At 51.8% G+C, this 135,031-nt stretch overlaps 4 protein-coding genes across 11 annotated transcripts; 1 reads left to right on the forward strand and 3 right to left on the reverse strand.

Moving 5' to 3' along the window:
* Positions 1-34,760: 34,760 nt before the first annotated feature.
* TMEM269 (transmembrane protein 269) lies at positions 34,761-63,978 on the forward strand. Of its 2 annotated transcripts, none has more exons than XM_090023931.1 (7): positions 34,761-35,205; positions 37,750-37,812; positions 51,439-51,586; positions 53,604-53,701; positions 57,347-57,490; positions 57,610-57,810; positions 58,573-63,978. In XM_090023931.1, the coding sequence occupies exons 1-7, from the start codon at positions 34,833-34,835 to the stop codon at positions 58,680-58,682; spliced, it is 1,137 nt and encodes a 378-aa protein (XP_089880057.1). In that variant the 5' UTR covers positions 34,761-34,832; the 3' UTR covers positions 58,683-63,978. The 2 variants fall into 2 exon arrangements, with proteins under 2 accessions (XP_089880057.1, XP_089880058.1); XM_090023932.1 differs by having other exon boundaries at positions 37,753-37,812.
* A 1,595-nt stretch (positions 63,979-65,573) lies between these two features.
* On the reverse strand, positions 65,574-66,289 carry SVBP (small vasohibin binding protein). Its single transcript, XM_090023933.1, has 2 exons — positions 66,154-66,289; positions 65,574-65,868 (listed from the first exon to the last, which is right to left on the reverse strand). The coding sequence occupies exons 1-2, from the start codon at positions 66,268-66,270 to the stop codon at positions 65,782-65,784; spliced, it is 204 nt and encodes a 67-aa protein (XP_089880059.1). The 5' UTR covers positions 66,271-66,289; the 3' UTR covers positions 65,574-65,781.
* A 34-nt stretch (positions 66,290-66,323) lies between these two features.
* LOC149854395 (tyrosine-protein kinase STYK1-like) lies at positions 66,324-92,471 on the reverse strand. 5 transcript variants are annotated; one of them, XM_090023923.1, is made up of 14 exons: positions 88,289-92,471; positions 85,544-85,620; positions 85,204-85,342; positions 82,182-82,373; positions 81,301-81,391; positions 80,935-81,102; positions 76,941-77,081; positions 75,567-75,779; positions 74,772-74,953; positions 72,978-73,061; positions 72,284-72,501; positions 70,774-70,814; positions 68,769-68,865; positions 66,324-66,840 (listed from the first exon to the last, which is right to left on the reverse strand). In XM_090023923.1, exons 4-14 carry the CDS (start codon positions 82,194-82,196, stop codon positions 66,324-66,326), a joined length of 1,767 nt encoding a protein of 588 aa, XP_089880049.1. In that variant the 5' UTR covers positions 82,197-82,373; positions 85,204-85,342; positions 85,544-85,620; positions 88,289-92,471. The 5 variants fall into 5 exon arrangements, with proteins under 5 accessions (XP_089880049.1, XP_089880050.1, XP_089880048.1 ...); XM_090023924.1 differs by having other exon boundaries at positions 76,941-77,009; positions 85,544-92,471; XM_090023922.1 differs by having other exon boundaries at positions 85,544-92,471.
* Positions 92,472-92,612: 141 nt separating this feature from the next.
* TRIM62 (tripartite motif containing 62) lies at positions 92,613-114,150 on the reverse strand. Of its 3 annotated transcripts, none has more exons than XM_090023929.1 (5): positions 113,814-114,150; positions 105,310-105,405; positions 98,377-98,633; positions 97,860-98,041; positions 92,613-94,966 (listed from the first exon to the last, which is right to left on the reverse strand). In XM_090023929.1, exons 1-5 carry the CDS (start codon positions 114,111-114,113, stop codon positions 94,416-94,418), a joined length of 1,386 nt encoding a protein of 461 aa, XP_089880055.1. In that variant the 5' UTR covers positions 114,114-114,150; the 3' UTR covers positions 92,613-94,415. The 3 variants fall into 3 exon arrangements, with proteins under 3 accessions (XP_089880055.1, XP_089880054.1, XP_089880053.1); XM_090023928.1 differs by having other exon boundaries at positions 97,860-97,975; positions 113,700-114,150; XM_090023927.1 differs by having other exon boundaries at positions 113,700-114,150.
* Between the last annotated feature and the right edge of the window lie 20,881 nt (positions 114,151-135,031).

A 135,031-nucleotide genomic window follows, 5' to 3' on the forward strand; every position in this document is an offset into this window, starting at 1 on the left:
TAGATATATGCAGGTGGAGATATGCAGAACTGGAGATCTATAGAGAGGCAGATATTTAAAGCTGGAGATATTGAGAGCGGGAGATATTCAGAGCGGTAGATATAGAGAGGTGTAGATATATGCAGGCCGAGATATGCAGAACTGGAGATCTGTAGCAAGGCAGATATTTAATGCTGGAGATATTTAGAGCTGCAGATATTCAGAGCACTTGATATAGACAGCTGTAGATATATGCAGGTGGAGATATGGAGCACTGGAGATGGATACAAAGGCAGATATTTAACGCTGGAGATATTTAGAGCTGATGATATTCAGAGCAGTAGATATAGAGAGGCGTAGATATATGCAGGTGGAGATAAGCACAACTGGAGATCTATAGAAAGGCAGATATTTAACGCTGGAGATATTTAGAAGTGCAGATACTCAGAACGGTAGATATAGAGAGCTTTAGCTGTATGAAGGTGGAGATATGCAACACTGGACATCTATAGAAAGGGAGATATATAAAGCTGGAGATGTTCAGAGCTGGAGATGTTCAGACCGGTAGATACAGAGAGCTGTAGATATATGAAGGTGGAGATATGCAGAACAGCACATCTATAGTGAGGCAGATATTTAATGTTGGAAATATTTAGAGCTGGAGATATTCAGAGTGGTAGATACAGAGAGCTGTAGATATATGCAGGTGGAGACATGCAGAACTGGACATCTAAAGAAAGGCACATTTTTAAAGCTGGAGATATTTGTAGCCTGAGATATTGAGAGCAGCAGATAAAGAGAGCTGTAGATACATGTAGGTGGAGATATGCAGAACTAGAGAGATATAGAAAGGCAGATATTCAAAGCTGGAGATATTTAGAGCAGGAGACATTCAGAGCGGTAAATATAGAGAGCTCTAAATATATGCAGGTGGAGATATGCAGCATTGGAGATCTATAGAAAGGTACATATTTAAAGCTGGAGATATTTAGAGCTGCAGATATTCAGAGCGGTAGATATACAGAGCTCTAGATATATGCAGGTGGAGATATGCAGAACTGGAGATCTAGAGAAAGGCAAAAATTTAAAGCTGGAGATAATTAGAGCAGGAGAGATTCAGAGTGGTAGATATAGAGAGCTGTAGATATATGCAGATGGAGATATACAGAACTGGAGATCTATAGAAAGGCAGATATTCAAAGCTGGGGATATTTAGAGCTGGAGATATTCAGAGCGGTAGATATAGAGAAGTCTAGATATATGCAGGTGGACATATGGAGAACTGGAGATCTATGGAAAGGCAGATATGTAATGCTGCAGGTTTTTCGAGCTGGCGATGTTCAGAGCGGCAGATATAGAGAGCTGTAGATATATGAAGGTGGAGATATGCAGAACTGGAGATCTATAGAAAGGCAGATATTTAACGCTGGAGATATGTAGAGCTGCAGATATTCAGAGCGGTAGATATAGAGAGCTTTAGATATATGAAGTTGGAGATATGCAAAACTGGACATCTATAGAAAGGGAGATATATAAAGCTGCAGATGTTTAAAGCTGGAGATGTTCAGAGCGGTAGATATAGAGAGCTGTAGCTATATGCAGGTGGAGATATGCAGCACTGGAGATGTATAGAAAGGCAGATATTTAAAGCTGGAGATATTTGTAGCTGGAGATATTGAGAGCAGTAGATATACAGAGCTCTAGATATATGCAGGTGGAGATATGCAGCACTGGAGATCAATAGAAAGGCAGATATTTAATGCTGGAGATATTTAGAGCTGCAGATATTCAGAGCGGTAGATATAGAGACCTGTAGATATATGCAGGTGGAGACATGCAGAACTGGAGATGTATAGAAAGGCAGATATTGAAAGCTGGATACATTTAAAGCTGGAGATATTTAGAGCTGGAGATATTTGTAGCCTGATATATTGAGAGCAGTACATATAGACAGCTGTAGATACATGTAGGTGGAGATATGCAGAACTAGAGAGATATAGAAAGGCAGATATTCAAAGCTGGAGATATTTAGAGCTGGAGACATTCAGAGAGGTAAATATAGAGAGCTCTAGATACATGCAGGTGGAGATATGCAGAACTGGAGATCGATAGAAAGGCAGCTATATAAAGCTGGAGATATTTGTAGCTGGCGATACTGAGAGCAGCAGATATAGAGAGCTGTAGATACATGCAGGTGGAGATATGCAGAACTGGAGATCGATAGAAAGGCTGATATTTAAAGCTGGAGATATTCAGAGGTGCAGATATTCAGAGCGGTATATATAAAGACGTCTAGATATATGAAGGGTGAGATATGGAGAACTGGAGAGCTATAGAAAGGCAGATATTTAATGCTGGAGATATGTAGAGCTGCAGATATTCAGAATGGTAGATATAGAGACGTCTAGATATATGAAGGTTGAGATATGCAGAACTGTAGAACTATAGAAAGGCAGATATTTAAAGCTGGAGGTTTTTAGAGCTGGAGATGTTCAGAGTGGTAGATATACAGAGCTGTAGATATATGCAGGTGGAGATATGCAGAACTGGAGATCTATAGAAAGACACATATTTAAAGGTTTAGATATTTGTAGCTGGAGATATTGAGAGGAGTAGATATAGAGAGCTGTAGATACATGCAGGTGGAGATATGCAGCACTGGAGATATATAGAAAAGTAGATATTCAAAGCTGGAGATATTTAGAGCTGGAGATATTCAGAGCAGTAGATATACGGAGCTGTAGATATATGCAGGCAGGGATATGCAGAATTGTACATCTATATAAAGTGAGATTTATAAAGCTGGGGATATTTAGAGCTGGCGATATTTCGGAGCGGTAGATATAGAGAGCTGTAGAGATATGCAGGTGGAGATATGCAGCACTGGAGATCGATAGAAAGGCAGATATTTAAAGCTGGAGTTATTTAGAGCTGCAGATATTCAGAGCGGTAGATATAGACAGCTGTAGAGATATGCAGGTGGAGATATGGAGAACTGGAGATCTATAGAAAGGCAGATGTTTAAAGCTCGAGATATTTAGAGCTGGAGATGGTCAGAGCGGTAGATATAGAGAGCTGTAGATATATTCAGGTGGAGATATGCACCACTGGAGATGGATAGAAAGGCAGATATTTAATACTAGAGATATTTAGAGCTGCAAATATTCAGAGCGGTAGATATAGAGAGATGTAGATCTATGGAGGTGGAGATAAGCAGAACTGGAGATCTGTAGCAAGGCAGATATTTAAAGCTGGAGATATTTAGAGCTGGAGATGTTTAGAGTGGTAGATATACAGAGCTGTCGATATATGCAGGTGGAGATATGCAGAACTGGAGATATATAGAAAGGCAGATGTTTAAAGCTCGAGATATTTAGTGCTGGAGATGGTCAGAGCGGTAGATATAGAGAGCTGTAGATATATGGAGGTGGAGATATGTAGCACTGGAGATGGATAGAAAGGCACATATTTAAAGCTGGAGATATTTGTAGCTGCAGATATTCAGAGCGGTAGATATAGAGAGCTGTAGATATATGCAGGTGGAGATATGCAGAACTGGAGATCGATAGAAATGCAGATATTTAACGCTGCAGATATTTAGAGCTGCAGATATTCAGAGCGGTAGATATAGAGAGCTGTAGATATATGAAGGAGGAGATATATGGAAAGAGAGATATATAAAGCTGGAGAGATTCAGAGCTGGAGATATACAGAGGGGTTGATAAAGAGAGCTGTAGATATATGAAGACGGAGAAATAGAGATCTGGAGATCTCTCGAGGTAGAGATGTTTAGAGCTGGAGGTATACAGAGCTGGAGGTATACAGTGCTGCATGTAGATGGGCCCGCACATACAAGGAGAATTAGATAGATGTACAGCTGGAGAGAGAGAGAGAGAGAGATGGAGATATATGGATATGGAGATATTTTAAGGTAGACAAGTTTCCAGCTAGAGAGATAGCAAGCTGGAGACATAGAGCGATGGAGACATAGAAAGCTGGCTATACATGGAGATGGAGATATAGAGAGTTACAGCTGCCATGACTGGATGTGTTATCGCTGGAGCGGGGCACGTGGCCATGTGCATCCAGGCGGAAGCTGAGTGTGCACCGAGCGTGTCAAAGCAGAAAGACGGACTCACGTGTCGCCCGTGGTGCCCTGGTCGCGGCACGGGGACGGGTGCAGGCCCCGCAGAGGCGCCTGAGTGCCCGGTGCGACTCTCGCAGCCACCAGAGGTCCCGGGGGCCCTTCTGCCCCAAGTCCCGCTTTTGTCCCGCTGCGGCTCCTCGCCGACACGCTGGCTCCGAGGGCCGGGGCACGGGGGGGGCGTGTGAGAAAGGGCAGCCCCGCGCCGGCCGGACGCTTTCACACGAGCGGACACCATGACGCCCAGGGGCTGGCCCAGCACGTTCCCATGAGGGGGCTGCAATCACCAGAGAAAAAGAGCACTTTTCCACACAAAAGCCATCACGTGCCCTCCAGAAAGGTTTCCCAATGCCCACACCATTTCCCTCACCCACCAGAACCAGATGTCCCGGCATTTACCCACTCCCCGCACAATTTTCCACAACACACGAGTGGCATTAAAAGGTGCCTAAATCACCCTCCAATTCCCACACCAACTTCCAGACACGAAAGTAGCTGCCTATTTCCACACACGGATACACACGGACGCTCACCGAATCTCCGGTTTTCTTCACACAGCGCCCATGTTTTCAAAACGGTCCTCTCTCCCCGCAGGCCGTGAGCAGTTTTCCAAAAGCAAACCAAAGCCCGGAGCGAAAGAGCGCGGCCGCCGCCCAAACGGAGCGGTCCCCCCGCCGCAATGTCCGGCGCCGCCACAGGAGGGCGGCACGGAGCAGGGCCTGGGCTTCCGCGGCCCCCGCTGCGGCAATGCGGCGCCGCCACCACAGGGGGGCAGCACCGAGTCGCACCTGCGCCCCCCGCCGCGGCGCCGCTCCTCGGGCTGCAGTGCTGGGCCGCACCACCGGAGGGCAGCACTGAGCCGCCTTCGCCTTCCCCCTCAGGCGGAGCGCAAACCGGGCTCAGCGCCGCCCTCCTGTGGCCGCGCCGGGCATTGCGGCGGGGAGACGTGGGGGGCCCCGCAGCCGGCGCCGCGCTGCCCTCCTGGGGCTGGGCCTGGGCCTGGGCCTGAGGCTGGGGATGAAGTTGGCGCGGGGCTTCGAGCCCGGAGACAGCGACGCGGAACAAAACCGGCGCCGTGCCGCGCTCCCCGCGCGGAGGAGGCGGGGTTTAAAGGCCGGCAGAAGCACATGCGGGAGACAGGGAGGTCCCCTGGCGGCGGGCGGGGAGGAAAGGGGCCCCGGGACAGACGAACAGCATGGCGCTTCACCACCCACCTCCGAGGAGAGCCCGACGCGCCCCGCGCACGGGGCCTGTCTCCCACACGGGAGCGGGACGGGGGCTCCGGGCCCAGCGGGCCAACAGCCAGCTGCGCGGGGCCGGTGCGGATCGCAGCCGGACCAATGGGCGAACAGAAGCCTGCCAATCCCCGCAGCCAATCAGAATGTGAACAAGGAGGCCGGGCTCCTCGTCCCGCCTGCCCCGCCACAAGCCAATCAGAGCGGAGAAGGGAGGAGGGCGCCCTCACTCCGCCCAAGCGGGCATTCCACCCAATCACCTGTCGCCTCCTGGCGGCCAATGGCAACACGGGCCTCCGATGCCGGCCGCGCCTCGCCCCCTCGCCCTGAATGTGCTCCCTGCCCCGCCCGCGGGGTCTGCCCGCGGGACCCCGAGCGGGCCCTTTGTTCTCCGTCTCTCTCGGCTGTCATGTCCCGCCGGGCCGGGCTGCAGGCCGCTTGCTTGCTCTCTGCCCTCATCTTTCGGCTGGAAACCCCGGCTGGAGCGTCGGGGAAGAGCACAGGGCAGGGCTTTCTTTTCTCTGCCTTCAAAAACCGGCTGCTCCGCGCAGGGAGACGAGGAGGGAGGGCGGCACGGAGCCGGCTGTGTCTCGGGTCCTTCTCTCCGGGCTCCAAGCCCCGCTCCAGCCCCGCGACGGCAGCGCGGAGCCCGCTTGGGTGCCCGCCCGGGTCCCCCCGCCGCATTGTGGGGCGGCTCTGAGCAGGGCTTTGTGGCCCGCCTGCCCGGGCTGCGTCAATAGCCCGAGGCGGCCACAGGGGGCCAGCACCGAGCGGCGCAGTGGCTTCCCGCCGCGGCGGCGCCGCTCCTCGGGCTGCAGCGCTCGGAGCGCACCACCGGAGGGCAGCACCGAGCCGCCTTCGTCTCCACACCAGGTGTGGATGCACGAGACACCTGTGACACACACTCGGGTGCGGTGGTGTGCAAGGGTGAGAGATGAACACCTCCATCACTGTCGCCACGGAGAGAGCGAGAGAGAGAGGTAGTAATAGCGTCGCTGTGTTCATTAGGGTGCGTGTTACACTAGCTCCAGGTCGGGACACACAGAGCCTTGCTGCATGCATCTCTGTACCGTTTCAGTTTTTGAAAGTAAGTGACACAATGAATAACTCCGTCACTTCAACCGCCTGCTCTCAAAATTATACTCTTTTACACCAAAGATCGCAAACGCTTCCCTAGAACGGAGCTGATGTCCGGCGGCGCTTCCTGAACAACGACGGGTTTTCTTTTTATTTTTCCCGTTAAAAATTGGTAACTTGCTGCTTTGCAAGGCGCTCTTTAGGGAGCTTTCAGCGTCAGCCCAGAAGCAAACGGTGCTCTTCGGGGCCCTCGTGCCCCGCCTCGGCACGGCGAGGAGGCAGGGAGCCTCCCCAGCAAATGGGCTCCGGGACACGCGACCGGCTTCACGTACTGGGGTTGGTGCGGGAGACCCCGGCCGGCCCCGCGCCCTGGGGACGCAGTCTCCCGCACGACTCGTCCTGGTCGCCAGAGCAAGTGCCACAGCGCGCCGGGTCCACCCGCCGGGCAGCCCGGCATCGGGACGTGGGCTGCGGCTCGGCGGCAGACACAGGTATCGCAGTCGGACCAATCGGGGCACAGAAGCCTGCGCAGCGGACCCGGCTGCCAATTAAATGCAGACGGGCGGGGGGGTGCTTGTGGGCTCGCCCATCCTCCAATGGCCAATCAGAGTGAAGAATGGGTTTGCGGTCCTGACCACGCCCATGCGGCTACTCCACCGAATCGCCGCGTGCCTCGACGTGGCCAATGGAAACGCGAGGCTCCGATCCCGGCCTTCCGGGATCCACGTCCGTGACTCGTGTTTTCGCCCCGCGCGGCGCGACCTCGCCCGCGGGCCTTGCCCGAGCGAGCGAGGCCTTTTCTCCTGCCCTCTTCCCGCCCTTCTGGGCGGCGGCGCCGAGCCGCGTCTTGCGCTCGCGCGGCTGCAAGGCCGGCTGTCCCCGGCGCCCGCCTTCTCCCCGCACGGCGCGCACACTGACTCGGCCCGCCCTGCTCGGCCCCTGTCCCCGCACGGCGCGGCGGTGCACAACCGCGGACACTGTCGCTCCCGCCCCGCTCGGAGACGCTGCCCATTGCAGCTTGCGGAGCCGCCTGGACCCGCGTTCCTGCGGCGGGCGCCGCCGCCGCGCCCCGCCCCTCCCACCCGCGGGCTCCGACGCGACGGGGCCCTGCTGCACGCCGCCGCCCCCGGCTCCCGGCACGCGCGGAGCAGCGCCCGGCTCCGCCTGCACCACGGGCTGCCATGCGGCGCCGGTGGCCCCGAGCAGTGGCTTGGGGGTGAACGCCGTGGCGGAGTCGCAGCCCGCCTGCGAGAGACATTCCCCGCCCGCCCGGCTTCGTGCACGGATCGGCGCTCCGCTAGAGGAAAGCCTTCGCCCTGGCCGGAGACAGCCCTGCCCCGTCCCTTCACGCGGGGCTGTGGTGTCCGCCCGCTGCTGCCCGCACACGTGCTTCTCACACCCGTCTCTGCACACCTTCCCGTTCTCCCCTGGGAGTGCACGAGGAAGAGCGGTCACTCCCCTGCCCCGGGAGCGCTGCTGGAGTATTTTATGGCCCAGTCTCGCCTCCGGGCTTTGAAGGGTTTCTTGCACTTTAATGAACAATGGGTCCCGGCCGCCAATCAGAATGCGAGCGGGGGAGGGCGTTCTTCCGGACCCGCCTTCTCCCACCAAAGCCAATCACAGTGAAAAAGGGCGGAGCCGCCCTGACCCCGCCTATGAGCCAATCCACCCAATCGCCTCCTGCCTCAAGGCGGCCAATGAAAACGCGGGCCTGAGATCCCGGCCCGGAATGAAAGTCCCTGAGTCGTGTGTGCGCCCCGGCCGCGGCTCCTGCTCCAGTCAAGTCCCGAGCGAGCGAGGCCGTGTTTCCCCCTCTCTCTGCGGCCTTGTCTCCCGGCTGCAATGTGCTGCAGGACCACAGCCCGCGGCACCGATCTGCTTGCTGTCTCTCGGCCTCGGCGCCCGGCTGCAATCCCTGCAGTGCGGCACGGCACGGCACGGCAGCACCGCGCCCGTTTAATTTCCCCGGCTGAATTTCCCGGCTGACGTGCTCAGCAAGCAGCTCCGGAGCGCGGCACGAGGCCCCTTTTGTTACGTGCCGGGAGCCCCAGGCCACGAAACCCCGTTAGAAACGCGCCGGCACCCCGACCCTTTCCCTTCTCCTCCGCCCTTCTCTCCTGGCTGCAAGGCGGAGCGCGAGCCACAGGAGGGCAGCACTGAGGCGATTCCTTGAATACGCGGCACCGAGCAGCGGCTTCGTTTCCGCCCCGCGGCGCTGCAGTGCTCTACGGACGACCTGCACACACTGCTATGCGGTGATACGCAAAGGCGAGAGTTGAACACCTCTGTCAGTAGCGCCAAGGATAGCGAAAGAGAGATCACTGTGTTAATGATGGTGTGTATTGCACACACACGCAGGCGCGCACGCACGCATTCCATCTGCATGTCGGTATACAAGAGAATCAAGGGGACCTGGACCCTGCTTCCAGGCTGCAGGCCGGGAACGTCTGGCCATGGGCAGGGCGCTCGTCTCCAGGGACTCGGGTAGGGAATACCTAGCCCGCCCCCGAGAAGGAGGGCAGGAAGCCTGCTCGAGAGCTACCGAGCGGTCGAAAGACCGTGGCAGCCCCCGCAAAAGAGGGGGTCTCCCCGCCGCAATGCCCGGCGCCGCCACAGGAGGGCGGCACGGAGCAGGGCCTGGGCTTCCGCGGCCCCCGCTGCGGCAATGCGGCGCCGCCACCACAGGGGGGCAGCACCGAGCCGCGCCTGCGCCCCCCGCCGCGGCGCCGCTCCTCGGGCTGCAGTGCTGGGCCGCACCACCGGAGGGCAGCACTGAGCCGGCTTCGCCTTCCCCCTGAGGCGGAGCGCAAGCCGGGCTCAGCGCCGCCCTCCTGTGGCCGCGCCGGGCATTGCGGCGGGGAGACGCGGGGGGCCTCGCAGCCGGCGCCGCGCTGCCCTCCTGGGGCTGGGGCTGGGGCTGAGGCTGGGGCGGGGCTTGGAGCCCGGAGCCAGCGACGCGGAACCAAGTCGGCTCGTGCCGCCCTCCCCGCGCGGAGCAGGCGGGGTTTAAAGGCCGGCAGAAGCACATGCGGGAGACAGGGAGGCCCCCCGGGCGGCGGGCGGGGAGGAAAGGGGCCCCGGGATAGACAAAGAGCTTGGCACTTCACCACCCACCTCCGAGGAGAGCCCGACGGGTTTCCTGCGGGACGGCGGCTCCGGGCTCAGCGGGCCGACAACCAACTGCGCGGAGCCGCGGCGGATCGCAACCGGACCAATGGGCGAACAGAAGCTTGCGCTCCCACCCACCATTCCCCGCAGCCAATCAGAATGTGAACAAGGAGGCCGGGCTCCTGGTCCCGCCTGCCCCGCCACAAGCCAATCAGAGGGGAGAAGGTAGGAGGGGGTGCGCTGACTCCGCCCAAGCGGCCATTCCACCGCAATGCTCGGCGCGGCCACAGGAGGGCGGCTCTGAGCAGCGCTGCGTCAATACCCCGAGGCGGCCATGGGAGGGCAGCACCGAGCGGGCGGTCCGCTCCCCTCCGCGGCGCCGCTCCTCGGGCTGCAGTGCTGGGGCGGACCACCGGAGGGCAGCACGGAGGCGGGTTTCTCTTGTCACTCAGTGTGGCTGCCCAATGACACCTGTCAGACCTGCACGATCTCGTCCCTGGTCTGCGGTGAGACGCAGAGATGAGAGCTGAACACCTCTACCAGTCGCGCCACGGAGGGAGACACAGAGAAAAGAGGGAACCGTCTTAATAATGGTGTCTATTATACAAGCGCGGGCACGCACACGCACTATCTGAATCTCGGTATACACACACAGCCGTATCACACACACACTGGATACATCGCTGTATAATATAAGTTTTCCGAAGTCAGTACGCAATGAATATCACCGTCACCTCAGCTCTGTGTTCTCAATTTTATATTATTTTACACCAAAGATCCCAAACTCTCCCCTAGAATTGATGTCCAGCGGTGCTATCTGAACAGGAACTGGTTTGTTGTTTTTTTCCTCTCTCTTTAAAAAGGGAAAGCTGGTGCTTTGCAAGGTGCTGTCTACAGAGGTTTCAGCGTCAGTCGACAAGCAAACAGTGCTTTTTGGGGCCCACGTGCACCCCGGTAGATCACCTCCCATCACGTGAAGCAATAATCAAGTTTCCCACAGAAATACCGTGTTTCCTCCCAAAAGTTCGCAAATCACCACAAAAAATCACCACAGGTGTCCTCCCAAAACACTCCCCACTGTCCTGATGTAAAAATTACGGTTCGTTTCTTTGGAGGCTCGCGAATAATAATTCCTCAGGCATACATTATTAGCAACACAAAGGGTATATTTGCAAATAGGGTTAGAGTGGAGACGAAAGACCACTCTGCCCCCGAGGAAAACTCTTAGCTGGCTTTTATCCCCTTCTCCTGGGCACGTGTGCAGAAACAGGAACTCTTACAACTCATTTCCAGTTCATACAAACATATATGTAAATACGTCACTTCATACATCGCATGTCCATTATAATTAACTACTTAAGTATGCGGGGCGGATAGGTATATATGCATTAGCTAATTACGCATGCTTAGAAAGCTCTCCAGGTTACCAAAAGTTCAAACCGCTCTCTTTCTCAAGGACACAGGCAATTAAATCACAGCTTCTGTAATCTACATGAGAAAGAAGAGCGAGTTTGAAGGTATGTGTGATTTATTATAGGAAAAAGATAGTAAATTAGCCAAGAGGGGAGAGATGTCCTTGGTGGTGTTTCTTTTTATCAGGTACGAGATACAAACTGTGCAGTTCTAACAACACTCTATTCATTATACATTTTTAATAATATTTCTAACAGTCCCACACAGTTACCAAAGCATCGCACTGTTTTCCAGCTGAGGAGCGATGGCTTCTGGGGTTCCTTTATGGTTCGAGCTTGTGTTTCGTGAAGCACTTGTGTTTGCACTCTGCAAGCTCTGTCTCTCCAGCACGGGACTCCAGGGACGGAAATAAATTATCCCATTAAAATCTCTGCTGCTTTCTGGAGACTGAGGTTGGAGAAAAGCATTTCCCTCATAACACCAGTTAAACAGCATCGCTTTGTTATATGCCCTTTCTTCTTAACTAATAAGCTGAAATTGGCAGAGTACCCAGCAGACATCTGCCCTCCTCCAAGCCCTGCTCCCCATCCTCAGTCACAGCCTGCCCCGGAGGGGCTAACTGCTGTGGTGCCTCGGCTTGCTGTTAGATGGCAGCGAGAGAAATTCACCCGCGCACCAGGAGGTGGCACCCAGTGAATGATCATAAAATGCCTCCCCCGCCTTCACAGCCATGATTACCCAGACTCGCAGGGCCGCATCCAAGGGGGGATCACCTCCTCGGACCTGCTCGAGATGCATCTGTGGATGCAGGACAAGGTGCGGTTGGCCTTCCGGACTGCCTCCCCACACTGCCGGCCCGTGTTCATCTTGGAGTCAGTGACGACTCCAAGATCCTTTTCTGCCTCTGCCCTGACGAGAAGGGAGTTCCCCAGCCTGTGGGGATGGTGCTGGTCCTTCCTCACCAGGGGCAGCACCTTGCACTTGTCGGTGTTGAATCCCATCCTATTCTCATCCGTCCACCCCTGTAACCTGTCTAGGTCTAGTTGCAGCCTGTCCCTCTCCTCCAGCGTGCCCACTTCTCCACACATCTTAGTGTCATCTGTGAATTTGAACAAGGTGCTTTTCACCCCCTCGTCCAGGTCACTGATGAAGATGTTGAACAGTGCGGGCCCGAGGACCGAGCCCTGGGGGACCCCACTGCCCATGTCCCTCCAGGTCGAACATGACCCATCCACCACCGCTCTCTGGGTGCGGCCCTCCAGCCAGTTGGTGACCCATCTGACTGTGTAGGCATCAGTGCCACAGTCACCTAATTTCTTAATGAGAATGGGGTGAGAGACAGTGTTGAAGGCCTTCCTAACATCCAGCAAAACTATGTCCACTGCAACACCTGTGTCCAAGGATTTTGTGACCTAGTCGTAGAAGGCCACCAGGTTTAGGATACCAATGGTTCTAAAAATGGCCTGGCCTGGACTTTCTCTCATTTCATCAAATGACCATTTAACGTATCGGAGAGAGTCCTGAGTGTAGGAGCTGGATCCCAGGCCTTCCCCTTCCAGGTAAGTGCCTCAATCACTAGGCTAGAGCCATGCTTACTTGCTCTGTTTCTCTCGGATATGACGTTTCTTGATCTTTTTCCGGGCAACAGAACAGCATCGGCAGAATGGTTGGAAGTGTCCTTAAGTGAAACAGTCTATAGCAGCAGTGCTCAACCTTGTGGCCCCGTGGGCAAGGTGAGGGGAATGGGGTCAGTCCACAGGAGGCTGGTGTGGATTGAGAATATGGGGTTAGTCGTCAGGTGTGATCTGGCACACAGTCCAGCCCCATGTAGCAGATCTGGTCGCAGACTGGCCTTGTGCAATAGACCAACTGCAGTCTGGGATATGGGGCTATATCATCTGGTTCTCAGGACTCCCTATGGGTCCAGAAAATTGTTGATGGGAGAGCAGGGCCAGCATTGATTGCTGTGGCTCTGGGAACAACTAATGCTAGCACCATTACCCTGCCACCAAATTGCTGGACCCATGGGGAGTCCCCTGCGGCCTGGAGGTTGAGCACCACTGGTTTAGAGCCTGATGGCCTGGGTGTTCTGCTTGGAGGTGGGAGACGTAGATTTAACCACCGCCCTCAGGCTGAGGAACTTGAACCTCTGCCTCCCAGTTCTTGGGCAACTGTGCCAATCACCAGGTTATCACATGGAGGTGGGCCGTATCATATTGTAACGGAAAGCCTCCACTATCAACTACCTTTTGTGGGAAGCCTGACCCAGTGCTGGGTGTGAAGCTTATTTGCATGTCTAGGTGCTTGGTCCCTCAGGGGACACGGGCACAAAACACCCAGTCCCTGGATCCTGACTGCCTTAGGTGTGAGCTAGGTGCTGACCTGGGGTAGCTCTGGGCCTGTTCAAAGGCAGGATTGCAGGAGCCTGGGGAACTTTAAGGTTAAACAATGTGGCACCTAGTGAGTCCACGTGCCCCTGTGGCTAGGTGGCTTCTGGGTGGGGTGAGGTTTGGATGTTTGGACTTAAACACCTCAATTCCCTTTTAGTGGATCTGTGCCACAGTTTTTCCTCTGTAGAGAGAATGTGATTGTCTTTGTCTGTCCAGTCTGTTGAACTCCTGTGCTCTCACTATAGCCTTGTACAGCAACTAGCTCTATGGGGCCACTTGGTCCTACTGCCATACATGTTATGGCAATATAGTGTAAGAGGAAGTATCCTGATACCATGGTTATTGGGTACAGTGTAGAAACTCATGTGAGCAAAAATCTGAGCTCTTTGCTCATAACTCCTCTTTAACAGGGACAAACCAAATCAGTAATCTGAACTCCACCACATTATGACAGCTTAGCTGTTCAGAATCACTGTAACAAAGGGGACATGTTACAAGCCAATACCCTGGCCTAGTGATGCCTGTGAAGACCACATGCAAAGGGCTATTAATAAACCCTACTGGCTGATGAAGAACGTCTTGATCTGGGAATTTTTCTTCTGTGGTATGTTTGTTGATGCAGGTCACCATGTGGGCTGTTAAGCAAAGCCATCCTTATCGCAGGGTCTTTTTACAAGGGGTATGTTATCTCTAGTGGTTGGTGAGGGATCATACTTATCACTCATGTGATGTGAGCTGGCACAGGACATCCTGAACCAAATTCCCTCTGCAGAAACAAGGGATCTCTTTGCCTTCTGCTTTGTGGCTATCTAACTAGGACAGTGTTCTCTCGGAGTGTTTTGCTGTGCTCGGTCCGGATAATGTTCAGTTTGCACTTGGTGCCTCCATTGCAGTCCCTCTGAACTCAATACACCCTGTTCCAGAGAGCAGATTCCAGGCCCTTGGACTCGCTGACAAGAACTAGCTTCTCTGTCTCTCTGATTGATTGCACAGCCTGAATAAGAAAAGCAGCTGCTTTGATAAATGCACCTGCTGCCAGCCATATTTAGGTCTAGTGGGGCCCTACTGATTTCACTAACAGTTGGAAATGCATGGTGTCTCTGGAAATCTGACCGTTTATTTAGTTGCCTGCATATGGATTTATGTGACTTATTTTAAGTATCCAAGATTGCAAAGGATGGCTGAGAAATTAGACACTAGTCTCCACATGCTACAACATTAAAGAAGGATTAACACACTGTTATGAGTCACTTCAATGCCCAGCACAACAGGGGCCTGATGCTTGACTGAGTCCCTAGATCCTACTACTGTAGAAAGAACAGCACTGTTATTGACTCTTCCTTATTCCTTGCTGGTAATGGGAATCTCAGTCAGGGCTGGGGCCAGTCTGGCCATGCTGGGTTTTAGCCCTTCCTGGGGGTAACCAGTTGGGGAAGTGCAGCCAATCAGGTCTGCTGCAGGAGGCAGGCAGTGCCCCCTTCTGCAACCCGACATCATGGGCAGGTCATTGGCAGTAAGGGGAGAGCAGAAAGGATGCAGCTGTCCTGTAGTTCCCCCACCATGACCAGCACTAAGTCTGTGGAGAGTGAAAAAGGGGACCCTGCAGCAGCTGCCCCGATGGCCTGTGAAGAACCCCCGAAAGAACAAAGGGTGGACGGGAAGCAGCATGGATATGGAGGCTGAGGGAAGGGCAGAAATGATGTATGGCCTAGGGAATAGGATGGGTTTGGATGCAGAAATAACTGCTAGGCTGGGAGTGGACCTAGTGGGGCAGGACGTGGGGACAGTATAATGAGGCCAGGCAAGGACCTGGGTCTGGCCTGTCTCCATCAAAGGATCAGGGCAATTCATCCCTGCAGCAAGCCCAGATTACTGCCTTGGGCCCAACTGGTCCTAGTGGGACAATCGGGGTAGCCAGTCCCCTGAGGCCGCAGGGGACAGGCCCCATCTGCACCAGCCTTTGAAAGTTAGGCCCAGCCTGGTAGTAGGTCTGGAGTTCATTCGGCACCCTTTTCACACAGCCCGCTACCTCTACGTCCGTGTGCCCATACAACAGGAGGTTCCTGGCCTTCCAGAGGATGCTCCTGACACAGGGTACAAACAGGTCGAAACGGGCCGACGGGTTCCCTTGGTGTTTGGTGAGGTGCCTGTACAGCGCTGCTTCTCTGGTTAGCCGGTTGACGCCGGTCACCGCTTCACAGAGCTGCTTCAGCCTCTTCCATACCTCCTTGGCGCAGGTGCAGAGCCAGAGGACGTGGTCGATCATCTCGGTGGCTCCGTGGCCGTTGGGCCACAGGCAGCTGGGTCTCCCCAGCTGACTCCCTCTGTGCCTCAGGGCCCCCACTGGCAGGGCTCGGTGGACTATTAGCCAGTTCAGGTCCTTGTGGTCTTTGCACAGGTCCTTGTGGTCGATGCGCTCCCACACAGCCTGGCACATTTCGCCCAGGAGCAGATCCACGGGTGAGATGATGTCTCTCAGCCTCACCATCTTCTGGATCTTCTTGTGGTTGCTCACGGCTGCGGGGCCTGTGCTCTGCAGGCCGGACAAGCTGTGGCATTGGTTTCGGATCTCATAGAACCGCAGTGAGCCCACGATCCACGCTCTGCGGTTGGGCAGGGTGAACACTCCCCAGCATCCCAGGATGTGCCCTGCAACAGATCTCACCAGGCAGGCAGTTTTGGATTCTGTGCCTGTCTCCAGCTTGCAGATCTGGCTCACATACTTAGCCCACAGGAACAGGAGGATGCCTGGCATGCCACTGCCCCCAGCCCTCTTGTCCTTGTACAAAGTCTTCCTAGCAACCTTTTCCCATCTGGAGCCCCAGAAGAAAATGCACACGGCCCTCTCGGTCCTGCGGGCGACACGCTCGGAAGGAGAGAAGACCAGTGCAGTGTACAGAAGCGCCAGTAACAACACCGCTTTCACAAGCGCAACACCCCCTCACCCCCCATGGAAAGGTAGTGCATGTGCCGCGGCCCCAGTCTCTGCTTTACCTTTGCCTCTGTCATTTCCCACCCTGTCCTGCCACTCAGCTCAGGCTCGAAATCTATCCCAAAAATTCTGACCCCCTCGTGGGGGACAGAGACCCGCAGGGACTTCGGGTCCCTGAGCTTGCCCACAGCAATGCAGGTGCTCTTGCTCACATTGAGCTGGGCCCCTGCCACCACCTCATATATCTGCATGTGCCCCAGGGCTCTCGCTCATCCCACAGAATGGACATAGTGTAAGTATCCAAAAAGAAGGGCAGCGAAGAGAGACTACAGGTCTAAGGCACCGGGTCCATGCTTACACTGGCAGCACATAGGGAACTCAGAGTGGGGAAAAGTGGGTCATAAACGGATGAAATAGCTGCCTGCTCCTGGCCCCCTGAGCACCCTCCCTGCCTGAGGGTCAGAGCGGTGCCAGGCCAGGGCCTTCCATTCTGCAGCCTGGCAAAAGAAAGAAAAGCACACTCTCTGTACTGCATGTCTGAAAGGTGGATGAGTTTCTTCGCTCGTGTTGCACCCTAGGACTGGAAGAAGGGGAAAGGCAGCTTGATTAAGTGGCAGGACTTACAGGAGCAGGATAAAGAATGAAATATTTTGCATCGTGTTTCCTTGTGGAAAATTACTGCATGGAATCTTACAGACACCAGGGCTTTACAATTTTATTGCCACTTGCTACAGTGCCAAGGCAAGCTGTACCTTTTGACCTTTCCATGGGCAGCCTTCCCAAGTGACAGCTCCTGCCTGGGCAGGACAGAGTCCCATGATTCTCTCATGCTGTTAAACTAGGTCATCAAGTTACTGTGCCCTGGTTCTCCAACACCAGCACCTCCACAGCCCCAGCTGGATTTTGGCCTCTGCTTTAACATCCCCTTGAGAGCCTGTGACCAGTATTAAAGTTCAAGGAGAGAGAACAGCTTGTTCCAAACAGCCGTGAAGAGTTTGTTTACTAGAACAGGACCAGAAGAGAGGAAATGGGTTGGGGCTGGGGTTAGGGTTAGGGTTAGGGTTAGGGTTAGGGTTGTGATGGGGCTAATCCCATTCTTCTTCCCTTCCTTCCACCAGAAGTAACTGATTGAATGCTTTCCTACCTTTGAGCTAACAACAGAATAACTACCTGGCATATACAATATTCATAAAAGCAACACAGGTCTCTCATGTTCTTTGCATTGCTGGTACCTCAGTATCATTTACTGTTGTTGGGTTTAGTGCTTATGGCTCTGCAGATAAGGATAAGGAGAATGAAAGCTCCTGCTCTGGGAAGAAAACAGCTTACCTGTGAGGTCAGAAAGGAATCTTCCACCCTCCTCTGTACATTGCACAACCCTATGGTGCATCTGAAGTGCAGAGAGTGTCCGTTCACTATCAGCAGGCATATGAGCCATTGATTACAAATGAAGCAGGACCACACCAGGAGATTGCCCTCATCAGCAGATCCTATATGCGTGTCAAAGGCCTTCCCTTCTTTCAACAGCCATGTTCAGGCTAGAGTGTATGAGTAGTGCATTTGGAGCAGGCCTGCCAAGCCTGTGTGAGCAGCAGCGGCCTGTTGCTTCTCAGGCACATGAATTAAGTTTCTTTTCACCTTCTTCTGTAACTGGAGGCAATGGAAGGAAAGATCTGTCCAGCTGAGGACTCTTGAGGGAGGGAGCTGCAGCCCCAAGCAATATATATTGCTTTTAGAAATTTGGTTTATCATGCACCCACACCAAAATTCCCAATCCAAGCCCAGATGGACTACATGGGGACCATGCACTCTGGACTGGGACTTCATTTTGTCTGGATTGTAATGATGAAGGACAAGGATCAGCAACCTATGGCGCCTGGGCCAGATCAAACCTTTCATGAAATGATCTGGCCCAGGAAGGTCTGACCCAACCACAGCAGCTGTGCTGAGCCACTTGTCTCCTCTGCAGCTCAGCAGCCCTCCCTCCAGCTCTCTCATGCTGGTGCTCACCCTCATTGCAGAGGGGACATTTACAGAGGGGTAAGCACAGGTGAGGCAGCTTGAGTTGGAGGGATAGGAAAGAGGAGCTTCAGCCCATGGTAGCAGAAAGTTGCCAGCCCCTGATGGAAGATAAAGGATGTACTCTGTAGACTACCAAACATTCACTTGGAGGCTTTCCCACTTGAAAACCTGGGGGCAAAGTGGCTTGGACTTCTCAGTCAGGAAGGCTCTCCTGAAAACACTACCCTGATTCTAAATAATGGAGTAAGGACCTGGACCAGGTAGATGTGTAACAGCACTGCCATTGGCCTGCCCTACTCTCTAACACGCCAACACACAGAAGTTTGCTATCTTGCCACTGTCTTTTCCACTATGAACTATTTTTCTTTTTGGTCTAAGGGAACTTGATTCTTTCTCCTTGATTTAAAATTTGTTAGCTTTTGATGCTCAAGCTCTGAGATGGCTCTAACTTTTTGAGTGCAACAACTTCCTGCCTTGGAGTTGGGGATGTAGACACAGTAAAGTGTGGCTTTAAGGGAAAGATGATCTAGCACAGAGGTCGGCAACATTTTTAACAGACTGCCAAAAACACCCACAACCTTCTAGCCAGCTTTCAGGCCCAACAGGAATACCGGCTCACTCCAGTCAAAATCCGCAGCATTGGCTGCAGCCAACACCCAGTGCTTTTGAGGAAGGCTTAAAAAAACCCCAGGCCCCTGATTCATGTAGCAGCAAGGTGGTAAGGGGGGCAGAATTCCCTCCCAGCCTCTTGCAGCAACCAGAAAAGTCTATAGTAGAGCATAAGACACCTGTGTCATACCTTACCAGTGGCTGCCCAGCCTCTTCTTGAAAACCTAAGCAGACTATTTCACTGCCTAACTGTTCTAATGGTTAAGAAGTTGTTCCTGTTATGCAACCTAAACTTACTTTGCTGCAACGTCAGGTCATTGGTCTGTGTCCTCCTCTCTGCAGCAAGACAGAAAATGTGCTTTTCTTCTTCTTTATGGGAACTCATTATGCATTGGAAGACTGCTATCATGTCCCCTCTTAAGTGCCTTTTCTGGAAGCTGAACATGCCTAGCTCCTTTAGCCGCTTCTCATATGACTTGGCTCCAAACCCTTTATCATCTTCCTTACCTGCTCCTAGACCCTCTCTGACTCTAGCCCATCTCATAGCAGACATGTGGAAAGGGAAGCAGTGATCATGGGAAGGTCACCAAGGGTGGACTTCAATTGCACTTTGCCTAAGTGGCAGTTTTCTTGCCTCCTGCCTGACCGTTTTTGGCCCCCATCTTGCATGCACAAGCCCATTTATATATATTGACTACTTCTGTCCCCTAAGGCACACGGTTCAGACTGGAGCCCAGGACCTGACGCCTTCCTAGACAGTACTTATTTTGCCCCACACCCTCCAGTGTGGAAGCCCAAAAACTTCTGGCTTGCTTGCTGCCTCCTGGCCCCATATCTCTCTCTCTTGACTGCCTAGGAGTCCAGCTTCCAAAGGAGAGCCGGAAAATGATACAGGTAAGACGTGACCTGTGGTTTGGTGGCTAGGAAGTCAGAGAGACGAACGCCCCAGTATTGAGGTGAAATCTGAGAGGGACCTTCTCCCCCAGTTGCAGGGTTCCAGTCACCTTCTTTTTGGACCTCAGACACCACTACACATGCATGTTCAGTTTATGTGCATGTACTTACACATCCACACTGCTGGGGAAATAGGATCACTACTTGTTTGTGAGTGGCATTCTTGGCACTTATGCAGCTAAAAGCCTGTCAGTTAGACGCACAGAGGGAAACAGTTCTACCCTATATGCAGACAAGGTTCTTTGGGTAAGCTTATACTCTATATGGGAATTTTTCACTACACCAACATGCAGAACTACTCATCTATAATCCTACTGAGCATGTTTCCCTGCAATTGGAAGAGATAATGTCCCCATTGTTTCCTTTAGGTCAACATCCCTAAAGGAACTGCATCTCCCAGTGCCATCCTGCTCCCCTGGCTGAGAGGGAGAACACGTCATGGCGATCACATGGCTGTGTGCAGCACTGGGGAGCAATGGACCTTGTTTAAATACATGGAATAAAGGATGCACCAAATTAGATACATTTTACACCATTTTTAAGATTTCTCCCTGTTTCTTCTGCAACAAATGGGAAGTTTTCTTCATGGAGACTGCTGCACCCTCCAGGACTTCTTGTTAGCATGTAGAAGAACCATGTTCTGTGGATGTGCTTATCAACACCTATCTGATATGCCAGTTGCATCCACAACATGCCTACATCTTTTCATCATTTAGTAACTGTTTATAAAAGGGAATTTTATTAAGAAATATACCCCAAAGTCTTTGTCGTTTAATTAATCTGCTACAAGAAGCCTAGCAGGTAAAGCTAAAGCATAATGAGCACAGCCAGCCAGCCAGGCTTCCCTGCACATGCAATTAATTTCTATTAATGATTATATATATATTACTAGGATCCCAAATTATCAGGATAACTTAGATAGTGGTTAGAGCAGGGGACCTTGATGGGCGGTTAGAAGCTAGGCAGAGGTCACAACTCAGAGTACAGTAGTTGGAGATGCAAAAACTGGAACTAGAGAAAGATGAAGTTCAAATATGGTGGGCTGAGGCCAGGTACCTACAGTCCAGACATCAAGCCATTGCATTTACTCACACTGTTCGAAGCTAAGCTGCGGTGGAATGCCTACAAAGCCTGCCTGTTCTGTTGTGATTTAAGGACCAGTGGGCAGATAGAGCAGTGCAGTTCCAGTGAATGGAGGAGGAAAAAGGCAGAAAACCTGTCTCACTTGTGGGGAAGACCATGTACCTTCCCTGGAGGAGAAGAGGGTTGGTTCAGTGCAGCACAGTTCAGGCGATGAGTGTGGAAATGAGTGGTGGCTCCTCCACTGTGCAGGAGCCATCTGAATCAATACCACCCTGTTGCAGAGGAGTGGTCAGTTGGATGCCCTGTGTGGCTCAGGGTTGAGACATTGGATATTGAACTTCTCTGTTGCCTTGGGAGGGTGATTTCATCTGCCTGGATTAATTGGTCATGAGTTTATCTTTGCCTTTTGTCTCGCTGTTCGGTATGTAATACTAAATACGGATCACAGCTGGGTGCAGGAAAGCGGGTGCCTTTCTTTGCTAGACTTTGACACACCCTCAGGATTTGATAAACAAAGAACCATAACAGAAAATATAACAAACCTGCAACCCAAGTTACAGGCTTGAAGAACCAGCTTAGAGCCTCTTTAAATTCAAGTGCTGACGTTGCATAAAATCCCGGCACTGAGCAGATATTGTATGCTGTATAAAGCCATAGGGGTTTTATCAGTTACATGTTCACAAATCCTTGTGACTGGAAACGTTCATTCCAGTCAACAAGCTCCCTGGGAAGGTGTGGAGTTCCCTTCACAGAGGTTTTGGGAAGATTCTGGACCAGCGTCTGTCTGGGATCATATGTAAAAACAGAGAATCCACGAGGTCCTATCCAGCCTTCTGATTCTGTGACTGTAGTAGGCTTGTGAGAGATGGAAGAAGGCACAATTCAGTGTGCACAGGTCAGTTCAGCTCAGATGAATATCTCTGTCTCTAGGCTAGATGTACTGTCTTTTTCTAGTGGATAGTCCACATAGAAGGATAAAAGCCTACCATTGTTTCCACCAGGCAGAATCAATCCTTTAACTTGAACAAAAGAAAATTTGTGCCATGCTATGTGTAGTGCCTGCTGTAAGTTGCTGTATCTGTTATTACTGTAATTTTAAACTTGCTAAATTTAACATTTAATTTGAATTTAATGTTAATAAATTGTCCTACCATTCCCTCTTCTCAAGTTATAGCATCTGGAAGATGAAGTTTCCCTGCCTCCAGGGAGGTACGATCATATCAAGATTTAGGGTTAGTAAGAACCTGAACTGTCTTTAAATGCTAAATCACGTATAGGTAGTTTTCTCCCCTCCACATTCATTTTGTTGGAGCTGAGTAAATCCAGTTTGACTCAGTGTCTTCAGCCTGTGCCTTCCTGTGTTCACATTTGTGCTCTTAATGAGTGCATTGTATTGGGCCTGTTGCTTCCAGGGTTCTGAGAAAGCTGGGGCTGGTGCTCAGCTACCACTGGCCCTGCTAGCACCCCAGCTGCAGCGGCATGGGGCTAGAGGCCAGAGCAGCCATGCAATGACTGCTGCCTGTAGGCCTGCTTGGCACAAGCACTGGTCATAAATGGCTAGCCAGGAGCATGTCAGGAAAGAAGAAGCCAGTTTGCTGTGTAGTGTCCATCACACAGGCCTTTGGGCACATCTTCACACTTAGTCATACACCTGTGGCTCATGGTAGGCTACATCACTGATGCACGTTGGCACAGCAGTGGGGCCGCACAGGAGGAAGGTCAGCGCCAGCTTTCTGCCTGCTCCCAACATTCCTCCGCGTCAGCCCCCGGCATAGCTGCCCTCGTGCGGAGAACGCCGAGCTGCACTAGCCCAGTGTTATTCCCCCAACCCCCTCCCCTCAAGACTGGCCAGTCTGCTCTGGTGCAGATTGCAGCCAACAGCATAGCTCCATGCTACCTGCCCAGGTGTCTGTGCCAGCAGAGCCCAGCCTGGCCCTGTTGTCTCTGGTGGAAACCCCCTGTCAATGGCTGCCCTGGTGTCACCCGTACACCACTCCTCACCTTGCAGCTGCTTTCCTGGGGCACTGCAAGGCCTCATCTGCCTCCTCTGACCCCCCTGTGGCCACAGACCTCTCCACACGCTGCATGCGCCCTCTCTGCCGGACAGCATGTCAGTACAGGCATTTCACTTCCACGTGGCCAGGTCCAGGCTTTAAAAGCATGTGGAGTTTGCAGCTTCTGCTGTTGCTACCACTGGTGCAAGTGCCTGTGGAAGGAGTGATGGCTCCCAGTGCTGTCCTGCCTTGCCACAGGGACATTCACATCCGTAGCTGTGCTTCAGGCAGTAGAAACAGTGCAGGCTGCCTACAGCAAGTGAAGGGTGCACTCAGGTATTTCTCCAACCAATCACAACTCTCTGTGAAACGGTGATGAGCCTGCCTGAAGGGAGCCTACATGCACTGTGGCTACCACTGGAGCAGTGCACAGGCCTGGGTCATGGAGCTGCCTTACAACCTCCTTGGTTTCTCACCCACCCTCAAGCAAATGCAGGTGTACATAGATGGGCTGCCTCTTGCTCCACAGGTAGGAAAGTTCACCCTTGGACAAGTGGAAAGAAGTGCCCTCTGCCACAAACCTCTCAGCTTTGGTGTGTTTAAAAAGCAAAGCTCAAAGTGATAAGTTCTGGATGTTTTGTTACAATCCACATGACTGGCCGGTTTATTTCCCCTCATAAAATCTGAAGCAATATGTTCCGGGCTAAACTGGGCTTCACATGCATTGTTACCATGTTTACCTGGGACTTGAAGTCACGCCTTAATCATTCCCAGCAGGCCAGATGTTTCAGAGAGCAAGCCTTGCCATATTTGTGACTCGGGGCTTCTCTACTGGGCAGTGAGGGAGCCTTGGCTTCTGCACAGAATCAGGACCATGGACTGCAGTGGGAGCCGAACTGGGCACCTCAAAAGTGCCTGGCAAGAGCATGTGGAGAATCAGATTCAAGTGGGGCTGGCAGGGACCAAGGAGGCCATTCAGTCTAACCCCCTGCTTAAGGCAGGATCGTCTCTGTCTGGTCACAACTGGCCAGCCAGGAGCATGTAGACCAGTCTAGACAGGTGTTTGTCTAACAACCTATTCTTTAAAAAAGTCTGGGAACAAGAAAATTCCAGACATCTCAGCATGGAGGATGTCTTCCCTTTACTTCAGTATTGAGAAATCTTGGTCAGTTAAAACAAAAAGGACGTTTTGCAGATTGGGGCCATCTCCTTACCTAGAACTGAGGTGATTTTTGAATAAAATCCTTATTTGCTAACATCAAACCTTAATCAGAAAAGGTTTATTTACCCTTGGAGAAATTTAGACATAAAAATATAATTTTTATATAATTTTCAGAGGAAAATGTCAACCTTTGTCAAACAAGAAACATTTAAAAAGAGGTACATAAAAAGAATGTTGAATATTTTCCAGCTTATAGCAGGTGAAAACTTTTGGCCAAATTGGAAAAATTCTCAAAAACAAACAAACAAACAAACAAAAATATTCAAGTTCTGCCAAAAAATGTTAACGTTTAATTTAAGGGGTTTGAAGGTTTTGTTATGAAACAGTGATATTTTCTGAAGAAAGCAGACACTTTCCTGATTTTCCATTGAAAATTTATTCTAAAAATAATGCCAGCTGGCTTTGCAGCTACCCAGAAGGAAACCCCATGGCCAGGCAAAATGAAACATTGGTCATCACACTTGCACCAATGCCCTAATCTTCAGGGGTCGCCAACATTTTGGAGCAGGGGACCACAGCAGTCATTGTGTGGGTGAGGCCCCTGCCACTGAAACATTGCAGAAGCCCCCTGGTTCTACAGGCCAGATGAAATGGCTTCATTGGCTGGATCTGGCCTGTGGGCTGTAGGGTGTTGACCCCCGATCAGTGCCATCACTGGAGCCAGTGCAAAGTGAATGTTGTACTTTGGTAGTGTTTCCTCTGTCTAGATGTCAGCGATGACCTGACTGGGTGCCTAGTCAGGTCAGGAGAAAATGAGGTCAAGAGCCAGAACATGTATGTGTTTCAATGAGCAAGTGATCATTTAAAAAAAAATTTCTGAATGAAAACTGCAAATATGTGGAATTACTGGAGACAAAATCAGTGTTGACTGGTTGCTTAGAGCATGCCACTCCCTGTCTGATTACAGGACAAAGTCATGTTCTGAAGATTTGGGATGATTTTGCAAAACTTACTGAAAGGGAATTACAGTACTGGAGCCCAATCTTACAAAATGCTTAACTCCTGAGTGCAGATTTCAGAACCAAAGGTAACTTTTTGAAGCTGAGGGACACTCAGAGTAGGCAGTGTAAATGCTGGCCCGGCTGGGAGCTCTTAGCTTGCTCTAAAGATGGTGTGTCACCACCACTCCACCACACTCTGTGACACCCTGATGGCAGTTCACACGAGCTGAGGAGGCAGTTCTCTGTCTCTAGTGCATTAGGGCCCTGCCCTGGAGGGTGGAGGCATGCTGCCTGCTCTGTTCATTGCAGTCACTGTAGCTAGACGATATCCCGCTTCATTTTCCTTCTTAACACCTGTCTGTAAAGAGTGAAATGCACAGTTGCCATAGCTGAATGCCTTACAAGTTAATGTTAACATACTTTTTCTCACAGCTCCTTTGTGAGGCAAGGCACAACCCCATTGTCCTGTGGGACAGCTGAGACTCAGAAGACCGGATGACACTCCAGGCCCCAGTGGGAACTAATCGTAAGGCTAGAGGGAGCACAGGGTCATCCAGTCCAACTTCACATGTGCCGGCCTCCTGGCTCTCCTTTGAGCAGCTGGAGGCTCCAACATTCAGTAGTGGAGGGCTCACCTTTTCCTGCTAGGGCTGAGCACACTCTCTGCTCTGTGCAGCCAAGTCCTCCCAGCCAGTCTGCCACAGCGATAGCACATGCTGAGCATGAGGCACTGGGGCAGTGGCTGAGAGCTGATTCCAATTGTTTTATAGTGTATTACACATCCAGTCCTCTGCTGGTTCTGTTTGTAGAAGGCAGGAGAGTTTCTTGTCTAGTGTTTGACACAGAGCAGTGTGGAAGCTATTTCTTGGCTGGGACACAGGGCCTGGAAAAGGCTTTTCAGCTTGTGAGACAGGGCACTGTCGTGGAGAGAGAAGCCCTGGGCTCCATCCTCACGCTGTGCTTTGGAAGCTTCACTAAACTTGCTGACATTTCTCTTGCATTCGGTAGCAAGCCTCCCTTTATACACCTACCAGAGAGAACCCACTGCACTCCTGCTAGGCTCCCACTGTCCTGTCCAAGTGGGACAAGTTAGTGCTCTTCTAGCCAACAGAGCAGGCAGCAGTAATTCAGGGGTGGCGGGGACAGACTGACCCTGGCAAAAATTGAACAGTGAAGAGACACTGCATTTTCCCTATATAAAGCTTATGAACTCAGGTGGAAGGGTATTGTGATGGGCTCCTGCCAGGAGTTCCTTTACATGACATACTGTTCGGGCAATGCAAGCTGCAGCCTCCCAGACTGAATGAATAGAGTGGGCCAGCCAACTGTTGGCTGCCAGTCAGCTTGGGAAGGAGAAGCTGCACGGGGAAGGCGCAATCTTAAACTTGGCACTTTAGGTGTCAAAGTGTGGGAAGATAAACAGAGCTGTATTAATTTACCTCCTCCTTGTGTTCTGATGAGGCACAGGGCCACAGCAGTTAACGTGCCCTGCTACAGCTCCAGGGATATGAATGCAGGCCTCACTCCAGACCCAAGCCCCAGTCTGTAAATGGGCACCCAGTCATTCAGGCTGGGGAAGTAAAAAATAGTTGAACTTCATGATAGCCACTTCATTCTTTTGTGGGACATTGGCTACAAAACCTGGGTACCTAGCTCAAAGGGCGGTTAATCTTGTGTAGGCTTTTGATTATTCTGATACTTGAAATGTGTCTTTCTGATGTGGTGGGGATGTGGTTGCTTTGCTGTAGCTAATGCTGGTTGACTTGGCTGGGAATTTTTGCATGCAATGTTTTTTCATTGAAAAAATACAGATTTGTTGAAAGCAAATCTTGTTGCAGACAAAGGACAGTTTGAGAAATGCCTTGATTCAAACAGAAGTAGGGACATGGTTTTGAAATAATCAGATTGGGCTTTTGGTATTTTCTAAATTTAAAAAAGCCTTTTTCTAATTTAAAACAGCTTTATATTTTAAAGCTTCCTGTAGTAAAGCTTTTATTGTTTAATTAAAAGGGGTAGAAACGGAATCTAAATGTCTCAAAACTCTCTATGAAGAACATTTACATTGGCTCAAGCAGTTTTTTTCCCCCAAAATTTTTACCAGATGAAAATTGTTTGAGAATTTGACATTTTTCCCTACTATGGAACAGGAAACAAGATCTGAAATCTCAAAACTTAATACAGGACAGAGAGACCATCTACCTCCCAACTCTACTTGGTTCTTCTACGACAAAGAAATGTTCATGCTGACAGCATCTTAACAGCACCTGGAAAAGTTAGCAAGAAATGGTACAGTGAAGTTGCAGGGTTTTTTCTTCACGGATCCCCAGAGAGTTTTGCATGCAATTGAAACCACTGCAACCAAGTTTTCTTTGTACTGCACCTTTTCTTTCTCATGTTCTGCATATCTGCTGCAACAAAAAAAAGAGTAGGTGTTCTACGTATGCCCAGGCTGACACATCATGGGCACCTCCTCACTGTAGTCTCTCCTGGGCTCTGAACTTTCATTGTTCCCATTAACTGTAGTGTATAATAATAGGTATTGTTCTTAAAGGCAATGACTTGCATCTACATGCAGGAAAATGCAGGGATCCAAAACAAAGAGCTCAAAAAAAAAAAAAAAGAAAGAAAAGGAAAGAAGAAAATGGTAGGAATAGTGCAATGGTCGCTGAAGGGAATATAGAGAGCGTGTAGGTGGATGCAGGAGCTGTAACTTTTGGAATATATGTTCAGAGGTTTACAAGAGACTCAGCTGCACTGCAGAGGCAATTCCATATTGTGTGCAAGCTTGTCAGTGATGATGGCTTAGATTAGCTAGACTGGTGGCCACTGTCCTAGCAATATAACATGTTCACTTCTGACCAATGTTTTTTATATGGGCTCACCTACCCTGTGCCTTTTCCTGTCAAGTTTTGTGTTTGGTGGTGGGTTCTAGACATGTCAGGCCTCCAGGCTTGCCAAAAGCCATCAAGGTACAAAGCTGGAGTTGTGATAGTCTGCTTGAGCCTAGCAGCCCATGGATAGCATAAGGCATTCTAGGTTTTGTAATCACACCAACCCAGAAATGAGCGATGTGGCCAATTTCCTTTAGACTCCCCAGCTGAATGACCCATTTAAAGCAGAGTCACCTGGAGGTAGCCTTCAACTTGAGCCCAGAGGGAGCCTCAAACTCATGCCTCTGGAGTTGTTAAGACATATCTAAGCCACTTGTGTCATACTCCTCCCATTCTCTATGATCTGAGAGTCTCCAGGCATTAATAGGCATTCCTTTATCAAGTCTCGTGATGCCCTGTTAGACAGACCCACTGCACACATGGAGAAGGTGAGGCCACAGGAAGGTAAATATTAGTTCAAACTTACGAAGTCTATCCAGATGTAAAATCCACAAGTCCCAACCCCACTTCTATGCTCTAACTGCTAGGAAATACTCCTGCTCACAGGGCTACCGATTCTGGAAAGGGCAGTGCTGAGCCAGATTCAGATGATGTGACACTGGTGTTAATCTGCCATAACACCACTGAAATCAATGGAGTTTCTTCAATGAGATGAGCTCAAAATGTGGCGCACCACTTCTGATGTCCCCCATGAAGGCAGAGTGAAAACACTCTCATCGTTCTACTTAGCTCAGCTATTTCAGAGGACTGCGTTTTCTCCTGTGACATATAATGTAACTGTTATTCAGTTTCTTTCTCTCTCATTTGCAAAGGCCTGCGAGCCCCAAACACTGGAACTGTATGCATCATGACACTGCCTACTATGGCAGCAAACAAGAGCTCTAAAACCCTGTTGCATTCCAAATACTCGTATGGCAAAAAGGGCTATCTGCTGCCATTACTCATCTCCTTTTTATAGGTGGTTTTATTGCCCAGAGGTTCAGGACTGCCAACAGTTCAGTAGTCACTGCTACCTTTTCAGCCAAGAATAGAGTCAAATTGCTGCTAATAATGGTCTGGTAGCAATAGTGTTCAGGAGCCAACGACACAAACTGTGTGGGCAGTGCCCTGCATGCCAGGCAGCATTCAAGTACTGTGTGACTCATGGGAGGTTTTCTGCATATAGCTGTGGCACTTAACACACTTCAGACTGCTGCGAGTGCTAAACACTGAACACCTCAAATTTCCTTCCTAAGTCAGTGGAACTGTTGCTTCTGCTTCTTGCTCAGATGCCAAACCAGCCTCGTTGGCCCTGAGCCACCAGAAGTAAGACACATCTCCTAGCACTAGTTTAACCCCAGTGCTGACATGGCGGGACTGCTAGTGCAAGGCTGCCAGGGCTTTGGACCTATCTCAGCTAGACTTGACCAAACTTTGAAAGCATCAGCGCCCAGCCTGAGTTTGGGCTTTGCTACATAAGTACTCCAGTAGGAGTGGGAAGTTCCCTAATGCCCTTCTCTGCAGACACAGCCGGGGCTGGTGACAGTGGTACTCTCCCATTGTTAGAGGGTCTAAGTAAGATCAGATGACAGAAATAAGTGATCAGTTAAATGACTTTGTCCAATCTGACATCTCCTTGCCAATTACCATGGGAGACAGCCCAGCAGAATAAATGAGGATGCATTGTCCAATCTAATTTTAAGTACTCTTAGAGGAGCTTCCCACACCCACTTTCCCACAGCCCCATGGATCTGAATGTCAGAACTTTTCTGCCACCATATTCCACATACGTTTTCCTTTGCTTGTTTAATCTCCTTACCTAAACTAGTCCTTGGCGTTCTGAGCTTTCCCATAACTGTTGGCAGTTACCTCACTGTCCTTAGGGCATGCCTGGGGATAGTCGGTCAGCTTAGTCTTCTTCTGCTAAGTACAGTGCATTGCCCTGCTGCTGTGGTTCTGTGGTAGAATCCTTGTCTGTCATGTGGGAGACCCAGGTCTGATTCCTGCATGTGCATGTAGCACACCCACTGAGGCACCAGTCTGGCCTTTCCAAGTCTGTCTCAATGGTCTAAAGCGGGGTGGAAGGTCTGGGCAGCCTCCACCCCCTCCATACTCCTGCATTGAAGGTCTTCGTGACCTCTCACGCATCCAACACAATCTAGAAGGATTGAGGGTTGCCTGCTACAGTAAATTGCGTTGATCTGAAGTGTAGCCATATTGCATATATTAGACAAATGTATCAGGACCTGCACTGGAGGAGGGGTGGGCTAGCAGAGCTCTGGAGACATCTTCCAGCAATGTATTTCTGTCAGTCTAAATTTACTCAATAAGAGCCCTTTGGCTTTTGTTTCAGGGTGACCTGATCACCCATGCCCACTGTCTGTCTTACCCCCTGTCCATCCTGAGATACGTGATGAACACTGGTTTGCCCTGAGATCCTTATCTGTTGTGTTATTACCTCACATCTCTCCGGGGGGGGATAGAAAAATAGAGTGCGCTACCTTACCACTGTCGCAGCTGGGCTGGTTGGAGTGAATTCAAGCAATGCATTCATCACACTTTGGGGGGATGAATGGGATGTGAGGCGGGGGGGGAAAGAGGTCCATGCGACACAGGCATCCAAAGGAGAGATGGACAGCAGCGACACAGGCATCCAAGTCATTGTATTACCTGTACCCATGTTTGTTTCTTTTTGAGATTACCCAGGCATCCCACTTGCTTTTCTGCAGGCAGTGTCAGACACTGAGACCCTTGACCAGTGAAGATTAGATATGCACTTTCACAACAGGCTGGAGAGACCTGTTTCATGGAAGCAGCTCCTGCTTTTGACCAGGATCCTGATGACCTTGGTTGAGCAACTCCTGCTAACTGATTGTCTGCAAAGATTCCCCCAGGACAGCTCCACTGCTCAGCCTTGAGGTCCATCAGCTTAACCCAAAGCTGTGATTCACAAAAAGGAGGTGTCCACACACCTCATGGCAGGTGGTCCTCTGTATTGCATTAGAGCAAGGGTCAGAAACATTTTCTAAACAGCAGCCTGAAATGCTGCAGCTTGGTCCAAGGGTGACTGGTGCTTCTGACCTAGGCGGTGCCACTTCTCTCTGCCACTGCTACTACCACTGCACTGTCACTGCCAAATCAATGCAGAATTCCCTGGGGCTTCACGGGCCAGGAAGAATTGCATGGGAGGCTGAATCCAGCCCATAGGCCTCAAGTTGCTTGTCTTAGAAGGCTGCTGCTTTCCTAAGGAAAGTTTGAAATTTTAACCTTTCTCCCCATAAAGCTTTCTGTGAGACGTGTTTGGCAATTGATCCAGAATCCCTCCTTATTTCCTGCCACCCAGGAAAATATAGGAAAAAGGGGATAATATCCTCTGAAATCCTAAACCTGTAAATATTACTATTTTTTGCAAAAGGAAACAAAATTTGCAGTGCAAAATTTTAGTTTTGTTTTAAAACCAGAAACTTTATAAATAAGTGAAAATTTTCCATGCTTTTTGTTTATTTCAATATATTATTTTCCATAAAAACACAATAACTTGACAAAAAAATGCCATCAGTTCTGCCCCGATGCAATAAACTAAGCCTTCTCCATTCATAATGGACTGCAGCTGGCTGAGTGTGCTAGCTTCTTTCAGCTCCCATACTGCTTTGCTGCAGGACTAGCTGATTACATAACTGCTGGCTTACTTACAGTGCAGAAATTGCAGCATTCATAATCACATGCAGGCAGTTCCACTGAGATTTCTTATCCCTGTTAGTGTCCTTTAGACTCTTCCTTCAGTAACGCTTACCTGCTAAAAGTGGCCCTAACAGTACAGGATTATAGAATCAAAGGTTGGAAGGGATCTCAAAGGTTATCTGGTCCAAGCTCCTGCAAGAATGCAAGGGTGCAATTCTTAAATCATCCCAGATCATTGCTTATCCAACCTCCTCTTGAAAACCTCCAATAAAAGAGAGTCCACATCTTGCATCTCAGACTGATCTTTAACTAGATTCAGACTCTGAGAGGTGCTTCTCCCCAGAATAGTCTGGTATCGACAGCTACTTAGTACTAGGAGCTACCATGTACCAGGACAATGTTAAACAAAAAAACCACTACTAACTTATCTCCCAGTTATTGCAAGCTTTGCACTCCCTGGCTTTGTCCAAACATCTGATGAGGTCCTATGTTAGCATAGCTATGACTTTACCGCTCTGTGTGACCTATGTATGTTCCCCAAACCTCTGATGAGTGCCTCAGATAGTGTTGCAGTACTGCAAAACTGGGATGCTTTGTTCTTGAAACATACACTTTTCAAATCAAGTAATTGCATTAGCTATTTCAATTAGTTCTACAGAACGAATGATCCAGCCTAGAGCCAGGCCTCACTCTACCACATTGCCATTCTGCAATGAAAAGACTATTTTGTCCTGCTAAAAATGCAACAGACAAGTTTCTGGGAAGCAGCATTTATGAAAAGGCCAGTCCTAAGGTTCACAAGCCAATTCCTAGTCAAGTCAGTGACAGCTTGGCCTGAGAGCAGGCTGAGTGAAAAATAGTTAAAGAGCTCAGGATTTGGCCCTAGATGAATGGCTGGTAACAAGATTTAACCCTGTCCAAAATGTTACACACACATATCCATAGCAACTTTAAAAGAGAGGTGTCTGTTGATTGGTCTTTAGGAAAAACAGGACTGCATTCAAGTTGCTGTGAGCAGAGTCAGTAGCAGCAGGGGTGCAGCACGGGGTGGTAAGAGATAGAAGTATCCAAAATCAAATTGCACTGGGATCCAGCCCTGAGCTGAGCCCAGAGGGTGGATAGCTCAGTTCCTGCTGCTGGTGCCATCCTGTGAGCAAAGCTAGACCTTTATATTTTCTGAGCACCATTGCACAAGAAAAACAGAAGAGAGATGTATAGATTTGTATTCATTTGGGTGGTGAAGGTGTTTTCAAAGCCTACCAGCATAAAAATGGTCAGGAAGTTAATGCTTTGCTGAATATTCACAGACAATGGTTCTCTTGATGGCCTATGACTGGGCTTCAGAGCATGAAATACTGCTAAAGCAAGTCATGGTCATGGATGAAAGAATTTATGAGCACGTCAGACTATGTGGAAGAGAGGTGACAAGAGTTTGTATTGAAAAGCTTGAGATATTCCACTCCAGCTGTTTTATGCACCTCTTATAGCTGGTCAGACAGTGAGAAACAGAGTTGGCAATTGAGAGAAAAAAGACCACAGTTTAGTGAAGATGTATGTAGTGAACAATTCCCCCAGCTCTGGCAGTCCCACATGAGATGAATACTGACTGGAGGTGATGCACAGAAAAGTAAAGGTGTTTTATGAAGGGGGCAAGATTTTGCAGATTATTGACAGTAACACTGTTGGGGAGGACGTCATGGCAGTTTCTGACTGGCTCGCACGCTTGAAGTAGTTCCGAGGCTCCAGCATAGATCTCTGCTGATGGTGCTAACATGGTTCTGTTACCAAGAGAGCTGTGTGCTTCGCACACCTTAATGTGTTTTGCCTCACAATCAGCCTGCGTGGCAGGACATAGGAGAGCAGGGCTGAGGTGTTAGCCTCAGTTTACAGGTGGAGAATTAACATACAAAGGCTCAGGCCCAGATCTGCAGAAGGACAGAGGCTGGGGGACACTTGGTAGCTCCAAGCCTTGCTTGTAGGTGCCTGGTTCCAGGAGTGGGATTCACAAACATAAGTCAGGTGCTTCAGTTCCTTACAAGGTGAGCGGGGAGAGTTAGTGGCCTACGGACGGGGTCTGAGCAAGAGGGAGGGGGAACTATCACCTGACCCTCCACTTCCCCTACAGAAGACCAGGGAGCTGATCAGGTGGTGCCACGGCATTAGGATTGCTCTTAATTTTAGGGTGCATTTTGGTGGCCCTGCTTGGTGACTTCCTGATTTCTTGATTTCCTTCGTCCGTGGACTATGCTCATCCTCTCTGTCTCTGGTTTTCCCCCAATTTGGTCAACTTGATGGGCTCCCAGGTCTGGCACTAACACTTTCCCAGGGAGAGGGTGACCTGGGTCTGTTGCCCTCCTTTGGCTTTGGGAAGGGCAGGGAATGTCTGTTAGGAGTCAAGGTAGGAGGTGGGCTTTAGCCCTCGGCTGGCCCTAATTACCAGACTCGGCCTGGTTGCCAGTGGCCTTACTACCCTTGGCTGGCTCCAATGTCCTGCCTGTTTATAAGCAGCAGCTCTTCTGTGCTTAGGAGGCTGCTCAACAGGACAGAGGTCTGTCTGTCGGATTGCACTTTGTCTGACCTCTTGCTTTCTACCTCCCTGGCTCGTGAACATTTTGTGTGAAATGTCCTGGGTGTCACCTAATGGGTTCAAAGTCACACAATGGTTCCTAGGAGAATGCCCTTATGATCCACCTAGAGAAAAAGCTGTGTTAGGGATCTTTCCACCATTCCTGTTAAGGCTGGGCCACTGTGCAGGGGGGGAAAAAAGATTCACAGAGTGAGAGAGAGGGAGAGAAAGCCGGAGGGAACATGGCCCAGGGTGGGGGTGCTCTGTTGCAGGGAGGGATGTCTGCTGGGTTCCAGTCCCAGTTCCCAAGGCAGATTGTGCAGCTTTTGTCCAAAGATTTTTTTAACGAGCAATTCATAAACAGCCCTGGGTTGTTCACAGGAGATTGCCCTCACTTGTCTACTCTCTCATTTCAAAACCCGGCCCTTTTTGCAGGGGCAGAGCTTTACCAGGAGGGAAGGAGGGGGCTTGTGTTTGCATCGCTCTCCCGGGAGGGCGGGAACGCCCTCAGACTCAACAGTGCCCTGGGCCCAGGTTCCTCACCTCCCGCACAAGTGCGCTACAGGCTCGCTCGTGACTGACCGCCGGCCGCGGCGCTGTGCTTCGCGCTGGATGTATCGCGTGGGCGCGGGGCGGCACTTCCTGCGGCCCCCCCGCGCGGGCCCCATAAAGCGGCTGCGGCGGCGCGGAACCGCACTCGGAGCGCGCCCTCGCGCCGCACCGCGCCGAGCCGAGCCGCGCCGCACCGCACCGCACCGCGCCGAGCCGAGCCGAGCCGAGCCGCGCCGCGCCGCACCGAGCCGCACCGCACCGCGCCGCGCCGCGCCGAGCCGAGCCGAGCCGCGCCGCGCCGCGCCGCGCCGCGCCGCGCCGAGCCGAGCCGAGCCGCGCCGCGCCGCGCCGCACCGAGCCGCACCGCACCGCACCGCACCGAGCCGAGCCGCGCCGAGCCGAGCCGCACCGCACCGAGCCGAGCCGCGCCGCGGTGAGTGGGGCGGGCGCGGGCGCTGTCCAGCTCCCACAACCTTCTGAGCGCGGCGGGGCGGCCCGGCAGCGCCATCGCCACCGCCACCGCCACCGCCGCCCGGCCCGGCGCGTGTCGCCTGCAGCGGGCTCCCCCGGCTCCTCGGGCCCGCCGCCGGGACAAGCCGGGCCCGCACACCCGGCCCGAGCCGCGGCGGCGGGATCTCCCCGGGCCGGGCTCCGGCAGCCGTCGGGACCCGCCGCTCGGCCGCCCCGCCCCGCCCCGCCCCGGCCGAGCCTCTCGTCCTCGTCTCGGCTTCTGCCGGCACCAGGCTCCGTCCCCCGGGCGGCACCGACCCTCCTCCGCCTCCTGCCACCCGGGCCCTCCCCTGCCCCGCCGCCCCGCGCCTGTCTGCTGCGCCCGCCGCGGCCCGGCTCTGCCTCGGGGCCTCCTGCCCGCGCAGTCTTGTGCTCCAGCCCGGCCCGAAGCATCGGCCTCTGTAAAGGGCCACGGGTTCCCGGCTGTTTCTTCTCCTCCCTACACTTCTTTCTACTGCACCAAGCATACTCCTTAGCACGTTGTTTTCAAGCATTTGCAGTCTTTTTCCATGTGACTTTTTCAGCGTCCAGGATTCACGTCTGCATACCAGGACAGGCTGGAGAGTTGTACTGTAACAATGCATTTTAAGGCTTCTTGAGCTCTGCCTTGATGCCGTTATTTTATCCAGGTTCAGCAGTGATTGTTCCTGAATATTTAGAGGTCTCTACCTCATTCCTTTGTGGGTATGATCACACATTTAGTCTTGTTGACATTGATAGCAAGCCTGGTTTTATTGGTGCTTGGCTCAGGGATCTCTGTCTTCTTTTTCTACCATTTCCACTTTCTCCCCTAGTAGGCAGATGGCGTCTGCATGCGCAGATACCTGGTACAGCCGAGTCAGCTGCAGACCTTTTTCTCTTTTTTTTCTGTAAAGCACAAACTAGATGTGGCAACTTCTGACTTTGTCCTGGTATTTTGGCAGGCAGACTACAGCTGCTTACCTAATTGCATTATAATGGTCTTCCATGGCAGGGGTGTGTTTCCAGGGAAACTTGGGTTCATAACATTTGTGCTTTTCCTCCTAGTTTTGCTGTTCAGATTGAACCTCCACTTAACTACGATGTAAACATATGTTAGCTCTGGTGAATTGAGATGGTATGAACACACTCTGAGCAGCTAGTTCCTCTTTCCCGTTACTGGGATAGAGAATTGCATGGAGATTTCTCATGCTGTCAAGGTTAAAGTGCAGTAAATCACAATTCCTGTCTGAAGCGCCTTGCAAAATAAATTATGTTGATTCTTTAGATATCTGACATGAAAGACCTTTTACCTCTTTGCACTGTTGCCATGGGCTCTGTTCCCACTGCAGAAGAACACCACTCGAGTGACTTGATCTTGTAAGGCTGCTGTGTTTTTTAGGTATATTTTGCAAAGCAGGTAGCGCTCTTGTGGATGGATTAAATTGCTTTCAGGCTGCCAAAGGAATGTTCCCCCCCCCCGCCACAGTTTAAAACAGAAAAACAAGTGTGTATATAATCCCCGCTCCCTTCCCAATTTTACTTGAAAGAGGAGTGATGGAACTTGGAGGTAGGAGGGGAACAAGGGCAAAAAGTTTAAAATAAAAATGCAAAAGGGGTGGGGATTACTTACCAAAGATGGTGAGCACCCTCTTCCTTCTGAGTTTGTGAAGAGCCCTCAAACTAGCTTTCTGTCCTCAGCATCTGTGGCTCTTTTGACCTTCGACCCGATACCCTGCTGTTCCCAAATGTGCATGTCTGGAGACCTGTCCACCTCATAAGTTGCCACCACCTTCCACCACTCATTGGCATCATAGCAGAGGGGAGAAGGCATCCCAGTTACTTTCCCCTCCCTCATTCCCCCTCCAAAAGAAAAAAACCAAGGAGAGAGAGTACAGATCTTAGCAGTCTGATCCACTTCCAGCGTACACTTCTGATCGTTCAGAAGCACGGGACAAATTGGTTGTACACGTTCTAGTCGCCCTTACTGGAAGCAAAGAGTAATAGGATCTTTGTGCTGCGGGCAGGTTTGTAGTTTCCAAGTATTCATGGTATCTTCACATTGCACCTCTGACACCTTGGAGCTATAACAGACAAGGTGTGGGGTTTCATAAATTCAGTGTGCTCTGAGATGTAAATGCCAAGGAAGTTTCTGTCTCTTCAAATTTCCCTGGAGTCTAAATCTGAAAACGTCTGACTATCACTCGGGTAGCGTGGTTTTCCACCTAGCTACGCATCCTTCCGCACAACTGAGAGGAGCTGTCCATGTTCTGGAGAATTTGGTGGGTGAGCAGCTGGGTGTGCAAATGTGGAGATAAAAACTTTAAATACCATGACAGATGATAAGGTGGTATGCAAAATGGGTTTATTTAGGTTGAGTTGGAACCTTTCCCAGTCAGCTGGCCTCTTATGTCATGTATTTTGTAATCTAGATGAGCAGTTTAAGCGGTGGGGATAGGTACTGTGAGCATGAGCTAATCTTCCTATACATGTGTTTATTACCCCTCAGTAGCAGAAGAGTGCCACTGCCGCTTAAATCCAGCAAAGATGTGGATGTTGTCACCCCCTTCTGGTGAGTAGTGGTTCCAATGTTGAGCATGTCTTGCTACTTTCTCCCTACTTTTCTACTCATCCAACTCTGTTTCCATTTTAAAAAAATGAAACAAACAAACAAACCAGCAACCATCCAAACTGGGGGACCAGGGAAGAAGCACAGAATAAATGTTCCATTTATCACGCACAGATTTTTACTTGCCAAAGGTTTGCTATTGTGCAAATGAGCGAAAGAGAAAGTCAAGTTTTAGAATCTGAACACTTAAAGGAGAAACTTACTCCTGAGTTGTTGGAATGGGTTGGAAAATGGGGAAATTTGTGAAAGCTTTCCAACCAGCTTATATTATTGATTCATAGATATTAGGGTCAGAAGGAACCTCAGTAGATCATCAAGTCCAACCCCCTGCCGGCCTGGGCAGGAAGGAGCACTGGGGTCTGATGACCCCAGGCAGGTGCTTGTCCAGTCTCCTCTTAAAGACCCCCCAGGGTAAGGGAGAGCACCACCTCCCATTCCAGACTCTGGCTATCCTTACCATAACGAATCATTTTTAACCACTTGCATTCCTAGGACCTAGGGGAGGAGCTGCGGCCTGGACAGTCTGCAGAGCTACCAGACTGTAACTTTGCTGATGCTGGCATTGAGAGACTCCCTGTTTTCCCTCTACCAACAGCGCAGGCCCTCAGGGCACTGCTCCTTCTACTTCTTCATATATTTTGCCTTTTGGATTTCTTCAGACCCAAAGAGGAGCATGCCATGTTCAATGACTGGTCATTTCCTAACACTATCCTGTCAGGGTCCCAACTGCAAAAGCGTAGGGGTTCTTTAGGGAGGAAAGGATCCTAGAAAGGAGTTGCTTTCTGCACCTCTTTATCCTCAGTGGCTTCAGTTCCCCCACAGCTTCCTCAGTCAAAGTATACAGGAACATTCTGCCTTTGGGCAAAACTTGGCCTTACAGATTTTCATCACATGAGCAGTTATACAAAATATACTGTAAGATTTAATAGTTGTGGTTAACAATCCATTACTAGGTTTCTTTATGTATTTGATACACAGCTTACATAATGAATTTGGCAAGAAGTTGTCCTTTTCAATGCATCTGGAAAAATTAAATTTGACTTCTGTAACACCCTAACACTCAAAAGCTCCCATCTTAAGACATTTCCTGCATTTAGGCTGCAAACTTAGACAGATCTCATCTCTGTCTCAAAGAATTGAAAACACTAAACTTCAAATTATTAATATCCAGGTCAGTCTGAGCTTCCAGAGGAAGAATTAAGCTTGAATGTAGGTACTTTTCTTTAAGCTTCTATACAAAAATAGATTTGTAACAATCAGTTATGTGTATGAACTGATGTTGACTTGGGTCCAACATAACTCCAGGTGAAATCTCTTTCTTTACACTGAATTTAGTGACTGTTGAATCATAGCCTGAAAAGGGCCATATAGCTCTTCCCTCAAATACGTGAATGTGACTTTCCTCATAGTCACTAGTTACTGTGTACACACCTTTAAGAGCAGAACTGGACTGGCGATTTTTAACATTAGCGTGTGTGATTCTGGGATGCATGTGAAGTTTGTTCTTCCACACTGCCAGAGGTTTGTTTGTTCTTTCATGATAGGTTTCATTATTCTTTTTAGCTGACATTTTTCTCTGGTCTACTGTGCCTGTGCTCTAGAAGGTTTTTCATACAACCATTCCTGGGCATGATCCAACTTCCTTTCTTCTGAACTTTAGCAATTGGGTTTTAACAAACTGGTTTGTAATTATGATATAATTACTAATTACTAGGCCTGTGCGAAGTGGCTAGTATTCGATTTGGATTCAGCTGATTCAGGGGACAGTGATTTGATTTGGTGAGTCGAATCACTGTCCTGATTCGATTTGGCTGAATCTCTGAATCAGCCAGGCCCTTCCTGTGCCCGTCTCCCAGCCTGGCAATGGCTGCCCTGCCTGCCCCAGCTCCCGGCACTTGCGGGGGAAAAAAGCCCCAACTCAGCAGGTGCTGCCAAGTGTGTGTGGGGGGGCAATCCCTGCTGCCCCATGCTGCATGGGGAGCTCTGCCACAAGCCCTCCGACACCCCCATGCAATGTGGGGCAGTGGGGGGCACCAGGGATTGCCCCCCCACCCGGCAGCACCCGGTGAGCACCAGGGCTTCTTATTAAAGTACCGGGAGCTGGGGCAGGTGGGGCAGCCATGCGGGGCCTGGGCGAGAAGAAGGGTCGGGGAGCTGGCAGGAGTCTCCCCATGGTCCCCTCCCTAGCTCGGAGTGGCTGGAGCTGCCTGCTGCAGCCACCAGGGGCTGCCCGAATCATCAAAGCTCTCTGAATCTTTTCTGAAGATTTGGAGAGCTTTGAATCGATTTGGACCTTTAAATTGGTCCCCTGGTTTGGTTTGAATTCAGAGATTCGGCCACCAAATTGGGCCGAATTGAATCAGCACCCGAAGCTTTGCACAACCCTACTAATTACCCAAACTTAAAAACCATCATGTTTTCTTAGTGATTAATAGTTTCCTGTGCCATAATATGCTGCTCTCCATATATTGTGGAAATAGAAGGGAAAACTGCAATCTCTGACCTGTCATTACCCCAACTACAGCAAAATGCAGCATGTAGCACAGAGGCATTTTTCTTCTTGGACTCCTCTCTACAACATGTCTATCAGTGTCAGCATTGGAAGATGTTATTGGGGATTTTAAATGTCTCTTACTAGATGTGAATATTAAAAATGGTATAAAGATAGGTTGGCTTGTGCTGCCTGTGAATCTGACCGGCTTAAATGATAAATACCATTCTTTTTCCCTGCTCCTCTTTTTTCCTGATAGCTGAAAGCAGACTATAATCTGCTAGAACTAGCAATTGTGTGCTCTTGCTTCATTGTCATTGCCTTCCATCTCTTCTGAACTAGAAAAAGATTGCAGTGGGCAACAACTAATTAGATTCCATTGTAAATTATCACCTGTGGCCATGGAATAAAATAGACGTAGGTGAGTCATACAGAACAGACTTTTTATTTAAATACTGAAGGTTTTGTGGGGGGGGGGAAAGTGTGTTTTAAGTAATTTCCTGTCTTGCCCTGATAAGTGTGATTGGAAACGGTTTGCTGTAAGCGGAAAGGTGATGTTAACATTCGCAGCTTCTGGTGAGGCAGTTTCTCAGGATTTAAGTTGCTAGGATTGGGTTATACCTATCTTCTGAAATGAATCATGGGTGAAATTCCCACAAAGCAAGAGAATTACAAAAGGACAATATAATTGTGCTGGCTAGTGTGTTTGGGATATAATAATTTTGAAACTTTTCCTCAAGCCATTCTGGAGACCTTGAGCTGGACTGCTCTGTCTTAAAGTAGTATATAAATCATAAGGAACTGTATTGACATCAATGGTATACTGGTCTTATACCAGAATAAAAGAGGTCAGAATCAGTCATTTGGTCTTTAGCCACTCTTAATATCTAGTTAAGATAATTATAAAATGTCCAGAGTCCACTCTGTGCTACAAGAGCAGTTTTAATTTCATTTCTGTTGAACTGCTGGTTCTAAAGATAATTATCAAATGTTAACTAAGCCTATCTCAGTGCAGAGCTATTTTTCCTATTATTCATAGGAATAGAAGCTTTAAGAACGGGTGACTGATCTGTTTCATTTCAGTAGCATGTGTGTGCTGAAGCCTAACGATGAAAATTCCAGTGCTTGTTAATTCTCTTCTTTTAATGGCGTAGTCCAACTAGTATTTATCCTATCTCTGCCTAGCTGATAAAACCTCCAGCTTCTTTCTGACATCTTCTACAAGGCAGTTTTGTAGCTAATAGAACTAGCAGTATTAAATAGGGAAATGCAAAACAAATTAATTTAACTGTAAATAACATAGGAGATACTATTGTAACAACAGTTATTTGGAGTGACTGTAGAGGCATTTTCCTATATAACCGAAAGAAAAATCATCCGTTTCTTAAAATCACTTCCTGCAAGCTACTGCCAATTTCTAGTCATCTGTGCTAGCATTTCAAAGAACTCAGGGTGCCTTGCTATAGGATTTGGAGGAATACAGTGTGACTTTATTATGCTCCTTCCACAATAGTTGCGGTAACTGAGCTTGGAGAAACTGTTTTTAATTATTGTGCAGTGATTCTGATTGCACTTACTATGATGGAAAACCAGCCTAACTCCATTAACTTACTTGATCTTCCCACTTAAGTAAATGGGAAAGTTAAATGTGTTATACCCACTATACCCGGTCCTTGACAGCAAAGTAGAGGACTGCACAAGGTGTCAGGCTCATAAATGTTAGGGGGCTGGAAGGGACCTTGCAAAATCATCAGGTCCAGCCCCTGCACTAGGCAGGAAAGACAGCTGGGGTCCAGTGACCTTGGCAGGATAACGCAGGTGAGCAATGAAGGTCAGGCTGTTGTCTCTTTGCAACTCAGCTCGTTGTATTGGAGAACTCAGGTGTGACTTGCCTTGCTTAATTGTGGCTGGAAATTGATAACTCACATGGTAAGCAGCACCTTTCATGCTTTCCTGACCAGGTTAGATAGGAAGAAGCACGTACATATTTTTAAGGCAGTTTTGCTGAAAGGGTTTTGTTGATAGACTGAGCTAATTGAAGACATACAAAACCAGTTATACTGAGGCTAAGGGGAGTTTTACTACAAATGTGTCCTTTAAAAGGACACAGGCTTTGTTACAGATCTTTTGTCCTTACTGTTTAACACCCGTTTTGAGAACTTGGTAGTGAAACTTCCTTCCCAGAATTATTTTATTTAAAATATGCATGTATGACTGTTGGATAATTTGGAGTGTGTGAGGTTTTTTTCCCCCCCATGAGCGGGGTGGGGGTTGCTTGACTGGGGACGAACAACTATGGCCTATCACCTCACTGTTGTCCCGAGAGTCTGTGCCAGTAAAAGTAGTAAAAAACAAACAAAAAAACCCGCACTGCATTGTTCTTATGTTCTGCCACTCAGTTATGATGAATTTTTCTCCTGCTATTTTGGAAGTCACTCAGATTCCCTCTACTTTACAAGGAAGGTGTTGTGGTCACAGAAGTGGATGAAGAGGATCAGTAAGCCAAATGCCTGTCACTTTAATAAGCGTACCTTGAATATGAACCTGAAAGAAGCAGGTCACTAACCATTCATGGAATAACAATACCACCTCTGGTCCCAGATTCTCAGTAAATGTAAATTGGTAATGACTCCAGAAACTGGGCTTTGGTAGTTCCCAGCAGGTAGAACTGGATGTTGTTAGAAATCGCATTGAAGCTCTCTCTTCTACGCAATGCTATGGGAACATGCCCAGGAGGGTTACTGGAAAGCCTTCTAGAGCCTTCGCTGCTCACCGTCCTTCCCCCACAACCTTCCCCGCAGGGTTTCCCCCAAAGCCGCAGTGGAAGGCGGGGGGCTCATATTCTGAACTAACTTCTTTCCCTAAATGTTCCTTGTAACTCCGGAGTTGGCAACCTATGGCCCACAGGCCAGATCTGGCCCATAGGCAGCATTTGTGGGGGAGGGGACCTTTGGCTTTGGGCATTCCCCCCACGCAGCTGCAGAGACTGGTGGTGGTGGTGGCCAGTCCTAGTGTCAGCCGGTCTCTGACCCAGGCTGGGTCATTCTGGCCTGCAGCTGGAGAAGGTTGCCTGCTCCTCCTCTAACTGACAGAACTTTTCTGCATTTTAGCCCTTTAATGTCTGGGGTGTTGTCCATGGAGACTGCTTGGTATTTGGACACACGTGGTGACCTAAAACCTTGGGGGAAGCCCTGCATTATTTCTTTTCACTTACATTTTAACATGTAAACAAATTATGAGAAATACCTGCATTTATTTCAGCCAGAAGAGCATCTTATATCAGACCTGCACTGAGTTTGAATCCTATCTAAGCATCCTAGAACTATTGTTAGTGGGATTGTGTATTTATTTTAATAGCTTTCTAACCTTTTCCCATGTATCATTTGAACTTGGTCATCTTGCTTTTCAGTCCATGCCAAGAGGCAAATTTGCTGTCTGTTCAGTTGCCCCAGCAGGCAGCTGATTTTACAGCCACATTAAAACCCATTGTTGTTAAAACAAGCCATCCCTGCAAGAAACCTACTTGCACAGCAGTGTCTGTACTATGCACAAAGAACCCCTTCTCCCCTTCTCAAACAATTTCTTGGCACCAGTGAAAATTTAACTGGACAGAAAAAATACAGCATTTTTCTTCAGATTCAGCAGGGTTTCCTTAAGCCATTTCAATATTGTTTGGTTGACCTAGCAGTAAAAAAACCCCCAAGATTGAAAGCCAAGAGAAAAGGATATTTGAGGTGGAAGTTTGCAAGAGAAGGCTTTGCTGTAGAAGGTTAGATGTGGAGCTGTCTATCTCTTGCAATCCAGGTGACTTAAGTCTAGGATTGACTTTCTTGTTCTTTCTTGGGACAATTCTGTTGTATCGAGCTCATTGACTCAGCCCGTGCTGGAAATTCTCCAAGAACCAGCAGCATTATCACATTCCTTGTATTAGTTTGCTTAATTCCTAACCACGAGAGTATATCCTGCCTTTGTGGTCTCTGCAGAGAACCCCTTTTGACGTCAACTGGAGAGGCATGCAGGCATCCAAAAGCAGAATGTGGCCCATATATCATAAAATGTTGATCCAGCTTCTGTTGGAAAGGGTCTCACTAGCTTCAGTGTGAGCTGGAATAGTACCTCTAAAAGTGGGGAGCTTACACTGTCTCATTGAAAGCTGGATGTAGTGAGCCTGGCTTTTTTTTTCACACTGATGAAAATCTGGAGTAACTGTACTGAAATCAGCAGTGTCTTGCTGATGTAGGAGAGAATTAAGCGGAATGGAATGTTTTTAACAACTGCCTTCCCCAAGTAATTATGGTTGATGTAAATGTACTCAGGCTATTGTGAAAGACACTACTCAAAAAGGGAACCGACTTGCCTTACTGGAGGCCAGTGGATAATTCCTTTTTTACAACAGAACAGTAACGATTTGCCAATTTCATACTTAAATTCTTCTAAAAATCCTTCAAGTGCCCTCCATCCATGTTCTGCCTAATGCTGATGCCATCAGCTAGCCATTATGATGCCAAAAGCATCTTTGGACATGAAGATTCTAATCCTTTCATTGCTGCCTTATTTTTCTCTGTCTTCACTGATTGTTTAAAAATCCAAGATTTCTGCTGGGGAGAAGTTCTGTCTGCAGCAACTCGGAGGTGGTCAGTAACACCCCAATTAAAATTCAGTCATGGGTTTTCATTAATTCTGCTGTGCTCTTCAGAAGAACTAGTTTTTAACTAGCGGGTTGATATTTAACTTGAAACAAAGTCACAGGAAAAGGAATAAAATACTGCTTCCAAACTGTACTTCTCTGGGCTATTATCCATTAGCCTGTATGCAGGCAATCCAAGTCAATGGATCAGATTCTGGTATCTGTTACTCTGGCAAATTCAGAATAAAAAGTAAGACCATTGAAGTTAGCTTGCACCTTCACCAGTGAAATCAAAATCTGACCCACTGGGAGTTTTACATAAGGATAGTAGGATTTAGCTGTTTAAACCACATCATCTTATTTCAAGATGTGCCAGAAAATACTTAAAGGAATTAATAGTATTTAGGCCTGATACTTAAAATGGTGAAACTCCTCTTCACGTTGGTGGAGTTATTCCTGCATAAACCAGAAGCAATGCCACTGAAGTCAGAGGCAGTTGGCCTTGTACGCACCTGATATATGATGAAAATTGGGCCTGTGACTCGAGCGGACCAGGACTGGGCCCCTAAAGTCAGTGACAAAATTATATTGAAATCAGTGGGAGCAGGGAAGGGATGGATGAGGACAAATATCTAAAATTTACACTGTGGAGTACATAGCTTATTGCTCTGTAGAGATCTCCATTACTATTGATAGGCATAGTGTATGTCTTCAAAGAATTTGTTATATGTCTAGTAAATTTAATGGCTTGCTTTGTTGGAAAATGACCAACAAGAATATACATCCAAATAGCCTGGGCTTTACCTGTTGAAGCTAATCACTTTTAATGTGACTGAAAACCTCCACGCTGATTGCTATTGCTGAGAGAATGAAATCAAGCCGCTGTGTTTTTTTTCGTATCACCACTTTCATTTCTTTACAAATGTGGGCTGAGGGAGAGTCAGTGCTGACAATTCAAAGGCTGTATTTTCTCTAATAAGGCTGTCCTGGGGAGGCTGGATTTTCATTGATGTCACAGTTCAGTCTTATAATAGGTGTAGACTTCTTTTTTTAAAGGCTTGACTTATTAGGCACTCTCCAACTATAGCCTTACACAAATTATTAACCCATGTTACAACTGTGCATTCATCCTCCTTTTTATAACATCCTCAATGCCATACTTGTGGCTTAATATATTTCTCCTTTCAAATCTTGTAAAAATGAATTCACAGAAGTTAGACTCCCCATAGCACAAAGAGCCCAAGCAAGCCCCTTATTAAGGATTTACTGGTGTGTGGGGCTGATACAGGTCCCTGCTAGATCAGAGTGAGAGCTAACTAGGGGTAGGCTAGAAAGGCTGCATTTTTCATGATACAGTCACACAAAACTTCAGTTGAAATCACTTAGGGTTGAGGGCCAGCTCTTGTAGATCTTACTTGAGTTGAGTGAAGGAGCAGCTAGTTTTTTTGTTTGTTTTTTTTTTAATGAAAAAGACTGACACTATAGGTTTGATTTATACCCACTTTGTAAAGGTGTGAAGGACTGCGGAGGCAGGATTCTTATCTCATTTGTGCTGGTGTAATGCCATTACCTTCAGTGGTGTTGCTCCTGATACTCATCAGAATGAGTTAAATGAAAATTGGGGTCTTATATATATAACGTGCTAAAATGGTAGTGTAAATGTAGAAGTTCATATAAAAAATAGTTTTGATACTTAAAACTAAACCCAGTAACAGTGTTAAAAATGGGGGAAGCCTTCTGCCTGGCAGATGAAGTTCAGAGGTTCTTTTTCTTCTGAAGAAGCTCATGATGTGGGAGAACAGCTGTTATCTTAATCTGTTTTTAAAAAAATCCAGCAGAGATCTTGGATATTTTTTAATTTGTACGTGTTGCTGTATTGGCATCTAGCAAAAGAAACTTGCAAGGCTCATTCTGGGAATTTACTAGTATGAGCTAGTTCTATCCCTGCCTGGGGATGGAACACTTGCATTATTTGCAATAAGTTTTGCTCTACCTCTCAACTGTGACAGAAAATCAGGGATAAGGGAAAACGCAGTTTGCTCCTGAGGTTGAGTATGTATTTCCAATTGTTCAGTTTAATGTGGGGAGCAAAGAAGAGAAGATGACGCTAATGGGGACACACAGAACAGTAACATTTACAAGCAGTACTAAGGTTTTTGAATCCTAATCTTTCTGACACTTTGCTCTTGCTGCATTTGGCTGTGTATTAGTAGCTGAGTTCTCATAAAACATACACAAAATTGCTTGAGCTGTAATTACCTGTCAAGGAACAGTTGTAAGTTCAGCACGCAACATGATACTTAGGGATTCAAAAGCAGAGAAAATAGTATAATGGAAATATATATTAGGGGTAGTTCGTCTTGAGTGTAAACACCGCAGATATGTTCCATTTGAGAGGTATCGTATGAACTGTAAATGTCCACCTGCTGCACCAAACCAAGGCACAGTTAACTGGTGTTTTGGGAGTGAATGAAGGGAGCTCTTCACTTAAAACATTAGTTTAGCACATAAAGCATGCATTCTATTATGTCTACCTTGCAGTTGCATGTCCAGCACATGTAGCTAATAGGATCTGGTTGAGTCAGTACTTAAATAGGGTCTGGAAATAATCACCCAGGTTGTTCTGCAAAAGGGTGGGAACAAGCATTGTCTTTGAGGGACAGAATCCAGCTGTGTAAAATGGGAACCAAAAGATGTTTTCTACAACATGACTCCATTCCAAGGGCAGTACCGAGGAGTAACAAGTCCCCTTTCAGTTAAAGGGAAACATTCCCAAAGAAGAGTTACGAGCTGGAGGACTTAGAATGCAGGTGAACTTTACAGAAAGCAAAGCAAACGGGTACAAAATGGAATGTGTAACATGGGGAAATGCTCCTCAGGCTGGAGTGAATAGATCTTGGAATCTGGGTGAGTATCCCTGTACAGGGGGACAGTTTGCAAGGGTGTATTCAGCTCAAGTCCTACACATTTTTCTATTTTCAGGACTCAAATGAGATGTTAAGTGATACAGTGAGCTTCCTGCACTGGGCTAAAAACCTGGAACCCCCATGTTTTCAGAGAAGTGCACAAGGACTGCAGAATCTGTCACAAGAACACTCGTAACAGAAAACCAATTTTTTACATGGTATAGACTTCCCCTTAGTATGAACCTGCTGAAGTCAGTGGTGTTCCACAGAGACTAATTTTGCTCTATGGCATAAAGTGAATGACTGAACAAAATGGTTGGAGCTGGCTTCTCACCATTTGTTGGTGGTTTTTATTTTGTCACTCTCATTTACAGATAAGAATATTGGGATTTTTTTCACCCTCTCTCTCCCTTCTGTTCATGTGACTATTGAAGTGAGAATTGAAGTACAATTATGTTGCATTTTAAAATGTGTCTTCAGCAATGTTTCCAGTCTACCATTAGAGCAGGGGCAGGCAAAATGTGGCCCGGGGCCGGATGTGGCCTGCCAGGCCATTCTATCCAGCCTGCTGGGCCCCTAAAAAAATTTAGAAAATTAATATTTATCTGCCCCTGGCTGCCTATCATGCAGCCCTCAATGACTTGCCAAAACTCAGTAAGTGGCCCTCTGCCCAAAATAATTGCCCACCCCTGCATTAGAGAATTTAAACTCTTCCTTGGACTGCGTCCATGTAATCCAGCTGAGTTCAGTTGCTTTGGAGGCGTGTAACTCAGTTGCTTTGGAGGCGTGTAACTCATGGTCTATAGAGTCTGAAAACTAGAAACTCTGTAACTGGCCTTATGCTTTCATATGTAATGGACCAGCATCGCCAGCATACTCTATAGCTTTGTACTGCTGAAGTGATACAAAGCAAGCACAGACTTAATTTAAACAGATGGGTAAGAGGGGTTTATAGCGACTTCAGCGGTGGAGTGGTGCATAGTGGCTAAGGTATAGCAATGGTTTTGATGCCAAATCAACAAGTTTAATTCATGAAACTACTTGATTTTTTTTTTTGTATGGTATGTCCCCTTCCTTTCATTGTTTTCTGTGACCTTTGTGTTCTTTTACTTTAAGCTATGTGCAAAAATTGCTTAGATTTCAAAAAGACCCAGAGTCCAGATGTTACTTTTTTAGTTATGAAAATCTCTCTCTCAGACTTAATTTTTAACAATATTTTTTAACCAGGTAACTCATGTAGTTGGAGGTTACTGACTGTTCTCCATCATCTCTGCTGAGCACAACCTTTGCAAAGGGAACATTCCTGTACCTTTTATCTCGAGAGCCTTTCTACCAGGGGTAATGCTGCTATTTAACAAGCAGGCATCACAATTCACTGTGATTCGTGATCACTAATTTTACATTTAGTATGCAGTTACTTAATTAAGCATTTCAAATGTTCACCAATATAAATCATCCATTCCCAAAATGTTACCTTTCTTGCTATGCTTTTTGTTAAATAAACTGCAGGGTGACTTGTGATATGGGATAACGAGATTTTCAGTCTTCCTTAAGCATGTTTTATTTGCTCAAGTATTAATTTTAAGTGACTCGCTCCCTCTGTTCTCTGAATGCCTAGAATGGACACAGTTTTACAATTTAAATGGGGTATTCTTGGTGGTTATTTTCAAAAGTAAACTGTCGTTTTTTGTGTAAAAAGGAAACTAAAATTAAGCGCAACCACAAGTGGTATTTCCTAACATGGAACCAATGGATCCATCTTGATAATTCTGTTTTTCACTGGAGCGAGTGCCAATGAAACTCTGGTCAAGATGGGTTTTAACAAAATGCTGGCTTTTACTGTATTGGCCCAGTATGAGCCCTGGGAGGGCTTGGAGGGTGGTAAACCCAGATAAACCAACCTGACGGGTTTCACATTGATGGTTTTGACTTTTGTTTTGCTCTGACATGCTGTTTTCTTTCAGATGAAGAATCTCATGAACTTGCCTGGCTTTGGAAACACGTCAAGGGCAGGGTGCAAAACACACTAGTAGGACATGACCCTTAACACTTTTTCTAAAGAGTAGCCCTATAGGTATATAAGATAAATAGAGTTTAACAAGTGGGGTTGGCTTTTATTGTAAGTTTGGGGGAGGGGGGGGAGTTCAAAGTAAAATAGGGTTTGTATTGTTTGTTTTAGTGGTTGGATATGGGGATGTGGGAGTAAGCTAGAAACATCTTTCAGAACATTTCTCTAAAGCTTTAAAATATATGCATATTCTATTGTGTAACTGTGGTGTGTGGTTGTGGAAGGGGATGAATGGAAGCTAGTGGGGAAGTTAGGCTGAATATTTGAAGAGTGAATCGCTTTCATATGATGTTGTCTCTGGCTGCATGTGTCGTGGAACCTGATTCATTTCCCTCCTCCCAGTCTTAGTTTAACTTGCTTGTTAAAAACTCCCATCACCTTGAGCCACCTCAAGGCCTTATGTGCCACTTAAGCCGGATTGTTGAAGGGTTAGTTGAAGCACAGACTAGGACTAACCCTTTGTACAAGAATGAATGTCACCTTTTGTGAATAAAATAAATCTGTAAAAGTAGCAGTTTTTTCAGGCTACAGCCTGATATCACATGGTCATTGATGCAGTCTTTCCTCCTCTCTATAATGTCCTATTCAGGGGAGAGGGACTAAAAATGGAAAAAGACAAAGGTTAAGCCTAAAAATCTGTTCCATGCACATAAGAATGCAAGGGCTGCAGATGCCTGACTCATATTAAGATTGACTCAGCTGAGAAATCTCAATGCCTAGCAATCAGGTGTAAAACTAGGCTTGAAGTGCATGAAAATACTCCAGGCAGCATGCATGCTTTTCAGAAAGCATCTGGAAGCTAATCTCATTTTAAATATCTTTCTGTGGGGCAGACAGGATACAGCCTGACTGGCGGTTCAGCATCCACAGCTGTCAAAGGAAGCACAAGTATCAGTGCTGGCCAGTTTAAAGGCAGATGAAAGGGAAAAACAAACACACCCAGAACCGCTATGTGCCTTCCCAAAGGAAAACAGTTGGTTATTCTCCTGTGACAGGAAGAGCTCCCCTTCTTCAACTCTAGAGCAGACTCAAAAGTAAACTATTCTGAAGGAAGGATCTAAATATAAAATGTTCCCTACCCCCATTCCACTGGTTTTGCATCTACTCTTAAAGCCAAACTGACTGAATATTGTTGTTGTTCTTTGGCATTTTGTTGTCTTTACTTGCATGTAAGGAGGAAAATTGTAAGAGGCCAAGAAGCTTCTATCCCCTTCTAACAGCAAATCTGTGTCCCCAGACAGATTGCAAAAGAATCCCCATGAAAGTCAGTTCTATGTTTAACTCAATAGGAGCACTCATGTTCCCCAGCTTGACCCATGAGCCATTTATTTGCATATTCTTTGGTAATTTAAGTATAGACTCCACACTTTACTTTAGGCCTTCCCCTTTTCTTCAAGGATCCATGCTTAAATAATTTCCAGTGGGAGAGGCAGAGGTAAGGTTCTTCGGTCTTTAACTGTCTCTCCCTGGGTTCCAGGTGTATTTCAGTACACAAAGAAGCTGTTCCTGAGTGAGCAAACAGGACGGGCTCAGGCTCTGGAGTTTCTCCGCAAGAATGCTGCCAATGCCATCTCTATGGCTAACCTGATCATGGGACTGTCTTCCATCCTCTGCAATCTAAATGGGTATGTACTGTATTTGGGGGCCTGTTCTGAAGTCGCACAACTCTGTTAAGGGCTGCATAACGAGCAGGAGTGAAAGGAGACAGATATTGTCAATGCTGAAACTTCCATGCACTTCACTGGGGGAATAGTCAGTACAATTAAGGCCACAGCTGAATTAGGAAAATATCTTGTTATCTTATTTTAAACATGCTAACTAACACTTAAGCCCTTAGTGGAGGCAGAGACGGAGTGTTTAAAAGCAGGTTATGATTAACCCTGAACTCTAAGGCAGTAGGGCTCAATCTCTAGTCCACAGGCCAAATCCAGCCCACAGGGTGTGTTGCGGACCATGCACCTCCCTACAGGTCTGGAGACTGGTGATGGGGGAGTAGTGGCAGCATTAATTGCAGCAGCCAAATAATGCTGCCACTGCTTCCCTGCCACCATATTTCCTGACCTGCGGGGAGCCCTAAGAGCTGGGTGACATGACCTGGCACCTGAGGTTGCTCTGTTGCTGCATCCAGCAGGAGGGGTTGGGCTGCCCATACCCACAGGCTAATCGCACACACTGACCCCATGATGGATCCAGCCCCCAGTTAGCCCTGTGCCACTCACCTGGCCCAGAAGGTTGAGCACCGCTAACTGCAAGCAGCTGAAACAGATTACTTCTGACACTTACCCTGGGCCCTTTAATAGAAGTATTTGGAAATTTAAATTGGGACATGATTCTGTACTGAATTACCAGTGAGCTGTTGGGGCATCTTTTTCAGGTGATCTAAACAACACATGGGACTGAAGGCAGATAGGAAGGAAAAGAGGCCTGAAGAGGTTAAAAAAAAAAAATCTAAATTTCCAGGTGGTCTTCTTAACAGTCAGAAGTATATTTAAGGTTTTATCCTTTCTTGTTAGTGAGAGATTTCTCTGCTTATCAAAGTAGCTACATAGCCACTGTAGTCCTTTTATTACACTTTAACGATACCCAGATGCAGGCTGTGCTGCAAGAGTCTAGAACAGCCACAGCCAAATTGAAGGAGACAAACAGAAAAGTGAATAAATAGCTGTGGATGGGCCGGTGTTGCACCTATGCCTAGCCACCTTTTAATTTTGTCCTATGCTCCTTATTTTGTTTCATTTCTGTCTCCCCACAAGGCTTTGTTACACCTTCAACTGGTTTGGTCCCAGACAAGGTCCTGATTTTTTTCCCCACTATTTCTTCCTCCTCTCCTCCATGATTTTCTTTTGGTAAATTCATGCTGCATTTACAGGAGTCACTGCAGTGTACTGTAGAAGTGGTTCAAAATTAATTAGCTTGGGTACGTGGGTAAATTAGACACAGGGGCACAGCTTCTCACAGACTAGACTGCTACCAGTATTTAAGTTAGCTCACTCTAGACCAGCTGTAGCTACAGTGCAAATAAATCACTACTGATGCTGCCCTCCCTCTAATTCTCTATTGAAGGTGCTGTTTTTGAGCGGTAAACATTGGAACAGATTCCTTCAGAGGTTGTGAAATGTCTGTCTTTGGAAGATGTTTAAGTGCAGATCAGACAGATACTTGGCTGGGCTAGTTTGGATAGGGATGATCCTGCCTTGAGTAGTGTTTTTACCACATGGCCTCCTGAGGTCCCTTTCACCTCTCTATTCCTGTATCTTCTGGTTGGTTCAAAGCCAAACATGTCTCCTTCCTTTAAGGCTGAACAAGGAGCTGTGTCTAAGGAGTAACAATTGCCTGTCCAAATTTCACAGTGCAAAATTTACTCCTCCTCCTCCTTAAATTTCCCCAACAGCTTTCAGGGGCCCTGAAGACCATGTGTGCAAAAGTCTTGAGGAGCTTTTTGCTGTGAGGTGGGAAAGTCTTGGTACAAGACACTGGGAAACTTCAGGCCTTTATGTTGATGCAGAGCCATGCACACATAGCTTTGCAGGCAGTTGCACAGCCATGCTGTAAAAGTTAATGCTGTTGCTGCCTTTTATAAACTCAGGAGCCTGTCAAAGCCACAGAAACGCTAATGCTCTTCACTCTTTTTTTTCCCTCTAGGCTATACTACTGTGCTTGCTGGCTGCTCTTGATTGGATTCCTGCTGGACCTAGCTGATGGAGCAGTTGCTAGGCAACTGAATGCTTGTTCAGCCCTGGGTGAGTTCCATCTTGCCGCCCTTCAGCAGTTTAACCACAGCCCCAGTTCTTGAGCCTTGCGCCCTGCAGATTGCAGTCTGCTTAGCAACTAGACTAGAAGTAAAAGCAAATTTATCCCTTGGGAAAGGGTTGAACAGCAGCTTGGGAATGAAGTCATCTCAGCGATCATAAATCCATCTACACCATTTACGTGAGCCAGCTAGGAGCGTTTTCAAATGCAGAGGTGACTATGGGCATGTTTACACGAGACACTAAAGCACCATAAACTAATTCTGCTATGCATGAGCACATGTGTGCTAATGTGCACTAGAATTAGTCTACTGTGCATTAGCATCACACATAAAAGACATACCGTATGTCGGCACTACTGCGCAGTAGGACTGATTACAGCACATTAAGTTAGTACCTGTTGTTGGAGGTACTAAACATAATGCACCATAATTACAGCGCATTAATGCATGTGTAGACGTGCCCTATGCTAGCTAATTATTGCATTATTGTGCCTCCTATTGCTTCAGATATTCTTACTTGCTGATGGATTTGCTGTTGGTAAATATTGGGGGCTTTGATAAATGTAGATCCATTTTTTCCAGGATAACCTCAAAGCAGTCTGAGATCTTAGAAAAGTTTATTAAGGAGGCCATCCTTAATGGTCTGGCCCAGGCTAACATCCTAAGGGACAGCCAGCACGGGTTTGTTGCGGGTAGGTCTTGTTTGACCAATCTCATTTCCTTCTATGACCAGGTGACCTATCACCTGGACAAGGGAGAAGAGATTGATGTCATATATCTTGACTTCAAAAAAGCTTTTGATCTGGTATCCCATGATCACCTCTTGGCCAAACTGCCCAGTTGTGGGCTTGGCTCCACCACGATCCGCTGCCTGGGAAATTGGCTTCGTGGTCGGACCCAAAGGGTTGTAATTGATGGCAGTCACTCATCGTGGTGACCTGTGACCAGTGGGGTCCCTCAAGGCTCTGTCCTGGGACCCATACTGTTCAACATCTTCATTAATGATGTGGACATTGGAGTCAGGAGCGGACTGGCCAAGTTCGCCGACGACACCAAACTTTGGGGCAAAGCATCCAAGCCAGAAGATAGGCGGGTGATCCAGGCTGACCTGGACAAGCTCAGCAAATGGGCAGACGAGAACCTCATGGTGTTTAACACCGAAAAATGCAAGGGTCTCCACCTTGGGAGGAAAAACCTGCAGCTTCCTTATAGGCTCGGCAGTGCTACGTTGGATAGCACTACAGAAGAAAGAGACTTGGGGGTCATCATTGACCACAAGATGAACATGAGCCTCCAATGCGATGCTACGGCTAGTAAAGCGACCAAAATGCTGGCGTGCATCCATAGATGCTTCTCGAGCAAATCCCGGGACGTCATTCTCCCCTTGTACTCGGCCTTGGGGAGGCCGCAGCTGGAGTACTGCGTCCAGTTTTGGGCTCCACAATTCAAAAAGGATGTGGAGAAGCTTGAGAGAGTCCAGAGGAGAGCCACGCGCATGATCAGAGGTCAGGAAAACAGATCTTACGATGACAGGCTGAGAGCCACGGGACTCTTTAGCCTGGAAAAGCGCAGGCTCAGGGGTGATCTGATGGCCACCTATAAGTTTATCAGGGGTGACCACCAGGATCTGGGGAAACATGTGTTCACCAGAGTGCCCCAAGGGATGACGAGGTCGAACGGTCACAAACTCCTGCAAGACCGTTTCAGGCTGGACATAAGGAAGAATTTCTTTACTGTCCGAGCCCCCAAGGTCTGGAACAGTCTGCCAGCGGAGGTGGTTCAAGCACCGACATTGAACACCTTCAAGAGTAAATTGGATGCTTATCTTGCTGGGATCCTATGAGCCCAGCTGACTTCCTGCCCTTTGGGCAAGGGGCTGGACTCGATGATCTCCCGAGGTCCCTTCCAGCCCTAATGTCTATGAAATCTATGAAATTTCAACATTTGACAGTGTCTTTCTAAATAAAAAGTTTTTAACAAGTAGAAATTGGTATCTAAATCTGATCTGTTTTTTTTAATTCATGCACTCTGTTTTTATTCTGTTTTCCTATGTGCTTCTGTTTAGCAGCAATAAATAAATATGCTTTTCCTTAGTAATTCACGGTAAGTCGTGTTACTGCAAATGTTGAGGCCATTTTTAAGCACTAAGAATGGAATTTTATTTCCCTTTGTGTGTCTCAATAGCAATTTTTTTGGCTGCCTAGCTAGCCCTTTTTGGCTCTGGCTTCATACTGTGCATGTGTAAGCTTGTGCCCATAGCCTGAGCACGTGCAGTAGGGCTACATACTAGCAGGACCCATATGTAGCTTTGTGCAAGTGTACCTCAGGATAAGTCCCAGAAAAATGACATGGGAATGAGGAGGGGCCTCCCAGATTTAAACCCCAATAGCTGAGTAACCAGGGCACTTGTCTAGGAAGCCCATAAACCCAAGTTCTAGCGCCCCCCGGTGACTTGAACCTGTATCATGCCCAGCACGGTGCTGCAACCACCACACTACAGACTAGGCATTACTCAAACACCCCCTGGCACTCCTTTTGAAGCTGAGCCACTGCCACTCACACTTAATAGTCATTGGATAAAGGAGGGGGTGGTTCCCCCACCAGTACAAGGAAGGCCTCAAGCTAGAACTCAAGGCCTGCTTCCTTCCAGGCCATGATCCATCTCACTTCCTCCTGGTTCCACATAGCTCGCTCTCAGCCGTCTTCCCTGCAATGGCCTGCTGTAGGCCAAAACCTGAGAATAAATTTGACCACCTCAGTTCATAGGCTGTTCTAATGACTACCCACCCTTTCTTTTAATAAGAAATTGCTGTATATCCATTTTGACTAGCTTCTGCCGGCCACTGTCCAGCCTTAGTTTACCAGCAGCAGCCTAAGAATGCAGCCTAGTGTCCAGGGTGGTTGCCCCACACAGGGCCAGTGGCGATTGGGGGCCACTGCCACCACAACTGCACACCTGTGTCAAAAGCCACTCTTTTCACCCCCTGCCTCTATTGGCACCCAGGTTGGTTGCCTCCATTGCCCCACCCTAGTTATGCCACTGGCTGTTAGAAATATCCCTGTATAGGTTCTTGGTGAACCTTTTCTTATGAGACATGTCACAGTGGTGGTGAGGGGTTTTTGCACACATGCTGTTAAGTATATGGATGCAGTCCATTAAGTGTCCTAATGACTAGAGCAGTGCTTTTCAACCTCATTAGCCTTAAGGTCCCCCCGACTAAACTTAAGGAACCCCTGAGAAAATGCCAGCTCTTAGTTGTTACTTTCTCTTTGACCACAAAAATACCAAAGCAATTCTTCTGTTGAAAAGAACTCAGAAAGACCACAACAGGCCAGAATGGTTTTACTGCTCTGGACTCCTATGCGACATGTCTGGGTTTATCTTTTGAATCATGTTTGCTCACCAAATGGTGCTAACAGTGCGTGGCACCTTGCAGCACCCTTGAAAGGATCTCAAGGCACTCCCAGAGTGCTGCAGCACCTGGCTGAGAGTTGCAGGACTAGAGCTAGACTTGGCTCTTGTTTCTAGGGTGTGGTATTGGCCTATGGGCACCACCTGCCTGCTACTGTCACTTGTGGTACTATGGGCAGGTGGCGTGAGTGTTGACCAGCTGTGTTTCTCACTAACTTGCAGGTGCCAAATTGGATGACTTTGCTGACTTCACCTCTTTCGGGCTGGCTACTGCTCTGCTCCTGCAGGCTCGTGGGATCCTGGATGGGTTGCTATCTATCGTCTATGTGCTTGCAGTTTTTGCTCGGTTGTGCTTCTTCTCAAGTGGTAAGTGTATGGTCTGCCATTATCCTTCTCAAGAAGAGCCTGTAATAGCATTGCATATGTAGGGTTCAATGTAGCTGCAGGTGAGGGGGAAAAAAATACACTCTGTCCCTTTTTTGTAGGGATCCCTTTCATGTACCGGGGCCTGCCCTGTCCATATGCTTCATCACTCCTGACTGGAACATATATCCTGACTGGAGGCAATCTTGTATTGCTGCGCACAGTAGCCCTGGTAATGATCCTATTCATGGTTGATCAGGGTTTCTATCCCCACGACAAAGTTCTGGAGTCCCAGCCCTGGAAGAAGGTGGTCTACGCAGGGGGTGAGTTTTAAAAATAAGCCAGTTCAAGTCCTTGGCTCTTATTGTCTATTGCTGATACTACACAGTAGATCGGTGGTTCTCAACCTTGTTAAATTCAAGGGACCCCTCGGAAAAAGCCAGCTCTGAGTTTTCACTTTTTTTTTTTTTTTGACTACAGAAAAATAACACTGCGAGTCATCTGTTGCACAGAACTCAGGAAAACCGCAGTAGTTCTTAACACCATGGAGTCCTATGAGATTTTTGGGTTTATCTTGTGAATCATCTGTAGGTGTTTTGCACTGTTTGCACACCCACAGTACTACTGTTGCACAGCACCTGTGAAAGGATCCCACCTTATCTGGATGAGCAGTAGGGAAACTGTCCTGTGGTGGAGAAAGCATGGCATAGAAACCACTATACATGCCATGCAGCTGCCAAGATGCCTGCCGCTTGTGTCTGCTGGACAAGCTGAAGGGCCAGAATCCCGTGTTAATCCTCTCGCAGCCACACCTATTGCTGAACACTGTAGCTTGTGCCTGAAGCAGCATATGAGCTGCTGGTAGTACCTTGATATGTTTGTGATGTGGGAACAACACTTTATTTACAGGAACAGATCAGGTTTATATAAAGCATTGGTTCTGGTGTCTAAGGTGACATGTTTCCAGCCAAGAGTAGACCTTCCTAGCAGAATCATTTCTGAGATCTGGCAAAGTGTATGTGTAATTCCTTTGGTTCTGTTAAATTGTATCTGACTGGCTTCTCTATATTGCTCTTCTGTTGCAGGAATCCTGATGGTTTTGTTCTCTTCCTATTCAGTAGCATCTCTCTACTATCTCATTTGGTCAACATCTTACATCTTCTTCCCAGTTGCCTTGTGGAGTAGCAAAGTTTAATTGCATGCTCAGTATTATGAAGATGACAACAGCTTCATATACCACCACGACAACCAGCCAAAGGCAACACCTGTGATTAAATGAAGACTGATTCTGTGTTAACATCCACCAGTTGCCTAATCCTTAGTAAAGATTTCATCTTCCTTACTTGAAAGTAACAGCTATAGGATGCATTATCACCTTGGCTAACACTTTAAGACTGGATTGATAGGACATAAAAACACAGCCCCTGCAGGTTCCCTTCCTCTTGTAAAGTTCCCACGTAGTGCCTGTTCTCTGGCACGTGTAATAACTAACCCTTGAAGTTTAACTCCAGTTACTGAGGAAACTTCACTTAAACTTGCTGTGGTATTTATGTAGATATGAGTGTACATATTCATGATCTTAAACCTGTACTGTGGTTTTTAATGTTATGAGAGTCATTTTCAGAATTAGTGTCCTTTAATCATGAATTTAGGAAGTTGTTTGCTGCGCCTGGAACTGTAGGATAATAGACCACCTCTCCCCCCCCACCCTCCCACCTCCATACTGGTCTTTAACTCCCCACCCCCCCCGGTGTCCTAAATTCTCTTGCCAGCTCTTACAGCTCTGGAAGAGTTCCAGAAAGGCAGAGATCACTATCTGACCAAGTACACCCCTGAGATCACTATCTGCAGTTCTTGAGATCAGTATCTTAAGCTTTGAAAGTTAGTTTTGAAAAATGCTACTTAACATCTTAACCAAGTGACCTATCCTACCTAGCCAGCATGGAAATTGCTTGGGCGGGCCTATTTAATTGTGTTTGTATATAGATGTGTTATATTTGGGAGCAGGAGAGAGATTTTTTTTTTTACTTGATCAGCGTAGGGCAGTTTCAGATTCTTCTCTGACCTTTTGTGCAACAGCACACGAAGGCTAAAAATACAGAGCACCTTTTGCACACTGCTAGAGAGCACACCTGAAAAGTCAACGTGCAGAAAGAACCTGTGACTAGACAAAGCAGCAGGTTTACACTGAACCACCTAGCCTGAGATCGGCTGCAGATGCTAGCGTAGGGGTGGGCAAAATGTGGCCCGTAGGCTGGACGTGCCCTGCCAGACTATTCTGTCTGGCTCGTGGGGCCCCTAAAATTTTTTAGAAAATTAATATGCATGTGCTCCTGGCTGCCTGCCATCTGGCCCTTGATGGCTTGCCAAAATTCAGTAAGCACCCCTGTGCTAGTGGGCAGAGCTGTTACCCAGCGCAAAGGCCTTGCGAGAACAGAGGCATAGCTGGGATTTGGAATAGTGTATGTCATATTATGTTTTTAGGTGATCATGAGCCATGCTTCTCTGCAAACTGAGGCTTGAAACCAGCAAACTGCAACTGCAGACTACCCTTAACACTCACAGAAATAAAAATCAGTGGGACCCTCTGTACCTCAGTCCAAAACCATGAATAGACCAAAATCTAACTGCACTGGAACCTAATTTCTGTAGTGAGAATCCTGTATTGAAGGAAGAAAAGACAGGATTCCCAAATACAAAGTACCTGCTAAGATGCTGGATTGGGGAAAACTGCTTGGAGACTAAGGGATAATGACCGTCCCCCTAAGTTTGGGAGTGAACATTGTAGCCTGTATAATTGCACCAGGACGGAACTTGGCCTAAATGTAGCTTTGTAGCCTTTACCTGAGATGTACTGTCTTACACCTGGTATAAATTTGTCCCGGTAACGGTAAGTTTGAGGGATGGTACAAATATCCACTAGTGACTATTTTTAGCAATAGGAAACTGTCTTGGCTACAGTTTGTCTTGTACTGTACAGTCTGTGGAATACAGACCCAAGACTTCACTCCTGATGAAATATCAGAGAAATTGGCCCACTACATACAAGTACTTACAAGTTGTTCTGATCCCCAGAGTCGTGTTCCAGTTGGACATTTGTTTTTACTATGTCCATTTTTTTCCCTCCAGCACAAAGCATAGTGGAATGTTTCAATATTAGGGGAATAGCAGACACCTGATTTTGCTCCTGCTTGATCCCAGTGTAAACCTGGAGTAATTTCACTGCAGTCAGGAAACTTGTATTTACATAAAACAGGGGTAAGAAAGAGCAGCACAGTCTTTACAGCACAAATTATGGTCTTTGCTGACAAAAAATCATGACCTGAACATCATTCCTATAGAGAAAGAAACTGAAACAAGTATCCGTTTACCAGTTCTGATCATTGGTGTCCTCCTAAAGGTTTGAGCTGAAAGCGTATTAGGGGGGAAAAGGCAGCCATACTCCCTGAGTTAGGCTTTTAATTTTTATACAAAAATTCTAAAGATGCTGTGAATGGCAGGTATGTCAAATAAGCATCTACATTCAGCCTCTCATTTTCTCAGGGTCTTTGGTGGGGGGAGTCCCACTGTCTACATGATCCCACAGAGGGGCTGACTACAGACCTCCTGAAGCTCTCCTCTCATAAGCCTCGTCCTGTCTGGTGCTGAATGCCTCCTGAGATATGCGGTTCCCTTCCCCAGGGAACTGAAAGTGCTGAGTGTCTCACAGAATCAAACCCTAGACATATCTGCTAGGCTGTGTTTGAATAACAGTAACAAAGGAGTACAACGCCCAGTCGAGTTGTTAGTGCACTGACCAATGATACAGACAACTATTGAAGTATGTCTTGTGTCAAAGCAGATACACTTCACCAGTTGTTTGTGCCACTGAGTCTCAAATTTTGAGTGCACCATAGATTTCATAGACATTAGGGCTGGAAGGGACCTCAGGAGATCATCGAGTCCAGCCCCCTGCCCAAAGGGCAGGAAGTCAGCTGGGGTCATAGGATCCCAGCAAGATAAGCATCCAATTTACTCTTGAAGGTGTTCAATGTAGGTGCTTGAACCACCTCCAATGGCAGACTGTTCCAGACCTTGGGGGCTCGGACAGTAAAGAAATTCTTCCTTATGTCCAGCCTGAAACGGTCTTGCAGGAGTTTGTGACCATTTGACCTCGTCATCCCTTGGGGCACTCTGGTGAACACATGTTCCCCCAGATCCTGGTGGTCACCCCTGATAAACTTATAGGTGGCCATCAGATCACCCCTGAGCCTGCGCTTTTCCAGGCTAAAGAGTCCCGTGGCTCTCAGCCTGTCATCGTAAGACCTCTGATCATGCGCGTGGCTCTCCTCTGGACTCTCTCAAGCTTCTCCACATCCTTTTTGAATTGTGGAGCCCAAAACTGGACGCAGTACTCCAGCTGCGGCCTCCCCAAGGCCGAGTACAAGGGGAGAATGACGTCCCGGGATTTGCTCGAGAAGCATCTATGGATGCACGCCAGCATTTTGGTCGCTTTACTAGCCGCAGCATCGCATTGGAGGCTCATGTTCATCTTGTGGTCAATGATGACCCCCAAGTCTTTTTCTTCTGTAGTGCTAACCAACATAGCACTGCCGAGCCTATAAGGAAGCTGCAGGTTTTTCCTCCCAAGGTGGAGACCCTTGCATTTTTCGGTGTTAAACACCATGAGGTTCTCGTCTGCCCATTTGCTGAGCTTGTCCAGATCAGCCTGGATCACCCGCCTATCTTCTGGCGTGGATGCTTTGCCCCAAAGTTTGGTGTCATCGGCGAACTTGGCCAGTCCGCTCCTGACTCCAATGTCCACATCATTAATGAAGATGTTGAACAGTATGGGTCCCAGGACAGAGCCTTGAGGGACCCCACTGGTTACAGGGCACCATGATGATTGACTGCCATCAATCACAACCCTTTGGGTCCGACCACGAAGCCAATTTCCCAGGCAGCGGATCGTGGTGGAGCCAAGCCCACAACTGGGCAGTTTGGCCAAGAGGTGATCATGGGATACCAGATCAAAAGCTTTTTTGAAGTCAAGATATATGACATCAATCTCTTCTCCCTTGTCCAGGTGATAGGTCACCTGGTCATAGAAGGAAATGAGATTGGTCAAACAAGACCTACCCGCAACAAACCCGTGCTGGCTGTCCCTTAGGATGTTAGCCTGGGCCAGTCCCTCAAGGATGGCCTCCTTAATAAACTTTTCTAAGATCTTCCCCAGGATAGAAGTCAGGCTAATGGGCCTGTAGTTAGCCGGATCCACTCTCCTCCCTTTCTTGAAGATCGGCACCACATTGGCCTTCTTCCAGTCTTCGGGCACTACACCAACATCCCTAGGAATTCATACTTTGCTCTGTTGAGCAGAGGCAGCATAAAACCTAGCCAGACTCTGTGGCACTAGTCAGAACTGCCATATCTGAAGATTTCTGAGTCCAGGCTCTGGCAGCATTGGGGGCTGGATACTCACCTTGCTGGGGTCATCTGACTCCAGCAGACTTTCCTGCCCAAGCACAGGGGTACTGGACCTGATGATCTCGAGAGGGCCCTTCCAGCCCCTAACACCTGCAAATCTGTGAGGTGCACAGTACTTGAAGGACAGAGCTTTCAATCACAGGCATTGACTTCTGTGACTTGAGCAGCAGTGGCATTGATGCATTCTCGGCAGCCAGAACAGTGGCTCCATTCTGATGCATTTGGTCCCCCACCATTTTTTTTGTTCCATTTTTGGAGAAGAGTACCTAGGAATTGCACAGGGTGGTATCTTACCACAGCATGCTCTCAGCTAGGGAAGCATAAATGTTCCCAGCTTGCATCACCTTGCCTCCAAGAGTTCTGATTCAAGTGTTTTTCTAATGCCTCACGGCAACTCACCCAAGGCTGTAGCACCTTGCACTACCCCGTCAATGTCCTTTGTCAGTACATTCGGTTGGTACAACAATGGATTTGTGAGAGCAAAAAAAAGCTCACAACCAAGGTGTCCATGAGCACAAGCACACTGAGTGTAGCTCAGCTATTGCTGTTGCGTGTGAAGTATCTGTGAAATTGTCCTGCCCTGGCAACTAAAATGTGAACTACTCATCTGGTGAATGTTCCACAACTGTACATAGTAATTTATTATAAGGGAGTAATTGTGGCGTGGGATTTTATCAATGAAGCCCTGAATAAATTGTACAAAGAATGACACCCCCAATATTGGAATGCTGTGGAGGAGAAGCTCGTTCGGGTCTGCTCTTCTGTAAATATGGGGGAACTCCAATTAACTCTTCAAAAGGAAAACTGAGATGGGGAAGCATCTGAGTCTGTCCCAGCTCTTTAAAAAAAACTGACAGGAGGTCAGGAGTTATTATATTTACTTTTTACTGATCATTGTAGCAAAATGCATCTCAAACTTAATTTTTTTCTGGCATTTGCTTGGTTGAGGAGAAAGGGCATAGGAATGGAAAAGTTGTACCTAACATTAATGTTCAATCTCTGGAAATAAAACATGAAGGAAACAATCTAGTGCTACAGCTTCATGTGGGTGTCATCCATTTCTAAAAATGAACGGTTGGTGAAAGAACGTAAGCTGCAGAAAAGAGGGAGGTGACAGACATCTCCCCATTCTTACTTGCGGAGAAATCCGGAATATAGATTGCAACCCTTTGTCATTTCCCTGCTTGCCTAGGAAACAGCTGTGAGCTCGAAGATGGACAGCTGCACAGCAGTTACTCCCACATGAGATTGTTATTCCCAGCATTGTCACGCAATTGGTCTTCTAAACCACTTTCCTGGTAGTCCCAGTGTGGGGAAGAGGATGAGACTGAAGTAGATGATGCAAGGCACCCCAAGGCTCTCTTTGCACTGAAATTGCCTGGCTGGGCTCTTAGATCCCTGTTACAAGCTGGGCCTTGGAGCAAAAGGCTAGGCAGTGACCCTCATGGTTTGTTAAGGCCCCTGCCATCTGCCCCTGGCATGCCAACATCTTCCAAGTAGGTTGTGGCTGTTCTTTAGCACTCTGCCCAAAAACATTGCTGAGCCCTGGACTAAATGGCCTGTAGACCTTAAAATCAAGAATCTATGAGAACGGACACAGTTGAAGACTAATTCCCAACAGGCAAGCTGTCCAGCAAAGAAAGAGCCCGCTGACCTGCAGCTGCTCAGGTAAACAGGAATGACAGAGCATGTAGCAGCACTGGAGGTATCAGCCAGCAACACCGGGACATTTCAGGAACCAATATTACAAAAAAGTAACGTGCTCAGTGCCCACTCCAGTAACGTTGTTATGAGCAACAAGACACTTGTAGTTGCTGTTAATACAACATGGAGGATGTTCTGTTCCCGTAACCTAGCAGCAGATGAAAGAAGGCGAGACAGCTCCCCAAGTACATCTAGTTTTGTAAGGCTCAGTGTTTTTCCTGGTTCTCAGAGGCACCAATTATAGGTGGCAAGTCCCACATCCAGGAAAAGCAAAAGGTCCAACCAGACCTCAACTCCCCTTTAACAGTCTTGGTAGCACATTACCCTTGAGCCTTGGAGAAACTGTAAGAGCACAAGGGTCACACCTTGCTGCTACTCAGCCACCAGCTCTCCTCGCTGGAAGGTGACACAAGTGGCCACCAGTCACAGCTGCCAGCAGGAGGAAACGAGGGGCACGCTGAGCACATCAGGTCCTGCAGCATGGGAGGTTCCCAAGGGTATGAGAAGGGCCCATTAATCTCAGTAAAAGACACCTTCTCCCACATACGCTTTCCCACCATGTGACTGAATACAGGGACGGGAACATTATTGTAAGAAAGGCAGAGGAGTTTTGCATGGTGCAGGCTAGCTATGATCACACTGCAGCAAGGAGCCGAGCTAAAAATGAACTTCAGCTCTAAGGAGCACATCCTCACTCAAGGAGGCTACTCCGTATCAGTGGGTGCTTTTTCCCTGCATCTGTCTCCTCCGCAGATGGCTGCCAGCATCAGACCCTGCTCCATGTCTGTACCTTGCACCCAGGGGTATTTCAGAGGTCACAGGCCCAGCCTTGTGGTTGAGCCACAACCCACAAACCCCAACAGCCAGCAGAGGTGTGCTCCAAGGCCACAGAGGGAAAGGGCCAAGATCAGGCAAGTACAAGCACTATTTTTAATTTTTACAAATGTTACGTTTTGAACCAAAATCATAAACGCAAGGAGAGACCAGGCCTTAACAGGAATGGACGGAGCACAAACGAACCAATGCTCCACACTGGGGTGAGGCAGGTGTAAGACGAGCAGGTGGGACCAGGCTCAGGAAGTAGCTATGCCAACCCTCCGGCCCGGCCCGGCCCGGCGCGGGCGTCACTCCCCGGAAGCCTGCATCTGCTTGCAGAACGCATCGAACTGCTGCTGCTCCAGCTCCGTCATCACCCTGTTGAGAGCGTAGATCTGCGCGGAGAAAGGGCCCGTGAGAGCGGCCGGACACCACGGCCCTAGTCGCAGGCGCCAGCCAGGGCGGCGCGGCGCGGCGCGGGCGACTCCGGGCCCGGGTCCTGCAGCCGGGAAAAGGCCCTGCGCCCGGGCCCCGGCGGCGAGACGCGGAGCGCGGACACTGCTACCCGGAAACGCGGACTCCGGGCGGGGCGGGGCGGGGCCGGCCCCACCCTACCCGGCCCGGGCACAACGGTTAAGCCCTGTCCCGCTGCTGCGGCCTCCCCCCGCGGCGCCCCGCACCTCCGCGCGCTGCCGCTGCTTCAGCTCCTGCTGCGCCGACTTCTGCTTGGCCTTCTCCAGCCGCGCCAGCGGCTCCTTGGCCTTGGCCTTGTCCCTGCGGCCGCCGCCCGGCTCCATGGCCGCTACGTCCGCGCGCGGGGGGGCGCCCCTCGGCACTCGGCTGCTCCTGCCTAGCGGAAGTGGGGCACGGCGCTCCCTGGCGGCGGGAGGCCTCGCCGCGCCCGCCCCGCCACCTCCCTGCCCGGGGGAGCGGCCCCGCCGCAGCCCAGCCTGGCGCCCGCCCCGCAGCCTCCTCCCCCGGCCGGGCGCGCGGAGCCCCAGCTGCTCCGGGGCGCTGAGCCGGGCCGTGCCTGGGCCGCCGGGCTCTGCTGCTGTCTGTGCGCCCAGACGCGGCGGGTCCGGCGGCGCGCTCGTCTCACAGGGCCGTGCGGCGGCCGCCCGCGCCGGGCTGCGAGCAGAGCCCAAAGGCAGCCTCCCGAGGGGAGAGCCCAGCCAGGCGCTGGTAGTGGTCTAGGTCCAGCCGCTCCGGGCCGGTCAGTGGCTTGGTCCCTGCGCGGCCCGCGTGCGAGTCCAGCTGCTCGAGGAGCTCGGGGAAGGCGGGCCTGTGCGAAGGTTTCCACCGCCAGCAGCTCCTCATGACCCGGTACCTGTCGCCAATCACAGAGATGGTTCTGTCCCCACCTGTGCCTAGAGAAGGGCAAACGCAGAGAGGCCAAGACGCCTCCCTGGAGCAGGCAGCAGTGGAAGTGCCGCCCCGCAGGCAGTGGAGAGGCCTCAGCCATACCAGTTAAAACTGCCTGTCGTGGTTTTAAAGGTATAAGTTAAACTGAACACGGTGGGAGCGGAGCTGGCTGATCTCTTCTCACATTAATTCCAGGCACTTTCCAGGCCATGGTGCCCTTTGGGGTGGGGTGCTGGAAAACAGCTGGATATCAGGGGCCTTAAATATTTCTTTATCATTATCCAGGACTGTTCCAAAAAGCCTGGGGCACAAAGTGTCTGACTTTGATAACACATCTCAGCCTGGGGAGATATTTTTTTTCCCCTCTGCTGCCCCTAGCAAATGGGGACTTCCGCTCTGTTGAGTGAAAGCAGCAGCTGAGAGCACCTGTGTGCCCCAGGCCAGGTGCTAGTCCTGCCTCTGACCTGGTGTCTCCCACCCTCCTGCCTGTCAGGTCTTGTCTCCCTCTGCAACAGTCTGAACCTTAGCACTAGTGCTGCTCGTTACCAATTCGTTTCCAAAGGCTGGTGATAAAAGAAGGGCAGGAGCAGGCCCTTGGGGAGGCCACAGGGTGATCCCATTCAAGGGAAGGAGGTGGCAGCGTGGAGGGAGAGCAGAAAGGCTCACTAGTAGGTTGGCTGTGCCCTAGGATCAGTTGGTTTTCTTGGGGGGGTGGGGTCAATTGTTTTGAATCACTGAGTCTCTAGTGGACCCCAGTGGACAGTGCTGGGTGGCTCAGGTGAGCAGTGGGCTACACCATTCTCTCTTTTCCAGTCTAATGGATGGATGGTGACTGCTGGTGATTAGGTGGCTCCCCTGGGAAACAAGATACTGGATCTTAGCTCAGTTCCTGGTGGACAAGTATCCCAACACAGATGCCCCTGCAGGATGTACCTCAAGCCAGAAGACAAGGGGCAGGTGGGCCTTCTGCATGGGAGTGGTCCCTCCAGCTCAGGGCAGTGCTATTTGCCCTACAGAAGGGGCCAGGGCAGCCAGTCCAGTAGCAGAGTCACTTAAAAGCAATGTGGGGGAGACATAACAGGGAACACAAGTGCTGGAGAGGTCTCTGGTGGGCAGTGGGGTTTGCACATGTCCCGGAACAAAGCAAGGCTATCTCAGAGAAACATAGGAAATTGGCCAAAGGTGGCCTCCAGAGGTGTCTAGTTCAGCCCCGCTCAGGGCACAATCACCCCTACCCAAGCCATCCCATACAAGTCCTCATCTAACCTATTCCTAAAACTACATAACCAAACCTATCACACTTACCCAAAAACACCATAAACATCCTAACCTGCCACAGGTAAAGCAGGAGAGCAAGAGCCCTGTCAGTGTCCCACCACTGCAAGAGTTAGAATCTACTCAAGCGACCCAAGGAAGAGGACTGTGCCCCCCGCACAGAGGAGGGCAACCCCCCCCGGCCAAATTCATGCCTATCTGACTGCACTAATTCTTTTCTGACCCCAAATGCAGCAATCGATCTGACCCTGCACAGAAGAGCAAGACCTTACAGCCAGGAACCGGGTTTTAGTCCCAGCAGCAAGGGATGCTCTGAGGGGCTGATGAAGGAGCCTGGGGAGAGTGGAAGAGCTGTGCTAACAGAGCCCGTGTAAAGCTGGGATGGTTTAGTTGGGATGCTTCTGCCCTGAGCAGAGGGCTGGACTAATGGCCTCATGAGATCCCTTCCAGCCTGACTCAATGAAGACATGGTAATCCTTTGCCTAGGGCACAACATGCTTCAGTGCCTAGGATTTCAGGCACAATGGGAAGCTGGTCCCTGAATGTGATGGTTCAGGTCCTGTGGACAGGACACCACATGCTGTGGCTGTCCTGGGTTGGGGCAAGAGCTGCCTGTCTTGTCTTGGACTGGTCATTGTGCAGGGTCAGCATCACTTACAGCCTGGTGCCACACTGCTCCGGTCTCTTCATGCGGTGCTCTCGCTGCAGGGCGGCCAGAACGTCTGCAGGCCTGAGGGTCGGGTACGGAGGGGCGCCTGGGGAGGGGAAGGGAGCAGTCATCAGAGGAGCACTGGTCCATGTGCAGTGCAGACACTGGCTCTCCTACATCTGGACTCTGGGCTCAGAGAAGAGCAGTGCAAGTGGGTCAGGACCAGGGGAAGACAAAGGAGCCTGGCATAAGGAATGAGGGGAAGGGACTGAGTTCCAGCAGCCTACAGGGCCCCATGAGCTGCCCAGATTTGTTCCCTGGCCTCTATGGTCAGACAGACATGCAGCAGTTAGGAAACAGCTGGCTGGGGGGCGGGGGGTCCTACCTACCTACCTACCTACCCACCTTGGCTCAAATCTGCCTACTGCACAGGAGACTCTTCCAGGTGGGGACCTTTTGGATGTACTGGGGGCTCTTGACCCAAATTTGACCAAGCGACAGCTAAGGGCGGGGGTGGGGGCGGTGTGGTCCAGGGTGTATAGCAAGGGGTGGGGGAATGAAATTACAAGTACATTTAAGCTGAGTGTCAAGACTGCTCCCTAGTTAGGAGATGAGCTTGGCTCAGAGGGTGGGGAAAGACCCAGGCTAGAGATGCTGGCAACTACAGCGTACGCAGGGGAACACAGCCCAGCCTCAGTGCTGCACAGTGGGGACTGGAGATGGGAATGAGGCAGCATCTACGCTTTGGTCCAGGTTCAGCTGGGGGACGTGGCTTGGGAGACAATGGTCTGAGGGAGACAGGCTGGCTCGATGTGGGAATGACCTGTCTGGAGTCAGCCTTCTCCCCACGGCATGCTGCCTGCTGCAGCAAAGGGCGCAGCGAGGTGAGAGCTTAGCCCATTCCTCAACAGACACGTGCCCTCACCCTCTCCTGCTCTGCTGCAGACTTGCTTCAAGAGAAGCAGGCACCACAGGGGTTGGGCCTCAGCCTCCCTGCCAGGAACTAGCCCAAACCATGACACTCATGGGTGCTGGCCCACCCTTCAGAGGGGGCCGGATCAGTGCACAGCATGAGGCAGCAGACCAGGCATGGGTGTGCACACCGTCCCTCTGGCCCAAGGCTGCGGGTGAGCTGGGAGGCTCAGCCTGCCCTTTCTCTATGACTTATGTCTGGATTTTTTTTAAAGGGGCAGAAGTCCCCCTCCTGTACCCTGGATGTCATCAGCCCACCTAACTGCCCTCCACAAGCGTCAGCCACTCGCTCCTACGACCCTGATGTGCTGGTTTCTCCGCGCTCGTGGGAGCGCTGTGCTGAAGGGGGCTGGGAAATCTATTCATGAAACATTTTTCTCATCAAGATCTGCCAATTCATCAAAACCCATTTGTGTTGTGAGAACATTTCTCTTTGCGGAGATTCCAGAAGAAGGTTCTTGTAGGGCCTGAAGGGTGTTTCCAGTTGAGATTAGAAAGGACTCCCAACCAAGCCATCCACTCTTGCCTGGTAGTGGTTCTAGCAGTGCCCTGGCAGGTAGGAGGCCCAGGCCCAAGCCCCTCTTCTCAAGGCCTTGAACTGAGTCTCCCATGTCCTTGGCAAGTGCTCCAACCACCTGGTGTGGGCGTGCGTGAAATCACGTCCCCGATTTCACATAGGTTAAAAAACACCCCCGGTCCGGCAGGGTGTAGCTAGGGAGTGCAGCACCCTCCAGCATGTCCCTTCACACCTCAGCATCTCCTTGGCCCACCTGTAAGGGAGGGGACACCCGGTGCTGTGAAGTGCTGCAGGACCCTTAAGTGTCACAAGTGATGCGTTCTGGAGCGAGATGGCCTTTGGGGCCTGAGGGGTTGGCTTGTGTGCAGAGCCATGGCCAGCACTTCGGGGAACATCCTGAAGCAGGGCTGTTTCCCCTGCCAAGCTGCAGGAGGAACCCGCCTGTGCCAGGGATCCCTGGGTCTCCCTGTCCCCAGTCATCAGGCGGTACAGTCAACAAGCAAGCGAGGAGGAAGGGGCGATTACCTAACGTGATCATTTCATACAGCAGAATCCCAAACGACCACCTGGGGAGTAAGGAAGTTTGAAGAGCATCAGAAAAGCTGTAAAACACAGAGTCCTCCCAGCACTTCTCCTCCCCACCTTTCACTTGAGTGTCCAGCCCCCCCGCTCCCATGAGCCCCACACCAGATGTCTGCCTTGGTCCCTTTCAAAAGGCCTAGCCCTGGGGAGACTCCAGCTGCCTCCAGGAGGGGCACAAATGCAACCTTTGTGCACTGACAGCTGTGGTGTCATTGAGTGTGAGCCAGAGCTGGCTGAATACTGGGGATGGGGATTGTCCTGCAAATTGGGCAACTTCTCTCTGCTTAACCAAGCCTAAGTGCTTTGCTCTGTATCACTTTATAACATGGCATAACTTGGTTTAATACGTTTCCAATACAGACCACATTCAGCCCACTGGAAGAAAGGCAGTGTAGTGCAGGATGATCAACCTGACTGGGACGTGGCACACTGGGGCTCCAGTCCCCGCCCTCTATATGATCTTGCCTAATTTATTTTCTCTGTTTAGACCACAAGGTCTGAGAAGAATGGTCCACAACAAGATCCTGATCTCAGCTGGGGCCTCTGGGTGCCACTTGTAACACAGAGTGACAGGGCCACCAGTTTTAAAGTCCCCTGGTCTGTTGCTCTGCGTCCCATGATTCTGACTAAGGGGTCAATTCCCTGAGAACCAGAGTGCTTGGCACTGCCAGTCTTTGCTGAACTTTGTGCTTGGTGAATATGATTCAGGTAGCTCTGGAGATCTCTGCTGTTTGACTTTGCAAAGAGGTCACAGATCACGTTGCATCTTTGGCGCCTCGCCCTGGGCTGTGCCGAGCTGGGTAGCACACCTGATTCTGATCCGGGTGGAGGTGGCTCCAAACTGCACTTTCTTGGGCTACTCCCTAGTGCATGAATGCTTCCTGCATTAGAGTTTCACCAGGAAAGCCCCTGATGCTCCATCCATTGGACGGCTGAAGTGCCCTTCAGCCAGAGTGACTGTGGTCCCTGTGCATCCCATGGTAGCCCCTTCATCTTTGCCCATCTCTTTGCAACAGCCAAGATCCCAGGACAACGCACTCCAACAGTGAATTGCAGGGAGGGTGATGGGTTCAAGCAGAGCTACAGGCTCACTTCAGCCCTCTACTCTCAGCCAAGGTTTTACCATCACCCGTGACACACCAGCCCTTGGGGGACTCTGCACTGCCACTGCTAGCAATGGTGCTAGCGCAGGCCAAGAACACAGCCATTACTGCCATGCTGCTTGAGCCACGCAGGGTACAAATCCCATGCACATAGAGTTTCAGGAGAGGAAAGCCCCCTCAAAAGTCCAGCTTAGCTGAGGCCATGGCACTGTGGGTAGAAAGAGAGGGAGTCAGTGAGCAAGTGGCTTTATGCAGTACTGTCCCCTGTATCTTCTCTCTGTGGTGGTGTGTGTACCCTGAAAAGAAGTCACCCTGGGGCTGGGCTTTGCTTCCCTCAGCCAAGAACTCACACATCACTCCTCGCTGTGATGGGCTGGTTCAGGATCCTTTCTGGTGGTAGCCACTTTATGGGCACCTCTGCTGCACTTCTGAGTGGCAACGTGCCCCTGCAGTAGACCTTGGCAGCCAGCCCCAGGCCGCAGAGCCGAACAGTCAGATCCTGGTGGATTAGGATGTTGTAAGCCGCCACGTTGCCATGGATCAGCCTTTGGCTCACGGTCAAGTACTCCTGAAAGAAGAGAATCCAAGTGGATGCTTGTGAAAGAGGCCTTGGAGCAACCTGGAGCCAGTGACCCAGCTACAGGCAGCCATTGGGCGGGCTGCTGCATCCATGCCATGCCATGTAGGGCTTTGGGCTCTGATTTCAAGTATGCCAAGTGGGTTCAGCCCTGCACTGCCCAGAACATCCCCAGGTCAACCCAGCCCCCTCTGGCAGCATTGTTTAGCTGAGCTCTGTCTCGGCCTTGTAGGGCTCAACCGTCTGGTCCCAGGTCTCTGTCTGTAACATGCAGGTCCACGTGCTGCACCAGCTGGGCACTGAGCTCAGGGACCTCTTGCAGGATCATCTCACTAATCTAGCAGCTCCGGGGGGCGGGGTTGGTGTGGTGTTGCCATGGAAACCATCCAGGGATCATCTTTAAAGGCTATTAATAGTTCAACTTGTTAAACAAGCTAGTGCATTGGATCCATCCTCCATCTACATACCAGCCCACGTGCTATCTGGATGCCCATAGCATAGACCCTCTTCTCCGTCAGGCAGTAAGTATGCTCAGCAATGGACAAGTCCCCCTGATAAGGCAAAGGGAAGAGACAGCTCAGTAAGGCGGCAGCTTCCTCCTGTCCCCGAAACACAACTGTTCCAGCTTGGACTTCCCAGTGCTGGGAGAGATCCTGCAAAAACGATCGGCAAACCTAGTGCGGGAGCAGAGACAGAGGCAAGCTGAGCACAGCGGGGAGGCAGCTCACACCCATCTGCAGCCCAAAGCCAGCTTGGCTCCAGCCGTGGCCATGACATGTAAGCACTGAGCCACCACAGCAGCCTAGGACATGACAGAGACCCGCTGCTTTGGGAGTCAGCCACATTTTCAAAACCAACACATTTCTTGTGGGAAAGTGCCACGATTGCCTCCTTGACAATAGGAATGTCACACGAGGCAGATTGTGTTTCATTTCCAGTTGAAATTCCCACCTGCTCTCATTTCTCAGGAACTTTCTGCAGCATCAGATTCCTCCCCAGCAAGACAGCAGCTTCCCATCAGGATTCATAAGCAAGAGTATGCAATTAGAGTCATTAGCCCCTGGACTGTAATGCAGAAATTTGCAGCAAATTTTTGGCAACTCTGAGATGTTTTTAATCTACTGTCAGCAGTGAAGAAAAATGGTGAACATTCATCTAGCAGAAGTTGTTCACTGCTCTTCACTCGCTCAGTTCAAAATTCCCTCCTGTGTTCTGCAGCGTTCAGGGCGCTGTCTGGGTTTGAAGCCTCATGGATCCTCTTGCTATCTGAGCTGTGATAGGTGAGATTTAATTATCTCTCATGGATTCCCGCTAGCTATGATACCTTAATCCCTGGGCACCAATCACCACACTCAGAGTAGCTGGGTCTAATCTTTAAACCCTTTCCAATGAATTCCAGTCCCACATCAATGCAACCGTGTATGTGGCTACAGGGGCAAAATAATATTTAATTCCCCCTATACAATTTATTGACACAAAACCAACTTGTTCCTTTTCATCCTGCATTACTGGCCAGGGAACCAAGTTCTGGTTAAGTCTGTGTTTTACCAGAGCTGTCAGCTAAGATTCCAGCATCTTTCTTACTGACAGGGATGCTGAGGCTGAAGGAAAGAGGCATCTAGAAACTATGGTGGTGGATGTGGAATAAGAACCAAGACAGCAAAAATGAGACTGTAAGCCCCAGGTGGCATCTGCCATGCTGACAGCTAGAACAAGTCACGAGTTACGTTGTACAGGATCAAGTTCCATCTACAGAATAAATATGAGACTTCTCACCATCACTTTACAGGGTGCTTCCAGAGTGCAGTTGTTATCTAATAGAGAGAGGAAACGTTGCATCGGTTTGTTCATTGTTGCAAACCCATGTGGCAGTATCATGAGATTAAGAAGTGTCTGAAATTTGAGGCTGTTTCTCTGCCTTCTGGTTTCTTGGCTTTCCCAGTGCGTGTGGATCATGCTCAGGTCTCTCTTTGCTTCTAGTGTTTTTTACACAAGAAAAGCTGAGCTGAGCACTACATCCCACAGAAGTGCACCTGAACAGTGTATTTACTTGCAGAACACGGTATTTACATGAACAGCACACATATCTTTTTCCTACTGCACCACAAGAGTTTGTGCTGGAATGGCCACCAGCGGCACTTCTCCAGGCACAAGAAGAAGGTGCTAACGCACAGAGAAGCAGAGGGGAAGGTAGGCAGCGCATGGCGTGGTGCTTCCTCCACCCCAGTTTGCCCATGTTCAAACCAGGGAGCACCTCCTACCTGGTGGGCTTTCCATAGGAAAGGCAGTAAGTTTCCTAGGCTCATGGCCTCCAGCACAATGCAGAAGGGCAGAGCTTGGCTCTGACACCACAGCACCTTCACCAGGCTGTCGTGGTTACAGATCTGGATATGAAACTTCATCACATCTAGGAAATCTCTCACTTCTTTGGGATTGGCGGTGGCTGAGGGTAAAGAAGGAGAAGCAAGGTTAGCACATGGCATGGGCAGCGAGAGGGGACAGCCAGGACAGCTGATAGCCTCAGCACTTGTAAAGGAGCAGAACTGGGTCCTGGGCAACAAAGCAAAATTGGACAGCCCCACTGAGATGATGGGCCCCTGGGGAGGGGCAAATGCACAGACATGGGAAGGGAATCATTGGTGAGGCAGCAGCATTGATGACAAGGATCACAAGGGCTCTGGGTGGGTCACAGGCTTAACACGGGCCACCAATATGATGCAGTCACCAAAGGAAATGGAGCACTCCATAATGCACCAAAGTCAGCACACAGAAGGACTGATTTCAACCGCCCTTGCTGTGGTGGGACACTGACAGCCCTCTGCCCCCATGCTGGGCCCTGGGCAACAAAGCAAAATTACCCGTACATTACCCATGGCAGGTTAGGCTATTCTTGGTGGGTTTTGGGCAATGGAGGTAGTTGTGGAGTTGGTTGTGTAGTTTAGGACCAATTAGACAAGCCTCCCGATGGGATGGTTTGGATAGGGATGTTCCTAATGAACTTGGGTGGATGGGGATGAGTCTAGAAAGGGCAAGTGACTTCTCTCTGTCAGGCATACCTGGCAGTTTCCTCAGGATCACAGCCTGGACAGTCTCTGAAGAGCCTCTTTGAATGATGGTGGCCTGGGAAATCTGCCCATAGCGCCCAGCGCACAAGAACTGCTCCTGCTGGATGTGCCTGTCCTGAGGCAGCTCCCACATTGCTAAGAGCGGGTCCTTTCGTTGCAGAATTTTCTCTGCTGCAGCCAAGGAGTCATACTCATCCTGCTCATCTGCCAAGGAAGAGTCAGCCGACTGACTGTCAATACACACTGCCTTGGGGTCTAGAGGTGACTACAAGGGACTCGCAGTCAGGACTCCTGGGTTGTCTTCTCATGGGACTCGCTATGTAACCCTGGGCCTGGCACTGCTCTAAGGCAGAGTGGGACAGTTCAGTGATGTTCCCTAGGTCACACAGGAAATCTGGGATGGAGCAGGGAACTTGAACCCAGGCCTGCAAAGGCCTTGGCTAGTGCTCTAACCACTAGACTGGACAGTCCTTCTGGGTGTGTCCCTCTCCATAAGAAGAGGGTGATGTGGACCAGCTCATCCAGGAGACTGAGTTCTGCAATATCTGCAAGGCTTTTGGGGACCCTCTCATGGGAGGTGCCGGGGGGACACAAAGGGCCCTGAGGAGCGAAAGGCGCTGCTATTGACCTGCAAGTGCCAGGCACAGCAATTCTTTGGCAGTGAAGTGGCAGTTCTGGGGTTAGCGCCTGCTGAAGTACAACAGCCTCACCCTGCCTCTTTGCTTTGCGCTCCTAGCTGGGTAAGTCCTGCTTCCAGTGATAACTGCATCAGCAGTAAGGAGCACAGGCTCTGTTTTCTATATCAGAGATGCAGAGATCAAAGGTCTTTGAGCTTTGCCTCAGTTCTCTGCCTCCCTCATCTTCCTCCCTTCCCCCATCTCTTCTCTTTAAGTCTGCGGCTTCATGTGCAGGGCTTTGTTCTCTGTTAATGCTGTTCCTGCAGTGCATGCTATGTACTGACGCTGCAATCCATGGCTGGAGGGAGGCAGGGATGTGTTCAAGTGCCAGGCTGTGCAGATCGCCACATCCTCTCTTATGTCAGTACGCTACTGCATATGGCAGAGCTAAGGTTGGAGGCTGATTTCTGTCTACAAGGGGGTTCAATATGTGGCCATACCAGGAGCTGCACAGGCCTGGCTGGGGGTGTGGGTTCGCTGCAGACCAGATGCTAATTCTGAGCCAAGTTGCTGTTTGATTCCAGGATGCGTCCCTAGAGGCCTCCGGGGGTCAGTGCCTGATGCACCTGCCCTGAGCAGAGAGGCCCAGTGGGTTGGCAAGCCCAAGGCCCTGCTGCTGTGGCCCCTCACTGATGAAGGCAACAAATGGGGGAAAGCCCTTTGGGGGAGTAAGACCATACGTCCTTACCTTCCAGAAAAATGATGGGTTCAACCTCCGTGTCCTGCTTCCTCCAGCAAATCCTCCAGAGGATCATCCCTACCACCAGCAATGTGGAGAAGGCGAGCAGGGAGGGGATAATGATTACTGGGTTCTGCATCCCATTTTCATCTGCAACAAATGACCCAGGGATGACACTAGAGACACGCAGCTGCTTGGTGGTGGCTGGGAGTCCCGTCCCTGGCAGTTCGTGGTTGGAGACCACTGCCCTACGTTGTGGCGTCGCAGCTGTGGCAGAGACAGTGCTCCACCAGCACGTGTTGCATTTCAGCAGTGGGTGGAACAATTCCTGCATGTACATCATGGTGCAGAGCATCAGATCCTGCAAGGAGCTGTACTGGAGTTACTACACTGGCTCCTGTGATGAAGATAGGCAGGCTGGTTCAAGGTGGACAGGGGGGCTAGGCACTTTAGACTGAAGAAGAGCTGCGTATAACTGGGAGGGCAGTTTTCTACCCTGCAAATAGCAGGGCAGAGTATTTTTGTTTCCTTACAAGGTGTAGGAGAGGACTGGGAGGAGCAGAGCTGGTCTAGAAGCTTTTTCTCCCCCAGTGCTCTTTAGGTCAGAAATTCAGCATTCCTTACCAATGTTTATATCACAGTGGTGCCCAGCAGATCAACCGCAGTGGAGATTAGGTGTACAACGTGCTGTACGTACACAACATAAGAGCTCATAAACTAGATAAGGCAAAAGGGAAACTGAGGCACCTGTGCAGGGGAAGCAACTTGCCCAAGACCAGGCAACAGACACAGGGCTATGTCTCCTGAGTCCCTTCTAGTGACCAATCCACTGAGCCACATTGCCCTTGAAATGCTATGACTGAAACGAGGCATGACAACTAGTTAAAGACTCAACAACCACCGCCCGTCAAGGGAACAGTCAGATTGAGGAACCCACTGAGGTCCCATCCCAAAGCTAGGACATCCCTGAGGAGGCAAAGAGCCAGCAGAGTGGTTGTCTGTCAAACAGACTTCCCTGGCTGGCTTTAAGGATCACAACTCAAGGCAATACCCCCACCCCTCAAATCTTTTCACCTTGCAAAACATCAGGAAAGCAGCGCACACAGCTGGCTCAGAGCAGCTCCCTCTCTCAGCAGAGGAGACACCTTCCCAAGTACAGAGCAATCCATCTGCCTAATGGATATTGCTGCTACCTGATGTTACATATCATCCAGCACGTTAACATAGCATCTTAATGGGCATACAACAGGAGCCGCCTGTATCTGAGCAATTAGCAAGCAGGCAGGCAGGGGGAATGCTCTTATCTGTCGGCAGGCTCAGTCCGCAGGGCTGATGCCTCATTACATTTTGGAAAGACCGTTCCTGCCAGGATTAATGGTCTCGAGGCATCAGAACTGTCAGGGGCATTTGTGTTTTACAGTGATTAGCTGCCTAATTGCCTCCCTCTGCAGGTGGGAACTTTTGTATGATACAGAAATGGGTCAAATTCTATTCGGGTGCATTGGAAAGAGGGAGCAGCAGAGTGAGTGTGTCAGGCGAGTTCTCAGCAGCTTCAGGTTTCTCGACTGGCTGTGCAAGAGCTTTCTACACAAAGGACGGCCAACTCCCATGGCCCCCAAGCTCTGCCTGGGCCTGGGCCTGGGCCTGGGCCTGGGCCTGCCACCCAGGCCTCCTCCTGCATTCCTGGGTTCCCAGATGCACTTGGGGTCCAGAGCAGCCCAGGCCCCGTCCCCGCGTGGGCTGGGGCTGGTGGCTGGACTGTCCAGAAGGCTCCGTCCTCACTGGGGCTGGACATCCCAGGCGCTTTGATGCTGAATGTTTTGGGGAACCTGGTCCCAAGTAGCAGTTCTGAGTGCAGCAGGCCAGGGAGCTCGACCCACAGCTCGTCTCACATGTCATGACCCCAGCAGCTCCTTTCCTGCCTGCTCCCCGCTCAGCACCTGGGGCTGCTGCTGCCCAGCAGCCCTGCCCTCGCTAGGTGGCTGACTGCATGAGCTCCCCTATTGCTGCTGCTCAGAGGGAAACCTGAAGTTCTGACTTAAATGGAGCCAGGAGGCTCAGCCCCTTCCAAACGTAATGGATGAAAATCTCCTGGCTCAGCGCTTGAGGATGGCTGCACCTGGGCCCACGGCGAAGTCTTGGCTGACTGAAGTCAACGAGGCGGCTGCTGTTCCACCCTGCCCACTGGCTCCTAGCGTGTGCATGTACAGCGCCCTCCTTCCAGGCCACCCCAGGGCTGCTCTGCCTGGTGCTCTGCAGCTAATGCAGCCTGTGTGCTCCCAGCTTCCTCTTTAACTCTTTGTGTTCTGTGGTGTGCCAGAGAAAGCACAGCTTGGGGAAGGGATGCCTGGACTGTCCCAAGGGGACACTTCGTTATTGCAGGGCAGGGAATAGGATTTTTAACCACCTAGTAAATCATTATTCTGACCTTTGCCTATTATCTTTGAAAATACTGGGGGCAAAGATAGCATGGGACAAAAAAAAGGCTGGGTCAGGACAGGGGCAGCTATGATGTGGGTGTGTCTCCTTTCTAGACACAGCATGTGTTTGCTTTCAAGGTGTGGCATCGCTTTAAAGCACCAGGCCCCAGCCTCTCTGGTCCTGGCGGGAGGACCAAGCAAGTAACATGCAGTAAGAAGTGCAGACTTTGCTCCCCTTGCCACCCCTGGTATTAACGGTTCAGTTTCCCACAGCTACAAGCAGTGTTGCAGCTTGTGCTGGGGCCATGGGTTGGGAATGGGAACCGCTGGCTTAACGACAGTGCAGTGCAACATCAGCTCTAGCCCCATCTCAGCACAGCTTTCTGCTGAGGACTTCCCCCTTCCCCTGCTCGTGTAATGGGCATCACCCAGCAGGGCAGCAGCTCTGAAAACTTAGGACAGCGCAGTCAAGTGAATGAAGCTGAGCTGGGGTGTGGGCGTCCTGGCCCTGAACTCAGCTCTAGCGACCCTGGGCAAGCCCCTTCCCCTCTGTGTGCCTCACTTCCCTCCTGCATAGTGCAGAGATAGACCTGCTCCATAAAGCACCTTGAGGGGAGACGTGCTGCAGAAAAGCAAGGAGAGGAGGGGGAAACTTCTTTCTAAATACCTCCTAGTGCTCAAGTCTGGCAACAGACCCTGCCCTCCTGCTCCCCAGCCAGCCCCCAGCCTTTGTACAGGAGCTGGTCAAAGCCACTGGAACAAAACTCCCTTTTGTCACAAACTGCCCTTGTCCCCCCACTGGACTTGTTGGGTTTGCCACGTGTCTTGAAATATTCCCTCTTATTTTTCTTAATTGTCCTTAAAAGGGCAGGCTGTTATTTCTTCCCTTTCCAGTGGCAAAAATGGACCGGGCAAAGGGAAGAGGAAACCCAAAGAGCCTTTGTTTTTTTTCATCTGCAACGTTTTCTTCAAAATAGTTTTAAAACATTTTAATAAAATCTTCTGGGTCATGGGATTTCACCCACTCCCAACTCCGTGCCCTCAGGCCCTGCCTGTCCTCTCTCTGCTCTCCCACAGCTCCCCTGGTTCATTTGCCCTGGTTTCACACATCCAGTCTCTCCCGGGATTCCCTATTCTCCCATCTGCCTGAATCCCTGCCCCACTGCCTTTCCCCAGGCCTCCCTCACCTCTAGCTCAGAACAGCACAGGAAGGAGCCCGGCTTGGAGCAGGCAGAGATTATGGCAATGAACACTTCAGTACAAGTAACTGGTACAAGTGTCCCTTCATTCTGCAGATGTGCTGAGTCCAAAGAGAAAGAAAGGTTTTTAATACCCTCATTTTAAAATGATTTTTCTTGTTGCCTCTCCCTGCCCCCAGATTTTCCTAGACAAGCTCTCCCTGGATGGAGGGGTGGCAGGATAGCTAGAAGTGGAATTTTACTAACCAGTTCTAATGGGACTCGAGCCCCGACCTGAACTCGGGAGTGGCTGCTATTGCCGGAGAATACATAGAAGCATGAGGCAGGACCGTGCAGCCAGAGCACCCCAACCAGCCCACACGAGAGGTGTCGCATGGCACTTACCACAGAGATAATCTCCACTGGAGAAGTTGCAGGATGGGGGCTGGCTGCCCATCAGAGACTGTCCCTGTTGGCCTGGGTTTGGCTGCAGATCTGTTGCTGGAGCTGAACCCACTTCCCAGGGTCCTAGCGAGATCCGCACGTGTACCACAGCAAGGGGAGCTGTGTGCCCTGCAACACGATGCTAGAATCAGTCAGCTGACATCCCTCCTTCCCTCCAGCTTCCCAGACAGCCTAGGCTCCCCTACTACAGCCCAACCACTGCTGCCTGCCTGGCAGTGCCCTGGGGCATAACAGGTGCCTCGGCAGGCTGGTGCTGTCTAATGTGTTGGGCAAAGGTTTCACCATGGCTGGTTTATGATCGTGCACCTGACTCTGAAGGAGCAGCTCCAAGTTCAAGGATCCCAGGTGGAATTTGATTATTTTTTCCTTCAGCATCTGATAAAGCCCAATTCAGCCCCTGCACAAACCAACAGACAGATTCTCAGTGCCACCCATGACTGCAGGATTGGGCTGAATAATTTATTGCTCTTCAGAAAATAAATCATTGTAAAGAAACTGGGGACCTTGCTGCCAGATTAGCTTACAACAAACTTGGGGGCCTGTTAGAAACAAAACCGCTAACTGTAGATGAGGGATTCATGAAAGCACCTAAGTGTCTGATTATAGCCACTGGTCACCCACAGTGCACAGAGGGGAGGCAGGGCAACAGCCCACAGCAGCCTGGCAAGCTAATCCAGGTTGTGACCTGGACTAGATAATGACTCCCAGAGCCTCTTCAGCTTGGCTGAAAGCAGACTGAGTGGTGGAGTCCCAGTGTGGAGAGTCATTGTCCTCTTGCTCACCCCTTCCACCCCTTTTGGCCCCTGCCCATGGGTTTACTCAGACCATGGCGTAGAGTGTGACCTGGATGGGAGTGCACGTACTGTTGTGACACACTAGATATCCGCTACATAAAACCCCTGTTGTCCATTTTCTCCTAGGCTCATCTGGAAGACACTTTTGTCCCCACCTTATACTTACAGCACTAGAGCTGTCCTTGATGTCACTTCACTGACTTACACAGAGGTGCTGGGGTGTGAGTTTGGCTCTGTGACCCTTTTTGGGGGGACTGAATCAGCAAGAAACAAGCAAACAAACAAAATTCCCAAACGCTCCCACACAGGCAATCGCCAGGTTTCCAAAGTACTTTGTCCATCTCCTTCCCCTGGCCGGGTGGCACAAAAATCACCCACAGTGCACAAACTTACCAGCTTGTTCTGCATAAATTTCCCATCCAGCTCAGTTTCTCTTCACAGTGCTGCACCAAAGACTTTCTGCTCTGCGCCCTGAGGCAGGATCTACTGCTGAAACCTCGGTAGGTGTTTCCTTTCACACTTACTCTGACTCAGGTATCACTGGGATTTCTTGTGGCCAGACTGAATCTGACTCACAGGTCTTGACTGCAAAGGGGAATATTATTAGTAGGATTTATTTGTACACCGATAGTGCCTGGAAGCCCTAGTCATGGAGTAGGACTTGCTTTGTACACACAAAACAGAAAGACACTGCCTGGTGGAAAGTGCTCACAGAGGTCCACCCATTCTCTTTCCAGAGACACTGCCAAAGCCCTCTGTGTACTTGAATCACTAAAAACAAGCTCAAATTGAGAATACCAAGTTCCCTTCAGAGCTGGGGCAGAGGGTGGTTTGCACCAAACTGATCCAAAAATTACTACCAGTGAAACCATTCTTCTTAAGCATGCACTCAGATGTCTGACCTCAGATGGATTTGCAATGTGAAAAAAAGCATTGGGTGACTCTGGGGAACTGGTAAGCTAACGTCACAATTTCCAGACACAACAACATCTATTTTATTCAACTCTATTCTAAAAAGAAAATGTCTTCAACAAGGACTTTAAGTACGCCATGGGATTCGATGATCCATCTCAAACAAGGTTAGGTTGCAATCTGAAATAAAGCGATGTTGGTTTTATTGATAAAAATGTTACTGAATATCTATCTCGGATGAGTTTGAAGACATTACTCGGATCCAGTTTGCAGTAGAATGATTTATCGTCGAGGAACTTGGAATGAAATGAGTTTAGTAGGAATAAATTTATGACAAACTAGATACTGCTGAGTGACCATGGCAATGAGAAGAATAAGCATCAGCAGTTTCTGGACAAATAATGTATTTGTTTTTGACTGCAAAAGCTCCAATACTATCTATACTGCTTCTTTTGTGAAGACATGATTTACCTCATCTGGCTAAACAGAACTGAGTCTCAAATATCCAATTGGCCTTCTCGCATATAAAATGAAAACACAGTTTGATCTTGAAATTGTGTGTGTCACAATTTACATAGAAAACAGAATATAAAATACAATCATGGTACTTGGGGAACAAACATAAGATACTAGATACCATGATCACTCATTAATTTTTTTTGCAACTGGGGACATTTCCGGATTAAAATGTTATCAAGTTAGCACCATCAGGTTAAGCTATTCCCTGCCTTTTGGCAAAGGGGGAGGAGGTCAGAGGGAAGTCATGAAAATATTATGTTAAAAACATTTTTGAAGGTAGGGAAAAACTGTATCAAGGTGAACTCAATCTCTGTTAGCTTTAACACCTGGAGAGAGAGTGCCAGTGAAAATACAGATTGTGAGTGGAAGGCTAGGTTATATCTGGGTCTTGGCACACATATACATGGCTAGCCTCCTACCTATCGCCTGGGACAAGGTGCAAGACAGAGCCGGCAGTGGAAGGTCTGAAAAGAAGAACCTGTCACGTTGTTAGGTTTAGATGCAGTGACAATTATTTATTAGCTGTACTGTGGTTGTGACAAGGCCCCCGAGGCATGGTTCAGGCTCCCATGGTGCTCAGCACTGCCCCAGCACCATGGAATGGGGCAGGTTGCAAACAGAGAGGAGGGCACTTGCCCTCTCGACTCACACAAAGTGCTTTGGGCCTCATGAACGTGGGGCAGGGCAGGTTGTGTGTGAAGCAAGGGCTGTCTGAGTGGGACTGGTATGGCTGCAGGGCTCCCAGCCAGAGGGAGGTTGCATTAGGTGGACTGCTGAATCCCGATCCCAGGTAAGATGGGCAGCGAGGGAGGCCGTTGGGGCTGGAACACGCCGTGAAAGGAAACATCATCACTGGCCTCCTATAAGGAGGCGTGGGACCGGGGAAGGCTCTCTGTGAACTGGCGGGTAGCTTGCAGGGCACTGGAAAGGGGACAGCAGTGACCCATGCAAGGAAAGAAAATGGTGTTGAGTAGCCAGGGAGACAGGGTCTGTGACCTGAAGGGGGTGGGGGTGAGGGGGGAGGCTGAAGAGCAGAGGAAAGATCGGAGCTATCAGCTTAGCTGTGAATCTCCAGTGTTTCTAGTGGTTGGTTTTCAGAGTAAAACCAGATGAGCCTGATCTGAATGACAGGGCAAAGGGTAATGAGCATTTATCTGGAAATGTAAAGATGAGGGACCATTGAAGCAGTGGTCAGGAGGTACACCTGGTCCCAGGCATCCTGCCAGAGCATTTAACATCACTGAAGCCACAGGCATATATCACAGGTGGGTTCAGCCTCATGGAAGCTGGAGCTAAACATCTCCAGCCAACGCAAAGGCCAGGCAAGGCTGCTCAGGAAGTTAAACGGTCTCAATGAAGGAGAGTCACAGAGCCTGGTTTTGGTCAGGACTGTGTGTAGTAGAGTCCCAGAGCTCAGGTGGAGAAGGGGAGAGAGCACAGTGAAACAGAGGCGAGCTTTGGCACAGCCTGAACCAGCACTGCTGCTCTCAAGACAAGTCTAAAGGATGGGCTTTGGGTCAGGAGCTGTCTGAAAGAGGCTGCGTGTTGGGAGGTTTGGTGACAGACTTGGCAGGCACACAACTCCATTACCAATTTGTCCTCCCAACCTGGACCGCCTCCAAGACCCCAGCTTGCACAAGCCACTCGAGGTGAAGTGAGCAAGACAAGTTTCTGGGGCTGGGTTGTGACTTTGCCCTATGTCCACTATGAGCTTAGCCACCTTGGAAGCAGAGAAGGAGCTGTGCTGGGACTCTGCCACACAGTGCATCTCAGGCTGAAGCTACCTGCTCCCCAGCTGCAGCCGCTATGCGGCCTGAGGATCCCTGCAGATCAGCCAAGCTGTTCAAAACCCATAGCAGGACCCAAGCAAAAGGCTCCTCTCGGACTCGTTGCCCTTCCCACGACACCCAGGGAAGGGGCCATGGAAAAGGGCACAGAATTCAGCAACCTGTTTAGTTCTCTGGAACAGAAGTTCATGAAGTACCTCAGGTGCCTTCCCCTTGGGAAGGGCTGCTCTGCTCATGAAGTGGTACCGCGCGTTGGGAAATCACCTCAGCGCAGACAGCAACGCAGACACGGCGCTCATTATTCCCCTCAGCTTTTGTGATAGGCATGACCAGGTCCTGCAAAAACCCAAGGGAGACATGAGGCCAGCCTGCTCCCCTTCCCTGCCCAACCTGCTCTGCAGAAGGGCCCAGGGAGAGCTGGCAGCCGTTGTGGACCCGGCTGATGGTCCAGTACTTCCTTCAGGGCCCTTCATCCTTGTTCCCTCTTTCAACAGCCCCTCCCTCCCCTGCCCCTCTCACAAAGGAACCATGTCATACCGGGGCAGCTGCTTTCCTGTGTCACGGAGGGGAATGCGATTCTGGACACATGCCTGTCTTCACAGCCGGGTTCAGCTCTGTCGACAAAAACAGGTGCAGCCACCCCTGTGTGTTAGGGTGGAGGTGGTGTCTGGCTTCCCCTGACACTCCCGCCCAGCCACAGGACAGCCCTGCCCCACACCGTCCCCGAAGGGTATTGCTTGCAGCCCAGTATCTGGGCCCAGATATGTCGCAAACATGAACAACCTGCACTACGGCCTTGCCCCTGAGTTACCCAGAGAAACGTAGCCTTTCCCTTGCTGTGGTCTGGCCACCAATCACTGCGTGGGGAGATATCTTGATACGTGGAGTCTGGGGCTGCCCAGTCCCAAGCTCTGTGCTGATTAGATCAGGGCCATTATTCTGTGCGGCAGCTTGCACCTGTTACGCGCTGACACCACGACAGGGGCTGGTGGGGGTGACCTCCCTCTGACGCCTGATTTCTTTCAGTGCAAAATGAAAAGGGAGGAGATGGGGCATCGGAGGGTCCCTTTCTAGCTCTGTCTTGCTGCTTGCCCCTGACTGACATTCTCCTTTGAGATGGACCATGTGATGTCCGTGACTCGGCTGTGATCAGAGCTCACATTCATTTCTTTCCCACTGTCTCAATCTTCCACCTGGCTAGATCAAGAGCTCCAGGCCTATAGCTCGATAGCCACAGCAGGCGAGCATGTTGGAAAGCCATGAATGCCCAGCCCTGTTTTTTCCCAGCTGACCCTGCTCAGCTGGAGCCAAACCAGCAAGGGAAAGAACAGCTCATGGAAGGCAGAATGTGGCGGCTGCTCACTCCCAGTGTGATTTAAACTGGTGGCTATGCTGGTGCTGGAAATCTCCATTAAGACACGCTTACTCTGGTTTAGAACAGTAGCAGCCTCAGACTTTACAACAGCAGGTTTTAGCTAAACCACAGTAAGCTGATATAATTGTGTCCACACCATGGACTGCACTGGTTTAACTGGATTGGTTTAAAATAACACTTAAGTGGAACAGCTGCAGCGTCACTGTGTAGAGAAACCCAAGGGCTGTATAAAGACTTCTCTGGCCTGTGCCTGGGGATGGCAGGTCGCTTGATAAAGCTGGGTCTTCTCAGCAGATGCTGCATCTGGTTTCTCTTGTCCGGACGCCCCTGCTCTGACAGTTGCCAGTGGCTGGGACAGGGAGAGCAGAGGAGGAGAATGAACTGTGGGGCACCAGCACCATGTGGGAGAGGTTTGCAGAGTGGGAAAGGGCCAGGCAAAGCTCAGGCTCAGGGATAAATAGGGGGGAGGTCCCTGATGACTCTCAGCCAGGACAGAGAGCCCAGGCCTAAGCCTGGGTACCACATAACTCTGGTGGCCCTCGAGCAGGGCTCTGCCCAGGGGCCTGTCTGTGAGGAAGGAGCCTTTGCCCCTAGCAGCCCACGCGTAGGGGACTGTCCTGCTCCAGCTTGGCAACTCTGCTGGACAAATAGCCACGGACACCCTGCCCTGCGCCATGTGCTTTACCCATCTGATAGGTAATGGTGCGAGGGGAGGGGTCATTCACCAGGCCTTCTCCTCAGTGGCCTCACGTGACATTTGGGCAGCTGCTGCCTCAGTGGTGGGCTCAAACCGCAGATGAACAGCAATGTGTAACACAGCCCTGCCTCTGCCCCAACCCTGCACCCTGAGCTGGGGCTGAGAGTCATGGCTGTGTACAGAGAAGCGTGGGTGCTGGGGGAGTGAGCACCTGAGGCCAGCACCACGGATGTCAGCTGGTTCACAGTGAGCCTCCATTCACACTGCTGCTTGCATCCAGCCCAGCTGACAAAGCTTGTGGCCCTGCAGCCCTGCCACCTCATTTGCACAACCCAGACCAGCCCTCAGGGCTTGGCTGTCAGGCAGCTGCCCTCTGCACTCAGCGCCATCCCCTCCCATAGAGCTGATCTGCAATCCCATGGCCCAGCAGAGAGCAGAACCAATCCTGCCTGGCATCTCCAGGAAGCCACGTCTCTGTACCATACCCCAACATCCCCCACGAGGACAGACTGCAAGCCACAAAGAACAGCATCCCCAGTGAGGAAACTGCTCGCTTCCATTATACCCTCCCACTCTGTCCTTGCGCACAGCCACTTCAGGGCTGGGGACTCCCAGTACCTACAAACAAATGGCGCTGCCATGGGCACACGTATGGCCCTGCATATGCCAAGATATTTATGGAAGACCTTGCAGTTTGTTTCCTCAGCAGCTGCCCCGCATCCCCCTGGTTTACCTCAGGTGCACTGATGACATCCTCGTAATGTGGACACATGGGAAGGAATCTCTAAAGAGACTTTAACAATTTCCACCCTCCGTCAAGCTAGCTCCACAAAGCAGAATAATTTCCTAGATGCCACGTCACCACAACTGCCACAGCTACCTTCATGCCACCAGCTGTCATCGTAAGCTCACCACTAGAATCACCAGCTGCAGCCAAGCTCTGTTACAACTGCATCTTCTCTGACAACTCATCGACAAGGACAAACACCTTAAGGATCTGGAGCAAGGATTCTGCGCTACAGCCCCCAAATCGGAGACACTCAGATCAACAAGCCAGACTCAGCCCCACCCTGACCTGTTACAGTACTAATCCTGAGACAAGGACAAGCTACCGAGGCACCAGGCCTCGCAGGGGACCCGGATGCCTGCTGGGCCCCCACGTCATCACTGGACCGACCAACAAGGAACGCAACATCCGAGGTTCGCTCACCTGCACCTTTGCCAACGGCCTGCGCACCAGCACCTGCTCAGAGCCGCTCTGCGGTCTGCGGGCCATCTCTGACACAACGCACGGACACGGCTCCGACACAAAGACTCACAGGCCTGCGTCCAGCGCTCCAACCTCCCTGGATGCTCCAGCGCTGACCTCAGAGCAGCTCTTCTCAGGCAGGAACAAGTTAAACCCCAATTTGAAGGGGAAATGATGGGATGGGGTTTAAACAGTGACTGTAGGCTCTTAAACCTGCATTAGCTCCTGTGACCCTTTGTTCTGATGGTTCTTTGTTAATTTTCTTCTCCCAGCACTATCCTTTTCCCCCTCTTTTCCCACCTTTTGTACCCAAGTCGCTCCCCTTCACACGCTGCTCCCTGCTGCCCTTGCTAAGCATCTGCTGAAGGGAACTCACGTTCACAAAAGCTTGTGCTCTAGAGTATTTTAGACTACAAGGTGCACCTCTGCCCTGCCTTCTGCATGTCTGGGAAGTGCCAGCGTGAGAAGGGTTAATGCTGGCCAGGAAGCCACACAAAGGCCTGCATTGTAAGCACCAGCTGTGCAGCAGCCACTGAAGCACTAGGTTCAGAGGGAAGGGGGAAGTCCCAGGAGCCAGTTGTCCTTGCCATGCTATAGGCTGTGGCTTTAGGGGATATCTGAGCTGGACAAAGACCAGCTGCGGCAGACATCGGCCTCCGTGATCCCCTGTGCCAATCCTGTGGAAGCCAATCCCAGAGGAAAGCCCTGATGACGGCTTCCCCCAAGAAGTGCAGTGTGCAGGATGGTGAGGGTAGAGGCACCGGGTGCCTTCTGCTTTGAACCAGAACTGTATTATGGGTGCAAAATGGTGGGTCCATCCTAAGGACAGAGTTTCTCCCCTGACTGCCACCCTCTCCCACCTCCTCTTGGAGCACCTGGGAAATGCCACGCCGGACCAGGTGCAGATCCTAGCAGTGGCACAAGACAACCTGCCTGAGCTCCAGGGGCCGTGTCTGAGGCAGCAGGTGCAGCAATGTGGAGCATTCCTGGGGGCAGGGAGGACACCAAGCCATAACAGTGCATGGGTTTGGGCCTTTATGATATCCATCAGCTTGGTGCATGCTTGTTGGCACTGGCTGATCTGACTGTTCCCCAGCTCCTAGCAATGATGTGAGCCAGCAGCTTTGCCTTTGTCATCAGCCTCACTTTGCCCGCTAGGAAGCTCCTGGCAGATGACTGCATCCTTTCCCTGCTGCATTGCTAGCCTGTGAGGAGGAAGAAGGCTGAGACCTCACCCTCGTCCCCTCCCCACAAAGTGCTAGCAGCTGCAAATAAATCCATGAACCAAGAGCTGGGCTGGCTCATCCTCCGCTGACTGCAAGACGCTCTTGTTCTGCCAACACACATGCGCTAAACAGCATCACATGCTCAGCCATTGCCCATGAGACGAGCTGAGACTTCCCCTCCTGAGGAAATCCAGAGACTGACTTTGCCTCTGATTTCAGAGGCACAGCTTTTAAAGGTGCAGCCCCCTCACTTTGGATGCAGGAAGCAACCTAGGAGCCAACTGAGATCTACCAGAATGAATGGCTGCAGTCTACAGCATGGGGAGGATAAGCCTGGGACTAGCCTGGCCTCGCAGTGCTCTCGCCTCCCAGCTTTCCCTACGGTATATTATGGGGCATTGGTGCCTTGTAACAGCAGGTGAGAGTCTGAGGTTGCAATCTGGGGGATTCCCTGGGTTAGTGACTGTCTGTGAGCACAGGTGACTGGGCCCAGGACTTCTCGCTTAATTGATGCAACCTGAGAGCTGGCCATGGAAACATTTGTGGAGCCTTTGCTCTTCAGCCCTGGGAGGTAAATTTTGGACACGATGCATGGGCTTGCTGGCACTCCCCATGGGAGGCAGGCATCTAAATCCCTCAAGGATGAAGATCCTGGTGTCTCCGGACCTCTGCTCCCCGCAGGGATAACGCTGACTAGAACCCTGGGCTGGGGCCATGGGGAGACGTGCAGTAAAGAGCGAGGCCTGGGCTACTGCAGTGCTGGCAGCCGGGGAAGCATTTGACATGCTTTGCTAAAGGATGCTTGTAATCTGCTTGTGGACCTAAGAAACACCCCTGGCAGCAGCAAGTCTGTGGCAAGCTCCTCACCGGCATAAACCACAGACAGCCACTGAGCCATGGAGACATCCAGGTTGATTTAGATCAGACAAAAAACCCCACCACAACAAAAATAAGAACTCAGCTTTCCCTTTAGAAATCCCTGGTGACGGGTTAGTAAATTGGCCAGCAGGTGACCAGGGCATTTAAGTCACACAGAACCACATCCTATCACAGACTGTGGGTGTCCAGGTAGATGAAGCTGCCCAAGTGTGATTCTGTTCCTCCCTGCTCGAGTCCCACAGATCTGTTAGGCATCAGCTTTTGTAACATGCTCTCATCTGACCTGAAGACTAAAGCTGTGTGGAGAAGCCCCCCTGCCCCTTTGTGTTACTTGTTTTTCAGCATCTCAAGCAGGGTGGAACAGAACTGCACATAAACTCCTACATTCGTGTATGCACTTCTTAGGTGGAACAGGATCTGGGTCCTGCAGCCTGCACTTACGCAAATGGTCCCAGCTCCTGCACCAAGCAGAGAGCAACCACTGTAAGGTGATGTCTGCGCACGGTCTCCTTTTCTGAATAAACGATGCAGTCCACCGCTGTGCTGCCTCTACCCGGGCACAGCAGACACAGAGCTGTGCAGTGCTAAATTTTCTGCTACCGCTTTGCTTGCTCATTTCCCTGGTCTAACCATTCCTTTTGGTTAGCTGCCCTCCGTTTCCTTCCCCCGTGGGGTAGGGAGCTCTTCAGTTCCCCGTCTCTGAATTTCTTAGATTTTTGTCTTGCTTGTGGCAAGTTCAGTGATGAGAGATGGCAGATACAGAAATAACCGTGTAAGTGACATTTGTAATGGCTTTGTACATTTCATTCTAAATATTTAATTTCCAGGATGAAATTACTGTTAATCTTGCATTTTGGATGGCTCTTTAATTTTCCTGTTGTAATAAGACCATCTTTTACAATGGGAGCCTGTTCTATTAAACTAGTCTGGTACTTTGTTGAAATTATATTTTTCCAAAGCAAATTCTGCAACAACGAGGCGTATTTGCACAGGGTATTTCCACTTCTCCAGAAGATGGAATAAAACATCCTGTCTGCACATTTCCCATTGCACCACCATGTCTTTGTGTTTGCTTACAGGTCAGAATGTGCAGAAGTGTGTATCCTAGTGAAACACTAACACCCCACTTCTAAATTTAACTTCATTTTCCCCCCTTTGTGCAAAAAGTTTCTATTCCTTTGGGGAAAATGCCAGGTCCTCCAGCCGGGGCTGGCTCCCTCCCCCACATAGCAGCAGGCGCTGAGGACCTGGCAGAGGAAATACCATGACCAGGATAGTGGCAGGGGAAGTACTCTGACCAAGGTAATGCAATTAAAATGGCACTGTGAGGTGGAGAGTGCACCCGTGTCTTTTTGCAGACAGGACTTCCTATGAGAGCCTCATAGTTAGCTTCCCACTAGCCAGCTTCCAGTGGGAGGATCTCGGCTAGTGCTGACTTCATGGAAATGGGAGACTCCCCCCTAGCTTGCTCCTGCAGCCATACAGCTGAGGGCAAGTGAAATGTGGGAGCATCTGAACCCCAAGCCTCCGGGCTTGGGCTTGCACACAGGATGCCTGCCAGAGGATGTGAAAGTATCTGAGGCCCCAGGCTGGGGTGGAGGATATTTGCCAGTAGTAGGGCCACACATGGTTCTTGAATGATTCAAATGGATTTGGACGTGATCTGAATAATTTGACCTGGGACACGAAACATTTTCCTTAAAAAAGCAGCCCCCCCCCCCCCCCCCCAAAACAAACAAACAAACAAAAAACCCCATACAGCTTTTTCGTGGCCCGGCCCCTGCGGCCGAGCACAGAGACCGGTGGCTGAGCCAGGGCTAGGCAGAGGCTGCATCCCCTAGCCCCGCTCCCCCCAGGCACTGCCAACACTGCCCCTGCCCCTGTGCCCGGGCCAACAATCACTGCGCTCTGCCCTCTGTGTAGGCAGCCGGGCCACCTGAGCCCGAGCCACGGCCACGGCCAGCGGGGCCACCGCTCACCTGCCGCACACGAGGCTCCAGGCAGCCACATGCCAGGACCCGCCCTGCCCGGTCTGGCTCTGTGAGCACATGTGTAAGTTCCCGCCTGGTCCTGGGGACCCTGCAGCAGCCCCAGGGGGCCAGGAGCACTGTGCAGCATGGCACCCAGGCAGGGGTTGGGGTCTTCCTGGGGCTGCCGCACACACGAGCACAGGCCGGGGCTGTTGTGCAGCATTTATTGCCAGCTTGGAGCCATGGGTGTGGGCATCACATGGCAGTGCCCCCACCCTGGCCCTGTGCAATCTCCCTGGCTCCAGATGGACTGTGCCCCTCCATCCTTGCCCCCTCCCCCTCCACACCATGCAAGTGGGCAGCCATGGGGCTGTGGGGCCTTCTGGGAAGGAGACTCCATGGGTGGGCCCAGGACATCCTGAGCTGCACACGGATCACCAAAACGGGGCCCCGGCCCTGCCCAGGGCCCATGCCAGCTGCAAACAGGGTACGGGGCTCCCACCATTAGTCCACGAAGAAGCAGGCTGGGCTATCACCAGCCCTGCCACCGAACGGGTGCAGCAGATGGGCTCAGCAGCTTGCCTAGGCTCAGCAGCTGGCCAGAGACACTGGCCCCCTGCAAGGGGGAGCTGGGTCAGCACTGGCTCCCATGCATGCATAGACCCTGCTCCCAGCTGCGTTCACACTAGTGCGGGATCTGAGCAGCTCTCCTGTGACGCTTGAGCTGAGAGCTGGATGCCAGGGCATGCATGCACAGAGCAGCGGGTGGTGGGGACCAGGCAGTCAAGTAACCGGTGCAGCAAGTCCTGTCCCCACAGCAGAACAGGGCCAGGGTAAAGGCAGGACCCAGGAAGCTGCAGGTTTACCAACAGGTCTCAACCGCACAGACTACATGCAGAAATGCACTGGCAGGGCCCCAGGGACACGGGCTGGCTTAGACCTCCGGCCATGGCAAGCACAGAAGTGACCCCTTTGACCTCCTGCATGTGGCAAGTCCGGGCACCACACGGCCCTGAGAGGCCACTTGTGGAGGCCGCTCCTGGGCACCAGATTGCAGGGCTGGGATGGGCCCATGCCCTAAGCACACTCTTCTCAGAGGGCTTTGTTTGGGCCAAGGAGCCCAGACCCACCCTCCCATCTGGGAAGACCTGTGCATCAGGGGGAAACGCGCGGCTGGCGCTCACTGGGGGCTGGCACCACTGCCGCCCTGAGCAGCAAAGGGGGAAAGCCAGCCGCTTCCCTCCCGCTGCTGGGAGGCCAGGGTGGGGCTGTCAGGTCCCAGCAAGGAGCGCTCTAGCCCCACAGGGCTGGGCAGGGATGATCGGCACTAGCTGGATCCCAGGGCGCTGCAAAGCCTATGATGCAGCCCCTGGGAATTGGAGCCCTTATCTCTTGGGGGTGCATGGATGCCAGTGTCCGTTGAGCATCTCCCCTGCACTGAAGGCAATGCCCAGCTCAGGTGCTGAGCTGACAACACAGCTGGCACGTGTTCTGCTTCCCCCTCCCCACATTCCTCAGATGGGCCAGGGCCTGCCTCATCGTCTGCAGAGCGCTTGCACTGGCCCACTCTGGGGCCTCACGCTAAGGCAGTGCTGAGTCACGGTGGAGGCTGCCAGGAGCCTGCCCATGGGGGAAGGCTCATGCCCCATCCCCAGAGCCAGCAGGGAGCTCAAACACACAGCTCGGCTAAGCACAGCTCCATGCCAGCCAGAGGCACCATCAGCGTGACAGCCCTCCCATCAGAGAGCCCCGAGGGTAGCCCATGGGCTGTCTGCGCTCAGCCGTGATTGTTCAGTCAGTGGCAGCTCATGGACAGAGGGAGGCACGAACCCAGCATCCTCCCCAACTACCCCAGCAGGTCCCAGACTCCTCACAGCCAGTAATGCTAGGAGCAGAGCCCGGGGCACGCAACTTTGAGAGCCTTGCAATCCAACTGGCCCTGAGGGCTGGGAAGGGGCTGCTTGTCTGAGTCCAGCTGGTGTGCCAAGAGGGTCACAGCACTGGGCGTGCCCCCTAGATGCGGACGGTGTTTATGCGGAGTGGCTGCACGTTCTTGCCATTGGCATGGCTCTGGCCAGGGCTAAAGTACGAGCAGAGCTTGCCAGGGAACTTCTCCCGGAAAGTGTAGAGCCAGGACATGTCGTCGGCATTGTAGAAGATGAGGAGGCCTTTGTCATAGTCCAAGAAGACGCCCACCTTCTCCAGCTTGCTCTTGACATTGAGCCGAGTCCAGGGCTCTGTGCAGGCGCTGTACTGGTTGCCATCATGCATGACAATGCAGTAAAAGCCACGGCTGGGCTGGATCTGGATGCTGCCCTTGCGCGTGACAGCCTCGTGGGCCAGCCCAATCATCCACTGGGTCTTCTCAGAGACGATCACCTCCCAGTAGTGCACGCCACTGCCAAAGGCCTCCGAGCCCAGCACTGAGACCTCTACGTCGAAGCGCTTGGGTGAATCCTGCAGTGGCTGTGGGTGCAAGTTGCCGTAGGCCACGATGGTGCAGTCGTCGGACAGGATGAGGCGCTGGTGAGCCGTGCCGGGATCCAGCGTGAGCGCGGCTGGCACTGCGGAAGCAGAGAGAACAGAGCGTGACTCAGAGGCAGTGCAGAGTCCAGCTCCACGCAGGCACCGACACAGACACACGGGAGGGAAAGCAGCAGGGACTGGGTGCCCTGAATCAGGGCTGGCAAGCAGCCCCCGCCTCATGCAGCCAGTGCTTGGGGCCACCCCTCGGGCAGCCCAGGGCTCTGTGCTGTCGGGCACCTGCAATAGGGCTCTCAGGTTAAGCAGGGAGAAGGAACACTCTTGCCCTTCCCCAAGTTTCAGCCCTGTCCTGCTGGAGGCACCTTCTTGGGGCCCTCACCTGGATGAGCGCAGGGGCAGAAGGGTCCTCAAGAGTTGCCTGCTTGTGTGATGGGCCTGTGGCCTGGGTGTATCCCATGTCCCCAAGTGATGACTCAGCATTGGCATTTCCCTCGGGAAGAGCAAGGATGCCAAGTGCTGGGGTGTTTTTGCCAGGGTGCAGCTCATGTGCCAGGGCCGGGAGACAGTACTTGAACCTCTACTGCATTTCTGCAGGCTAAGGACCCTCCTCCCTGCCTGTGGCACACCCTCCTCCCCAGGGACCCGCCAGTGGGTGGAGGGAGGATGGGGCAGGTGCACATGTTCAGCAGGCCAACTTGTGGGTGGGATAGTTAAGAACCACAGCTGCCAAGTTGTGCTGCCAAGCTGCAATGGCCTGCCCTGGGGTCTGCAGTGGGATGCCCGCAATGACCTCAGCAGGGACAGTGCTTCCCCTCCTACCTCACAGCATGCCCCCAGCCCTGGTGCAAGGGGTCTTCACGAGTGCAGGTCTGTGGCTGCGAGAACAGAGGAAAACATGGACATATGAGGGACTGGGTTTGGGATCCCAGCTGCAGAAGGACGAAAGCACTGATGTGCAGCTCAGGGGTGGCAAGAGAGGGTCAGGGCAAGATGGGGGCGTGACAGTGCACTGCCCACCAGCCCCCCCTCTCAGGGTTTGACTGAGGGGGCCTGCTGCTGAAAGCCCCAGGGAAAGCTACAGTGCAAGCACTGGGCCTCAGCTGACTAGGACTTGGGGCCATTCACCCTTTCCTGGGCCCTCCCCAGCTTGTAGACCAGTGGTCTCCAAACTTTTTTGATCGCGCACCCCTATCAGTAAGAAATTTTTGAGCACACACCCCCACTATATGTATATTTATATAAATATAAATAGAAGTTCTAATATTTTCTTCCTGCACCCCAATGGATCATCTTACACACCCCACTTTGGAGACCACTGTTGTAGACGAGCAAAAACACCCTCCCTACCACTGCCCAGCCTCTTAGCATGTAGGCGCACTACAGAGGAGAGGACAAGAGCCCCTCATGGCAGCACAGGTCTCCACGCCCTTTCAGTGCCCCAGCTAAGCTCATCAGAGCTTATGTTTCCCAGCAGTGCTAATTAATGCCGTCGGAAATTCTGCATTCATCAGCTAAATGCCGGGCTCAGGCACTCAGCTGCAGCACAGGAGCCAGCAAGGACGGTCTCATCTTTCTTCTTCCTCTCATTTTTGCTGCAGAGCATTTACAAAACAAAATGAAACCCAACCCCAGCTCTTGCATCTGCTCGGGCTGACACACACCAGAAATGGCCCCATTCACTTGAAATTTCTCAGACAAATTCCCCCTCTGCTTCAGGTCTGACCTGGCCAAGCTGAGACCTGGCCTTCAGAGGCCAAGAAAGGAAATCTGCTTCCTGGCTGCAGGCTGCAGCATCCATGGCACCCGATCACCCGTGGGGCCCAGGCGATGGCAGGCCCAGCTCCGTCCAGTCTGTCACAGTGGCTTCTCCTATGGAGGCTGCTGCAGCTGCACTGTTTCGGGAGCTGCTCTGGAGCCAAGCGCAGTGGAAGAAGGGTATGGAAAGCTCTTGAGGCTGGGGCCAAGCAGTGGCTGCATCCAGACCGCAGGCTGCCAAGGGGAGGCTTCGGCTGAGGAATGGGGGGCACGGGGCTGAAGGCTCCGAATTACTGACAGCAGAAAGGGCTGGCGAGAAACGGTGCTGCCTGGAGTGTCTCTCTGCGAGGCTGCCCCCTCGATTCTCTGGGAGCAGACTGGCTGATTAATATGCAATTCACTTCAAACCTCACCACATGAGTGGTGAGGAACCCAGTGGGAAGAATGCACTAACTCAAAGCCCACCTGCCCAGATCCATGCACAACCCTGGACTAACTGTCTCACCCAGCACCCACTGGGTCCTGCCTCCACAAGTCCCTGTCAAGGCCAGGGCCAGTGCTTTGGGACACCCCCGCCCCCCAGCCAAGGGTGGGAGCAGGCTGGCAGAGACGGCCTCTGTTAGCCTCTGCTGCATTCTCCCCTCCTTCAGCATCAGGAGCTGGCGCCAGGACTGCCCCCTGGGACACAGCGGGCCTCTGGCTCCAGGAGCAGCCAGCGGGAGGTGGGGGGGGGATGATGAGCACAATTTAAAGGGGCAGAGGGAGCACAGGAGGGGACTCTGCAGCCAAGTCCTCTTGCAGATGTTGACCTCTCCACCTCTGCACTGCACAAGGAGGGCACCAGAGTGGCAGCACCAGGGCTAAGCCACAGCCCAGCTCCTCACCTTACCCATGTGCCAGGAGCTGCACGTGCAGCAGGAGGGAGCAGCCTGCAGCATCCCCCAGCCTGGCTCGCCCCCACATGCAGGCTGTTAGCTGCAGCACAAGGGCCTTGCATCTCCTCATAGCAAACAGGCCAGGCCTAGCAGGCTGCCCTCCTTGCCCAGGTATTTCTCACGTGTCTTTCCTGGCGTGGCCTGGTCTTCAGGGATCACAGCCTCCATCATCTCCAAGCAAACCCATGGGTGACTTGACAAGCTACCAAGGGCCCCCATGGCCAGTGCATGGTAACGCCGGGTGCGGGGCACGGGCTGCCACGGCAGGCAGGAGGCACCTTACCTGGGTGGATGTCCTGGAAGAGCGACTTCCATATCGTGTACTGCAGAGGACCCATGTACTTGGAGGTAGGAAAGTCTTCGTATGTGAGGTTCGTTTCATGGATCTTCCCCTTGAGCCTGGGAGGAGAGGCAGTCGGGTCAGCGGCAAGCATCTGCGCTGCTTCTACTGCACTGGGGGCTTTGCTGGGGAGGAAGGGGAGAGGGTCAAGGGCTTGGGGGGCTAGTCTAGCGAGGGGCAGAGCACCAGGCTACAGGCAGTGACGCAGCCTAGTCCTTGCTCCTGCTGGGGCAGAGGGTCCGAGGCCACAGCCACTAGACCCACGGGGCCATGTGCCCCAAGACGGGACTGCATTCCCTGACACCGCAGCTTTGGCACCAGGCAGACACAGAGAGATGAATGTGGCTAGTGGCACCCTGTAGCCACCTGCCCTTGCTGGCCAGAACCCTTCGGCATATCCAGGAGCCCGCCCCGCTGACAAGAAAGGAACAGGCCCCACGGGCAGGGAGGCGGCACGCACCTCTCGGAGAGCGAGCTGATGCCCGCCAGGAAGCTGTGCTTGTCCACCTCGGTCAGCCGCTCCTGCAGGATCTGGCTGCCCTCCTGCACCTTGCGCAGCTGCTGGCTGTAGCGCTGGATCTTCTGCTCTATGTCAGTCAGCGTGCGTGCTGTGTCAGCCTCCAGCTCCTCCAGCATGGCCTTCTGGCGCTCACGCAACAGCCGGTGCAGCCGCTCAAAGGCCTCCCCAATGGTGACCCGCAGGCTCTTGGCAGAGGACTGAACAGGCAGACAGAGGGAGGGGTCATGCTGGCTGCTTCCTCCTGGGCTGGAGGGCATCTTCACTGCCACCGAGGTCAGCTCCTGCCCCCAGCTCTGCCAATGCCCCTAACCCCAGTCCATGGCCTTCCCGCTCTGGAGCGCCCCATGCTCAGCTCTGCTGATGGGCTGCACATCAGGAGCAAGGGCCCTGCCGCTCCAGCCTTCTCTCCTCCCAGGCCCCTCTCTGTTACCTCCCCACTTCCCTGCCCTTGTCTCCTCTATTAAGATCAGTCTCCAAGAGGGGAAGGCATCTGCCGGAAGCTAAAGAACAGCTGGGAACAGGCCTGGGAACCCCTCATCCCATCCCTACATAGCTCCCCCAGCCTCCTGCTCCTCTCCTTCCTCTGGACATGATGCTAAGAATATAACAGCACTTTTCCTTGCCATGCGCCATGATGCACCACTCCACTCCTTCCCATCCTCAGCCTTCTGAAGCAATGTCTTGCTCCCTCCCCCGCCCCTTTGCAATACTTTGCTTGAAGGAAGCAGTATAATTACGATGTTACTGGAAACATGCTACGGAGATTTCTTTTTCCACTTGGGCAATATTGAGAGAGATCCAGTTAGCTTGAGATCTAGTCACCCTAAAAATCAGAGCTTGGGTGTCACTGTGAGCCTGGTCCTGCAGCCCCTTCTAAATAATTGTAATTCTCCTGTTTTCCAAAACCGATTCTCTTTACCTGTCACTGGATGAGAAATGCATCAGGCCACGTGGGACACTGACTTATTGCTGGAACACAGGAGAAGAGGTGGGGCTGACTATACACCAAGCAGACATTTTCCAAAGCTGTTCCTATCTGGCAGCTAACATAAGTGGCTGGGTTTTCAGAGGAGCTCAATGCTTTGTGAACAATGCAGCCAGAGCGGTGTCCGCTGGGTGCAAAGTACTTCTGAGAATCCAGCCCTCAGCTTGGGGCCTAGACTAGAGCTGAGGCTTGGGAAGATTCTGACCCCCGACTGCGGGTATGGAGTCCTTGACGATCCAGCCCTGGGATGGTGGGACGTCTGACCCAGAACGTTATCAGATCCTCACTCCTGGTTAGTGCTGTACTAACCAGCCTGCAGACCCCACAGTCCAAGGCAAGGGCCACGTCTATACTAGATGTGCTTTGCTGTGTAGGAAAACTGGTTTGTTCTGCCAGAAAATGCTCGTGGAAGTTGTCCGTGAGGATCCAGGTAAGGTGGGAACAATCCTGAGTGGAGGTGCGGCACATCTCAGAAAGGTTCTTCAGAAGGAAGGATGTTTTGGCCAGGACACCACGTCCTCAGTTACGGACCAATCCTGTGCCCTGGGTACCACTGTATTAACTCAAGCTTAAGAAAGAACAGCTTGTTGCCCAGTGTCGACTGCTTCAAGCTGGCACAACAAATGCTGTTCTTTGGCTCACTGAGGACGTGCTGTAACCGCAGCTGCCATTGATCCACTGGTGAGGGAACTGAGCTTTTCACGCTGCCACCGGACGCAGCCGTGCCAGCAGCACTCTGAATGCAATTATCCAGGCAAAGCTGAATTCTGCTACAAGCATCAGAAAGCCACACCGAGGAGGAAGCCGCCTATGCAGAGAGAAGTGCCTTTATGCTGGTAGAACAGGGCCTGTACTAGAGACTTTGCTGGCACAGCAAGTGTCCGTGAGGGCTCGGCAGCCCCCAGACTCACGCAGCCTTGCTGCCAGCAGCCCGGGGCATGGGCTTGGCCTCGGCCTCAGACAAGAGGCAGCAGATGGACACAGCTGGCCGGGGGGAATACAGGCAAACAATAAGACACAACACAGCCGTTGAGCCTGGCAGGAAGTGGTCGCAGCACACCTGCTCCCAGCCCAGTCGGGGCTTTCTTTTTCAAACATCCTCGCCAAGGAGAGTTGTAAGAAGGGATTGTCCTTAAGCGTGGTTCAAAAGCCCAGAAAGCACAACATCAACCAGGAGAACGTGCTCATTGGAGAGGGGCGCCGTTAACTGCACTCCAGCATTTAGAGAAGCAAGAAACAGAAGTCTGCCAGACAAGAGGTTCGCGTCTGGTGTTAACGCTCCCGGAAACTGGGTGGCCACATCTGCCTCAGCAGCTCTTCCCACTTCTTGATACTTGAGGGTTCCCTGAAACCCCAACTCCTGGAGTCACGCAACTGAGACTCTCCAAACTCACTTTAAGCAGGCAAGTATGTCTGTAATCCTACTAGCTGGGGGGAGGGCTGAAAGCGCAATTTCTAACGGGTTCAAAACTCAGAAGGCAAAACCTCCTGTTACTTTTAATACCATGATTTTAAGGCAGGTGGGGCCTTCCTCAGGATCCTAGCACGCTGCAGGGTGGCCCTGCTGATCTGTTGGGCAGATCTGGGATCTGAAGACATTAAGAAACTGGAAGGGAGGCCAAGCTGAAGCAAAGCCGACTGGTCCAGCTGCCATGCAAAACGCAAAGAGCAGATCACACAAGCAGCAAGGAGGTAAATCCACGGTGTGCAGCCCATTCCACCTCCCTGATCAGAGGCAGCTTACAGACAGAATGGGGACATTATATCTTTTTCATCTTGGCAGGATCCTTTTAATAAAAGGAGTTTCATCATCAGAGCCGGATATTTGGTGGCGTAATGTTCCCAATACAAAACAGCTCTGAAGGATCCGATTTAAATCGCATTCCCTTTTCATTTCCTCTTAAGCTCTGGCCTTTGTATGAACAAAACGGCACCGCAACAGGTCAAGTTCACTGGTCTCAGCGACGGTTTCAAACTCACCCAGTTCTTATGGCCTCCCAGCATGTAAAGGTCATTATCAGGCATTATGTTTTATTGTTTTAACGGGACAAATGTCATGGGCAACTCTGTCCCCAGCCCCACAAGGGGCTACAATGACGCTGGTAGGCCAGATGCGATGGACGGGGGTGAGGCAGCATGTCAGGGCTGGAGCTGTAGAATGCTTTTAACGTGATGTGGCAATGGAGTTTGGGGGACTTCTTAGGATTTAGTACCGTGATTGTCAACCAGGTGATGCAGCACCCTGGGGTGCCTTGAGATCCTTTCAGGGGTGCCACAGGGTGTCACACAGTGTTAGTGCTGTTAGGTGTGCAAACATAATTCACAAGATAACCCAGATATTTCAAACCTGATGGGGTCTTTCTCAGTTCTCAGCAACAGAAGAATCCCTCTGAGATTTTTCTGTAGTTAAAAAGACGAGTGAAAACTAAGTGCTGGCATTTTCTGAGGGGGGCCTCGCGTCTAACAAGGACCATTGCTCTAACAAATCCACCCCAAAAGCTTCCTGTAAACTGATACCAGTCTCTGCAGAGGGCAAGGGCTGTCAGTAAAGCAAGGGGCAGCCCCTGGACAGGAATGGCAGGTACTGAGTGGAAGGGGCTGTCAGTAGAAAATTGTATGGGTTGAGTGAGTGGGAGCCCACGGCTGCGCTGGGCAGGGCCAAAGCGCCCTGGCAGGGATGTGCTTGGGAAAGGGGTGGAGGCAGAGCATAGAAAGCCTGGGTTCAGCCACCAATGCCTTGCAAAACACTAGACTCATTCACTAGCTGCAAGAAAAGGCAGCCACTTAGACGCAGCCCTTGGAAAAGGGCAGAGTCAACAGAACCACTGAGGCTGATACAGCCTGAAAAGCAATTTCCTCATTAGGTATTTAGGGCAAGAGCCTCACTGCTACTCCAGCCCCTTCACACCAAGTCAAAGGGCTGAGTGGTGACAAGGAGCTCTGACTGCCCCGAGTCTGGCCGGGGGAAGGCTGCCCAGGGAGAGCCCTGCAGATGCCCCCAGTAAAGGCACATACTGGGGGCAGCACGAGCCTGGCACCCTAAGGAGAGTCTGGCCTGTGCAGGGGCTCACAACAGCTAGGGACAGAGAGGACTACACCATCTGCAGCCTACCAGGGACTCCAGACCAGCCAGAGACAGGAGAGCGTAAAAGGTCACTTAAAGCTCTTTTAGCTCCTTCCCTGGGCTACGACCTGCACAAAGCCTCCCATGTCACTGGGCCGGCTCAGCAACCTCTCAGCCCTTCAGTCCGAGCCAAAGGCCTGAGATCCGCAGCACCAGGGAGCAGCGAGCCAGCTGCTCCACCCCGGCACCAGGGAGCTCCCGTGGGCTCCAAGACCCGGTCGGGGCCGGGGCCCCTTGCTCAGCACTGTCCCCAGAGCTGCCAGCTCATCACTTCTCGTGAGCCGCACAGCGGGGGGTGTTCTGCTGAGAGCCCCAACTCCTGGAGCCCCGGGAACTCGTGGAAAGCTCAGCCTCCATGCCAAACAGAACGCATGCCAGCCCCCACGAACGAGCGCAATGGTGTCACCCAGCTCAGCCCAAAAGGCTCAAAAACCAGAACGTGATGAAATGAGCCATTTTAAATCCCCATTTTCAAGCTAACCTTGCAATTCCTTGAGATTTTTGGATGTCTGGGCATGGCTATATTGGTCCCTCTTTCCCTCCCGTGTTAACAAGGCACTGGGAATACCCTACCACCATCAGAGATGGAAAGGGAGGCCAGGGGAAAAGAGAGATTGTTTGGTACCTCACCCTGAAAGGATCCAAGGGCACAGGCCTTTCCAGAAAAGGGAACATGCCAAAACAGCCCTAGTGGGAAGACAGCTGCCATGTTTAGCCAGTCCCAGAGCATGGATGCGCTGGCTGGCACAGCAGCTGTGGATTGGGCTGCAGGGAAAACAGTGGTAGAATGAGGCTCCATGGAGGATGGGTACAATGCATGTGGTTAATGGTACCATCCCCACAGCAAGGGTCCAACCAGTCCCACTGAGCAACAGCAGCAGCAGCACTGGACAGACCTAATTCAGCAGCAGCCAAAGCCCAGCTTGCAGCCAGATGCCCTTTGCAGAGAAGGAAGGTGGTGTCCCAAGCAACTGCTCCAGTTGAGGAAAGACACTTTTGGTTTAAAACAGCCCATGCCAGCAGCTGTGTGGTAGAGAAAAAGGAGCTGCCCCCTCAAAGGGACAGCAGCCATTCCAGAACAAAGGTCACCTTTCAAGTAAGCAAGGACAGGAAACAGGAAGAGCAAGGAGATAAATAAAAACAGCTCATAAAACGGCACAGTGGACAAGCCCTGTGGTGGGGGAGGGAGGAGAGGAGAATGTATTTCAGGTGCTGGACAATCCTACCTCATAAACCTGCTGGAGAGAGACAGAAGGCATTTCGTATGCAAACAGCCCCGCCCAGCCAGCCGGGCAGGCCACAGGCAGCACTCTCAGGGAAGCTCCTCTCCCACCCTAGCAGAGGGGCCTTGTGCGGCTCCAGCACTGCAGCACAGTTCAGAAGAGGCGGGTGAAGGTCTTGGCTCTACCAGATCCCCTGCGTGGCCTCAGGCATGCCACTTAGGGGCAGGTTTTTTCAGGTGTGCTCAGCACCCTGCACAGAGGGAAATGAAGACCCATCTTCTACCACGCTGAGAGCAGAGGCTCGAATACCTGACTAAGTACTTTTCCACAGCCGGTCTCCATCCATGATGGCATATCATTGTCGTTCTTCTGTCCTCCCCGTCTGTCAGTTCAGGCTGAGTGCCCTGGGTGGGGAGTGCTCCTCAGTGCGTTTGTGAAGCACCCAGCACAACAAAACCCCCGATTCAGCTGGGGCCTCTGTGCCCCACTCCAATACACTTCATAACCAACAGCACCTCATCTAGGCTGCAAGAGCAGCCTGCCCTCAGCAGCGGATAGGTAGCGGAGAAGCCCCAGGGACCTGACTGGCAGGGCAAGGGGACTCCTTTGCCTGTGCTGCAGGGTGGTAACATCACAAGGAGCAAGAGGGTGGCACAAGGGAAGAGCCACACGCCAGGTGCCTGGGCACGGTGCATGGTGGCTGGCTGGGCTGCAGCACCCACCCACAGGCAACTTCCTAGCTTTTTCCTGGCAGGTTGGGCTCAGTGTCACCTCTCTCAGGGAAGGAGACTGGACACAGCATGGGAAAATGATACAGTCAGAACCCAGCAGGCAGGACCTGACAGACCCAGCTACTCTCTAAGTTCACTGGCCTCTAGGTCACAGCTGGTGTGTAAGCCTCCAGGCTGAGATGTTGGAAGAAGACTGATGTGGGTCAGGACAGTGAGAACAGAAGAGAGAATCAGGATGAGAAGGTCTGTCCTCCCCGCCTCTCCCATGGCAGCTCCTTCCAGTCTCAGACACCAATGCACCCCGGCCACAAGCCAGTGAGCCTGCCAGCCCCCCATCTATATTTACCCGCTCTCCTCCTCTACACGCGCATCCTGTCTGCTCAGGGGCCACGCTCCTCTCCGCTGCCTCGCTGCAATTTCAGTACGTGTGCTGTGGCTCCCCACCCCTTGCTCACATGAGGCTGGCGGCCACCTCCTCTCCCGCACTTCACCAAGAGAAACAAAATGCAGCCTCTCCCCCATGCCCAGGCCCTCCCGCGCTCCCCTCCTTCCCAGACCGCTTGGCCAGGCCAGGGTCAGCAGCATCCCCCACAAACCAGGGCTGGAAGGCTCCACTCCATCCCAGGGACAGGACCAACTTGCCCATCTCAGTTATGTGGCCAGAGGTGCTGGACACTGCAGGCCCGTGGGCCTCAGGCTCCACATCCAGACAGCAGCCACAGGCCTCCCTGCCTCCACCGTTGGAAGTGCTGCGGTGCCCCCCACCCCACCACCTCCAGTCCCAGCCAGGCAGGGCCCACTCCCCATTACCTTGGTCTCAGCCAGCTGGCGTTTGAGCAGGTGCAGGGCCTCCGTGTGCCCGCGCTCGCTGTCCTGCAGTGCCTGGAGCTGCTCTTTCAGTTCCCTCTGAAACGAGGCAAGGAGACAAGCGGACGAGTCAGAGGAGCCGAGCACGCGCCTACTGCACATAGCAGCTCAGAGGCTGTGATGGGGCCCAGGGGCCTGCCCTCATCCTTACCCCTTGCAGCACGCCCCTCTACAATGGTACGGGGCAGCCCACGAGGGCGGGAAGGGCCAGTGCTTTGACCCAGCACAGCCACCCTAAGAGCCACCCCAGGCCGGCTGCTCCAGGAGGCAGAGGCGTGCGAGGACACCAAGCCCCAGGAGCAAGATGCAGTGGCACATCAGAGCTCTGCCCATCTCTTCCAGGCCTTCACCACAGGTATGCTCAGAGACCACTCAGATGCTAATCTGCAGCAAGCACTGAACAAGCTCCTCCAGGGAACATGCAGCGCTTCCACACAGGAGCAAATCGCGCCTTGCTGCTGGGGTGGGGAAGATGAGAAGGGCACTGCCCCTTTCCAGGGGAAAGGCTGGGAGGGAGCAACAGGCCCGGGCCTAACGAGGGCTCATGTCAGCGGGGGGCTGGGGAACACGTGGCGGGGCCTGACCTGGGCTTCCACTACGCAACCACACTGCCTCTCCTCGCTCTCTCCTGACCCGTCACCTCCTTCCCACAGGCTCAGGACTCCTGACTCGCGCTGACCCACCACCCTGACTGCTGTGCACTCAGCCACTCCAGCTGACCCCTGCCCCGGGGGGAGCTACGAGGGGAGTAGCGGGGGGAGAGAGAACTAAGAAAGCTGAACAGCAGGCCCAGTGGAGCACAACAAAGCCCTTGGCTGGGTGGCCTGACACAATAATGCCCACTGGCAAGCGTGGCTCTTTACCCAGCCACCCCCAAGGAGAGGGCGCCCGGGCATGGAACGGGCCGGGGCGTTCGTGCTGGCAGGGCTCTGGGCGTCCTGCCAGCCGAGGGAGCGCTGGGGTCTCAGCTGGATTGCTGGGGAAAGCAGTGGGGCAGACAGGGCCGCACCAAAGAGCCATCCTCCCACCTGACCCTCACCCAGGGCAGCTGAGCAGGACGTGCCATGCTGAACCTCAAAGCTGCAGTGCTCCGCATAGGGGACACCGTTGCCCCCCACTGACACTGGAGGGGGCACCCCCCGAACTGGATCTGACCTGCTTCAGCAGCTATAGCAAATGCTTTTATGTCACAAGAATGAATGGACGTGCTCCGGGCCAGAGATAAAACCAAACGGTTGATGCCGAGACCCTGCACTAACTCCTCTCCCCTAGCATGACCTGGGCCCGGAGGGGCTTCCCAGCTCTGGCAGTGTCTCTCCCCAGTCACGCATGCCCCACTTCCTGCCACCACTCTGCCCGATGAGATGCTCAGGCGCTTGTCACAAGTAGGGCCCTCGATGGCCTGTGGCAGGCCTCCAGCCTTGCCTTTGGGGAAAACAGCATGATGAGATCAAGCAGACAGCGCTGAACGTGTGTGTGGTCCCTGGCGTGCACAGGGGGAAAGCAGCTCTGCGGTGGTGCCAGGAACTGCTCTCACACCCGCTCTTTGTTTGCAAGGGTAGCAGCTAATGCGGGGGTTTGGCCAGGGCCAAGGAAATGAAGCGTGACAGTGCGGAAGTCTGGTGTTCATAATGGGCAGACAAGAGAGCACTCCTAGGCACGTGCAGGCACGCACACACGCACCCCTGCACAAATTCACAGTACCTCCCTCTGCAAGTCCCACACAGCCATGCCCTGATGATACGCTTCCCCCTTCACACCCCCACCCTGTACAGCACACAGGCTCCCGCATGTCGGAAACCCCTCCACAGCCACCCTCATCCTACACCCCGCCATCCTCCAGGCCCACACCCACCACTGCAAACACTCCACGCACAAGGGCACAGCTCTCAGCACTCTCCATAACTAAATGTATGGTCATTTAAAGAAACTGTGACTAATAAAAACAGCCTGACATTTTCCAGGCCATACAAGCCCCAGCAATCGGAAGCCCCAGACCTGAAGGTGCACTGATGCTTACCCAGTGAAAGCCTACAGTGCAGAGCCACCAGCCATTCCAGCATGGGGGCACTGCCCCTTGCCGTCCAAGGCTTGCCCAGGCAAGCAAACCTAGGCCCCTTCTCACAAAGGCAGGTGTATGGAGCCAGGCAGCAACCCCGCAATCATGACAGCACATGCTAGATGTACAAGCCACTAGTTTCCCAGCCTCTGGCATTTTCCCCGAAAACAAAGATCCTCCAATACTTTGCCCTTTTCCAGGGCCCTCAAATCACTGTGTAAGCATCAATGCACCTAGCCTCCCAGTGCTTCCTTGCCAGCACCAGCCTGCCTAGCTCCCTGCAGCTGCGGTCAGCTCAGTGAGTGGACAGGGGCGTCAGGACCTTGTTTGAATTCAAGGCTCCCAAGCGTGGAACCAAGGTGCCACAATGCAACACACTGGTCTCAGCCCTTGATGTGCCCCAACCCCGAGACAAGACTACAAAGCCCATCTCCCACTAGTGGCTGGTCCCCAGGGCCAGCAGCCTGCTGCTTACATATGGCAGCAGTTACTGCACTAGCTAAGCAGCCTGGTCTCACACTCGGGGCGGGGGGGGGCCAGAGGCCTGATCCCCGACAGCTACTACAGCACCAGTATGTGCAGGGCCAACACTGAGAAAACAACAGTGCAGACAAAGGCACAGTTATCGTCGTGCGCAGGAAAACCAGGGAGAGATGAACTCAAACCCAGAAGCACCAAAGAAAAGAAGAGAGGAGATGGTGATTTCTACAGTGGAGCTGGAGAATAGAGAACTGCCCCATCTCTGCTTCACTCTGGGCATGCGTGGCACATGCTGCTGCCCACAGATGCTCAAACCTCCTCGCAACAAGCCTGGAGCCTTTCCTTGCTGCACAAGGAGAAAGACCAGCCCCTTCACCTCTGGCAAGAACGGTGCAAACCTGGGGCTGTCCTTTTTAGCAAAGAGGGAGCCGGGAGGAAAGTGGGAATGGAGGCAGGGCTGCCTGCGGAGGTGGTGCCAGGAGAAGGCGGTTCGTGCCAGCATAAGGGGCAGCCTCGTTGACTGGACGCCAGGCTGCCTGGGGCTGTGCTCTGCTTCTCAAGCTAAGCAAGGTCAGCCTTTGTCCCTGCTGGGATGGGAGATCTTCAGCACAGACAAGGGGTTGCAAGAAGTGGTGCTGCTCGTTCATTGCTCCTTCTCTTTTCTGGGGGACAGGGCAGGCCAGAGACACCTGTGCTCACAAGCAATCATATGGCACCTCCTCTCCCCCACAGCTGGGTCTGGCCCCCACCCAGCTGCCACGCGGGCAATTACTCCTTGCCTCCCCAAGATCCCCTGCCCTGCTGGACAGACCCAGTCTGCTTGCCTGGAGCAGTCAGGCAGCATGGCTGTGCAGCATTCACCAGTTGCAACGCTCTACCCCAGAGCTGGCTGCAGCTAAGCAGCAAGTGAAATGATTCCTCGATGGAGGCTGCATCAAGGGATTAATTGAAAGATGCCAGGGAAATGCAGCACGCTCACCCAGTGGGGGAAGGCAGGGCCACGGGAACAGGGGGAAGGCAGGACTCGTGCTGGCGGGGAAGGCCGTCCTCTCACTTGCTGCCCAGCCCTGGTAGCTCTTCCCGTCCAAAAAGATTGGGAACTTGGGGCTGTAGGAACCGCCTTCCAGGGCAAGTGAGGGAGGCTGCTCTGAGCCAGCTGCCCCTGCCAGGGGCTGCCTCTCCCTCAGAGGGTGTCTGTGCCGTGCCTCTTGCCCATGTCCCTGCTGCTCGCTGTCATGTTCCCATCACAGCACAGGGAGCAACAAGCCCTTTCGCTCTGCACCACGCTCCGTCTCCCTGCCACGGGTCCTGCCGACACCTGTCAGCTGCCCTGTTAACACTGTCTGGGGAGTGAGCAATCAATGTCCAATCACCAGCAGCTCAGCAGGGCTGTGCACAGCACGGTTGAGGTGCAGTGTGGCATGGGGTGGGGCAGAGCGCCTGTTTGTGGGGCCCACCGCCAGGCCTGGTGTGGAAGGGAGGGGCCAAGGCTAACCCTGCAGAAGCAGAGGAGCTGGTGGAGTTTGGACCAGCGAGGAGCCACGTCAGCAGAAGCCAGGCAGGGAGCTCCCATCTGCACCAGCAGCACTGCTCCTGCACAATGGCATTATATGCTGAAGGACATTCACTGTCCTCCACAGCCCCCCAGGGAAATCGATGGCTGCAGGACATGGGGCGGGGACTGTTCCTGTGGCTGCAACACACCCGTCTCCCACGAGGCCATGGCAGACCCCAACTATTGACCCCAGGGACCTTCAGGCCTCCTGGTCACCCCATGTAACAGTCAGCTCAGCGCAGTTCCCCACACAGCGCAGGGGAGAGGCCCATGCCAACAAGATGTCCCGTGCCTCGCACTCAGCTCAGCCAGACACCAGACTGACAATTTTGCCCCATCTCTGCACCTCCACCAGAGACCCGCCAACGGGCACCACGCTAATGAGCCCGCCGTGCCTCCAAGCACAGAGATGATAGCTGATGTGCATTTGGTCCTGGCTTGCAACAGGCCCCCAGCAGAGGCCAGAGCACCGAGCCTGCCCCAAAGGCACTGCCCAGGCTGGCTTAACCTGCCTGGACCCCAGGATCAGCTGTGGCAGTACTTGTGCTGGTCTCCACAGCTGGTCAAAGTAGCAACACCCACACACTGGGGTAAAGAGCCCAGGCATCTGCATCTGCTGCGTCAGGCTGTTCCCACAGCCAGTCCTGCAGGGCACCGAGCTAGCCCCAGGCCTGTTATCAGGGCACAGACCCCTCTCTGCTGCCTCCTTCACAGAAACAAACCTCTGCCAAAGCTCCCGGCTGGTAGCAGAGCACAGGCAGGGCCAGCAGCCACTGCCCATTAGCACTGCCTCTGTGGGACTCGGCTAACAGTCGGACAGATGATTACCAGGCACCAAGGCCGGCCACCCATGCTTTGCAGAGGCACTAACCATCCCGATCCCAGCACAGAGGAATTCCCCAGCTGTGTCCCCTGCAGCCAGTGCCAACTCTGCCCCTCCCCGTTACAGGGGAATTTGCTTGCAGTCAAGCCCTGTGGCTGGCTCCAAAGGCACTGCCCACTGCCTCGTGGAGGAGCTGGCTTCCCTGCTTGGGATGGGAGATGCACAAGCTGTGGGGCGAGGAAGGGACAGACATGAGGACTCACAAGGCAAACTCCTGCCCAAAAGCTGTAAAGGGAGCTCCAGGAAGGGAGGCAGGAAGAGACAAGACCACCTGTCCCTTCTAAGCTCCTGCCTAATCACATTAAACATCTAAATCCCTTGGGCACCAATTTAGATCCACAAAATCCAGGAGATGAGATCAAGTAAGCAAATGCAGATCCCTTCTTAAGCGTATGTGTGCCTGAACACCTGCCCACACGGCAGGGCCCACAGCGACCACCAGGGACCGGCTGCAGACCATCTGTGGCAAGTGCATCTGGAGACTCCAACGTGGCACCCCTCCAGCACAGAGCACCCCCTGCAGAGGGCACTGGTGCCAGAGGTGCCTGCTTGCAAGGAAGGCGAAACACTTTCTCCTCCTCCCTCTCCTTCCTACATGAACCTCAGGCATTTGGCTGAAATGAGAAGGAATTTCCAAGGATGGGAAATGACCCTTTCTCCTCCTGCCAATATCAGCTAGACCCAGCAGCAGGCATGTCACCTCCTGCAGTCTCCCTCTTCTCAAGCAACTCTCCCCTGCTATCCAGGGCTGGGTGCTTAATCTCCCATTCCACTGCATGCGATGCTGGTGTCTGCACAGCCTCTGTCCTCACCTGACTGCAAGCTCTCTGTGGCAGGACCTGGCATGACGGGGGCCACACAAGAACACAGCCAGACTTTGCTCCCTCCCTTGTAGCAACATGAAAAAAGGATGCAACCAAACTAAGTAAACTGAGGGCCAAAAGCCACATGGCATCTGGCGTGAGGTGAACAGCACTGTGCTCCATGGGAGCAATGCAGATGGCCTGGAGGGGTCAGGAGGCTGCCTGATAAGGACACGTGTGAATCAGAGCCTGGCAAGTTCTGTGCAGCCTCCGACTGCCCTCTGCACCAGAGCTTTCTCTGCAGTAGTTGCTCCTGTACACACATGCATGTTCCTCACTGTGAAATTTTTCTTCCTGCTGCTGCCACCAGTGAGCCCTGCTGGACCAGAATGCAGCTGCCTCCTGCCTTCATGGCTCTGGCTGCTGATAGCACATCGCTGCTGTGCTCTGGCCCCTCTGCCAGTTCCCCCATCAGCTTCTAGTGCCAGGTTAAAGTCTTGGACCTAGTTCTCAACCAAGTTAGTGGATCAAGCCTCTGCTGCACCAAAGACTGAATGTGGATCTATGTACCATGGGTGACAGCCGTGCTCCTGGGGACAATGCAGATCTCGAAGTCCAGGAGTAGGCATGTGAGGGCTGGTGGCAAAGCCATCTTGGTCCAGAGATGCAGCTCTGGAACAGACTTCCAGAGATCAGGAGAATTGAGCCCAAGTCTACTCAAAGCACTGCAGAGCTTTCTCTGTCCACCACATACCTGACACTCCTAGCAGTACCCCTCCACACACAGCAAAGCCCTGCCAAAGCAGGAAGTGGATTTGTCACTCCCCCCCATCCAAATGGCCAAGTGCCAGAGATCTGCTGGGGCGCTTGCTGCTGATGTTTGTGGAAGGCGCTCAGACATCCTGGTGATGGACGGCTGTGCCCAGCCCCAAGAGAAGAGCTCCAAGCTGCCGAATCCCTTGTATGCTCATCATGTGCTGTGCTAGCTGCTTTGCAGCTGGGATAACACCAGTGCACTGCAGTGGGGAGCAGGACGCAGCTGGAGCCCCTGGGGATTCTTCAAGCAGGAGAGGTCACTTTGGGAGACGCCAGAGGTTTGGCCAAGTAATGGCTAGGGATAACATGGTCTGAGAAGGGAGTTATGCATCCAGCTACCACCCTCCCCATGCTGGGACAAAGACAACAGCGAGACAACCAGACCACAATATCAGAAAGGCAGGCAAAGCACTCCAGCTCCCTCCTGAGCTCCCGGGCACTCCCTTTTCTGAACAGCTCTTCTGTAAAGGAGGCTGCAGCCAATAAATACCAATAGCTTTCAAAGCCAGCAAGACAGAGACCCTGAAGCAAGGTCACAGTCACTAATCACAGAGCTGCGGCTGGAGTGTCCAGCTCATAACAGATGAAGATCTGTATTTTGCAAACACAAGCAGCTTCTATCACTCAAGACTTGACCCGATGCACTCGGTGCAACACCCAGCGTTGCCCAGCACCCAGGCCCTGCCCATTCTGACACCTGCATGAAACCCTTGCTTGCACTCCCACATCTCCTGAAACACCTGAGCTTGGCCCACGTGAACACTCATGAGGGGGGAGCACCCTGAAAGTGGAAGGCAGCTTCCCAGTCACAGACAGGGAGACTCCTCTCCTTAGCGCTGAATTAACCCACATGACTCCTTGCCACAAGATCTCTGGAGGCACAGGACTGATACGGCCAATCTGAACACTCAAATAAAATATAGATCAGCACCACAAGCCCCTCTGCTGCACGCATCAGCCCAGCTCATTCAAGTAGGTTGGGGCAAACTTCCCTTGCGGGTAGCTGGAGGAGCCCTGTGACTTCCTCGGAAGCAGCTGATGCTGTCCAGCAAGGTCAGGCCAAATAGGCCCCTGCCCTGGTCCAGCCAGGCAATGCCCGCAGTCAGCCTGGGCTGGTGCCAAATAGAAACCACAACTGACAGCTGGGGAATATTCATGTTTTATCCCTGAGCTGCCAAGTTGCTCTGATGTCTGCTGCACGAGTCAAGGAGCAGAAACAATGCCAGGTGCAGACAAAAGCAGCCCTGGTTTCACCAGCTCAGCAAGGAAGAGCTGCAGGGCACGACTCGCACACAGGAGGATTTCGGAGACCTTCCGAGTCCTGGCGCCGCAAGGCTCGGGCAGCCCTTGAGAACCAGCATCCCCTCCTGGGGCCAGAGGCGGGCCGCACGCGTGCTCCCATGCCCGCGGGGCCCCTGCCCCCGGAGCAGCCGAGGCTCATCTCTCTCTCTCTGCTGCAGCCTCCCAGGGGCTCTGGTGCCCTAGACCCCTCGCCAGCAGCCTGCCAGCCCCGTCCCGTCCCGTCCCATCCTCACTGAGAGCGCGGGGACAGCCCCCTCCAGCGCCAGCCTGGAGGGGAGAGCTCGAGGAGCAGGAGCCCCGGCCCCCAACCCCACGAATCCTTAGCGAGGCAGTAAATGCTGCCTTCAGCTAGGAGGCACGAGCCAGCATCCGGCTCCGGCCCAGCAGCAGCCCGTTGCCCGGGCCCCGGAGGAGCGCGGCCCCGCCCGGCCGCACCTGCAGCTCCTCGAAGGCGTCGTCCAGGCTGGTGACCTGGTGCTGCTCGTGCAGCGCGGGCTCGTCGCAGAAGAAGCAGACGACGGCGCGGTCCGTGAGGCAGAAGAGCTTCACCTTGTCGTGGTCCTTGCAGGGGAAGGCGGCGCGGCCGGCGCCCAGCAGCGCGTCCAGCGGGAAGGCCGCGTAGCGCTCCACGATGTTGGCCAGCTTGAGGCTGGGCGAGAGCGTGGGCTCGGCGAAGCTGCGGCGGCACTCGGGGCAGTCGCGGGCGCCCTGCGGCTCCTGCCGCACCCAGTGCTCCGTGATGCAGCGCCGGCAGAAGTAGTGCTCGCAGCCCAGGCTCACCGGGTCCTGGTAGATGCTCAGGCAGATGGAGCACAGCAGCTCGTCCTTCAGGCTGCACGCCATGGCCATGGCCGGCGCGCGGGGCTGGGGCGGCGCCTCTTCCCCTTCCGCGGCCCCGCCCCGCCCCGCCCCCGCGCTCGGGCCCGGCAGGCGGCGGTGGCCGCCCCCTTCTCCGCTGGGCAGCGGGGGCAGCGGGTTTCCTGCCCGTGACCACCAGAAGCCCAGCTGCGGGTCCGTGCGATGCCCGCCGGGCTGGGCCTGGCGCGGTAACCATGCTGGCACCGGGGCACCGAGGCTTCGGGCAGCCTCGGCCCTGTTCCTGGCTGCTCCCGGGACCCTGCCGCTCCTGCTTCCTGCCCCGCGCCCATCTGCCCACCCCCGGCCTGACACCAACTCCGCTGCTGCCCAGCGGCCCGTGGCTTCCGCTGCCTTGACCGCACATCAGCTCTGCTCCCCACGCGCCCCCCACGCCTCCTGCAGCGCCGGGGCTCTCAACTGCCTTCTCGTGGGAACGGGGCACCAGCCACACTAAGCTCCTCTTCCCTGTCCCTGGGCCTGAGTGGGAGGTTAGCCTCAGGACGGCTCCTTTTCCTTCCTTCCTTGCAGCCCTGTGTAGTGGGGTGGGGAAGCAGAGACCAGACAGACCCGGTCTCGAAGAGGAAGCAGAGCTTCCCTGAGCTGCTGGGTTCTTCGTGCTCCTCCTCCCTTCTTGTGACTGTGGTGCCCGCAGCTCCCCACCCACTGCCCAAAAACTCCCCTGGGCTTCTGGCAGGAAGGGGGGAGCCTTCTGCAGCTCAGACTGCCGACCTCTGGGGGCAGGGGACGGGGTAGAGCAGCCAGAGAGCGGAGTTCCCCTGGGCTGGGCAGCAAATCCCTTCAGACAAAGGAAGAGCACTGCCAAACACAGATGAGGGTGTGAAAGCGCCAGGTTCTGCAGAGAGCATCCCTTTGGCTAATGCTGATGGGACGCGTGCTCAGGTGCTTTAGAAACAACCCTGCTCCAAGCCTTCCAGGTGTGGTCACCATACATGTCACTTGGAACAGCCCTGACAGTTGGGCAGCGGTTCCTCCTACGCCGCACAGGGTCCCGTCCGTGGAGAGAGGTCGTCAGCCCCGTTGCATTGATGAGGAAGCCCAACTGTAGAGGTGACTTGGCCCACAACATCAGTAGAACCAGGAACTGGACACAGCCCACCCGGCTGCCCAGCGCCTTGCTGTGCCCGCTAGATCACAGCCCTTGCAGTGCCAGGAGCAGAACCCCTGAGTCCCCACTGCCCGTTCCTCCTTGAACAACAGCACCCTGCTCTCTCTCCATGCAAAGTGCAAGCAGGCCCAAGTCTGGAGCTGAATGTGCAGCCTCTACTTTTGTGCATGTCAGTGGTTAGGTCTTCAGCTTTCCCCATTTCTTCCTTCAGCACTTTCTCCCACTCTGGGTCTTGTCTTCTTTGTAACTCATGGTTTATTTCAGGTTCCTCATTCATATCTCTCTGTCTGTCTGATCATCTTCATCCTGGCATTTCCTCCCCCACATTTTCTGGCCCTTTTCTAAGCCCCCCCTTCACCCAAGCTGCCTTGGCAGCCTGAACCTCACAATCAGAACCACAGAGAAACTGGGCAGGAAGGGACCTTCATGGTTTGCATCCTCCAAAGTCTATAATGAGACTGCTTTTCCCTCTTTACAGATGCCACTTTCCTATTGTGACAGCAACAAATGCTGAGCAACTACAAGGCTGGAAAACCCTGAATCCAAGAGTGTGTTATAGATTCCCATGCCTAATGATAATGCAATCAGAGCAGAATCAAATAAAAGGCACAGAACATAGCTCTGCCTCTCCAGACCAAGATGCACAGCATGTCGCCTGCCTACTGATGAGGCCTGCGCAGATTATGGGGAGTTGTCATAGGCGGAAGCCAGCTTGTATGTCCCAATTAAGTATGCAGTGCACCAGAAAGCTTTGTTTCCCCACTGGTGGCACAGGAGAGGCAAAGTTTGAAAGGGAGCTGGGATGCAGGAGCAGGGCTGCCAGGGTGCAGCTGTGTGACCATGAAAAGCTGCTCCTCTGGGACAGAAGCCATCGGGCTCACAGCTGGGGAGGCTTTGCCTTTTCTTATCCTGTGTCAGCCCCAGGTCCTTCCAGCAGCTCACTAGAGAGATGGAGTCTGGCTGCCCTCCCCTCTGGGGGAAATAGCAATTGCAGGCCTTTCAAGCTGCAGTGAGAATAACAACATTGACAGGAACAATGACAGTGAGTGGAGCTGAATGATAATCATTTTAGAGAGGAAATCAAGACAAGTCTTGATCGGACACTCACGATGTGACTTGACTGTGGCATTAACTGTAGCAGGTGGAGCTTTGGGAGGCCCGGCATTAAGTCAGAAGCCTGGAATGGACACATAGAGCTAAATAATATCATGACCACTGCTTTGTAATGATGCAAGAACCACATGCGACTTGCTCAGGGCAGGGATACTGTCGACACTTGGGGCTGTGAAATGTTTCGTATGAACCTAGTCAGATTTGTGTTCGGTAGAGTCTGTACAATGGCTTCCCAGATAACTAAGCACACACTTGCAGCAAGTGATCTCCTCTCAGATGCTAGGCTGCAGTAACACAGCTATTTTGCTAACCTGGGAGGTGAGAGGTCAGAAGGGCTATAAACATAAAACACATCTTGATCCTGGCAAAAAAGATTGTCATGGGATATGCAGGATTCAGGCCTCTCTGGGTTGATACATCAAGAAAAGGCCTACTTTGCAGATGCAGGTTAGGCTTAGATGTGAGCCAGAAGCCAAACTACTTCTGGGCATGTGCAGAGGCAGAACTGGAGGCATCCAGGAACATTAATGTCCAGAGCGTCGGTGCCCACAACCTGCAGGTGCTCAGGCCATTAGGCAGGGACTATGACTTCATAGTTTCATAGTTTCTAGGGTCGGAAGGGACCTGAGCAGATCATCGAGTCTGACCCCCTGCCATGGCAGGAAAGAGTACTGGGGTCAAATGACCCCGGCAAGGGGTTCATCTAGCCTCCTCTTACAGACCCCCAGGGTAGGAGCCTGCACCACTTCTCTTGGAAGTTGGTCCCAGATCCTAGTGCCCTGACCGTGAAGTCGCACCTCCTGATGTCTAGTCTGAATCTCCCCTCTGCCAGCTTGTGACCGTTATTCCGGGTCGCTCCTGGCAGTGCTCGGGGGAACAGGGACTCCCCCAGTGCCTGCTGGTCCCCCCTGACTAGTTTATAACAGGCCACAAGATCCCCCCTCGGCCTTCTCTTGTGGAGGCTGAACAGGTTCAGGTCCCGTCGCCTCTCTTCATAGGGCCTGCCCTGCTGCCCCCTGACCATGCGAGTGGTCTCCTCTGGACCCTCTCCAGGCTGTCCACATCCCTCCTGAAGTGCGGCGCCCAGAACTGGACGCAGTCCTCCAGCTGCGGCCTGACCAGTGCCGCATAGAGGGGGAGGATCACCTCCCTGGACCTGCTCGAGATGCATCTGCCTTCCTGACCGTGCCCCCACACTGTTGGCCCATGTTCATTTTGGCATCAGTAATGACTCCAAGACTTGGGTGTCCATATTCTGCGAAAGTCCCATTTTAGGGACCACAGTCCCTTTGTCGATTTGGCTTTGCTGGGCCTCAGTTCCCATCCATGAAATGCGATAACAGTCTAGCCTAGCCCAGCTCAGCCGAGCCTAGCCCTGCTTCCCAGGGGTGCTGTGGGGTAATCAGAAAGCAAAGATTTCAGGATGCTCAGAGGTTACAGTGACGGGGCCCTATAAGCAATAAGGCCTAAATCTGATATGGGGCTTTTTAATCAACAAATCTCAACTTCCCCGTTGCTACAGACAGGGAAACTGAGGCACAGATAGTGATGACTTTCTGAAAGCCACCCAGCAGTGCTCCTGAGTCCCAGCTCAGGGCTTTACCTGTGAAAAACACTGTCCTTAAGCACTTTTTACCTGTCTTCAAACTTGGGAGTGTGGAGAGTCTTAGGCCAGAGGGGTTGCTGGATATAAATACAGGGTAGACATTCATGTGTACAGTGAAAGCATCTACAGGGAGGCAATCTGCATCCTTAGCAGAGCCAGAAACCCTGCTTACCCCTGGGGGCCAGCCATGGGCTGCCCTGCTGGGCTGCACTGTAGCCATGACTGCACGCCAGTCATTCCCGTGACGGCAGCTTGTGTGGAGGTACCTGGGCTAGCTCTGACCAGGCGAACAGGTCAGCCTCTGAAGCCTCCCCTTGGGAAGGATGTCCATAACTCTCCGCTAGGGTCTCCCTTGCACCGCTGAGCCAGCCACCACCAGAGGCAGGCGAGTGGGAGGGAGAGCTGGGTCCTTGCTCCCATCCCCACAACACACCCGCTCCCATTCCCCTTGGGATTTGGTGAGAAGGATTTCTGCCTGCCATCTGCTGCTGCCCCAGGCAGCGAGGCGCGGGCAGAGCTGAGGGGCTGCATGGGGCTCGCGGCTCGGGCCACCCTGAAGAACAGGAGGGGCCATATGGCCTGAACCGCAGGCCTGGAGCTGCTGCCGAACTGTGAGGCCGTATTGTGAGGACCTCTAAGACCCGCATTCCTGGCAGAGCAATAAAAGCATTTCACGGAGCCTCCCCTTGGGGCTGTTTTGGGGGCCCTGGCGGCTCTGGCTGGCAGCCAGTCCCCCTGCCTGTTTACTTTGGCACCGAGCGAGCTATCGTATCAGAAAGCTGGAATTTGTTCCTGCGAGGCGGGCGGGGGCATCTGCATCTGCACGGCATGGGCTCCCGGCTGGCGTGACCCGAGCCCCGTCATGTGCTCTGCCCTTCCCCAGCTTGTCAGTCATGGAGGGCTGGGGGGATGGGGGGCAGCCAAGCTCAGCAGAGACCCTCCCCCTCATCTGCGCTCTTATTACTGCTTGCAAATTTCAGGCCATTCCCCATGTTGTGGTTTTCATTAAAACAAACCCTGCAGCACCGTATCCCCCTAGGATCAGACTCAGCAGCTGATTCATCACCAGGTACAACCCTGCGCTAACACACATGGGCATAGCCTGGCCCCACTGCCAGCCCCCCACACTAACACCCACAGGCACAGCCTGGCCCCGTTGCCAGCCCCTGACGCTAATACACCATGCACGTAGCCTGGCACTGAGAAGGGGCAGCCCTACAACACCAATCAAATTGGGGCAGCCCGTTTTGAACAAGAACCCATGCAGTAGCAGGCCACTCTGCACAGCCCAGTCTTCATAAGCAACCCCCAAAAGCAAGTGGGCCCCTGCGTGCAGTGCAAGCATTATGGCTCTGCCTGTCAATCTCTTGACTCCAGGATCCAAACTGGTGCAGGAAAGAACCAGATCCCACTGGTATTGGCCCCCATGTCACTGCCCACAGCATGGCTTTCTCTGGAAAACATGAGCGAGACCAGTGAAGATTCCCTTGTTGGCATCTCTGAGCCCATCCCACACTCCAACCACTGGCTCCGAGAGAAACTGATTCTTCCCTGGCTGCTCCCTGAGATGCCATATTGCTCCCCAAATTTTTCAGTTTACCTAAATTACTGGAGAAGTCTGCCTCGGGCCAATTAACAATGCAATTGCAGGGGCCGGCTCCCAAGCAGCCTTGCGGAGCTCGGCTAAGGCATGAGTCTTATCAGGAGGTGACCCATGGAGAATAGAGCCTGGAGAGGATACAGGATGGGAGAGCAGCAGGGACAGCAAGTGCTCCTGCCATCTTCCCCAGCCAGATGCTCCACAGGACACTTGCCAAGAGCAGGATCCCACGGGAAGGAGCCAAGCCCATCAGGCTCCTATCCTTGCAGGGAGAGTTTGGTGCTTCTGCAAGCTTGCCCAGTTGTGAGTCTGCAACTGCCTCCCACTGCAAAGATCTCAGCTACACAATTTATAGTCATGGGGTTTGCTCTCAGGCTTTCCCCCTAGCTTGCTCCTTTGGCTAGGGGCAAGTGAGACTAGGGAGCATCTCGACTCCAAGGCCTCTGGGCTGGGGTCTTGCATGTAAGATGCCTGTCATGGATTTGGGAGTATCTGAAGCCCTAGGCCGAAGAGTCTGGGAAGGAGGAGACTTGCCGGTGGTAGCAGCACGCAGATTTCAGTGACTGAGTTCTGTTCAGTCAACAGAATTTGGAACTGATTTGGCCCCAGACATGACTCTTTTTAAAAAAAAGGGGGAACGGAAACCATGCTGCACAGTGCAGCAGATGCAGAATGACCCCGAGCGTCAGCCGACAACGGATCCTAGAAACGATCGTCGCTCTGCTGCAGTGCCTGTGGGGCAGAAGTGGCACATGTGCCCACAGCTCCCTTCTCTCAGGTGCCTGCTCATCAGCCAGCTGCTAATGAGTGTAATTAATCACGGCGCAGGTGTGACTCAGAAGATCACATGCTTGGGTTTATATAATGCCCATGTGAGGGTGGAGGTGCAGGGAGCTGGACTGAAATAGAAGCGGCTTGTTGTGTGAGTCCCATTGCTCCCCTCTGCAATGGGAGGGCTGCAGACCCAGAGCGTGGGCGTGGGCAGCAGACAGCTCTTTGTGCCCCCACTTTTGCTGGCATCAGGAACGCCAGCAATACTGGTGGGCCACAAGGACACTCAGCAGCCCCTGCTTGTGCAGACGGGACAGTGAGGAAGTGAATGCCAGCAGCAGGATGAGTCCAGCACTGTCTCCTATTCCCCCTGGGCTCAAGTGATGCCTCCCTATCTCCATGCCCATCTCCTGCTCCTCCCTTCCCCACCCTCCTTCATCCCTTTGTGCACCTCATCCCGTCTCTCCCCCAGCCCGATACCACACAATGCCACCAGCCCTGCTATGTAGGTGGCACGCAGGCCTGGGCCCAACACAGAGCAGCTCTTGAGTTTTCAGGTACATGGAGAGTGATGAGAGGCTTGGCTGATGCCAGCCAGGCCTGAAGCCAGAGGAGGGTGGCTGCAAGGCTGTGCTGTACCAGGGAGGCCCAGGCCAGGAGGTAGCACTGACCCTATGTCCTCTCCACCTTGCAGAGCATGCAAAGACTTGGCGGGGCCATGCAGGCAGGCTCCATTCCAGGCCGTGCTCGGGCCAGCCCCACCAGGGAGCTGACTGATGAATCCCAATTTGCTTTTAACAAATTTAAGCCCTTCAAACATATGTTCCCCGTCAGGCTGTCATCTCCTGGCTGGCACAAATCATCATCAGGAGCTCTTGTCCTCCACACAGTCGTCCCCCAAGCAGAACACTGCGCCAAGGCTGGGAGCGGCTGTGATGACCCATGGCTGAGCACAGCCGGGCACTGCAGGCATTAGCCGGCTGCGGGGCTGCAGCATTTGCACTCAAACTCCTGGCACCAGTAAGCTGCAGTCCACAGTGACGGGAACATCCCAAACAACCCAGGCAGTGACCGAGCAGGAAAAGAGAACCTGTGAACGCTGCTGTTTCCGGATGTCCGGTCTTAACCAAGGGTTCAAGCAACTGAAAGTTAATTAGAGAGGCCCCAGTCCTGAGGTGCCTCCAGGGCACAGCACTGTGGCACAGTCCTCTCAGAGTAGTAAGGTCAACCCTGGGGACGGGTGGCAGATGTGTGACAGGTGCTGGCACAAACCAAGTGTCCAAGAATCACAGAAAAGCAGGGCTGGAAGAGCCCCGAAGAGGTCACACCTAGTCCAGCCCTGCTCAAGGGAGGATCATTCCTGTCTAAAGCATCCCAGCCGAGTGCCCGTCTAACCTGCTCTTAAAAGCTTCCAAGGATGGAGTTTCCACAGTCTCTCTGCTGGTCTGTTCCAATGCTTAACTACCCTCAGAGTCAGAAAATTGTTCCTAATATCCGCTCTGAACTTCCCTTGTGATGCAGGACTTATTTCTTGTCTGCTCCCCTGCAGCCAGGGAAGAAGAGTCTATCACCATCCTCTGTTTAACCACCCTTCAGATGTCTGTCATCAGCCTCCCTCCACCCAGTCTTCTCTTCTCTAGACTAAATGATCCCAGTCTTTCCAACCAAGTGAACGCCAACAGTTTGTCTTTTGTTCATGGGGATAAAACATTCCATGCCTTTATTCACAGGAGGCCAATATTAGGTGAGAAGGAGAACAAAACACTTTTTGCCAAAATAAGGCCTGGCCATCCCACCCATGAAATTTCTGAAGCAATTTTTCAGACGTGCAAAGTGCCTACAAGCTTGATAGCAATTTGGTGGCTGTAGGCCTTGTTCTAGAGCATGGGACAGAAGTCCAGAGGTCGGTCCCAAATACAGTGTCACTGAGAGCAATGCTGGCTCAGCTGAACTAGGACTGTGATTGCCAGAGCTGTGGCTCCATCTGAGACTCCGAAGAAGGAGCTTGAGGCTATTAACACAGGCTGTAGGCACCTCAGACGGTAGCAGGCTTCTTTTTTTCAAATTTCATCTTTTGGGCCAAATCAGCCAAGTCAGTTCTGAATCCTATTGATTGGGTATTGCTCAGTTGTTCAAGTCTGTGCGGCACTACCTCCAGCAAGTATCCTCCCTCCCAGACTCTTCAGCCCTGGGCTCCAGATACTCCCAAATCCATGGCAGGCATCCTGCATGCAACCCCCCAGCCCAGAGGCCGTGGAATTCAGATGTCCCCATGTCTTGTATGCCCTTAGCCAAAGGCCAAAGGAGCAAGCTATGAGGAAAGCCCAAGAGTAATTCCCTATCACCATAAATTGTGTAGCCGAGATCCTTGCAATGAGAGGCATTTGCAGACTCTGGCAGGGGTCAGCCTGCCCGCAGTGCACAGGACAGGCCTTCACTCTCTAACTACACCAAGTCATTCAGGGCTGAGCAGAAGGGGGCCTCTCCTGCCAGGCTGGGACCTGGGCCTTTCACGGGGCTGCACGGATGATCGGGAGCAGGTGCTTCCACGGCCTGGGGCAGCCCGGCTCTAACCACTAAACCCAAGCCCACTGGTGCCGGGACAGAGACCCGGGTCTTGGCAGCGACAGACAATGGCTCTGGCAGGTAAATCCCTGGCAGCAGCTGCTGGCACAGGCCGTGGCAACAGGCTGCCACGTGGTGGAGCCATTCCCCACAGATGAGCGGGCAGGCTCCATTCAACATCTCCTGCTGCTCTGTGGGGAGCCCAGAGACAGGGTGGCTCGGACAGAGAGGGCAGCTCAAAGCCCCGGCAGCCCCACCTCCATCTGTGAGGTGGCCTGAAAAGCCAGGCGGGGAGCCTGGGAGAAGGCAGGGTGGCGAGGCACCGTCACAAACTCAGATATGCATGGAAAGCACAAGTATTCGTGAGCCCAAGTTCACTGGGCCTGAGCCCAGCCCTGGCCTGCAGAGCTGGTGCACTCAGACCCTGCGTCCCAAGAGCAATGCGGTTCCACGAGGCATTAGCTCCTAAGGGTGGGAGGCGTTTTGGGCCCCATCACACATAGCAGCAGCCCTGCCCCGAGCCCTTTGCCGATGCACCCTTCCCCTCGGCCTTTACTGTAAGCGGGTGGCGAGCCGGGCCCTGCGTGCTCCATGACGCCCCGTGGGCCCCCCTGACGTGGCAGTTGCCAGCATCCTTGGCGGGAGGCAGCCCCCGTCTGCTTGCTCAGCTGCTCGCAGAATAAAAGGGTTTGATTACAGCTGGCATTACCTCAGCCATCTGGCCGGGACAGTGACATCATGCACGGCTCTGAGCAGCCCCCAGGGAAGAGACCAGACTCAGCTCCCCTTGCACCGCCATCAGAGGGCACAGAGGTGGGAGGACGCTGGGGCTGCCTGCGCCGTGCTCTGGGCCCCAGCCCCCAGGTCTTGGCTTCCTGCACTCCCAGGGCTGCTGGTTTCACATTCCCGGCCCAACATGACCTGCCTCCTCCAGGCAGATTCCCAGCCGGAGGGGGAGGCTGGGCTCTGCAGGAGAGGAAAGAAGATGGGTCCCAGCACACGGGGGTTTGTCCTGGGCTCAGCCCCCTCCAGCTCATGGAAATCCTCCCCCTTCCAGCACCCCCTGGCGGCCCCACAAAGGGAGCCCCAGGCCAGAGCCCCACCAGAGGTGGGCCAGTGCCCTCAGGGTTAAACAGCACGTTTTGGAGGCAGTCTGGAATCCAGGCACATGTTTGGCCAGGAGCCAAAGTGAACAGAGCTTTTGCTTTCATTGCTAAGCAGCGCCGCATCCAGCTCTCTGCAGGAGCCCGCCTGCCATGACCCGGGTGCAGCCAGCATGCTGCCCAGCATGGGAGCACGGCCGCCCAGCTGCAGCGTCTGGCCACACACCCCTTCACCCCAGGCTCTGGGGTGGGATCTTCAAAGCCTCGAGGAGACCGTGTAAAGGTGACCAGCAAAGGAGGAACAATCATTTGCTTTGTGCTTTTCTTCTTCTGTCTGGTGGAGGAGGAGAGCCTCGAAAGAGAGTTAGGCTAAAACAACAAAAAAGACTTGCTGGCTTTTTCTGCTTGGTTTTTACATTAAGAATTCAGGTCTCATCTAGCCTCAAGGACTCTGTGGTGGCTAAAGAACTTGTAAAATTACGTTATCAAAGAGCGAGAACGCTGCAGTGACTGAGAGGGAAGGAACTGTTGATCAGCTGCTTCAAACGGCCTGTGCTTGATTTAAATACAACACCCAGTGAACACTAGAGAGAAAGGGTGTCCTGGTTAAATATTCACCATTGCCCTGCCAATCAATGCCTTCAATTAAGGTGCGAGAAGACCTCACCCCACCTGATTTCTAGAGGATTTCCTGGGGTGGCATCACTGCAGTAACAAGGGTTCGTGAGCCCCAGAGTCCTGAACTGTCCTGACCCCTCCTCAGAGTTATCCCACACACCTGCAATGAACCACGGACGAGGCTTTCACACTCCAGCCACTCCACTGCAGTAGTTAGAGTAAAAGATAAATGGGGGCAGCTTAGCTCTGAATGAAACTGGGTTAAATTGCTCTGGCCTAGCTTTTACTTCCTGCAGGGTAACTGCAGACACAAAACCGTGCAGCCCGTCTCCCCCACTATCCCGGGCAGAGACCCTGCTGAGGCTCATGACCAGGCCGGGGGGGTAGTCTAACCACACAGAGATCAGCAAGCCAATGGCTTTGGTTCCTTCTAGAGCTTCCCCCTTTTACTGAAGGCAGGGCAAGCAGCTTGGATCAGGAGCCCAGCTTTCCTGGGGGAAGCTTTTCTTTCCTGCCTTTGGTTACAGTTTTGCCACTTCAGACTTAAAGTCACCGATGTATTTAGAGCTCCTTGCCTGTGAAGCCAACTCCCTCAGGACAAGTGTGGATATTCTTTACTGGACCAAATGTATGGTTGGGAGTGATGTCAGATAAGATTTCAGGCAAGCTCTTTGGTCCAGAGACTTAGAAGTCTGTACATGCCTGGCTCACACTGGGATCTGGAATTAGAGAGCAAAACCGCTCGCTCACCCTGGCTGTCCTACTGTGCAGCGACTTAGGGCTGGTTTCCAGAAGCACGGACCACCTTCCCTTTCCCCCCACACCCCACCTGGTTGGAGCTGCAGAGCCTGACTCTTCCCTCATTTACACTTGGGGCAACTTTCACGGGGTACAGGGCTTACCCTTCTCCTGTACTACTGGTGTCTCCAAAGGGCAGAAGTGGAGCCAGCTCACAGCTGATTCCTTCCCAGCCAGGAAGCCAGCAGCAGTACTTGCCAGAACAAGGAATCATAGCACAGTGAAGGAATCATAGCCTGATTTATTGGCGATATGCCCTAGCACCTTCGCAGTCTCTCTGACATGGCCCCATGGCATCAATCTGGGTGACGGAGGAGTCTGACCATGGCACAGCACAGGGTGAATGGCTGAGGAGAAGTGTCTCTGGGAAGACATGATTACTGTCTGCAAAGAAGCAGTGGGATGCTAGCAGGAGGAGAGGGATCAATTATTTGCATTACTCAGCAAGCCCAGAACAAGAAGTGATGCTGCAGCAGGGAAAACTTAGCTTTACCACCAAGACAAAGAGCTATAAATCCAAGAGCAGCTCAGCAGGGAAACAAGCTGCGAGGGGGTGGGCTCTCCATTCCCGGAGAACCACGGAGAAGACAGAGCACCCAGCACCCGGCATGGGCTGTGCACTCACTCCAGCAAGGAGGCAGAACAAAAGACGAGGCAGCCGCCAGGGGTCCCATCCAGCCCCCATTCTTTCTAGGAGTAAGAGGCTGCAATGCCAGGAAGGAAAGTGCAGACTGGATAGCTGAGAAATGCTGCAAAATGCTTAGGGTCCCCTAGGCTGTTACGGGAGGGACAAAAGAGCAGTGCTGCAGAGGGCAGGCTGGGGATGCAGCTTGCAGGAGGAGCTATGGGGGCTCTGAGCAGCAACCATGGGGGTGCAGAGCCCGTGTGGCTGCAGCGGAGTCAAAGGCTGCTGAGCCCGGTCTGCAGACTCCCCGCAGGAGGGTGAAGCTGGGGACTGGGACGATTGGCAGCACCTGGGCCCTGTGACCAGTGTGTCAGGTCAGGTGACTGGAAGAAGTGGAGAAAGGGGCCATATAAGCCCACGCACCCTTGCCAGGGAGCAGTATGCAGAGAGAAGTCATCTGTTTTGTTTCTGCTCTGGGTCTGCGTTGACTGGAGGCTTGGTGGAGGCCATGGGGGTGTCTGGGAGGCAGTCAGTGCACTGAGCCCTGTGGTGGGCTGGTAGTAAGACTAGACCAGAGGGCTTCGTGCATGGGATTAGAGTAAGACCTGTACAGCCTGGGCGGCTATGGGGGAGGCTATGAAGGGCTGCCCTAGGAAGAGCCCCCTTGCAGGGGTGCTAGTGCAACCCTTCATTTTGGAGCTAGTCCCTGGAGGGGTAGGCACCCTGAAAGTCAGAGTGAGGGATAGCCCTACTCCCATTAAATTGTGAGGACTGGGTGGACTGAGGGGGAAAAAATGGCCAAGAGGAACAAATAGGACTCTTTGATCTTGTTTTCCTCTCCCTAGAAGAGGCGACATGCTCTGCAGTGGGGCAGGGCCCTGAGGCTCAGCACCCCTGGGTTCTGTCTGGACTCTGACGTGTTATTACTTTATTAAATATTTATCGCCTGGTACTCCTGGGTGCCTCTGGGGCCCCAGTACCCTAAGACCTGTAAAACCATTGGGATAGACAGCCTTGCAACCCTGATCATCTGCATCTGTTTTGCTGCTGATTTGCTGTAGGATGTGGAGAAAGTCCCTTTCCCGTCTTGCTTGTGTCTACATGAGGCTTCTCTGCCAAATGCATCCCACCAGTGCTTCCACTGGACTGACAAGGTTGCTGGGCCTCAGGTGTATCACTTGTAATATGCTAGATGATGGTAGCCTTGACTGTAACAGCCTTACAAGCCCTGGGGAGGGACCAAACCAGCACTGTTCCTGTGGGTGGGGAGGAGTACCCAAAAAGCTTTCTCTGGGACCAAGCAGACATGGGTTGGCCACTTGCAGCTGGCCACATTTTGTACATGCATTGGCACAGGCCAAGAACTAGCTGAGGATCATCGTGGTAATAGGAACAACAACCCTCTATGTGTTGTTGTGGATGTAAGAGCCCTGTCAGGCTGCCTGGTAGGAAGCAGAAGGGGAAGAATGAAGAAATACCTGAATTAATGTATGTATTCGAAAGGATTGGTCCGTTTGTGTCTCCAGGCATATTCTTCTAGACATTTGAACGAAATGTGATGGTTTTAACCTGGGGTTGTCATACCTTAGTCCTGCTTCTGGCTTTCCCAAGTCCCTCTGGCTCCTCCTAAACTTGTAGGTGAGCCCCAGAGCTATCCTACACTGTTGCTCATCCTATTACATTTTGTGTCCTTTGTCCTGGTGTGAACTGGGGCTCTTTGTGCCCACAGTCAGTGGGTGGGCAGGAGGAATCCCCTACTCAGGCACCCTGGGGCTCAGCTGGCTGCATCACACAACAACCATTTCCATATCTGTTAGATAAAAATAAACACCTCCCTTTCTGCCTAATTGATGGACTATGTCCAGGGTGCATGGAACTGATCTGGAAAGTTTAGTTAATAAAGGCATGTTCCATCTCCCCATTCCCTGAGATTAATTAATCATGAGTTAGTCATAAGGTAATTCATCAGTGCAAATGAGAATGTGATGAAATGTAATTATGGCCAGAGCATTTGGCAAAGTAAAAGCTTTTATCAAACTGCTCCTTGCTGTTGGTGCAACTAGCTGTGAAGCTGTGCGTGGATAGGACCAGGCTGTCAGGCTCCCCCTGTACGTGCCAGCAGGACTCGTGTTCCCCAGCAGCACCAGGGCTTCCAGAAAAATCAATGCTGAATGCATTGGGGTCACTTCCAGGCAGCAAGCGAGAGCTGGGTGCAGGCTCAGAACGCTACCTGCTTCTTGTGCCGAGGGCTTCCCTCAGAGAAAGTAACAGGACTAATAAAAAGATGATTAGCAGCCAAGACCATTCAAGAAGGATGCTCAGGCAGAGGACAGAGACCACCTGTTCACTTCCCTAGTCTACTGAACCAGCCATTGGCCACTTCCAATCCGGGGGAGATTCATATCCTCCCAATGCCAGCACAGCCTCTGTCCACAGCCAAAGCGCGTGTGTATTGGTGCCTATAAGTACCTGCCTCTGTGAGCTGTCCTTGTCATTTAGACAAAAGCCTTCCCAGTAGTGGGTGCTGTGCTGTGGCTCATCCTGCTGATGCTGGAAGTAATCCCCAAGGTCTCCTGCACCCCCAGGACTCTCCCTGGGCACTTGTGTGCGTGTCTCATAATAAAGGACTTGTAACTAGAGCTTGAGGAAAGGGAGGGGAAAAACATGCTCTGTGTGAAGCCCAAGGCTTGTCTACACTGGGAAGCTGTTGTGAGCTGAACTTGGGCATGAACTTAGAGCGTTGCTGCTAAAGAAGGTTAAGCTAAACCATGGCAAGGGCTGGTCCGCACAGGGTGCTCAGGAACATTACTCAGAATTAATAATGTTTAATGTGAGGTTATTGAACTGTCACCCACCCTGGCTTTTATTCAGAATTAAGGTGGTCTTATTTTGATTTGGCTTCCTTCTCTTCCAAAATGAATTGAGATGCAACTTATATTAATTTGATTAATGTTAAATAAGTGTTTGCACAAAGAGTTAATGGGTTTTAACTAGCCCACTTTAAATGACTCCCTTTAGTTCATTCAGATTAACATTGCCATGAATCTCTGTAAACAAGCCCACATCCCATTCCGGGGTACTCCCCTGTGTAGACAAACCACTAGCTGCTGTAGCCAGGAATGGCCTGGTGGTCTTGCTGTTTAGGGGCCCCAGGAGCCAGGCCCACTGATGCAACCTTTTTGTTCTGGGCTTGTCCAGTTTCCTGCTATCCCATGCTAGTGCCTGGGATAGCTATTGCCTGCTATCCCATGCTAGTCCTTCACTGCCTGAAAAGCCTCCTGAGCTGTAGTAAAAACAGTAGAGAGAAGCTCAGGATGTAAGGCAAGGGTTTGTACCAGTGGAACAAGTAGCAGAGCCAGTGCAGAAGCCTAGCTGTGTCTAGCCAGGCTGGGCTGACGCTTGGGCAGGGGGCACTTCACAATTCCTGCTGCACTGGCCCCTACCACACCGTGTGGGTCTGGGAGGGGCAGTGTATATGTGTGACAAGGAGCAAGGGGATACATGTTTGTGAAGGGAAAAGAGGGTCTGTCTGTCTGTGGGACGGAAAAGACTACATGTATGAGGAGGGAGTAGTGGGTGTGCATGTGCGTGCACAGGGTATGAGTGGTGTGTGCGCAAGACAAAACATGTGGGAGAGGCAGGTAACACTTCTGATGTATGAAAGGGTGTGCATGGGAGTGTGGGGAGACAGCCTGGAAGTGCCAGCAAGGAGGATGAGCACGCGTGCGTTCCCGAGTCCCTGCCATGCCACAGCATGGTGGAAGGAAGCCTCTGCTTCCCCTCCCTGAATCCTGAGGCCAGCCGAGGGCCCCTGCAGAGGGACCCCAGCTGGAAGCCAGACCTCCAACCTTGTAACCGGTCTCAGTGGCATTTTACCAGCTGATGCAGACTGTGCGGGAGGGAACGTGCTGGGACATGCCCACTAGTTAGGAAGGGTGCAGAACCCTTTCCACAGTTGCAGTTGGGAGAGGGGTGCTTATTGCTTGCTGGGGTTGCAAGCCTTGTCCACTTCTAAGGAGACTTCAGGGCATCTGTGGGCTGCTTCCCCTTGGGAACTGCGGCTTCTGTGACTAGGTCCCAGCACTGGGAATGTGTGGTGAATGCTGGCAGTACAGCGGTCAGCGAGAGACCTTCAGCGTGGACATCCCACCAAGGTGCTGCTGCTTGGCTATGAGCACAGCTGATTAGGAAGAAGGCCTTAGCCAGAACGAAGGCAGGGGGTGTGCTCCAGTACGCTATGAAGCACCCAAAAAAGGTGGTTCGGCACTCAGGGAAGGTGAACTTTGATCCCCCTGGGTCCAACATCACAGAGAAGAAAGCCTAAGTCAAACCCAAGTCCCACATCGGGCATCCAACATGCTCTCCACACCCACATCCAGATCACTGATAAAGATGTTGAACACTACAGGCCCCAGGACCGAGCCCTGGGGGACTCCACTGCCCACATCCCTCCAGGTCAAAAACGACCCATCCACCACCACTCTCTGGGTGCGACCATCTAGCCAATTTGTGACCCACCTGACTGTGTAGGCAACAATGCCCGCAGTCTCCTAGCTTTTTTAAGAGAAAGTGGTGGGAAACAATGTCAAAGGCCTTCTTAAAGTCCAGGAAGACAACATCCACCTCGACACTCTCATCCAGGAACTTTGTGACCTGATCATTGGGACTCTTTAGCCTGGAAAAGCATAGGCTCAGGGGTGATCTGATGGCCACCTATAAGTTTATCAGGGGTGACCACCAGGATCTGATGGCCACCTATAAGCTTATCTGGGGTGACCACCAGGATCACCAGAGCGCCCCAAGGGATGACGAGGTCGAACGGTCACAAACTCCTGCAAGACCGTTTCAGGCTGGACATAAGGAAGAATTTCTTTACTGTCCGAGCCCCCAAGGTCTGGACCAGTCTGCCAGCGGAGGTGGTTCAAGCACCTCCATTGAACACCTTCAAGAGTAAATTGGATGCTTATCTTGCTGGGACCCTATGACCCCAGCTGACTTCCTGCCCTTCGGGCAGGGGGCTGGACTCGATGATCTCCCGAGGTCCCTTCCAGCCCTAATGTCTATGAAATGAAATCTATGAAATCATAAAAGGAAACCAGGCTAGTCAGGCAAGATCTGCCCTCAATGAACCCATGTTGGTTGCCCCTGAGCATTACCTCCCCCGCTGGGCCTTGCAGATGTGCTCCTTGATGATTTTCTCAAAGGTCTTCCCAAGGTCCAAGGTAAAGCTGACTGGCCTATAGCTCCCAGGTCCTCCGTTCTCCCCTTCTTGTAAATGGGGACTACATTGGCCCTTTTCCAATCCTCTGGTACCTGGCCAGAGCCCCACAAGCACTCAGACAGCCGTGCCAGGGGCCCCACTATGACCCCTGCCAATTCCCTCAGCACCCTCGGGTGAAGAGCATCTGCACCTACTGATTTAAACACGTCCAGCCCCTCCAAAAGTTCCCTAACTAGATCGTCCCTGACCCTAGGCATGGCGGTCCCTCTCGTGGGTCCTTCCGTAATCCTAGTGGGGGAAATGTCCTGGTCCCTGGCCAGGAATATAGAGGCAAAGAATTCATTAAAGAGGTCAGCTTTTGCAGCAAATGAAAAAATGGGCTCTGGCCAGGTACCAGGCAGCACGGCCTCATGCCAGGGGACCCGCCCGGTCAGGCACCCGGCGCTCCCCTGGGCACAAGAGTGGATGGGACGGTTCCCCTATGCCTATTCCCGGGGGATGCGGGGCACCAGGCTGGGCAGCTCCCACTTGCTGCTAGGCCTCTGAGGGGCCTCGCGGCCTGGGTGAACCACTGACCCAGGCGCCCTGGTCTAGTTTCCAGCTGCCTGGTGAGTTGCCCTCCAGGTTCCTGGGTCTAAGCTGTGCCGAGTGGGACGCACAATCAGGCCTGTCCTGATCACGACCTGCACCCATTCTGGTTGCAGTAAATGCATTGCACAGACTCAGTGGCTGCTGGAAGTGCATTTGGGGTGGCCCAGGCCCTCTCTTGGGGAGCCAGGACTCTTCTTGCTATAAGCTGCTGGAGCTCAGGTCCTTCTCACTTGTGTCAATACTGTCCTCACACCTTAAGCACCAGCATCTGTGCCCAGCATGAGGGGGATTTTGAAACACCAGAAGGCCGAGACAGGAGCAGTCACGAGGGCCCTTTTCAACTCCCAAAAGGCTAAACCACTGCTGCCCCTGGACTGGTTCCCCTTTCTCTCCCAACCAGTGCAGTGGTTTTGCTCTGTTGGTAAACCCACAAATAAATCTCTAACAGGAGCGGAGTCTTACAAAACCCTGCACCTCTGCGAGTGTCTGGGGAGTTGGGCAATTCTGCATGGCTTCGGTTTTTCTTTTTTCCCTCGGTGGAAATTCTCTGCTCACAGATTGCTTGACATGGGTTAACTCTTCTTGCGTGGACTCTTGTTTTGGGGGGTTCTGTTTCAAACTAGCAGCCTTTAGTATATCACCGACCATGGTCAAAGATGTCAGCGTGTGCTCGGATATCATTCAGATGTAACGAACAGGCTGAGATGTGCGTGCACCACCCCTCTCACTGTGGTTTGTGACAGTGCATAATGCACCTGTTATGTCTGAGACTTCCACCCTGAGTCCTCATCAAACTGGCTGTGTGTACACGCAGCACCTGGCTGTTGGTGGTTCTGCCGTCATGCCTGATCTCAGTCGAGTGTTCAGACTTCGCTATGGTGGCTCCAGCAGCGTGGATCTCGTTTCTCCCTGAACTCAGCTTATTTCCCATGTTCCTGTGTTAAAAAACCACCTACCGACATTCTTTCCTGGGAGTTTTTTAATTATTATAAGTCTTGGTGCTGTGTTTTTCTTTAGTTTATCCATCTGTTCATAACTTTGCTGAGATTGGGGTGTTAATTAATGAGAGAATGTTTTTCTGATTGCTTGCCTGGACCTCAGGTACTTGTTTTTACTTTGACCACTGTTACTACTACTTCTACTACTACTTGATACTGCCACGCCCCTGTTGAGAAGAACAGGGTCACTGCTGCAGCCACACCGAGGATCCAGGAGTTTAGAACATTATCACCTTGCTCAGTGTTAGCCGTCACAAGCAGCGTCGCTTTGTTGCCGCGGGTCTGTTCTAGCCAGGGAAGCAGTCTGTCCCCCTGTTCTTTGGACTTCCACTTGCCAGTACTCATCGGTAAGATCAATCTGATTTTTCTCTTTGGAACTCGCTACAGCATCTGGGCTCTCACCATGGGTAAAAGTCCTTTAAAGTAGTTCAGGTAGTTGGTAAAGTAGTTCAGGCAGTTTTCTATAGTCCACACACAATCTGGTGCCCTAGTCTATATTCATTCTTATGCAGGACTAGAGGTGAGGCACAAGATGTGTTCAAAGGCTTGTGTATGCCTTCCTGATCCATTTCTTCTGTGGCACCAAGATTAATTTAATCTTTGCAAGTGGAAAATGCTATCACTTTCCAGTTGCTGTTCCGGGGAGAGTTATTTGCCCTAGTATCCGTATTGTGCTGCAGTAGTGCAGCATAACCTGCACCTTGGTAGGATTGGGAGAACAGCTGCTGCTTTTTCATAAGGAGCAACACTGAGCACTCACATCACCCACTACAGATTTATTTTGTACCAACCTTTACCAGATCCACTGTTTCCCATTCTGACGTTTGGATTCCCATATTAGTATTTTCTGCTTGTTAGATGCATACAGCAAAGAAACAGGGATCCATTCCTGCCTCAGATCTACACAAACTTCATCAGGTAAAATTCCCCCGAATCCTGGGTCTCATAGCAGGTAACTACTACCCCCTGTGTTTCCCTTGCTGGAAAGCTACCAGAGCAGGTAGGTGTTGTGGTTTGTGCTTCTGGAGGTCAGACAACTTGCTCTGCAAAATGTTTGCCTAGAAAGCATTTGTTTCACTTAGACCATGTCTTTAAAGGGCCTTTCCACAGCCTGAACCTATTCCTGGCATTGACTGCTCAGATGTTGGCCTTGATGACTTCCAAACCATTTATTAGCTCACCTACTAGCTTAGACTCCTGCTCAAATTCCAAAGACCATTTTTCCAACCAAAATATCCCCATTTTGAATGGGTGCATGTTTCCCACTCACTGTTTTCATTTCGGCCCAATTACATGGCTCAGTTTTTCTCAGTAATAGTTGTTTCCTTTTCCTTTTCTACTGGTGCAAGAAAAAATTCAAGTTCCTCTTGAAATGGCCTTCGCCATTTCTGCATTTAAGAGCAACACTAATGACAATGTCTGCATCCAAGTCCAGCTGTGTGCACATGTAGACACTGCTCCATAGCTAGTTTACCCTGGGAGTCCTTGTTGGTGTTTGGACACTGGTCTCTTCTGGTCCTCTGCCAGGTGAGATGGAAATTAGGCTCTCTCTTTCCTTGTAGCCCTTCGCATTGCCTTCACTATCTCAGAACCCTAAATCAAGAGTTTGGTAACTCGGGATTTGTTGACGAACCCTAGAAATGAGATAATGTTGCCACATTAGTGCTCTGCCCCTTCTCCAGGTTATATCACAGCTTTTTTTTTAAAATATATTTCTATATCTAATATATATATATATACAGCACCTAGCATAAGCTTTCCTTCACACACCTTAAACCACATTTAAATCTCATGCACCTGTTAAAATAAATACATCTGCCCTCCCGCGCGCCCATCTGCAGTCCTTTCCCTAACACAGTCACAGACTCTTAGCCCTAGCCTCCATTTGGGGGTTTATGTTCTCAGTTCATTCGCTGCCCTTGTCGCTGTCATTTCCACTGCTGCTGATGACCCCAGCTGACTTCCTGCCCTTTGGGCAGGGGGCTGGACTCGATGATCTCCAGAGGTCCCTTCCAGCCCTAATGTCTATGAAATGTCTATGAAAATCTATGATGCTGTTGCTGTCATCGTCGCTGTCTCCTGGTCCGGTTGTTCTGTGTCTTCGACATCCCTGTACACTCCCCTGCTGCCCAGGGAAAGCTGCCAAGGTGCGAGAGAGACCATCGAACACCTCC

The sequence above is a fragment of the Crocodylus siamensis genome, chromosome 12 (assembly GCF_052110815.1).
Source record: "Crocodylus siamensis isolate JL-2025a chromosome 12, ASM5211081v1, whole genome shotgun sequence".
Taxonomy (NCBI): Eukaryota; Metazoa; Chordata; order Crocodylia; family Crocodylidae; genus Crocodylus; species Crocodylus siamensis.

What these genes read in the sequence shown, in the direction of transcription:
- TMEM269 (XM_090023931.1), top strand. Translation starts at nt 34,833, where the DNA reads ATGTATCGCGTGGGCGCGGGGCGGCACTTCCTGCGGCCCCCCCGCGCG. An exon ending in CCGAGCCGAGCCGCGCCGCG is followed by an intron (nt 35,206 to 37,749) that starts GTGAGTGGGGCG and finishes ATTACCCCTCAG; the next exon opens with TAGCAGAAGAGTGCCACTGC. An exon ending in GAAGGTGGTCTACGCAGGGG is followed by an intron (nt 57,811 to 58,572) that starts GTGAGTTTTAAA and finishes CTTCTGTTGCAG; the next exon opens with GAATCCTGATGGTTTTGTTC.
- SVBP (XM_090023933.1), bottom strand. Translation starts at nt 66,270, where the DNA reads ATGGAGCCGGGCGGCGGCCGCAGGGACAAGGCCAAGGCCAAGGAGCCG. An exon ending in AGCAGCGGCAGCGCGCGGAG is followed by an intron (nt 65,869 to 66,153) that starts GTGCGGGGCGCC and finishes TTCTCCGCGCAG; the next exon opens with ATCTACGCTCTCAACAGGGT.
- LOC149854395 (XM_090023923.1), bottom strand. An exon ending in ATCACAGCGAGGAGTGATGT is followed by an intron (nt 70,815 to 72,283) that starts GTGAGTTCTTGG and finishes CTTACTCCCCAG; the next exon opens with GTGGTCGTTTGGGATTCTGC. An exon ending in GTATGAAATGATCACGTTAG is followed by an intron (nt 68,866 to 70,773) that starts GTAATCGCCCCT and finishes TCCCCTCCCCAG; the next exon opens with GCGCCCCTCCGTACCCGACC.
- TRIM62 (XM_090023927.1), bottom strand. Translation starts at nt 114,113, where the DNA reads ATGGCCATGGCGTGCAGCCTGAAGGACGAGCTGCTGTGCTCCATCTGC. An exon ending in ACGCCTTCGAGGAGCTGCAG is followed by an intron (nt 105,406 to 113,699) that starts GTGCGGCCGGGC and finishes GCCTCGTTTCAG; the next exon opens with AGGGAACTGAAAGAGCAGCT. An exon ending in GCCAGCTGGCTGAGACCAAG is followed by an intron (nt 98,634 to 105,309) that starts GTAATGGGGAGT and finishes CTGCCTGTTCAG; the next exon opens with TCCTCTGCCAAGAGCCTGCG.